Genomic DNA, 143,361 nt, shown 5'->3' with positions numbered 1-143,361 from the left:
TGCCTTCACCTTGAACCTGTCCACCCTCCCTCACCTGGCTCCAGACACACACCTTCCAGTTTTGCTGCAGATATGGCAGGTTTGTTTCCATCTCTAGGATGTGGATTTTCCCCGGCTTTTCCTACGACCATCTCCTTCTCAATATTCAGGTCTCAGTCCCAGTGTCACCTCCTCAGATAGATCTTACCCAGTCTGGTAGCCAAAATCCTGTTCTTCCCCTGACACCTTTGTCCCTATATTAGTTTGCAGTGGCTGCTGTAACAAAGTGCCACTAACCGAGTTACTTAAAAGCAACAGAACTGAACTGTCTCACAATTCTGGAGATTACAAGTCTAAGGTCAGGGTTGGTTCCCTCTGGGAGCTGCGGGGAGAATCTGCCCCAGCCCTCTCTCCTGGCCCCTGATGGTTTGCTGGCAATCTCTGGTGTTCCCTGGCTTGTAGACACATCGCTTCAGTCTCCACCTTTATCTTCATATGCATTCTTCTTGTGCCCGTGTCTGTCTCCAAATTTCCGTTTTATAAGGACACCAGTCATATTGGATTAGGGCCCACCCTACTGACTTCATTTTAATTTGATTACCTCTGTAAAGACCCTATCTTTTCACGCCACTGCACTCCATCCTGGGCGACAGAGCGAGACTTTGTCTCAACAACAACAACAACAACACCTATCTCCAAATAAGTGTACTAGGGGTTCATGCAGAACCCCTAGTTTTTTTGTGGGCACATAGTTCAACCCATAACAGTCTCATTTCTCTGTTACATTTAATTTACAGCCTTTATAACCATTTTAAAGTATATTGTTTACTTGTTTGTGTTCATTTCCCGTGTCCCCACACTCTATCCAACATAAGCTACATGAGGACAGAAGTCTCCTCCAACCTCCGTGCTTGGTGCTTTTGCTCTGCACAGGGGGAACTAGCCTCTATTTCTACTGCATGGGTCAGGATAACTCGCTCAGGCTGCCCCAAAGGAGAGGAACCAGCCCTGCCCTCACTCAGTTTCCACAAACAGCCAGTGGGATTGTTCCACATGCATTACTTAGCTCAGTGTCCAGCCAAAGGTTTGCAGCATCCAACCCTGGATCCAGCCATGAACTTCAGAGCTTCAGAAATGCCCTACATATAGTAGATGCTCAGTAAATATTTGCTGAAGGAATGAAGACTGCATATAGTTTGGACTTTGACTCAGGTTGCGTGCCCCGCAGTCAGCATAAGCTGATAGTTCCAGGAAGCCGCTGTGGAGCTAGACTGCTTGGGTCTGCCCTTGTGCTGTGAGATGTGGGCATGTTACTCATCTGCTCTTTGCCTTGCTTTCTCCAACTGTAAAATGGGGACAATAATAAAAGTAATAAAAGTATCTCCCTAGTCGAGTTGTATGAAACGAGTTCACATATGCGGACAGAGTGCCTGGCTGAAGGTAGTGCTCCATGCTCGCTCAGGCTTGGTCTGAAATCTGAGAAATGTCCTGGTAATCAAAAGAACCAAAGCGCAGAGAGGCTTGTTGGGTCAATCAGGGGAGCAGAAGCTCCAGGTTTCTGCTCAGGCCCCTGCTTCAGAATCCCCATCTGCCCCCAAGGAGAGAACAATTGAGCACTAGGGAGATTTTGACCATAAAAGCTTTTTTCATTTACTAGCTGGGTAGACTTTGGGGTTTCATTGGTGCTTCTGGCTGATTGAGAAGGAAAAAGAGGATCTAACTCCTCCCACTCTTTCTGAACTCCCGAAGCGAGGTGTTGAGCTTCCAGATGACTCAAGCAGCGCCAGTTCCTTGGAATTAGCCACTCTGGCTCAAAACCATCGGTGTTGCAACAGGCTCACTCAGCCACCCCCAGAAAAGCTGACCCCCCACTCACTCAGCTGGCTTTCTGATAAGTATGCCTATATATAGCCATCCTTACAGAGCTTTGTATAGACGCATGCACTTGGAAACCAGTGAAGCTAAAAATACCCCCTCCTCATACCTAATTTACTTGTTTTCTGTAGGTTCCTCATTCTAAATTTATAGTTCAGGAGACTGAAAATTGTTGTCAGAAAGCAGTGACCTTTCTGTGGTCGTGGGCGGGAGGGGGACCAGAGGACAGGCCCTGTCTGGGAAACCTGGGGATTAGGTCTCAGTCCCAGCTCTAAAGGCAACATGCTGTGATGCTTTACGATACCCTCCCTCTTGCTGGGCCTCAGCATCCCTCAACTGAAGGAACAACTGAACATGATGGTGTAAGGTGTTTCTTTTGTCCTTCTATTCATTGGCACCCAGCTTGATGTGCTAAGTGCAATTGTACTCACGGGAAAAGTCAATACAGATACACCAGAGCCATTGATTTCTGTTCATTCATTCACTTGACAAATATTTACTGAGCACTTGCTATGTGTGAGACAATAATCTCTACTCTCAGATAACTTATAACTTACATTCAAGTCAGAAGAGACAAACAATAAACAAAATACAGTAAGCATGTAGTATGTTTGATTGTGATAAATATCACGGAGAAAAATCAAAAGGAGGGTATAGAAGAAGGGTGCAGTTTTAATTAAGGAGGTTAGAGAAGACCCCACCAAAAGGTGTTTTTTGTTGTCGTTGTTTTTTGTTTTTGTTTTTGTTTTTTGAGACGGAGTGTTGCCCTGTCGCAGTGGTGCTCTGGAGTGCAGTGGTGCGATCTCAGCTCACTGCAACCTGTGCCTCCCGGGCCCAAGTGATTTCCCTGCCTCAGCCTCCCAAGTAGCTGGGACTACAGGCACACGCCACCACACCTGGCTAAATTTTGTATTTTTAGTACAGACGGGGTTTTTGCTGTGTTGGCCAGGTTGGTCTCGAACTTCTGATCTCAAATGATTTGCCCACCTTAGCATCCCAAAGTGCTGGGATTACAGGCATGAGCCACTGCGCCTGGCCAAAACGTGGTATTTGACTAAAGACGTGAAATGCCCAGTAGTGCAGGGAGGTAACCACACAGACACCGGGAGGAAGGGTCCCAAGCAGAGGAGACACCAATGCCAAGGGCCCCAAGGGAGGAGTGTTGCCTAGTGGATTTGAGGTCACTGTGGCTGGAGCAGAGTGAGCAGGGAGACAGTGCTAGATGCTGAAAGCGAGAGGGAACATGGGCTGTTGTGATGACATTGGCTCTTACTCCAAATGGAAGGGGACACCATTGGAGGGCTTTGAGCTGAGGAGGGACCTCTGCTGACTTTTGCCTTCCCAGGGTGGTCTAGCTGCTGAGTTAGTTCACAGCCGACTGCAGAAGCACAAACGTGGAGGCCGAGAGACCTGTAAGGAGTGTATTACAGACTAGGCAGAGGTGGTGGGGGAGATGGGGAGACGAGGTCAGAATCTGTATGCAGGCTGAAGGTTTTGCTGATAGATTGGGTGTGGGGATGAGAGTAACAGAGGCCAGGCGTGACTCCAAGTCTTTTGGCATGAGCAGTGATGGAAATGCCATGAATTCAAGTAGAGAAGACTGTGGGAGGAGGAAAGACCAGGAACTCTGTTTTGGACCTGTGAGGTGAGAGATACCTCTTAGACCTCCCCGTGGAGGCCATGAGTGGGCAGTTGGATGAATGAGTCTGGAGTTCTGGAGAGGGTCTGGGCTGGACATACACATTTGAAAGTCATCTGCATGTACCTATACATGTTATATAAAGCCACAGTCCTGGGTGAGATCGCTGAGATGGGCCGCGTGGGTGTGTCCAAGCACTAGCTCTGGGGCACATCAACATTCAGAAAGGAGGTGAGGAGGTGAGAAGAAACCAGCAAAGCGGGAGAGGAGAATCAGCCGAGGAAGCATGGGCTTCAGTTTGTCTACAACAAAGGGCCTCCAGGGTCCCCTCCCAGTTTTTCTCTGGGATGCTCCTGGGACCCAGGCTCCTAACTTAAGGTGTCCCTTGGTATGCTGGCATCCGCAGCTGGTCACAATGAGGAGTGTGGGGAGTAGGAGGCTGGCAGCCCTGCTCCCCCTGTGGAGGGGAGAGGGCCCCAGGCTGGCAGGACGAGGGGTGTGCTTCACTAGGGCTGGAGAGGCAGAAGCCGGCTTTGTCCTGACACTCCTTTCCCCCTTGGACAAAGAGAAGCTTAAGTTTTCTCTTGCGACGGAAACCAAAAGGGGAATAACTGCTTGGGTTATTAACCATGAACATAGTTCTGAGCTTTTTTAACAAAAAGGAGCAGAGTGGTCTCTAACTGATATCTCTATTCACTTCCCCCCAACACCTTGAGAATTTGAAAAACCTTTCTTCTTTGCCTGCCCAGAGGTAATGCCCAAGTCAGGGTTTTCCTTAGGACCTCTAGGATCGAATCATGGACAGAGCAGCTGGAAACAGCTGGAGTGCCAGGCCTGCAGGCTTCCGGGACTGAGAGTGCCAGCTTGGCCCTGCCAGGGTCTGAGCCTGACCTGATTCCAAATGGAACCTTGAATTGTTTCTCAGTGTGCCCATACTTCAGCTCAGCTGGGAAGCTCTTGGCTTTCTACCACTAATTAGTCACTTTCATTGCATACTTACTGTATGCTACTATTTGATTGTCCCTGCCAAAACTCATGTTGAAACTTAATTACCATTGCAATAGTATTTAGAGGCGGGGCCTTTAAGAAGTGATTAGGTCATGGGGGCTCCATCATCATACATGAGTTAATGCCCTTATTATGGGAATGGTTTAGTTATCTCAGGAGTGGCTTTGTTATAAAAGCACGCTCTCTCTCCCTTTCTTTCTCTCTCTTTCTCTCTCTTCTACACACATGTCCTCTTGCTCTTCTGTCTATTTGCCATGGGATGACACAAGAGGAAGACCCTTACCAAATGGCAGTGCCATTCTCTTGGACTTCCCAGTCTCCAGAACCAGAAGTCATAAATTTCTTTTCTTTACAAAATACCTAGTCTGTGGTATTTTGTTATAGCAGCAGAAAACAGACTAAGACACTGCGTCAAGGATTTGACATATAACACATTTTATCCACAAGAATCCAACTATAAAACTCATAATAATTGAACTTAGATATAACAGAACTGGCTCCATGCTCTGCATCTCTTCTTTATCCTCACCATAAGGAGACTCCAAGTTTGGTGCAATTGAATTCTTTGGCTCCTACTTAAGGCGTTCTGACTGGGTTTTGGAGCATTAGCATCTTTTACAAACAAGAAAACTGAGGCTTAGAGATATTAATTTACTTGCACAAAGTCACTCAGAAAGCTGGAGATTTGTACCCAGATATCTTGATTCTGTAGTGTGGGCTTCACCCTCCTGGCATAGGGCTTTCTTATGCCTTAGAAGTCAACTCACTTGACAGTTGGGAAAACCAAGGCCCAGAGAGGAGAAGGCCTCTGACAGAGTTGAACCAGGCCCAGGAGTCCTTTTGTGGGCTGCCTACACCTATTTAATAGAAACTCTTGAAGTATGCACCATGGGCATGACCCAGGGAGATGGTGGGGAGGTGGGGATACCACAGGGCAGAGCACTGGCATGGTACCCCTGATGCTTAGTGGCCCTGTGACACTCAGCATGGTGCAGGACAGAGAGGAACTCATCTGGGAAGGCAGAGATGAGCCAGTGGAAATCCTGCCCTTCAGCAATATACCAGTTGACCCCCCGGAACCACAATGCGGCATCACATCTCCTGCCTTCCCCAACTGCCTCCCACCACCACACCTGCCGAGATTCCAAGCACTTTTCAAGGCCTGGCTCTCTTGACCTCCTCTAGGAAGTGTCTCCTCCCTGCCTGCCCCAACCCACCTCCCTGCAGCACTCAGAGTTGCTTCCTCTCCTTATTAGCACATTCTAAAGGCCTTTCTCTATTGCTAGGCTCACAGTGAAAATAACAAGCAGCAGGGCTGAGACTTGACTCCAAAGCCTGGGAGGAAGGTGGATCGGAGTTGGTAATGGTGTGTGGTCTGGAATAGTGGCAGTGGAAATGGAGGAGATGGCTGAGGCAGGAGTATTGAGGAGATGAAATCACCCAGATCTCAAGGGTGAAGAGAAGAAGGAGGGGCAATGATAGCGCTGGCATCCTGAGCCTGAGCAGGGGACAGCAGGAGTGCTACCAAGAGAAATGGCTCCTCCCAGCCCCCTTTCCCAGCCATACCACACTCCATGGAATCAACCCAGGCCTCAGCCCAGAGCACACAAGAAACTGATGAGGTGAGCATGCCAGAAACCAGGTCACAGAAGTTAAAGAAATCCTGCAGGGTCTGGATACATACATACATACATACATACATACATATGCGTGTGTGTGTGTGTGTGTGTGTGAATCAGGTAGAATGACACACAAAGAAGCTCTATCTTGGCTTTTAGATTCAGTCTCTACTCTGTCCACACACTGAGGCCACAGCCGGGCACATGTAGGAACATGCCCTCCTTCTAGAGATCTTGTGGGGACACATGAAGGAAATGTGTTTTCATGGCAGAAACTTCTCTGAGGAACCCTGAGTTCCTTTTTCTCACTTCCAGCCTCCTGCCCCATGTCCGCTGAGGTCTGGCCTATGGAATGTGGGGAGAGGGAGGTGGCCACTCCCGGGCCTGTCCCACTCACAGTAGCTTCCTGTGTGGTTCTCGGCCTTTTCCTCTTGTCTGGCCATAGGATGTCATTGCTCGGAGTATGGAAAAGGGGAATGTCTTCTCAGGCTGGGCTCCTGAATCACAGTGTTTTCTCCCCGCGGCCAGGGTCAGCTACGCCATGCAGTGAACTACATCAGATTTTACTGTGGGCCAGGCGTGGTGGCTCACGCCAGTAATCCCAGCACTTTGGGAGGCCGAAGTGGGTGGATCATTTGGGGTCAGGAGTTCAAGACCAGCCTGGCCAACATGGTGAAACCCTGTCTCTACTAAAAATACAAAAATTAGCTGGGCATGGTGGCAGGAGCCTGTAGTCCCAGCTACTTGGGAGGCTGAGGCTAGACAATTGTTTGAACCTAGGACGTGGAGGTTGCAGTGAGCTGAGACTGTACCACTGCACTCCAACCTGGGCAACAGAGCAAGACTCCATCTCAAAAAAAAAATTTTTTTTTATTGTAGTAAGCCACTGTAGCTTGGGGGTTTAAACATTGTGTTACCTCAGAGAATATGGATGTTACCTCAGAGAGTATGGGGAAGCTTTTTGAGAACTACAAGATAGTATAGGACTATAAGGTATTTTAGACTGCTCCCATTTTTAAATCCCAGGTTTTGCAGTCTGAGAAGGCCATTTGGAAGGGCCAGTGGGGCAGGTGACACCAGCTTGGGTTGTGCTGGGACCAGCACTCCCCTGGGGTGACACCCACTGGCTGTGTGAGATCAGCTATGTCTCAGAGCCCAGGGACCACTCAGAATAAGCCCCTCCTTTATTATGCAGATAAGCTCACAGAGAGATAGGGAGCCTGAGGTTACGTGGCGCCTTCCCTGGTACCATGTGAGGACTGGCAACACGGATCCTTGTCATGGTGGAAAAATGACTGTGGAAGATGGTTATAGCAATGGCTCCCAATCAAGACGCCTCCTTGTTTCCACATCACTGTGTAGTCCCTGCCCACACTGGCTCTGGGCTTGACCATGGGATTTGTTTTGGCCAATGGAACGTCAGCACATGTGATACAAGCAGAGGTTTGACAGGCACTGGTGCATCAGGGCTTGCTCCCTCTTGCTGCTGGGACCCCTTCTGCTATCACAGGAAGAAGTCCGGGCTGGCCTACTGGAAGGTGAGACCAGGGGGAGCAAAGACAAGTCAGGCCTGTTGAGTTCCACTAGTTCCCAGTTATTCTCAACCAAAGGACAACTTGGTCCTCCAGGGAAGATCTGGTAATGACTGGAGATATTTTTGGCTGTCCTACTGGCATCTAGTGGGCAGAGGTCAGATATGCTGCTTCACATCTTATAATGGGCGGGACAGTCCCCCCGTAACAAAGAGTTACCCGGTCCCAAATGTCAGCAGTGCTGAGGTTGAGAAACCTGCCCATGACCAACCAGCCCACAGCTGACCTCCCAGCTGACTGCAGCCTTGTGAGTGAACCCAGGTGAGACAAACAGAAACTGCCCAGCCGATGCCACCCTAAGAATTATGAGCAATAAAAGAATGAGTGTTCTAAGCGGTTAAATTTTGGGGTGGATTTTTATGCAGTAAAGGCTGATACAGAACATTTGGCTAATGGGTCCATCACCGGGAATTTCCATACATGTTCTCACTCTTCATAACTTGGAATGTTGAGGTGGCTGGTGTGTGGGCATGCACACTCCATCCTGTGGATATTTACCTGTTTGCTGCTGTTTGTTACTCCTCCCAACCTCCTACTATTGTGGACCAGTTACTGTACCAAGTACTCTATAAGTATTAATTCACTTAATCCTCATGACAACCCCATGAGGGATTTTTCCCATTTTACAAATGAGAAACTAAAGCTCAGAATAACTCACTTGTATGAATCGCCATACGAGGGTTTAGCTGTCTCTTACTTTTAATCAGTGAAATTGACCTATCCGTGAAGAGGCAGATGCTCAGGGTCACATGTTTCCTAAGTAGGGCCAGAATTTGGATGTCTAGCCCAGAGTCCATGCCACCTCCTGTCAGTGATGCTTCTTGGCCTCACTCTGCACTCAGCCCTTTCATGGACTGGCTGCCCCTTCCCTACCCCAGCTGCTGCCCACTGGGAAGGTTTGGCCATTACTGCAGCTCCCAGGTGGCCACAGGTGTACCCCTCTTCTGATACATGTGCCTTGAAACAGCACTATCTAGAAGGGTGAGTGTGAGCCATGGTTCGTAGGGTCAGACTCCAGCCTGGAAGCCCAGCTCCAGTGCTATTCAGTATGGGATCTTGAGCAAGATCCTTAACGTCTCTGAGCCTGAGTTTCCTTGCTGGCAAAATGGGGCCAGTGTTTACAATCAGGGTAGCACAGGACGAAGTCCCAGACACCTGTGATACAAGGCAAACAAGGGGCACCGGGTCCCTGCTCTCAGGGAACTTACAGTCTGATGGGGAAGAGAAACATTGAACAAGCACAAGAAGGGTGATAAGGGGCCAATCAAGTGTCAAGGTGTAAGGATTAAATAGACAGGGATTGTGAATGCATTTAAAAATTGTCCGGTGGGGTGTGCTTGGAAGGTATCAATGGAACGTAAATTCCAGGTTGCAGTGATTGATCTTTCTCTCTCTCTCTCCTTTTAAGTGTTCATATGTAAAATTAAAAAAAAAATTATTTCCATAGGTTACTGGGGAACAGGTGGTGTTTGGTTACGTGAGTCAGTTCTTTGGTAGTGATTTGTGAGATTTTGGTGCACCCATCACCCTAGTAGTATACACGCACCCAGTTTTGTAGTTTTTTTCTTTTTTTTGTAGGTGGAGTCCCACTCTGTCTCCCAGGCTGGAGTGCAGTGGACGATCTCGGCTCACTGCAACCTCCGCTTCCCAAGTTCAAGTGATTCTCCTGCCTCAGCCTCCCAAGTAGCTGAGATTACAGGCACGTGCCACCACGCCCAGCTAATTTTTGTATTTTTAGTAGAAACGGGGATTCACCATGTTGGCCAGGCTGTCTCAAACTCCTCAGGTCATCCACCTGCCTCAGCCTCCCTAAGTGCTGGGATTATAGGTGTGAGCCACCATGGCCAGCCCCCAGTTTGTATTCTTTTATTCCTCATCCCCCTCCCATCCTTTCCCCTGAGTCCCCAAAATCCATTGTGTCATTCTTATGCCTTTGCATCCTCATAGCTTAACTCCCACTTATGATTAAGAACATACGATGTTTGGTTTTTCCATTTCTGAGTTACTTCCCTGAGAATAATAGTCTGCAATCTCATCTAGGTTGCTGCAAATACCATTAATTCATTCCTTATATTGTGGTAGTTGATTTCTAAGTCCATGGCTGCGAACTTGCTCTCCTCTCTGGGGGCCTAGGCAGTAAAACAGAAAGAGGGGTACTAGTAAAGACCTCCAGAAAATAAAATGTAGCTTTTCTTTCAGAAAAGAGTGATAACCCCTGTGATTTAAGCATTTCTCTCACTCTCTCTGATTATAATCTTGCTGCTGCCATTAAATCATAGCAGTTACCAGCCCAGAGCCTACAGTGGGATGCTCGGGTTCTCGTTCCAGAAGGGACCTTGGTCAAGTGCTTATCTTCTCTGGACCCCAGTTTCTCATCTGTCAAGTAGGGAGAATAACTGACCCTATCTCATGAGGTCATTGGGAGGATTAAAGGAGTTAAAGAATAGAACAGCACACTGCATGCATTGTTACTGAAGCATTAGCTGTTTTCTATTATTCTGCCTTGCTTTATTATTCTGCCTTGCCGCACACCCCAACCCTCAGCCTCTCTGAATTCTAAGAATTCTGTCTGGAAGAGGAGTGACATGTTCCCTGCTGTTAAGGAATCTCTGAGGCTGTCATTTGTTCCTTTTAGGGGCCCTGGAACTTTCCCTCCTACCTTCCCCACTCTCAGGGATTCAGCACCTCCTACTTTATTATTGCTATTATTAATCAAAACTTCAAAGGGAATGTATAATCCTGGTACAAAAATTGAAACATAGAGATAAATAAAAAGAAATTAAAATCAGCCCCAATACCACCATCCGGAAAGAACTATGGTTAACATTTTAAAGTATATCTCTTTCTAGACATTTCCCCATTCAATATATTTGTTTAAATATACATGTACATATATTAAGGTTAAGGGGTCAGCACTCTCAGCCTTAGGCCTTCCATAGATGCCCGTCCCTTGGGTGGGGCATAAGACCACTGTTGGCTGCTTGGAGCCCAGGACCTTGGAAGGTCAGGGGCAGGACCTTTCTGCCTGACTCCACTGTGCTCCCCAGCCCCCAGCTAAGCCTGGGGCTGCCTTCCTCCAGCTTTGCACGAAATGCCCAGCTTGGAGCTGCTTTTGATCCATCCCCTGGAGGTGGCTTATTGTATGGGATGATTGTATCAGAAGGAAAACCCTCCAGCATGTCCCTGGGCATGAATTGGGCCTTTATGTGAAAAGCCACTCTCTGCCGAATCCCAGCTCCTCATAACCCACTCTGAAAGCTGACTATGACATCACTATTGACTGGTATGGAGGGGCTGGGTGGGAGGCTGTAGAACATCTGCTGCTTAACAGTCAGAGAACCTACTGACGAATGCAAGGGTGACATTCTACCAGCCTTTCTCGGCTCCTCCCAAACGCTGGACAGTGAAATTTTGCTTTCATTTTATACCCTGGAATTTCTCAAAAATGTTAAAAATCACAATGACTATAATTTACCAAACATATATCCTGTGCCAGGCCCTTAACAGTCATTGTGTTCATTACATTTCATCTACGCCTTGTGTTTCACTTATATTTCATCTTCACCTCCATTTTACAAGGCAGATAAGGAAACTGAGGCTCAGTTGACCCAGGCTCTGCCACCAATAAGGGTTGCAGAGCGGGACTTGAATCCAGGCAATGACTCTCAGGCCCGTGCCCTTTATTTTTGCATAAAAATTAATGTTGTATTTTATTAAGATGACCCATACCCATAGTTAAAAATCAAATAGGGCTAAAAGGCAGAGCAGAAAAACCAGCAGCTGACAGCCCCGACTCTTTCCCTCCTCTTCCCTGCTCCTCTGAAGCAGCCACTTCCCACTAGGCAGATGTCTTTTTCTGTCTTTGCTTTAGATTTCTTTCCTTTTTCTTTTTCTTTCTTTCTGTCTTTTTTTTTTTTTTTTTTTTTTTGATGGAGTCTCGCTCTGTCGCCCAGATTGGAGTGCAGTGGCATGATCTCGGCTCACTGCAACCTCTGCCTCCACAGTTCAAGCGATTCTCCTGCCTCAGCCTCCCAAGTAGCTGGGATTACAGGCACCTGCCACCACGCCCAGCTAATTTTCGTATTTTTAGTAGAGACGGGGTTTCACCATGTTGGCCAGGCTGGTCTTCAACTCCTGACCTCTGGTGATCCATCTGCCTCAGCCTCCCAAAGTGCTGGGATTACAGGCGTGGGCCACCACGCCTGGCCCTACTTTAGATTTCAAAATGTTCAGCTAAGTGCCGTTTCTCAGACAATTTTTTTTCTGGAATAAGTAAGACACCATCACTCCCTTTCCCATTTCTTACTGATTGCAATTTCCCCCAATTCCTTTATTGGGTCTATCAAAGGTATAGCAATAAAATGTCCCACTACTTATACATGCCATATAATTTACCAGTGCTTCCCATCGTCACTCGGCAAGACTTCCCTCCCCAGTTCTCTGTCCTACTGTTTCAGGCTGAGCTGGCTACTATCTCCCTGCCCTGAGATTTACTTATCTTTTGCCACCCATGTTCCTGGATGCCTTGGCTTCCTCTTTCATGATTTTGAGTTTTTGAGTCCTGTATTCCAGAAATGGTTTTATTTTCCCTTCATATTTGATTGATCATTTGGCTGGATATAAAATTCTGGGTTGGATTTTATATCTGGGTTGAATCTGAGTTGAAAATCGTTTTCCTTCAGAATTTCGAAGGCATTTCTCCACTGTGTTCTGTTTAGTGCTTCTGATGAGAAGTTTGATCCCTTCCTGCTTTCATTCCTTTGTCTATTAGGTGTGTTTCTCTTTCTAGGACTTTCTGGATGTTCTCTTGATCATTTAGTTCTAAAATTTGATACTGATGTGCTCTGGTGTGAACCTTTTTTTTTTTTTTTAAACTCCCTGTACTGGGCAGCTTCTATTCAATTTTTTTTGCTTTAGTTATATTTTAAGCTTCAAAGAGCTTTCTTCTCTGACTGTTCCTTTTATGTCGTATTTTTCCAAGATTACTAATTTATAGCTTCCTTTTTGTTTTTTAAGGTTTTTCTACTTACTGTATATTCTTGGTGTCTGATTCTTCTGAGTCTTTTTTTTTTTTTTTTTTTTTTTTTTTTGAGACGAAGGCTCACTCTTGCCCCACCGGCTGGAGTGCAATGGCGCAGTCTCGGCTCACTGCAACCTCTGCCTCCCAGCAAGAGATTCTCCTGCCTCAGCCTCCCGAGTAGCTGGGATTACAGGCACCCACCAGCACGCCCGGCTAATTTTTGTATTTTAAGTAGAGATGGGATTTTACCACGTTGGCCAGGCTGGTCTCGAACTCCTGACCTCAGGTGATCTGCCTGTCTCGGCCTCCCAAAGTGCTAGGATTTCAGGTGTGAGCCACCACGCTTGGCCTTTCTGTTTGTTTTGACCCGTCTCTTTCATTTCAAATATCCGGTGATCCTTCATATTTAAGAGTGAGGAAGTCTTGTAAGTTAGTGAGCATCATAGTAGGGTGACCAGATGGCTAGAAGGCTGTTTTACTGAGAATCTTCAAGTAACATTTTGTGGAGATCTTTTCTAAGAGTGGAGGATGTGGGTGAAGAAGAAGCTCAATCTATCTAGAGGAGAATCTTCCAATTACCTGCCTGGAAAGGCAGTGACACCCAGCTGCTAGTGTTCTGGGAACAGCCAAAGAATCTGAGAGTCCATAGTTTACATATATTTTTAAATTACTGTCCCATTTTTCAAACTCCTGCGTCACTGTCACGCTGTGCTGTGACTAGTGTCTTGAGTTCCAGACTTGACTCAGAGCATCTCCAGGTCAACTTCTCCAGATAATAAATTTCTGGCCTCTTCCACGCAAAAAGAGAGGAGAGGGTGGCCTCCTATTGCTTAGCCCTGGGGCTCACCCCTGCTTTCTGTGGTACCTGGTGCCTTTAAGCATCAACTTTTTGGAGATTCTGTGGAGCACCTTGGTTCACTTCTCATCATACAGTTCTCTTGTATGCATGTGGGGTGTGACTTCCTCAGCTTTATGTGGAGACTGCTCCTCTACCTACCTTCCCATCTATAAAAATGTTTGGAAGTCTTTCCTCCCCAGTGGTTATCTTCTTATCTATTCATCCTTTTGACCCAATGGCTTTGTAATTCCATTATTAGTGGGGTGTTGTTTTTTTTTTTTGCAGGGGAGTGAGTGAGGTGGGATTTGGAAGGATGTATCAGTTATCCATTGTTACATAATATATCATGCCAAACTTCATAGCTTAAAGCAACTATAATTTATGATTTCTCATGATTCTAGGAACTGACTGGGTGACCTCTTTGCTGGTTTCAACCTGAGTTGACTCATACTGCTGCATTCGGTTATCATTGGCTGGCCTGGAAAATATAAGTTGGTGCTGGCTGTTGGTTGGGGTTCCTCAGCTCTCCCCGCTTGGTCCTTCATCTTCTAATATGCTAGACTAGCTTATTTAAAGGGTGGTCTCAGGGCAGTGTTCCAAAAAGTTAAAGGCAACATCACTTCCACTGAATTCTGTTTGTCAAAGCAAGTCAGATCAGGTTTAAGACTTTTTATCTTGATGGGAGGACTGACAAAATCACATTGTAAAGAGGCTTGTTTCAGGAATAGGAGAAATTATTGCAGCTATCTTTATGAAAAATCTATATGGTTGAGGCTGCAGTGAGCTGTCATCAAGCCACTATCTCTAGCCTGGGTGACAGACGGAAGCCCTGTCTCAAAAAAAAAAAAAAAAGTGGTTTTGCATATAATAAATGAATTAACATATGTAAAACGCATACTTAGCACACTGTCTGGCACTGGGAAAGGGATCAAATAATAGTAGTACCATTAAGTGTTTTTTGGGGAACAAATTCACGTCTCTAATAATATAACCACTGGAGATGGAATTTGAGAAAGAGTCTAATTTAAATCCAGGCTCCGCCACGTAATACCTTACAGGACTGCTGTGAGGATCAAAAGAATTCAAGCAGAAAATGCACCTAGAAGCATGCCTGGCACATCACAAATGCTCAGAACACGCTTTGTGTGCATCCCTGATTTCTTAGGTCCGGCACCAAGCATGAGCTCGGCTCCAACAGGGCCATCGTGATGAATAGCACCCGTCAGGTGTGGGGTGAGTTTTCTCCCACAGGGACCAGCCGCAGTGTGAAAAGCCATTTTGTCTCTTCTTTAGGGTTCTTCTACTCTTTCTCACACTCTCAGGTGATCAGCTCCCAGGTGTGCCTGTCTCTACATCTACAGCTCTGGTTATTAACTTGTGTCCCGTGGGTGAGCCTCATGGGGCTAAGATTAAAGGAGGAGTCAACAGGATCTGAGAAAGAGCCAGAGGGGCTCTCCTGGCTCTTTCTGGTTTTTTGTTTCTTTGTTTGTTTGTTTTGTTTTTTGTTTTTTTTCTGGTGGTCACACCAGTTTTCTTACACTGGTTCTTCTCATACAGTCAGGGCGGGGAGTGTGCTTCACAGTGAGTGACATTACAGACCCCATTTCACTGCCTAGCCACCTGCTTTTGCAACCTGCCTGGCCATTAGCCATTGGGAAAATGTGGATAACTAGAAAGGCAACCACCAGTGAAGGGAGCTGGTTCTTACCTTGTCCATGTGTGTCCTGAGCCTTGTGTGAATACTCCATCCTAACCTCTGGGTTTGGGTATATCAAAGAAATCCCTCATACTGCCCCGGGGAGCAGATGGGGAAGGATCAGATTTGTTTGGCAAGTTGCAGTGACATCTGTCTAAGGAGATCACCCGCGATTCTGGAAGGTGTTTTCTTACACTGGTTTTTCTCATACAGTCACATTTATGACCAACTTGTAAGGCTGGAGATTTTTCTCATGAACATAGTGTTTTGTAGTTTTTAAGGAAAAAAAAAAATCCCAGCAGAACTGCAACATCTAAGCTAAAACTTCTTGCCCCTGAAGTTTAGTTATTTGTCATTGTCCTCATTTGTGACTCAAAGGCAGAGAGAAGAGGGTTCACCCAAACACTCTGAAATATCTGTTGGCTGACCCAGTCCTGGGGAGGGCTGAGCAAATGTGGTGGAGAAGAGCAGAAGAGTGGCCTGGAGCCTCATTTGGGCATCCTGGGACACTCGGTGGCAAGCAGAAAGGGAATTCTGGAGCCCATGGCACGTAGTGTGAGGTCTAAGCAGATCCACTGCAGGCACCACCTCCTCCCCTAATGGAGGCTGCCTGCCCTCTCCAACTGTCCTCACCTACCTGCGTCACTGGCCACCACTGACCCTCTGGTGGGGAGGTAGCCAGACCCAAGGCAGCTGGGGACAGGGTTCCTCAGTTAGCTGGTGCCCCTCACCGCAGGGATTCAGTGACTCACTCTGAATGAAGCATCATAAATTTCTTCCTAATAGCACACTTGTCTCTGAACCATTCCAACAATTTGGCAGGGCAAGCCATTTGGCTCAAGGCAGCAAAGGTAATCCTCTGTTTATAAAGTGTCTCCTGCTGAGCACTGCAGAGGGGTGAGGACCACCACGTCAATGTCACAACATCCATTTTGAGCTGGCATGATCATGCCCACTTTACAGATGAGGGAGTGGAGTCCCAGGGAGATCATATGGGAAGAATTAGTGACTCTGCCCCTCCAGCCCAGCTGGGACAGACCCTGGCACCTCACCCCCAGCGGGCAGCACCATGGAGTGGCTGGCAGCGGGGGCCTTGGCAGCCGATAGCTAGGGTTTGAATCCTGGTGCTGGGTGACCTCAGACAGTTTCCTTAGTCTCTCTAGGGTCTCCTTCCCTCATGTGCGCAACGGGGATAATGCTTAACTCATGGGGCTTGCTTAGAGATTCAGCACAGTGCCAGCGCCCAGCAAGCGCCCCTGAGTGGCTGTTCGCTGGTGTACAGTCTCCAGGCAAGCGCCACGTGCCTCCCGGTAGCTCGCTCAGCATCGCTACTGGGCGCCCTGTGTCCTTCCTGTGGCACTCTATCCTCTCATTGTTCTTCCGAGTAAAGAAAGGTGGCCATCGACATTATATTATTTAATACTCCCAGGGGGCATTTGGGGAGGTATTATTAGCCCTAGTTGACAGGGGTGGGAACTGAGGCTGAGAGTTTGGGTGACTTCTCCAAGACCCCCCAGGGGCGTGCCAGAGCCAGAGTCAGACTCGGAATTCATTCAACACAACAGTTGCCAGGGGAAGCCCATGGTCGGGGACCAGCTGCCACCAGGGAAGTTCCGGATGCGGCTAAGTATTTTTGTCGTTGCATTCTTCCCAGGCAGCTCACTCCCTGGCTCTGGACAGTTGCCGAGGAGGTGTGACGGGGAAGGCAGAAGGAAGACTTCCCGTGGCGGGCGCAGGTCAGGCAGTGAGGCAGCCGAGCTGTCGCTTCCGGAGCTGACATTGCACATCTCGCTCATGCATGCGACGCTGCTGCAGACGAGGCCTCATGCCGTCCCTGTTTTCCACAGAGAGCGCCCGTCCCTTGCCCCCGCCTGCCCTGGCGCCCACCTGTGCTGCTGCCCTACTGCCTTCCAGCAGGGAGGAGAAAGCCGCCCGGGGCAGTTTGGAATCCACGTCCGGACCAAAGGACCCTTCCCCGCCACCGCGGGCGCCGCAGCCCTCTCTACCTGCAGCAGCCTCTGGGCCTCTCACCAAGCAGGCCGGAGCCTCCTGGAGCTTCTGCGTTGGGGGCGGTTGGGGGTCAGGGAGGGGCCTCTCCTGCTATCGCCACGCATCCTGGGGACACAGAGGTGGCATCAGCCTGGGCAGCGTCTTCAAGACTCCACACCTCAACGCCACCTCTGTGTGCCGGCCATGAAGGCTGGACTTCGTTAGAGGACCCGGCGGGTCCTGGAGCCGGCAAGGTCCCCGCAGTGCCCTGCCCGACCCCGCAGCCTCCCAGCCCCCGCCACGTGGGCCCCGAGCGCGCCGCCCTGCCCCGCGCCCCTCCATCTCCACGCTCCGAGCCGCGCGACCCCGCCAGGTCCCCGCGGACTGGAGGCGCCGGCCCCAGCCAGAAACAGCGGGAGCCAGCGCCGCCGGACTGCGCTGGGCTCGGGCTGCAGAAGCGGAGGGGCCCCGCGGCTCACCAGGCGGCCTCCTGCGAGGGGCTCAGGACAGCGCCTGCCCCAGCGGTGACCGGCCCTAGATGCTACAGACCGCCCAGGGGGCCACGGTCGGGCGGTCCAAGGCTGCCCTGCGGCGACCCGGCCTATGTCATAGGATTTCAGAGCTGCTAAGGGACTGGCCTCCTCTGCCGTCACCCACGCCCCGAGAGGGAGCTGCGGGGTGGGGGAATGGTTTAGACCTGGGGTTCCAGAAGCCCCGCCCCGCACGCAGGCCATGTCTTCCCTCCGAGGGTGACCCTGGGGAGGTCCTTTCACCTGTGGGCTGTCTCCGCACAGCTGGAGGGCTGCTGTGGAGGAAGGAGGCCTAGAACTTGCTAGATCTTCACACACACCCGCCAGGGAGCCTGGCCTCCCTGCGGAGCAGTCCCTGACACAGAAAAGGAAGGAATTAGCATAATCACCAATTACACTCTCTCCACTAGCTTCCCTGTGAAAATAATTTGCCGGTGCCCAGAGGCAGGGCTGCTCTAAACAGCCACCAGGTCGGGCGACGTGAGGCTCAGGGAATTGGGGAATCAAGCTGATTAAGTGGAGGCCGACCTCCTGGGGCTGTGTGTTCCCGCGGCTCTGAACGCATCGTCTTACACACAAAAGCAGCTCTAGAAAATGTGGAGAAGGCACGGAGTGATGCCAATGACGAAGATGATTAGACGGTTGGAAAATGAGATGGATGTCAGATTAAAGGTTAAGGCAACTAGGACTGTTTAGCCGGAAGGAGGAAAGAATGAGGAGCAGGAGCAGGCAACTTAATCATCTCTTCCCATGTTGCATGAAGAAGATACCCCTCGGCTCCTTCCCTCCCTTAGCCTGCGCTCTCCCGCCCCTCACTCCCTGTATCTTTATCTCACTCATCTTTGTGTTCTATTTACTTTTCTATCGTTTGTTTTTTTCCTTCTTTTCTTTTTCTGTTTGTTTGTTTGTTTTGTTTTGTTTTTTGTTTTTTGTTTTCTTTTTCGAGACCCAATCTCACTCTTCCAGGCTAGAGTGCTGTGGCACGACCATCACTGCAGCCTCCAACTCCTGGGCTCAAGTGATCCTCCCACCTTAGCCTCCCGAGTAGCTAGGACCACAGGCATGCGCCACCACACCTGGCTAATTTTTATTTTTTTTGTGGAGATGGGGTCTTGCTGTGTTGCCCAGGTTGGTCTTGAACTCCTGGCCTCAAGTGATCCTGCTGCCTTGGCCTTCCAAAGCTGTATTTACTTTTCAATTCATTTTGACCTTTATGGAGCATCTACTCTGTGCCAGACAATTTATCAGATTCTGGAGCTAACAATGATGAAAAGACAGGGTTTCTGCCTTGTGGGTCAGGTAGAGAAATGGGTCCATAACCTCAAACTATGCATACTGTAGGACCGTAGTGCTTCAGGTGCTATGGGAGCTCAGGAGAAGTGTGGGCTGCTCAGCCCTGTCTGGGCTTCAGGGTGGTTTGATGAGATGATGCCCCAAGTGGAGACTTGAAGAACGAATCAGTGAGCCAGGTGAGGACGGGTGGGAAGAGCATTCCAGACAGCAGAAGCAGCCTGAGTCTAGAAGGCTACATGCAGTGTTTGAAGGCAACTACGGCTGGCCTTTACTGAAGCCAAAAGTAGGGAAGCAGGGTGTGGCCAGAGGGCCAGGCAGGGCCCAGATCCCAAGGTCCTGCACTCTGGGATAGGGAACATGAGCTTTATCTGGAAATCAGCACTTCCCAGAGTGTTGAGAATAATATAGGTTACATGCAGCATTAATAAAAGTTCCAAAATAAATAAAAGGTGCTTCTTGGTAAAATAAGTTGAACTGACCTTGAGTTAAACCAGTGATTCTCCACTTAGGGCTGATTTTGCCCCCCCGCCCCCAACCCATCCAGGGGACATTTGGCAATGTCTGGAGATATTTTTGGTTGTCCCAGTTTGGGGGTGGGGTGCTACTGGCATCCAGTGGGAAGAGACGAGGGATGCTGCTTATCATCCTACAACGCACAGGGCAGAACCCTACAAAAACTGCTTCCCCCTCCTCAGGCTTCCACAGCCCCTGCACAGGCCCTGCAGATTGTTCGTCTCTGTACTGTCATGGTCCTTTCACTGGTTCGTCTCCCTGCTGGACTGTACAGGTCCTAATGGCTGGGTTCAGGTAGCCAGGATTTGGAGGAGGACAGAGGAAGACGTGGAAGAGAGGACATCCTGGCAGGGTTGGATGGAGGTGGCTACACTGGGTGGAATCTGGCTCTTTGGGGATACTTATGCCATCAGTGTTGGTGGTTGATTCTAGGGGCTGTTTCCATTCTAGTAGCCCCTCACCAGCTCTGCCTGGGGTGTGGGGAAATTAGACCTGACCCTGAGGAGCTGGCCAGGTCAGTTAGAGTCAGGGACCTGCTCTCTGCTGGGCACTGTGTGGGTGCTGGGAACACCATCCTCTATGGTCAGGTTCTCCCCTGTTTTATTTTTCTTTCCAGAATCTTGTAACATATCTATTTTTTAGTTGGTTTGCCTCTCTGTTCTCTCTCTCTCTCTCTTTTTTTTGAGATGGAGTTTCGCTCTTGTTACCCAAGCTGGAGTGCAATGGCACAATCTCAGCTCACTGCAACCTCTGCCTCCTGGGTTCAAGCGACTCTTCTGCCTCAGCCTCCTGAGTAGCTGGGATTATAGGCTTGTGCCACCATGCCCGGCTAATTTTTTGTATCTTTAGTAGAAATGGGGTTTCACCATGTTAGCCAGGCTGGTCTCAAGCTCCTGACCTCAGGTGATCTGCCTGCCTTGGCCTCCCAAAGTGCTGGAATTACAGGCGTGAGCCACCGCATCTGGCCACCTGTTTCTTCTCTTCATTCCCCTCCCTACCCCCGAATGTCAGCCCCATGAGGGCAAGTCTTTTAATCTGTTTCATTCACGGCAGTATTCCCAGTGTCTAGAGCAGTGACTGGCATGTAGATTGTGCTCAACTAAAATTTGTTGAATGGGCCAAGCACAGTGGCTTATACCTGTAATCTCAGTGCTTTGGGAGGCCAAGGAGGGAGAATCTCTTGAGGCTAGGAGTTTGAGACCAACCTGGGCAACATAGTGAGACTCTGTCTCTATGAAAAATTTAAAAATTAGTTGGGCGTGGTGGTGCACTCCTGTGGTCCTAACTGGGAGGCTAAGGTGGAACGAGCTCTTGAGCCCAGGAGGCAGAGGTTAGAGTGAACTATGATGGTACCACTGCACTCCAGCCTGGGTGACAGAGCAAGATTCTGTCTCAAAAACTAAAACTAAAACTAAAACTAAAACTAAAACTAAAACTAAAAATAAAAATTGTTGAATGAATGAGCGTCCGAATCCCTATCCTGCTCTACAGCTAGCTCAGAGTGCCTGGTGCTGGGGTTAAAGTCTACCACGGCAGGAACAGGAAATTCCCAGGAAGTCTCCCTCCTAAAATATGTAGCAGTTTTTCATTAACCAGAGTGATCATTCTGAAATTGCTTTAGGGGGAAAGACATGGGAACTTCACACTTCCACCCAGGGTGCCCCCTCAACAATCTGGAATGATGGACTAACCATTAGCTGAGGGGGGAGGGGGCAGGACAGGATGATGCAAAAGGCCAAGCTAGCCGACCACCAAATGAAATTGTAGTCACTTGACAGGACAACGGCATGAGCAAAGGTCTCCTGTCTCCCGGAACTGTTGCCAAGCATTGTGACACACGGGCCTAATCGCATCTGAGTGTGATGCTGCAGAGGAGCGGCTCACGCGGCTGGCAGGCCTTCAGTCACTGCCTGCTTGCCTGAGGAAGCCCATGCATCACGATGGGGGCCAACAGGGCTCCCCAGTTACACATGGGGAGTGAGGACCAAAGCGGGAGAGCAAGTGCCTACTGGTCCCCTTGGAAACAACACAAGAAAATAAACACTTGTGGGTAGAAGCAGGTGTCCAGGCCTAGTCAAGGTTGCCAGGGAATTTTGTGCTAATGGGGGTCCTGTTTACCCCTAAGGCAGCAGCTTGGGCTATGAGCAGAGCAAGACTCTTAGGAATCTGGGTTCAAATCTCAGCTGATCCTCCAAGCTGTGGGTTCCGGGCTGCAGAGGCTAAAGATCTCCAACTGTCCTTTTGAACTTTGTGGGCTCAGGAAAGTCATTTATAAAAAGTGTGTGTAGGTGAAGGCAGGGCTTGTTGCCTGCTCTGCTAAACTACAGGTTTATTGGGAGGATCAAAAAGATAAGGAAGGGTGGGTGTGATGGCTCACACCTATAATTCCAGCACTTTGGAAGGCCAAGGTGGGAGGATTGCTTGAGGCCAGGAGTTCAAGACTAGCCTGGGCAACATAGCAAGACCCCATCTGTACAATAAATAAAAATATTAACCAGGCACGGTGGTATATGCCTGTGGTCCCAGCTACATGGGAGATTGAGGTGGGAAGATCACTGGAGCCTAGGAGTTTGAGGTTATAGTGAGCCATGATCATGCCACTGCACTCCAGCCTGGGAAGAGGGAGACCTTGTCCCCAGAATTAAAAAACAATAATACAACATAAATAAAAATGAGTCGAAAAAAAGGTAGAGCAAGAGGAAGGGCCTTGAACCCTAAAGTGTGAGGTGTAGGTAGGAATGAGGGGGATGCAGCAGTGCCCCCCAGGAGGGGATGCACATCGGAAACAATGGCAAGCTCTCCCGGGGGCTGGCCTTTGAGTTACCAGTGGAAACCAATTGGCTTTCATGCACACTCCTCACCTGCAGGAGATGCCTTCTCAGTTCACGGGGTTGTTGGAATTCCACTTAAGGCCTCTTAACGGACAACTCCCTGGAGGCCCAGAGACACACAGGTCATATGGGCTGTCCGAATGATTACTTTATTATAGTAAAGTAATTTATTATATAGTATATAATTTATAGTCAGCTTACAGTCATATAGCATTTTCAATTTGTCAAACTCTTTCCCACAAATGTAATCCTTAAATAACACCAAAAGCTAGGAATTTTTATGCTCATGTTACACAGAGTTTTATAGAGGCTCAGAAAGGATGGGTGAATTTCCCAAAGTCACACAGCCAGTTAGTATCAGAGACAGGCTTCGAGTTCAAGCCTCTGACAGCAGGTTAGCTTGGTGTTTGCTGTGTACATAAGACTGTTCTCTCCTTCCATAGTTCTGTCCTCGCCTCCTTTTTTTAGGGTCTTTGGTTTGGGGCCCACTTTTTTTGTTTGTGTTGTTTAACCACCCTCCCCTGACAAATTTAAGCAGAACCCTCTTTCTGATGAGGACAGCCTGGAATACAGAATTCTCTCTAGGACAGGCTACTGTTCTAAGAGCTTAGCCTGGGCAGCTTCCTCAGCTGGTGCCATGCCCTTGGGGTGGTGCACCTGGCAGGGCTCCTTACCTAGTCTGTGCTCCATCTGCCAAGAGAACCTGCCATCCTCAGGAAGGCAGACATCATTATTCCAACATGTATAGATTGCCTGAGAAGATGATTTCCTAGATCTCCCAGATATGAGATGATGAACACTCGCCCTCCTTAAAATAAGTACAGTTCACTCACTTCCCTGTGGAAAGGGAATTTTGCACTGGGATTCTGAATGCTAAAGATTAAAGTACTCTCTGATGTTTAAAATAACACTTCATATGCCACCAATTAATTTCACATCCATTACTACATTTATTCCTTACAATAGCCCTGTGAGGTATTATCAGCCCAATTTGAAAGATTGGGGAAACTTTGGTTTAAAAGTGCATAGATGACTTGCCCAAGGTCACAAGCCTGTCACACAATAGAGATGGAACAAAGACGTGCTTCTTCTAGGAGTCCAGGTCTTCACAGATGGCAACAGCTGTTACTTTCCGTAGGTGAAAAGTTAATCAACAATAAATTCAGGCTGGGCGTGGTGGCTCAAGCCTGTAATCCCAGCACTTTGCGAGGCTGAGGAGGGTGGAACACTTGAGCCCAGGAGTTCAAGACCAGCAACATAGTGGGACTCCATCTCTACAAAAAATTAAAAAATTGGCTGGGTGTAGTGATGCATACCTGTGGTCCCAGCTACTCAGGAGGCTGAGGTGGGAGGATCACTTGAACCCAGGAGGTTGAGGCTGCAATAAGCCATGTTCACACCACTGCACCCCAGCCTGGGCAACAGAGTGAGACCCTGTCTCAAGAAAACAAAAGACAAAATTCAAAGTTTGATTAAATGTAGGGACTTCTAATGAGAATCCCTTTAAATTCCATAACATTATTACTTATCTCTTCCCCAAGAATGAGAAAATTAGGCTAAGGCATCTAATTGATGCTTACCACAAACCTATGATCCAATATTACAGCAGGTACATGAAGACGGATGAGAGGTATAGATTAAGAGACTCACCAGCCATTGCTTGATGTTGGGTCCATGGGCATTGTCCAGGACTTTGACTTTAAGAGCGTCCAGGCTGGTGTTGTCTCTATGAGTAGTTACAGAGCAATACTCGGTTTCTTACCCAGATGCCCAGAGGAATGTAAGAATAAGTGTAAATCAGTCGGGTGCGGTGGCTCACGCCTGTAATCTCAGCACTTTGGGAAGCCGAGGTGGGTGGATCATGAGGTCAAGAGATCGAGACCATCCTGGCCAACATGGTGAAACCCTGTCTCTACTAAAAATACAAAAATTAGCTGGGCTTGATGGTGCGGCTGTAATCCCACCTACTCGGGAGGCTGAGGCAGGAGAATTGCTTGAACCTGGGAATCAGAGGTTTCAGTGAGCCAAGATTGCTCCACTGTACTCCAGCCTGGTGACAGAACAAGATTCCGTCTCAAAAAAAAAAAAAAAAAAATTAGAAAAAAAAAAGTGTAAATCACAGTCTCCACCTTCAAGGAGTTTACAGTTTGTCACGAAGGTAAGGTTTATTATCAAATCTTTGAATTGTCATGTACAAAACAGAATGGAATTGAATGCTCATCTGCTTGGTACCTAGTCTGAGAAGGCTTCGTGAAGGAAGTAGGTCTTGAGAACAGGTAGGACTTAGAGGGAGAGGAAGGAGAAAGGGTTTCCAGTCTGGTGGAGGAGTTACCAAGCAGCAGAAGGGTATTGGGGGTGCGTGGCTCCAAGGGCCACCCTGCCCACACTCCTGGCACTCTGGTCATTCTGCATACGTTACCTGGGTCCTTGTACAAGCTAGGTTTTAACTCTCAGCCTTTGTACCTGCTATTTCCTCTCTTGGAAAGAGCTTCCCTTCCTTGTGTTTTTGTCCCCCATCTCTCATGCCTCACTTACCTGTTAAACTCTTCTCTCCTGCCACTTCCACTTCGAATCTACCCTGAGACTGTCTCTGACCCACTGTGGTGCTTTGTCTTCCTCTTTATGGCACTAACCACGTGGAGTGATGTTTTGTTAGTGAGCCTGTGTCCTCCACCAGATCATGCCCCTTGAGAACAGGGACTCCTTTCTGTTAATTTTTGTATGGTATTTGTTGAATAAATATAAATAAAAGATGGAAATATTGAAGGAATGAATGAATAAGTCTGCAAAAAGATACTCTCACTGTAGGTTCACCTAGAATCAGTGGTGCCCTGGGCCACTAGATGAAATATGCCTAATAAATTGTACAGAATTAATGATTCTGCAATGAGTGATCGATGAATTGACTGAGTTATATATACATGAGAGTGAAAACACATCATCGCTATTCAGCTGACTTGGTTGACATTTTTGTTTTAACCTATTTCCTTGAAGTCGGTGAGGCTGAGACCTGGAGGATCAGGAGGAGTTCATTGAGGGTAGGGTGCAGAGTATGCTGAATGGCCTGTGCAGGGGCTGGAGGAGAGACAGCACGGGCTCAACGCAAGTGGTTCAGCAGCAGCTCAAAGGCCATGAGCAGAATCTGGAAAGGCAAGAGAGGAGGTCAGAGAAGCGAGCAGGGGCCAGAACTCCAAACGAATTCAACTGCTTTCTGAGGACAGTAGGATATAATTAGAACCTTTAATTTAAGCAGGGTGTGTTGCAAGATATTTTTTTTTAAAAAGAAAGAGAAACTTGACTGAAATGTAAAGAATGGTTGGAGCAGAATAAGACTGGAGGCTGCTGGGAGGCTGGTTTTAAGGCTGTTGCAGAAACTTGGGTATGGGATGGTGGGGGCTGGAGTAGGGTGGCAGCTGTGGGGTTGGAGAGAGGTCAAGGAGGTAGAATGGACATGCCTTAGTGACAGTAGGATTGGCGGGTGGTGACGGTGCTGGTGGTGGGAGTCTAAGGAAAGGAGTCAACGGTGATAACGCTAAGGGGTCTGGCTTGGGAAGCTGGGTGGATTTCAACTGAGACAAGAGAATCTGTGGGAAGAGGTACAGTTGGGGTGAGAGGGAGGAAAGAATAAGTTATTTCCAGGAATTTTTCTAAACATAGGTTTTGTTGAGGGTCTTAATGATATGATATAGAGACATAGATATACATACACCTAGATGTTTTCCGATTAGTATAATTGCAGTAATTCAATTAATTAATTTGGTTACTCAATGTAGTTGAAATAGTATGCTTTTTCAATTAATGTAATAACTATCTTTCCACGCGATTATAAACTATATGCTATTATAGAATCTTCGCGAACATTAAAGGGCAAAATGTAAATAAATATGTACCCTGTAAGAGAAAATGAGGGTCAGGTACGCTGATTGAAGGGGTTCCCCTGCTGCACTCCTACAGGAGCAGGACAGCCTCAGTGGCCCACCCCCAGCATCTTCTGGGAGAGGCCTGTTCTTAGGACAGAGAGGGAGAAAAGCCTACAGCTGTACCCAGGAGGCCCCAGGATCATCACTACAAAAGGGGCAGGGGACCCAGGGGGAAGTCAACCTCAGGAGCGAGGGCGGAAGGGGCTCAGGGGTAGATCTGTGACTATGAAGGGGATCTGAAGAAAACTTTCCCAACCGACTGGAAAGAGAAAATGACAGTGTCTTTGAAAGTATTCTGTAATATCAAAAACGGAATACAAATTTACGGAACTGTCACTGTTATCCACAATCAAAACTATCCATTTAAAACCGACGGAAGTAAAACGACAGGCATCGTGAAGGAGACATTTTACCACCTTCTCCTTTGTACATTTTGAGCCATTCAACTATGTGTGTGTGTGTGTGTGTGTGTGTGTACGTGTGTGTATATATATATATCTCCACCTCCTGGGTTCAAGCCATCCTCCCACCTCAGCCTCCAGAGTAGCTGGGACTACAGGTGTGTGCCACCACGCCCGGCTAATTCTTGTGTTTTTAGTAGAGTTGGGGTTTCACCATGTTGGCTAGGCGGTGATCTGCCCTCAAGTGATCTGCCCCCTTCCGCCTCCCAAAGTGCTGGGATTATAGGTGTGAGCCACTGCTCCTGGCCACAACAATAACTTTTTTAAAAATTCTCTAAATTTATGTAAATCATTCTCACATGCACCTATTCATTATTATTCAACCACATAAAGACAAGTGAGATCACTAGGATTTCCTGGTGTCAAGAAATCATAAAAAGGAAGGCAGTGATTGTGTCTCACAGTAATTTTATTCAACGGAAAAGCATGAGGCCCATGCCTGGGATAACATTAGATGATCACATATTGAACTAAAAGTAAATGAGTCACAGTGGCTTTGCAGAGGGAAAGGGCATGGCATGAAATGTACAGGATTTAGATTCCAATTGGGCCAAACTTCTTGGTGCCTCAGTTATTTTCATCTGTAAAATGAGTATAATTAAACTTTTACAAAGAAACTTTATTGGACTCAACCAGGATAACCTCTGGGAAGCCAGCTGGCACCTGTGACCTACAATTCTCTATGTGCCTGTTTGTTGAGTTTTAGAAATAACAACTTTTCATGTGCAGGAATGCTTTCGACTACAAATAATGGAGAAACCTGACTGGATGGCTGGGATAAATAGGGGCTTATTTTTCTCACTGTATAACATGTTTCTGGAGTCAGTAAGTCCAGGGCTGGGGTAAGGTGACCAATGTCCAAATTTGCCCAGGATCATTCCTGTTTTAACATCTTGGGAAACCTCCACACAGTTGGTCAGCCTGGGAGTAATGGTCACCAGTTCACCATCAGGAACCAAAGTTCTTTCTTCTTTTTCCCTTGGCCAGTCTGACTGTGGCTTGCTGCCTCACGGTTGCAAGATGACTGTTGCACCTTCGGGCATTACATCTGCATTCCAGGTGGGAGGAAGGGGGATGGCAAAAGGACCCAAGGCATTCTCTTAGAGAAGTTTACCTCTTATTCTGGAAAGAAGGTGTTCCTCGAAGACTTCCATTTACAGCTTATTGGCCAGAGCTGTCTCACTAGCTGCAAGAGTAGTTGGGAAATTGAGGTTTTGTTTCCACGCTGGTAGAAGAAGGCTAGGGGAGAAGGCCAGGAGAGGCTTTTGGGTGGCCCCTCCGCAGTGCCTGGCCCAGCTCCTCCTCTTTCTTGCACCCAGCCACGGTATAGTGAGCACCTGCTATGGGACAGGCACTGAGCTAGAATCTGCGATGGATAGAAAGAAGAATAAACGCAACACCCAGCCTGATTAAGCACACAGCCTGCTGCAGAGGTGACTATGTCAGAGGGCAGCTGTGAGAGGGTAGGAGGTGCTGTGCTGCCAAATCTCCCTGAGATGCAAGTGTGAATGACAGGCTTGGAGGATAAGCTGGATAATATTGAACATGATGTACTTTCCAATAAAGGTGAATACCAGGATATGAGGACAGGACTTGGCAACGAGAAAGCTCCGAAGAGAACAGCCAGCTGGGTGTGAGAAGAAGGAATGTGTGTGTAGGGATAAGCACCTCTCACCCCTGAAAATGACCGGGCTGGGGGCCTGCTATGGCATTAGGGAGCCATTGTGAATACAACAGTGTGAGAACGGAGATCTGAGTGACCGTGGGGCACACCAGCATACAGCCACAAGAACTCCTTGTGGAGATGAGTCACCACCCACAAATGAAGAGTCCAAACCTGCCCTTGAGAAAAAGAAGACCAAACGTTTATCTCCTGCCTGAGGATCCTGCTGGGTGCTCAAGCCTCACCCGGCCTGGTTTCCTATCCTTTTGGCCTCTGATGCTAGCCCCCTCCTCACTTTTCCATCTCTCTCTACTTCCCCAGCTCAGTTGCTAAATCCACCGCTAGGCCCAGGTCTGGCTAGCCTCTAAGCCAGGCAGGCCAGAGGCAGCAGCCTCAGTTGCCAGCTAGGGTTGGTGCCTGATGCCAGCGACCTGCTTAGGTTCCTCAGCGAGCGGCAGCATGCTCTGCCTCCCCTGCACTGGTACTGGCCAGGTCACAGCACAGCTGTGGCTCTAACGCCCTCCCAGCAGCCTCAGAGCCACGGGAGCAGACCTGGAATTATCCTGCAGGTGCTTCACGTGAACTCACGGAAACAGAAAAAAAAAGAATCCCGCAAGGTAGGAGAGTTACTCTCATGTTGCCCATGAGGAAATGAGGCCCAGGGAGGCCAGGTGAGCAACTGGAGGTTACCTGGACACTCAGGGGTCAAGGTGGGTGGTAAGGTAAAGCCCTAGGACTCCAGACTTGACCAAGTAGTTGAAACAAACCCAAGAGTTGTCCCCTTTTTATTTTTTTGAGAATGAGGAAAGCTTCGCAGAGCAAACCTGTCCCCTTCTACATCTCCATTGGTTCCTAAATTCTAGATCTGGACAGTATGAAAGATTCAAGTTATTGAAAAATAAAAATCAATAATGCATTTTTCTTTTGGACATACACAGATGTAGAAGCATTTTTTTTAAAGGACTGTGAGACTATGTACAAAGCTGATTGTACGTGGCACTTTTGGAGAGAGCCTTCTTCCCAGGGCCTTCTTCCGGGAAAAGAATCCATTCTCTGGCAGTTCTCTCATAGCCAAACTTTCCTCTTTGGTTTGATACCTAGCTACTGAGCAGTGGTTAAGGAGGTTCTTCCCATTTCAGGCTACTAATTCAGAAGGGCTCCTCCATTACAGGGTATCCATCAAGCAGGGATTGCAAGGACGTCTGGGTGACCAGAGCCCTCTGTAGGGTATAGCCAGCAGGGAAGAAGGGCCCAGTCCCAGATATTGGGTTACTGAGAAGCTCACCAGATAGAGACCCCAAGAGGCAGCCAACAGGGAAGACCTTATTGTCCACTGCAAAGCCACACTCTGATGACAATACAAGGACACCCATGCAAGGGCCTGTAAGAGAAGAACCAACATGGATTCTGCTCCTACTTGTGCCAGGCACCAACAGTACCAGGATGCCTTGGCTGAGGAGAGGTAGTTTGAGGAGGAACAACCTTCTTTTTTTTTTTTTTTTTTTTTTTTTGAGACAGAGTCTTGCTGTCGCCCAGGCTGGAGTGCAGTGGCGCGATCTCGGCTCACTGCAGGCTCCACCCCTGCCGGGGTTCACGCCATTCTCCTGCCTCAGCCTCCCGAGTAGCTGGGACTACAGGCACCCACCACCATGCCTGGCTAATTTTTTTGTATTTTTAGTAGAGACGGGGTTTCACTGTGTTAGCCAGGATGGTCTCGATCTCCTGACCTCGTGATCCACCTCCCAAAGTGCTGGGATTACAGGCGTGAGCCACCACGCCCGGCCATGGAACAACCTTCTGTTACTGAGCAAAGGGTGGAAGCGGTGAGAACTCTTCATTCACCCACAAACTCTTCTCTGGTAGCCACCTCTCACTGTGTGTGCACTTGCTGGTCTTCATGTCTTCACATTGCATGCTGTGAAGACACCTCCATTAAAGCATTTTCATCGAAAAAAAAAAGAGGTCTTACATTGAGCATTTGATTTAATCCTCCCTAAAAACCTGCAGAGATGGGTACTATTATCCCCATAATACAGATGAAGAAACTGAGACACAGAGAGACTAGGTTATTTGCTCAAGCTCACTTAAGCTCTTAACCACTACTCTATAGCTGCTCTGGAGAGAAACCAGAAAACCAAAAAAGGGTGGAGGGGAGAAAATGAACACATACATTCCTCTCAATCATTATATTAACACTTGAAGGTAAGGAGTATTATCCTCACTTTATAGGTGAGGAAACTGAAGCTTAGTTAAAAGGAATCCCAAGGTCACACAGCTGGTAAGCATTGCTCCAGGTATGGAGCCCAAGCCTGTCAGCCTCCAAGGTCCAAAATCCCTGATTCCCCAATGATGATTTCCAACCAGGGAAATGGAGCAGGCTTCAGCATGGTTGGCATTAGAATGAAACATCAAGCAGGGTTCACTGGACACAGGTGGGAGGGCAGGCAGGCCATGCCATAGGCCTGCATCAACAAAGTCCAGGGCTTGAAAATGCATGGTCTCTCTGTCAATAGAGGAATGGCGCCTAATGACACATTCCTTTAGTACATTTCTTTTTTTTTTTTTTTTTTTTTTTTGAGACGGAGTCTTGCTCTGTCACCCAGGCTGGAGTGCAGTGACCCGATCTCGGCTCACTGCAAGCTTCACCTCCCGGGTTCACGCCATTCTCCTGCCTCAGCCTCTCCGAGTAGCTGGGACTACAGGCGCCCGCCACCATGCCCGGCTAATTTTTTTGTATTTTTAGTAGAGACGGGGTTTCACCGTGATCTCGATCTCCTGACCTCGTGATCCGCCCACCTCGGCCTCCCAAAGTGCTGGGATTACAAGCGTGAGCCACCGCGCCCGGCCTCCTTTAGTACATTTCTAACTGGACAATAAAATGCCACATCTGACTATTTTGAGATGTGAAAATGATTACAAAATAAATATATATTGAACTCAGAATATAAAACTGTATATACCAAGATGCCGATTTGGTAGAGGTGTGTGTGTGTGTGTGTGTGTGTGTGTGTGTGTGTGTGTGACGACAAGAAAATCCACCATCTTGTTAAGTGGATTTTTCAGGATGTGAGGCTCATGAATGATTTTAGTTTTCTGATTTTACTTTTCTGTATTTCAAACACATTGAATGGTACCTTTACAGCTATGACAAGAGATCTTATTTGCTTACAAAGATGCAAGGCACAGCTTTTTCCTGATACCATTGCCAGGGAAAGAATGAACCTCTCCTCATCCCATGGACCCTCCTCCTCTCCTGTCTTGCCAGCTCACAAGTTGATTTTCCAAGACTTTCCGTTTGTGAGCTCTTGGTGTTTAATTCAACATCAAGGATTCAACATTCAAATTTGTTAAAACAATTTTGGTGGGAGTGGAAGAGATGATGTCCAATGTGATCTGCTTTGAAGACCTCAGGGAGGCCTATAATTTACCCATGCCTGGAACACACATGTGAAAGCTTTAGGTTTCCCCGAGCTGTTCCCATCTGACCAGGGCAAAGTGTGGTTTTCCCTGAAGTCCTCGGCAGACCTGTGAGCACACGGCCCCTAAGTCTCATCCTGCTGTCTCTCTACCTCACTTTGCCCTTCTGTCACTGCCTATGTAGAAAGCAAACCCTTAAGAAAGCAACTCAAGTTGAAGTTGCTATGATTTTAAAAGCTTTTAGAGACAAAATCAACCTGGAATGTAGTGGTATGTAATGACAAAGTGGACTCCATTTACTTTCGTTCTTATGACTTCATTGTCATGTATTCCCATTTGTACTTGAAGGGGTTTATCACAGATGCTGTTATTTAAGTGTTATTAAAAAAATTCTGGAGCTAAAGAAAAAGAAATCATATACAAGGAATGGCCACCTGGATTGAAACAAAAAAAGTTGTTCCAGTTTAAAAGTAGTCCTTGGGTTGACTTAAAAAGAATTCGAACATGCCCTCCCCCTAGATTTAAATAGTATCTCTCCTTCTCCCCACTTTGTATTTTTTAGAAGGTCTTGGGTTCCATTTTCAAAATAAGTTCTATACTTTTAAGGGTGACACATACCAAGTAACCAGAAACTGGAATTGGCTCGGAAAACCTCCCAGTTCTCATCAACATGCAATCACTAGCTCCTTTCAGCAGGATGAATACTATTGATTGGCTCAGATAGGCTTGTGACCCAGCAGGGGTATTAGACATTGGCTCTAAAACATCTCCTTATGAATTTTTTATTGGCTTGAGTGTCTGGAGAGCTGGGCAGCTGCCTCCCCAAGTGCTCTCCCTCCCTCCTTGCTCTCCCTCCTCCTCTCTGCGTCTCTGGGCGGATGATGCCACTCTGCAGGGCCACGTTATTGGATCAGAGCGATTAGCTTTACAGCTTGTTTTTCCGAGTAGAATCCAATTTCTTTTTCAGGTGCAGTGGGCTTACGAGTAGTCATGTGCTTTTTGTTTTGTGATGGCATCACAGGATTACTAGAAGATGCAGTAAACTGAAGTCATTTCCCATTAGCCGTACTTCTCGGGATGCTAAGACAATGTGTCACTCTGCACTTGCAGCACCACAAGCACCTTTCTGGAGAAAGAGTGCCTTCAGCAGCTCAAGGAGAAGCTGACAAAGAGTTGAATTTCTCGTTCTGTCCAGATCTAGAATATAGGAACCAATGGAGATGTAGAAGAGGACAAGTTTGCTCTGAGTGAAGCTTTCCCCATTCTCAAAAAAATAAATAAATAGAAATAAAAATAAATAAATAAAAAGGTGGCAACTCTTGGGTTTGCTTCAGCCACTGGGTCAAGTCTGGAGTCCCGGGGCTTTACCTTACCACCCACTTCAGCGTGAGCTTGATAAATCCTCAATAGGAGTCTCTGAGAGATTACCGAGGCTCTCAGACAAAGCAGGCTCTCGAGAAGCACCGTGGCAGGCACTGCCAAACACCTTGGCTCACGATTCTCATCATAACCACAAGAGAGGAGGAACATTGCTCCCACTTTTACACTGGTGGAAACTGAGTAGCTGAGACCCTCGGTAATCTCTCAGAGACTCCCACTGTGGATGTGTCAAGCTTACACTGAAGTGGGAGGTAAGGTAAAGCCCTAGGACTCCAGACTTGACCCAGTGGTTGAAGCAAACCCAAGAGTTGCCCCCTTTTTATTTTTTTGAGAATGGGGAAAGCTTCACTCAGAGCAAACCTGTCCCCTTCTACATCTCCATTGGTTCCTAAATTCTAGATTTGGGCAGTATGAAAAATTCAAGTTCTTGAAAAATAAAAATCAATAATGCATATCTCCTTTGGACATACACAGATGTAAAAGCATTTTTTTTAAAGGACTGTGAGACTACATACAAAGCTGATTATATGTGGCAGTTTTGGAGAGAGGGAGAGAAAGAAATGGAAAGGAAGTAGGTGGAGATAAGGAGTGATTATATTATTATAGGAAAAGAGCACTTAGCTTTATCTGTGATGTTCTAATACTTTTTAAAAAGGGGAATGTGTTCATGTTTTACTTTAATCATTGTTTTAACATATATAGAATAAGCATATATAGAAAAAGCAAGTGTATCAAATAAATGATACATTTTGAGTCATTAAAGAAAAATTCAAGTTCTCATGTTTAGAAATGGGCTTTCTTCTCAATAACACTTGTATCTAGGTGAAATTGGGTTAAAATAAACTTCAAGCACCAATTTTGGGGAGAAAATAAATAGCACAAGGTCATTGGGTAGTCTGTGGAATGGAGAGGTTAGTGGTGATTGGGCAGGGTGAATGACTGAGGGATTAACATGGGTATACGACCTCCTCTCGCATGTGTGGTCTTCCCTCTGGTCCTGCTTCCTCTGCAAAACATGGAGCACCTGTGAAAAACTCATAACACAAAGTGAGGAAGAACCTTGAGTCTCCATGGTTGACTATCCCAAATAAGTCTGCCCTTCTTACCCGTGGGTTCTGCATCAGTGGATTCAAGTAACTGCAGATAAAAAATATTCAGAAAAAAGAGCACGCCTGTCCTGAATATGTACAGACCTTCTTCTTGCCATTACTTCCTAAACAATACAGTATAAAAACGATTTACTTAGAACTTACGTTGTATTAGGTATTACAAATAATCCAGACATGACTTAAAGTGTACAGAAGGATGCGCGTTTTATATCAGGGACTTTATATCTGAGGATTCTGGTATCTGCAGAGGTCCTGGAACCAATCCCCCACAGATACCAAAACATGACTGCATTTTGTTGTACAATCAAAGGAGAAAAAAAATAAAGTAAAGGAATCAGGAAATGCCATGTTGTAAATGAAAGTGAGAACGCTTCCTGGTTTCAGTCTCTGTTAAGGAAATCCACATCCAAACTCTACCTGGGAACGGTGGCTAGTTTTAACAAAGTGTATCACTCGTCTCATTCACAGCAACCTGCATACCTGAGCCACGAGGCTACAGTTGCCAAAAACAACTATGCCGAAAGAAACTGTTCTTTGCATCTATCTCCAGAGTGCTTATCACCATAGCACAACTACACCATTTGTTCTTGAGCCATTGATATAAATTGGTAAGTTTGAAGAATAAAAACAAATACACACCCACCTAGTCCCTTCTACAGAGGCCAGATGAGATAAATACACTGAGATGCCTAAGAAGACTATATTGTTTCTGCTCCTCGATATTAGGCATTTTCCTATATCTGCTCCCTGATTTTATAGACTGAAACTCCCAAGTGAACATGAACTTGTCTATTTCTAAACAGAGAGCGTCCAGAAGCTAGTTTCCAAGCCAGAGTGGATGGAAATGTCACGTTGTGGATGTTTCAAAACTCATGAGCCTGACCCCTCTGTTGGAGCGGTCATGATTTTCCAGAGAGCAGCTGTTAGCCCATCCATTTCATGGTTATTACAGACTCCTTGGATGACAGGATCCTTTGCCATTCCTCTGTGAATATCTCATACTGATTACACAGTTTCTAAGCCCTCGGGACTTTTCTGCAAATCTGCACTTATTAGTAAATTTTTAATCAGGGAATATGTGCAAAATACTGCATTAAACTCAAGGATAATCATTCTGGAATATCATAGTTGAAAGGAATTCCCACTGGTCCTCTAAATTGCCATGTGCACCTACAGTCCTCAGCCTCAGTGGATCTCCTTTTTCTGCTTCCCTTTGTTTTGCCCTCGGGAAGTAACAGCCCTTTGTAGAATTATAAAGTCACTCTTTGTAACTATGCTCTCCTTAAGTTTTGGAAGGCCTATTTCCTTTGTATGTTTAGGCTTTTCGTCATGGAGCAAACAAGCTGAGTATTAGAAATTAAGTGGCTTTTAAGAAAAGGGTCTGATGTAAAGTGGTATTAAGAAGGACAAAGTTCAACCAGTTTCTTTAAAACTACAACTGTGATGATGAGGGCTACGTGGCAGGAGAAGGTCTGAAGTCACATGTGTCTTTGAGGGACACTGTCCCTGGTCTCATGACAAAGATGACACAAGATGACAGGGCATCTGGGAAGGCTGTTTGCATCTGCCTTGCAGTCAGTGGGTGAGAGAGTGGGTTGATTCTGATGACTATGGTGAGCTTTTCCTTCCTCCTATTCTAAAAAGGTGAGTGGCCGGATGTTGCATGGTCTAGAAAATGTCCTTCACGTGAATATCAAACGTTGTGAAGATCTATGAAGACTGGATCTTATGAGATTGTATTTTTTTTTATTTTGGTGGAAAATGTTTTCTTAACTAGTAGTGTGATCATGACACAGAAGTCTATTTCCACCTCCAGCTCAGAGAAACAGTGTGGGAGCAACAGAGAAGGAGCAGAAAATAAACTGTTTCTTCAGCCTTTAAGGAGGGGTAGCTCCCTCCGCAGGTCAGTGAATGGCTTTCAAGATCACTTTTGTAACCTCCTTTGCCCTTAGGCCCCTGCAGCCAGGCAATTTCACTGCCCACAGAAGGCAGTCCTCACGCTTGCGCTGTCTTCAAGTCTGTCCCCAGGCTGAAGGTTACCTTCTCTTACTCATTCTGACTCCTTCAAGCCAACCTTCAAATTCAGTTTAGGGATGGATACCTCCCCTTTTATTCCAGCCCCTCATTATTCCAGTTAAGAACCTGTCAGTAGGAGGCAGGAGAATAGGGTTTGGAGACAGAGAGCATAAGGACTTCCTAGAACTAAATCAAATGGAAACACTTCAGCTATGACAGGAAATATCCTCTCCGTTTACTACGTAGGGCGCAGGCGGAGTAAGTAACTTTGTGACTTTACTTCATCCTCTTCATTTACATAGGGTGTACACCAAGTAACCAGTGGGAACCTCTAGAGGGTTTTTAAACCCCCCAAAATTCTCTAAGGGGACTCCTGAGCCCCTGTGCTCGGGCCCATTTCCAGCCAGTGGAGGATACTTTCATTTTCAATAAATCTCTGCTTTTGTTGCTTCATTCTTTCCTTGCTTTGTGGGTTTTGTCCAATTCTTTGTTCAAAATGCCAAGAACCTGGACACTCTCCATCTGTAACAAGTAGATTGATCCCACCTTTAAACAGAGACCTGATTCATCCCTCCCCCAATTCTTCCTTTACCCAGATACCAAACCTGGCACAGGACAATGGTCAATGATGTTGGTGAACCCAGTTGATTACTTCTGGCTCCACCCTTGGCACAGTTCTTTTCCTTCCTCCTGTTCTAGAAAGGTGAGTGTTACATATGTGGTCTTTTCCCACCTACTGTCTCTTGTCACCCCTTATGTCTGCACCTCTGCATCTCCTTCCACAGCTCCCAGTCTCCGCTGCTGCTTTAGGAGGTCATTAGCAACTGTTTGTTGACTGGTCCTCAAGAACAGAACATGTCATGGGAAGTTATGTGACAGACAGATCCTAACCTGGACTGGTGTGTAGTTTCAATACTTTGGGCAAATTATTTACCTAATAATGGGTGTCTACAAAAAACAAGTCAGACAACTCTTTTCTGTCTCCTCCCACCCCTTCCCACCAAATTTCTTGAGAGAGTAATCTGTATCTACTGCCTTTATCTCATACCTTGTCCATTTAAATCTGATTTCACTTCCCATGCTCCCTCCACACTTATGCAAACTCTGAAATTGCTCACTCCTATGTAATAGCTTTTCCTGAATTTTATCCTTGCTAATCTTCCTAATGAGTTTGATACAGCTGTTCTGTTCACGAAAATTTTCTTCCTTTATCTTTGGAGTGACTGGAAAACAGTTTGCCTCTCACCTCTCACTAACTTACTTCTCTCTCCTCGTTGGCTCATCTGTGCCTTACTTAAAACACAGGTGTGGCCAGGCGCGGTGGCTCACGCCTGTAATCCCAGCACTTTGGGAGGCCGAGGCGGGCGGATCATGAGGTCAAGAGATCGAAACCATCCTGGCACAGCGAAACCCCGTCTCTACTAAAAATACAAAAAATTAGCTGGGTGAGGTGGCGGGCGCCTGTAGTCCCAGCTACTCGGGAGGCTGAGGCAGGAGAATGGCGTGAACCCTGGGGGTCGAAGCCTGCAGCGAGCCGAGATCGCGCCACTGCACTCCAGCCTGGGCGACAGCGAGACTCTGTCTCAACAACAACAACAACAACAAAAAAACACAGGTGTGTCCCAAGATTTCTCCTCAATTCTGTTTTTCTTCATTTTCTATATTTCCTTTCTGATGATCTCAAGTACCCCTAGTATTTCAATTAACACCTCCATGCAGATGTTATCCTAGTCCAGATCTTTATCCCTAGACCAAATTATCTACAGAGTTCTAGTTTCATCTTTTCTTTTCTTTTTTTGAGACAGGGTCTCACTCTATCACTCAGGCTGGAGTGCAATGGCACAATCTCAGCTCACTACAACCTCCACCTCCTGGGTTCAAGCCATTCTCCTGCCTCAGCCTTCTGAGTAGCTGGGATTATAGGCATGCACCACCACACCCAGCTAATTTTTGTATTTTTAGTAGAGACAAAGTTTTACCATGTTGGCCAGTCTGGTCTCGAACTCCTGACCTCAGGTGATCCACCCATTTCTGCCTCCCAAAGTGCTGGGATTACAGGCATGAGCCATCGTGCCCAGCCCACATTTTCTTTTCTTTTGGAGACAGGGTCTTGCTCTGTTGCCCAGGCTGGAGTGCAGTGGCACAATATGGCTCATTGCAGCTCGACTTCCCAGGCTCAAGTGATCCTCCTACCTCGCCTCCCAAGTAGCTGGGACTATACGTATATACCACCATGCCCAGCTAATTTTTGTTTTTGTTTTTTGTTTTTTATAGAGATGGAGTCCTGCCATGTTGCTCAGGCTCATATTTTCAATTGTCTGCTAGATGGCTTCATCTAGATAATTCGCCTAGTCTTTCAAATACAGGGGTTAAAATGAGAACAAATAATCTTGTCCCTCCAACCAGCTCCTCCTCCTAACTTCCCTATTAATATTTGTAAAGAACATAAGCCACTAACATTGAAATAAGGTTTAAAATGGAACCGTCTTTCACTCCTCCATCTCTCTTAAGCCCATATTTAATGAGTTGACTAATTACAGAGTCAACATGCATTCACTGAATGCCTACTATATGCCTGACTCAGGGGATGTAGTGTGGAAAAAATAAAGCAGAGAGAGAAAAACAGCAAGAGTGAGAGTGAGAGAAAGAGAGGAGAAAGAGAGAGAGAGATAAGGTCTTACCCCTGGTGAGCTTATAGTCTAACGGGAGAAAAAGACATTCAGCAAACAATCTCACAAAGAAGTTGATGATCACATGTAGATAGTGCTTCAAAGAAAGCTAGATGCTGCTCTGAGAACTTATTTTCAAGGGAGGACAGAAAAAGCATTCATTCACTTGATGAATATTTATTGACTATCTCCTAAAGGCCAAGCACTGTCTGGATGCCAAAGTGTCAAGCCCATCTGCAGTGCCTCTCAAGGCTTCTCCAGCATAGTGCAGGTCCCTATTCCCTGTTCTTCAAGCTTCCTAACAGCCCCTCCTAACAGTCTCTCCACACTTCAACTCAGCCCAAATGCCGCTGTCAGACGAATATTCCTGTAAGGCTGCTTTCTTATATTAGTTGCAGTAAAGAATTCAAGGCTGGGCGCGGTGGCTCACGCCTGTAATCCCAGGACTTTGGGAGGCCGAGGCGGGAGGATCACCTGAGGTCAGGTGTTCGAGACCATCCTGGCCAACATGGTGAAACCCCGTCTCTACTAAAAATACAAAAATTAGCTGGGCATGGTGGTGAGCCTGTAGTCCCAGCTACAGTCCCAGCTACTTGGGAGGCTGAGGCGGGAGAATCGTTTGAATCCGGGAGGCGGAGATTGCAGTGAGTCAAGATCATACCACTGCATTCTAGCCTGGCAACACAGGGAGACTCCATCTCAAAAAAAAAACAAAAAAAACAAAAAAGAATTCAAGACCCCATCTGAGGCCTGACCTCCCATCTTTCTTTCTGGTCTTACCTCCTAATCCCCTTTCATGTTTACCTGTCTTCCAGCCAAACAGAATTACTCCGTGTTCACAAACACGTCCCATGCTTTTTTACCCAAAGTTATGCTTTCCACTTGGAATCCCATGTGGTCTGTTCATTGAAAGGCTCCTTTCCTCTTTCAAAGTTCAGCTTAATGGCTTTATAACTTAAAGATTTGTGCCTTATTTCCCCTAATATCTTGCACCAATGGCAAGGACTGGGTTCTATTTATATTTATAGTAAGTCCACTCACCACTCTGCATACAACTTGCAAAGGAACCTTCTCATTACAGATGCTTAATAGGTATTTTCTTATTTTTGTCAGTAATAAGTAAATGCTTATTGCTGAAAAATAATTGTTGTCAGAAATGTTTTTCTAGTCATTTGCATGTATACATTACAATATCTCTTTCTAACAGGATTGTAAATTTTTTTTTTTTTTTTTGAGGTTGAGTCTTGCTCTGTTGACCAGGCTGGAGTGCAGTGGTGTGATCTTGGCTGACTGCAACCTCCACTTCCTGAGCTTAAGCAATTCTCCTGCCTCAGTCTCCCAAGTAGCTGGGATTACAGGTGTCCACCACCAGGCCCGGCTAATTTTTGTATTTTTAGTAGAGATGGGATTTAGCCATGTTGCCCAAGCTGGTCTCAAACTCCTGACCTCAAGCAATCTGCCTGCCTCGGCCTCCCAAAGTGTTGGGATTACAGGCGTGAGCCACCATGCCTGGCCTGGATTATAAAATCTTTAAAAGCAGAGGAAATGTTTTCTTCTTTTCCCTTTGTTTTCTCCATAGTTCTTAGTATGGAACTACAAATAGAGGAGGAATATAAATATTAGCCAAATGAACAAGTGATAAGATATGCTTTTTCATAGGAAAATATATATTAAATTAAAATCCATGGCTATATTCCTCAGTTTAAGATAATGCCATGTTTGGATCTTAGGAAAAGAAAAACCTATAGCTGGTATATAGCTGGTATATTAACATCCATAAATTTCTTTTTTTTTTTTTTTGAAATGGAGTCTTGCTGTGCTGCCCAGGCTGGAGTGCAGTGGTACAATCTCGGCTCACTGTAACCTCTGCCTCCCAGGTTCAAGAGATTCTCCTGCCTCAGCCTCCTGAGTAGCTGGGATTACAGGCACACACCACCACACTTGGCTAATGTTTGTATTTTTAGTAGAGACAGGGTTTCACCATATTGACCAGACTGGTCTCGAACTCCTGACCTCAAGTGATCCACCTGCCTCGGCCTCCCAAAGTGTTGGGATTACAGGCATGAGCCACTGTGCCCAGCCTCCATAAAAGTCTTTAGCTGTGTTTTGGCCTTTGTAGTTTCCTAAGCAACCATTGCTGCTCTACAAGCTATCACTTTTTAACTCTACCTTGTTAAATTCCATTCTTGGTCCATTAAAAAAGTTATCTTGAGCGTTCCTGATAGATTATCATTATCTATAAAGATAATTTTTGTCTGTACATCAAAATAGTTATATCATTTCTTTCTTTTTCTTATCTTATTGCATTGGTTAGAACTTCCAGATCAATATTTTAAAAATGGGAAGAATAAGTCTTTTGCCTTAGTGGGTTTTTTTTTTTAATTTTCCTACCAGCAATTATTATGTTAGCTGTTTGTTTGAAATAAATACTTCTGAAAAACATTTGTCTATTCTAAATCATGAAATTGCATCTAATCATTTCTTTTTATATTAAAACATCATTTGCACACTTATTAGATTGCTCTGTCAAACTGAGCCACATAACTTAAGTGAAGGGGAGATTTGGCAACTATTTGGTGATAGGATTGGTTATAGAGTGCCAAGCCAGATAACTTAAATCATGAGTCATTTGGCCTATCTTTACTGATAAAATTATCAAGAGAATTGGTGAACCTACATTAGCCTTTGTGCCATTTAGACACAAAATCTCTGGGAAAAGTTGACAAAATATGGAAATGCTCATGAATTCGTCTATCCTTTCATTCATCATCTATTCATTCATTTGACAAATATTTATTTAGTATTGCTATATGCCAAACACTATTCCAGCATTGAGCTATAAGAATAAACAAGACGGCCAGGTGCAGTGGCTCACACCTGTAATCCCAGCACTTTGGGAGGCAGAGGCGGGCGGATCACGAGGTCAGGAGATTGAGACCACCCTGGCTAACACAGTGAAACCCCGTCTCTACTAAAAATACAAAAAATTAGCCAGGTGTGGTGGTGGGCACCTGTAGTCCTAGCTACTCAGGAAGCTGAGGCAGGAGAATCGCTTGAACCTGGGAGGCGGAGGTTGCAGAGACTCTGTCTCAAAAAAAAAAAAAAAAAAGAAGAATAAGATGCCAGACATGGTGGCTCATGCCTGTAATCCCAGCACTTTGGGATGCTGAGGTGGGTGGATCATGAGGTCAGGAGTTCAGGACCAGCCTGGCCAACATGATGAAACCCCGTCTCTACTAAAAATACAAAAATTAGCTGGGGATGATGGCATGTGTCTGTAATCCCAGCTACTCTGGAGGCTGAGGCAGGAAAATTACTTGAACTGTGACCTGGGAGGCAGAGGTTATAGTGAGCCGAGATTGTGCCACTGCACTCCAGCCTGGGCTACAGAGCAAGACTTCATCTCAAAAAAAAAAAAAAAAAAAAATACACAAGACAAAGTCCCTATTCTTGTGGAGCTTTCTGTCTACAGAGGGCAAACAAACAACAAGTTGATAAATAAGTGAACAAGGTTTTTAAAAATAGATATTCATGGCCGGGCGTGGTGGCTCACGCCTGTAATCCCAGCACTCTGGGAAGCCGAAGCGGGAGGATCACCTGAGGTCAGGTGTTCGAGACCAGCCTGGCCAACATGGTGAAACCCCGTCTCAAAAATTAGTCTGGCGTGGTGGCAGGCCCCTGTAATCCCAGCTACTCAGGAGGCTGAGGCAGGAGAATGGCTTGAACCCAGGAGGAGGAGGTTGCAGGGAGCCAAGATCGTGCTACTGCACTCCAGCCTGGGCAACAAGAGTGCAATTCCATCTCAAAAGAAAAAAGATATTCATAAATGCTATAAAGATAACAAAATGAAATGATATATTAGAGAGTGACTTATGGAGATGGGATATTTCAGCGAAAGTGGTCAGAGAAGGCCTCTCCAAGGAATGATATTTGAACAGAGACCTAAGTGACAAGAAGAAACCAGCTATATGAAGATCACAGAGGCATTGCAGGCAGAGGAAATAGCAAATGCAAAGACACTAAGGTGAAAATGATCTTGGCATTTTACAAGAACAAAGAGGATAATGAGGAGCAGTGAATGGAAGGAGAACAATAAAATATAAGGTTGGAGTGGTAGGAGGACCAGATGATGGTGAATAATTTGGATTACATGTATGCATGAAAATCATTTTTAAGGATGATAGTAATACATTTGATAAGATGAAATACATTTAGAAGATTTACAGTGCAAATTATAAACACATAAAATTAACTGAATATGTTAAATAGAAAGGAAAAATGCCCAAATAAGGCAAATAAGCTCTTTATTCCATTCTATTCCACACCTGCCTCTCATATACTTGTGTTTTGTCACTTTGAATGGCAACAAAGATCTTGAAATGATAACATGCATGCATTCCTGGGAGCAAAATTGCTTATGCAACAGATTGTGAGCCAAGATCTTTTTGGCAATTTAGGACGTTAAAGAGACATACCATCCCAAACAATTAGCATGGGCTTTCCAAAGCTGAGGAATCACATCATCCATACTAGTTGCAGCCTTAATGGTAAGTCAAACAGAACCACATGACTTAGTTCCTTTCTTTGTACTTTCATTGGAGAGAACCAGCAAATGAAACACTTTTGGTGCCCACTAAAGCTATCCAAAAATAAAATGTGTAACAATTGAACTTGGGTGACTCAGGGTGGTCATTCTCCGCCTGTCTTGATTTAGAAGACGGGGCTATTTTTGGTTTGTCCTAACTGGTTGGTTGTTGCGGTCTCAGACCAGGCCCCGCACAATGGTCAAAGCAGTGCTTTGTCACACGGCACAGAAGCTTATGCCCAAAAACCTGGCAACTTTTTGTCCCTTTGTGAAAGAAGAACATCGAATCCCAGTGTGGTTAGATTCTGCTGCAGCAGCCTCCAAAAGGCTGCTCATGGCTTTGTTATATCGGAATTTTAAAATTTCACATAGTGATCATGTTTTTGGAAAGAGCAACTCACCAGTGAGCTTTCCTGGGTTGTGGTGGTTGTCGTGGTGATCAGCATCAGACAAAGGCAGGAGCAGGCTCCTCTACTCACACACGACGGGGAGCTCACCCCTTCTCAGGCAAGCAAAGCACTGGGCACAGGGCCTGGAATTAGAGTCACCCCTCAGTGAAGGTCATCTGCTTGATTTTGGATTTCACATTTACCTAGCCCCCAAATGGATTAGTTAGCAGTCTGTAGAGCAGCTCCCAAACAGCAGTCCACAGAACTAGGCCAGTCCATTTTTACTGGTCTCCAGCAAAATGAGGAGAAACTATTTTTTGAAATAATTGAGTAAACACCCATGCATACATGTGAGATGGTTTAAAGTGATCATTGGTCACTTCCTGTGAACTGCCTTGACTCTGATATTTTTGTCCTGCCTACCAGGTTTTTCTTAAAGTTGACACACTCTGTCTTTTACTAAAGAATGTTGTCAGTATATGGTAGCAATTGTTGGTTTAAATATCCTTACATGGCAAAAGTAAGAGTAAAACATGGAAGGAAGTTTTTCTAATTATCTCTATGCCAATCCACCCCCAATTTTTTGAAATTTTACTGAGCCCAGCACTCTGAATCTGGAAACCTCTAATCTGGATGGCTTCAGTCTCTAGTTTTCTGGCCTTTCTGGTCCCTACCGAAGTATATGGGATGGGTAAATGCTTACTCTGTAATCTCTTTACCAATTTACACCCTTTTTCGATGTAGTATCTTACAACTGAAAGCTGGAGACCTGAAAGAGAGAGAAGGGGCATGCTAAGGAAGCAGGAATAAATAATGGCTATTATTTATTTTATTTATGTATTTTATTTTATTAATTTTTTTTTGAGACGGAGTCTCGCTCTGTCGCCAGGCTGGAGTGCAGTGGTGCAAGCTCTGCTCACTGCAACCTCCCCTTCCTGGGTTCAAGAGATTCTTCTGCCTAAGCCTGCCAAGTAGCTGGGATTACAGGCATGTGCCACCACGCCTGGCTAATTTTTGTATTTTTAGTAGAAACGGGGTTTCGCCATGTTGGCCAGGCTGGTCTCAAACTCCTGACCTCAGATGATCTGCCCACCTTGGCCTCCCAAAGTGCTGGGATTACAGGTGTGGGCCTCCCAAAGTGCTGGGATTACAGGTGTGAGCCACCTGTGCCCTGCCGGCCATTAATATCACTGGTATTTATATTGGTATTGCAGAGGGGCAGAAAATAAGGCTAAATAAGACACACAGTTTTTTAGAATGATAAATATAGAAGGAAGTTTTTCTAATGAGTATATCACTTGTGAGTGATTTGTTCTGTGATAATATGAACACATTTTTAAAATTGCATGCTTCCGTCCCTTCAACTTTTGCTGCCCTTAGTTTGCAAACATTAGTGGTGCTTTAGGCATTCCTTTCAAAAAATATTTAATGCCATAGGGCAAATGTAGATTTTCTATAATGAAATCAGTCTAAATTACTGCTTACATGATACAGATGGTAAATAAGAATGTAAAATAACAAAATGGCTATTTTTGTCTTAGCAGGACTTCCTGGCCACAGTACAGGACTCTGAGATGCAGGTCTTGTATTCAGCTAAGCCACTGCTTTGCTATATCTCATTGAGAAATGGCTTAAGCCACCTCTGTTCCCTGTTTATGAATTTGAGATAGTAAAATTTGTCACTAATGGTCCATCATCAGGGCGTTGATTAAAACAGATTATTAGAAACGATGGCCTTATATACTGGGAAGGCAGTTACCTGTGTCTTTATACCATACCATGTCTATAATAAATAATAGCATAAGGAAGGCTGGGCCCAGTGGCTTACACCTGTGAGGCTGAGGCGGGAGGACTGCTTGAGCTCGTAAGTTCGAGACCAGCATAAGAAACATAGTGAAACCCTGTCTCTACAAAAAAATATAAAAATTACCCTGGTATGGTGGCACGCATCTGTAGTCCCAGCTACCTGGAAGGCTGGATCACTTGAGCCGGGGAGTTGGAGGTTGCAGTGAGCCATGATCGTGCTACTGCACTCCAGCCTGTGCCACACAGAGAGGCTCTGTCTCAAAAAAAAAAAAAAAAAGTAAAAATAAAAATAAATAAATAATCGCATAAGGAAAAACTAAAAATGTGGATTAACAAGTTTGTAATGCTATTAATAACAGTTTTTATTTACCCTGCATTTATTATGTGCCAGGCATTGTGCTAAGTGCTTTAGAAACAACGTATGATTGGCCCTTTAGAATAACCTTGTAGGAAGGCACCATTACTACCTTCAACTTAAAGTTCAGGAAACTGGGGCTTTTTGAAATAATTCCCCAAGAGTAACAAATGGCAGGCTGGAAGCCCTCTTGGGAGACAGGCAGCCCACCTGTTCCCATAGAGCAGTGTGACTCCCTCTGAATCTGTGTTGACCAGGCTGGTGAGTATGTACGTCCTCCTCCAACACCTAATAAGGCAATATTTTCCTTCCTCTTCCTCTAGTTCCTTATGTAAAGAATGTTTAATTTCCCTTTGTCTTTTGTCATTTGACTTTCATTTCCCATTTTGGGTTTAATGCTTCTCTGACACGGAGCCTTCTGTTCTGCCCTGCTTCATTTCTCTTCTTGGTGGATTTGACCTAAGTTCCAGATTTTGTGCCTTTTCTTTTGTGTTTCAGTTCCTTATACAGTCTGCACGAAGCCAAGTGAAGTTACCTTCTATGGTTGACATCCCTTTTTTGTTCACTGGAAGTTTTCTAGTTTTCCTGTGTTCTTTTGATACATATATACTTATCTGAAAGGGGTTTCCACTGGAGTCCTCTAGGTTAGACTTCACAAAGAATTTTCTGATTTAAGTGCTGTAGTGTATTAGAATATTTTACTGAGAAGGATTATAAAGTGCTTACAGGTTTTTTGTTTTTATAAAGAAAGAATAAACAATGACAGAAGGAAGAGGGATGGAGGGGTTAGAATATTATCTTGCTGAGATGCAGAGGAAGGGAGAGAGACAAAGAGAGAGAAAAATTGGTGGCTTCCACTGATGGTGTTCTAGTGAAATTCTGGACTATTTGTACTATTTCAGTACATAGAATAATAGAACTCATAAATAGAAATTATCATCATCACAACATTGGATATTTTGTTAGGTTTTGTTTTGTTTGGAAGTAAGGATGTTCCTCTACCCAGTGTGGTTTTGGTCCTGATCAGGAATTCAGGTTCTAAATGGTTCAACAAAGTGGCCATGGCGGCAGAGCACATGGAAACCAATACTGGATTCAGGGTCAGAGACCTAGACCAAGTCCTGGTTTTCCTAGTAACTAGCTGTGTGATCTCTAGCAAGTTATCGATCTTCTCTGAGTCTGTTTTCTTACTAGTATAATGAGTGGAAAGGATTAGATAACCTACTGCTAAAGTTTTCATACATTATAGTTCTCAGTGTAAACACATTTTCCCTCTTTCTTGTAAAAACTTGGAAAATTCTCATTACTAAAAGAAAATTATCTGTGGTGAGGAAGATCATCAGTAACTCCAGCCTTGCCCTAGTTAGATCTTGGCAACTAATACTTCCAAGTTCCCTACATATGTGCATATCAGCTATTTTCTAGAGAATGGTAAAATTCTATCGTAATGTCCCCTCACAATTGTGATTATATCTGAATCAAATACCTTGTTTAGAGGTTATCTAAACTCCTTTTCAGAAGAAATACAGTAACATGCCATGCAGATTTGTAGACTAGAAGCAATAAGCTATACCATATAGCCTAGGTGTGTAGTAAGCTATACCATCTAGGTTTATGTAAATACACTCTAGGATACTTCATGACAAAGTTGCCTAATGATGCATTTCTCAGAACACAACCCTGTCATTAAGTGAAGTCTGATTGTAATTGCATCACATTGCACACACAAGTCTTTATTTCATCCACTTTCATTTGTCTCTGATCTACATTAACCAAAAAAATTGAAAGTTACATTCCAAAGGCAGAGCAAAGACAACTTAGTATCTCCCCATTTATTCCTGTAAAAGAAAACGTTATGAGTTTATCTATAGTTAGGCAAATGTCTTTTCTTATACTTTAATATCATTCTCATCACAGATGAAGAAAACAATAAAATAAGTTACACTACAAATACTGATTTTCTTAGATCTTCAAAGCCTCCTCTTGTTTCCTTTCTCCTAAAGCAGATATAAGAACAAGGTTAGTGCCTGCCCTGGGTTTTTCTAAAAAGTGCAAAAGAATATAAAATGAAAAAGTAAAAATATTCTCTTTATTCCTAACCCCCAATAATATTTATCAGAGTTAACTACTATTAATATTTTCTTGCGTAGCTTTCCAGAATTTTCCAGGCATATGCAAGACCTACTTTTTTTTTCTTTAATGAGATTATGCCATGGATGCTCATATGTATCTTACCATTTTTAAAAACAATTCAGCTTGAAGATATTTCTATGTCATCACACAGGGAACAGGCTTATCTGCTAAAGTTCTTAAAAAACTAATGAGGCCAGGTGCAGTGGCTCACACCTATAATCCCAGCACTTTGGGAGACCGAGGAGGGCAGATCACTTGAGGTCAGGAGTTCAAGACCAGCCTGATCAACATGGCGAAAACCCATCTCTACTAAAAATACAAAAATTAGCCGGGCGTGGTGGCATGTACCTGTAACTCCAGCTACATGGGAGGCTGAGCTCAGTAGGAGAATCGCTTGAACCCAGGAGGCAGGGGTTGCAGTGAGCCAAGATCGTTCCACTGCACTGCAGCCTGCAGGACATCTCAAAAAACAAGACAAAACAAACACCTAAATGAGATAATTCTGTATTATGATCAACACCAGATATGGGGTATATTCTGCTCTCAAAAATATTAGTTTCCTTCCTCCCTTTCTTTAACAGAAGAGTCACCTGGATTTGTATTGTGATTCTGGAGGATTCTATCATCCATGTGTAGATACAGATGTAGTAAGTCACAGAATCACAGACTTTCTGAGGGGATGGCTCTTACAAATTGCTTGGTTCAAGTGGCAGAGCCTGTACCACAACCAAATCTTTGCTTTCTATTTGGTACTCTTTTAATCCTTTTTGTTTCTAATATTATTCTGACTTGTATTTATTGTTTATCTTAAAAATTAAAGTATGATATGTAATGGTGTTAGATGATAGTTATAAATCAGGTAGTATATACTGCTCAAAGAAGACAAGTTCTTAATTTTCCTTTAGAGAAGAAAGTTTTTGAAGTATCTATGTCATTTTGCAATGTTTGATATCCTGGTGTTTTATCTAGGGGATCTGTAAGCCTTTAAGATGGTGATGGAAGGAGTGGAGATCCAGGGTTCAGGGTAGAAAAAAGGTGGGTAAACATCAAGAATCCAGGAGAATGCTCTACTATTGGAAAGGGAACAAAAGTTGGGAGCTACTTGGGGAGGGTAAAAGGAATTATGGAAGGAGTTTGGAATACCAGGAAGCGTGAACAGTGATTTTTACATTGCATTTGTTCCAAAAAAACATTGGTTTGTTTGCATATAAGACAGGCAGGAGGAAAATCTGAACAGTGAAATTACTCAATTTGATCTAAAAAAATTAGTGAATAACAGATTGAGCCAGCATCGCAGTGATGTAGAATAAGCTCTTTTGTCCTGAGGAGTCTAGCTTGTTTTCCTCCTCCAAGGGAGCTAGCTGCCTAAGATGAGGTTAGGCAATCTATCACATGACTCAAAGTCAGGCGGCTCAGACTCCCATCTGAAAAATGGAAATTCTGAAAAACTCACGTTTGCATCATAATGATTTACTGAAGGCACAATAGAGCAAAGAAAAAAAAAGGCTGAAGGCCTAAATTTTGGCAATTCAAGTATTCTGTTATTTTGAAGTTATTCAAAGCACAGAACTACAGAATTGGAAAGAATCTTAAAGGTCATGAAGCATCTTCATCTTACAGATGAAGAAACAAAGAGGTACCCAGAGGCTAGTCTAGCTCTCACAGCAAGTCAGAGGAGCATGGGACTAGAATCCATATCTCCCCAGTCAGTGCCTGGGTTGTACTACTGAACCTCCCGCCATAGAGCATTTATTTCCAGTCATCTGATGTTTACTCCATCCCATGGCAACACCCTCTTTAAAAAAATGACTGTATGTTCATGTTTTCTCTCTTCTAATTGTATGAAATTGCACATCTAACGCAAAGGAATCGGAATCATGTATCTTTACCGCGGAAAGTGTTTAATGGACATCTAAATTATGTGAAAACACTTCTTTTAGAAGTGGGAAAATCATGGCTGTCCCTTAAATCTTTCTGATCCAAGACTGTAAGGGTGGCATTGAAACATTCACATCACACACACACACACACACACACACACACACACCATATAGATAAAAACAGACCATGCCTATTGGGTATAAAATAGAGATTGTAGGAGAAAGGATAAGAGTAGAGAGCCTTATTTGATTCATTTCAAAATACTGCTCATTATAATTCACCTTGTAGTGGTTTGCTAGTCAAATTCACTCAACAAGAATTTACTGAGTGCTTTCTGCTTCTTAAGCACTAAGTATTTAAATATGAAAAGCCATAATTTCCCACTCAGGGAGCTCACAGTCTAGAGGAAGATGTAAGTAAGTTGGGCAACAAGAAGATTTGGTGTCATATGCTAAAAGTACAGCTAACTGGACAGTTGAATTTTAGAAAGCAAAACCTTTTTAAACATTTAGTTAGCGATTCTTCAAATTTCCAGTTTCTAAAAAGTTTAAGAATATTTTGTTTCTATTCCATCCATAAAATGAATTTAACACTGAGAAACTAAGTCAGTCAAACAAGGAGTAATATAGGTTCTCCCCATAATTGGATGACATAAATATATACAAGAGTCTTTAGCCAGTTAAATTGAAGCATTAGTATATACTTTTGAATATTGATGGAATAACAGAAGGCAATAGTCCGTTTTTCTCTATTAATATCCTATGGCTATAGATTTACATACAAGTTAACTAGTTTCTCTATTAAGTGGCATTTTTTACATAGCACAGAATTTGAGAGCTTCTGGATGCAGAAAATACAAGGTTCAAACAAATGAAAATTATATTCTTATTGCATAGATTTTTCCAAAGTCAAAATAGTCTGTTAAATTTGGAAAAAAAACTTTATGAAGAAAAAACTTCAACATTTGTGATATATTCTCACTTATAAAAATTATTTCTAAATTTATGATGGTTCTATTTATAGGAACACTTCAGTTAGTACTTTATGGATCATTGTTCATAAATCTCATCAAGTTTGAGAAAAACATTTTTCTGTTTTTAAAGAGAGCTAAAAATTAATAGTAGTTATGATAAATAAAAGAACTGGTTACATTTATTTTTATGGCAATGCTAAATGTAGATTTAACTGTGAAGAAATATTTTTCCTCAGTCTCCGTTTCATTTAATACATGGCAATTTATTTCAGGTCAGAATAAAAATGTTACCATGAATGCTATTGGACTACCATAGCATTTTCTAGTCTTTGATATCAAGCATTTATTAAAGACAATAGAAATTCTAGCACAGTAATATAAGTGGACCGTCATTGGCAAGCAGGTAGTTTGTTACTCTGAAAGATAATTAATAAGCTTCCTGGCAAAGAGAAGTTAATACTATACAAACAGAAATCTTTTAAGGTTTTTAATTTTAGGATGTCAGAGAGACTTAGCTATCTTTCTGTGACTAAACATAACCTACTAAGCATAGAAGCGTTAATGGTACACAATTTTATCTTCCTAGAGATTAGTTCTGAAGCTATTTTAAAAGTATTAAGTTGATGCAAAGGTAATTGCAGTTTTTGCCATTACTTTCAATGGCAAAGAAATAATATAATCACATTTTCTTTTTCTTTTTTTTTTTGAGATGGAGTTTTGCTCTTGTTGCCCAGGCTGGAGTGCAATGGCTCAATCTCGGCTCAAAGCAACCTCTGCCTCCCGGGTTCAGGCGATTCTCCTGCCTCAGCCTCTTCAGTAGCTGGTATTACAGGCCTGCACCACCACACCTGGCTAATTTTGTATTTTTAGTAGAGACGGGGTTTCTCCATGTTGGTCAGGCTGGTCTCAAACTCCTGATCTCAGGTGATCCGCTCACCTCGGCCTCCCAAAGTGCAGGGATTACAGGAGTGAGCCGCCACACCTGGCCAATAATATTTTCAATGGCAAAGAAATAATGTATTTCTTTCCAATGCTTATTTAACAACTAGTGAACTATAGGTTAAACAATGTCCAACACTGAATTGATAAGAAAAATTATACTTGGTTTTTCAAAAACTATTAATGGAAAGTATACCAAATGAAAGGATAAGGGGTTGACTTTTTCAAAGCTGTACAGTGAATTCTCATCATTTTTTAGGGAGATGATATGTGATCAGTAACTGAAAATTCTGATTACTTGTCCAAACTTTATTGCGTTTAACTAAATGCAATGTCACTTATTAATAGAAGCCTGGTTGCAGGAAATAAATGCTATGGCAGATTGCTTGAGGGCATGATAGGCTGAGTGTTACCTGTGGAAGAAGGATAATCAGAAAGCATTCCATTTAGATTGTGTTCAGAATTGGATTAATGGGAGGGCCAGGTAATCTAGTCTAAAAGAAGTAAAACATTATTGGAACTATAACACATTAGTAAATTTTATTTACCAAAATTTGTCTTAGAAATTAAAGTAGGAAGGTGGCTGGGAGTGGTGGCTCACACCTGTAATCACAGCACTTTGGGAGGCCGAGGTGGGAGGATCACTTGAGGTCAGGAGCTTGAGACCAGCCTGGCCTACATGGTGAAACCCCATCTCTACTAAAAATACAAAAATTAGCCAGGTGTGATGGTGCATGCCTGTAATCCCAGCTGCTTGGGAGGCTGAGGCAGGAGAATCTCTTGAACCCGGGAGGCGGAGGTGGGAGTGAGCCACGATCACGCCACTGCACTCCAGCCTGGGTGACAGAGTGATACTCCATCAGAAAGAAAGAGAGAAAGAGAGAGAGAGAGAGAGGGAGAGAGAGAGGGAGGGAGGGAGGGATGAAGGGAGGAAGGAAGGAAGGAAGGAAGGAAGGAAGGAAGGAAGGAAGGGAGGTATGAAGGGAGGAAGGAAGGAAGGAAGGAAGGAGAGAAGGAGGGAGAGAAGGAAGGAAGGAAGGAAGGAAGGAAGGAAGGAAGGAAGGAAGGAAGGAAGGAAGGAAGAAAGGAAGGAAGGAAGGAAAGAAAGAAGAAAGAAAGGAGAAAAAAAGTAGGAAGGTACACTCCAGTGAGCTATTTGGGGTGGGATAGGGTGGGGCGGGGTGAGGCATGAGAACCCAAATGAACATGCTCCAGTAACCAGACAGCTGCTAAACTGTGCCCTAAGGAGGATAAGTGCAGTGAAGAACGCTTTGTTTTGCTTACAGGGTGCTAGTTTGGGGCAAGAGTGAAATTGTTCAGGATACTAGAGAGCCTAACCTGCCACAGCCATCCTCCTCCTAGCCTCCTGTGAAGTCTGTGGGATGCCAATTCAAAATACCTGACCAACCATTCACATGCCCTTGGTCCACCTCTGAGATCCCTATTGAGTCCTTATATTGCCTTTACTTAACAATGCTTTGGGGGCCATAAGGTATGCTACAAGAAACAGTAAAATGAAACACAATAGTTGACTGTAGGGATAAGGCTTAGAGCAAAGGATCTTTTTCATAAGATCCAGAGGAGGTCTTTTGGGAATCAACTGTAAAGGATATTATGCAACTTGTAACTGGGCATATTTTCCCCTTGGCTTTGGATGTTAGGAAACCTGAGAGGCAGATTTGCCATCCAGTTTTTGAAACTGTATAGGCTCAGAGTATGCATTTCTTTTCCTCTTATCTCTGGCTTCCATTCTCTTATCTATTTTTTTTCTTTCCCCTATCTCCAAATTTTTATTTCAATCTTCCATGTGACGAGTATTTTTGATTATTCTCTGTTCTTTGGTAGCACTAGTTGAAGCCCCTGGTTCCAGCATCCCTTGCCTTCCTCCTTCTTAATTTATTCCTTCATTTTGATAGAATACCCCCTCCATAGCTCCCTGAGAAAGGGCAAAAAAGAAGCAATTTTTTTGACACCTGGCTTATTTAATATTTTATTTATTCTACCCTCACTCTTGACAGTTTCGCTGGGCATACATAGAAAATTCTCTTTTCTGTGTGCATTGGGCAAGAAAAAGTAGCACTCTTTGTTTCATTATGTTCATAATTTAGCTGCTCTAATACCATAGTACTGGTCAAATTAGCAACTTTAGAAAATCAGAGCAGGCATATAACTTTGAGCCACTGTTTACTGAACTTTATTACTATGTAACATATCCAATTAACACTCTCTAAAAGTAAACGTTTGCATTCTCACTTATTTTTTTCAAACATTTAGATACGGATTTTCTCTGTGTTGTTTGTATAACTTCCTTAATCGTTTCCTTTTTTTATTTTTACTTTTTATTTTTGCAGAGAGGGTCTCACTCTGTCGCCCAGGCTGGAGTGCAGTGTTGTTGCCACCATAGCTCACTGTAGCTTGAATTGGGCTCAAATGATCCCCCTGCCTCAGCCTTCTAAGTGGCTAGGACTATAGCTGCATGCCCACCATACAAGCTAATTTTTTTTTGAGATGAAATCTCTCTCCGTTGCCCAGGCTGGATTGTAGTGGCACCATCTCAGCTCACTGCAACCTCTGCCTCCCAGGTTCAAGGGATCCTCCCACCTTGGCCTCCCAAGTAGCTGGGATTACAAGCATGCATCACCACGCCCAGCTAATTTTTGTAATTTTAGTAGAGACAGAGCTTCGCCATGTTGGCCAGGCTGGTCTTGAACTCTTGACCTCAAGTGATCTGCCTGCCTGGGCCTCCCAAAGTGCTGGGATTACAGGCACGAGCCATCTCGCCCGGCCTTTTTTTTTTTTTTTGTAGAGACAAGGTCTCGCTATTTTGCCCAGGTTGGCCTTGAACTCCTAGCCTTAAGAGACTGTCCCACCTCAGCCTCCCAAAATGCTGGGATTACAGGCGTGAGCCACCACACCCGTTCCTTTTCTCTTTTTATTATGAGTGACATATGACAAAATGGCATATATTGTAGGTTGTAGAATGATGTTACTATTTTTTGGTGTTTTGCCCTCACAATTTACTCATTCATTCATCATTGGTTCAATAAACAATTATCGTCCTCAATTTCTCCATCTTGTTTCATTTTTCTTCATTGTCACTCTTTCTTTTCTCATTCTGAGAAAATCCAATATATGAAAACCTGTATTTACCCAAAAGAAAAATCAGAGAGTAATTATTCCCCTTGAGCCCACAGGCCAGTTCCAGCCACCTGCATCTGCATTCTAAAAGACAATTCTTCTCTCCCCTACCAGGGACAGGTGTGCTATCCTATTTAAAGGTAATTTCTGAAGATTTCGAGGGTAAAAAGCAGATAAAGAACTGGCATTTCAAAGACTGATGAGAGCAGGGTACAGTTAAATCATTTAATTAACACTCCAAAGCCTTGGTGCTTCTGTCTCGGGGTTGTGGTTGTCCCCTTTCCTCTCTCTTTACCTTTATGGAAGTGTCACTTTCCCCTTCAAATTTGCTTTGCCTCCTCTCTTCCCCACTTACATGGCTACAGTAAAGACTTGAAGTATTCTCTATTTTCTCATTTGCTACATTTTCTACTTTTTTAGTTCTCTCGAATTTGTGTGTCATCCTTCTCTGTATTGTTCCAATTTTACTATATGTGGTGCCAAAGCAAGCACTACTTTTAGCTTCCCAACTAGTGAATTGAGACGTTTATTATTAGGTCGGTGCAAAAGTAATTGCGGTTTTTGCCATTACTCTCAATGGCAAAATTACTTTGGCAATTACTTTTGCACCAACCTAATTGTTTCAAAATCAAACCAAACCAAACATGAAAGTGTTTTTCATTGCTCCACAGTCCCTAATGCAACTTTTTCTGTGGAATGATAGACATGAATGGGAAAGGATGCTTAGGCCCTGCTTACAAGAGTAAACTCCTCAAGTGTGATATAAATGATTCAATTAAGTGACTGTTTACAAAAGTGAGGCTAGGGTTAAGGAAAACCGACTATAAATGGTGGAACAGCCAGGGAGTCCTTAGAGCAAGAAGCCTTTCCACCTCCAGGTCTGAAAAGGCCAGGGGAAAGAGCTCTTCTCAGAAGCCAGAGAGAGCTATAGTTGTGTGGGCAGGGTGGCCTTAGATAGAGGAAAACAGCCACTGCCAAACCAAGGTTGGCAGAGAGGGATCCCCAAACTCAGTCTGCTCTGTTTGCCACAGTGTGGAGAAATTTTATTATAAAAGCCAAAAGACGGAGATTACAATGAGCAACCTAGCTAATAATCGTGTACGGCAATAATCAGGCAGGCCAATCAAGAAAAGGGCCAATCAAGGGCCAGGCCCCGGTGGCTCATGCCTATAATCCCAGCACTTTGGGAGGTGGAGATGGGTGGATCACTTGAGTTCAGGAGTTCGAGACTAGCCTGGCCAACATGGTGAACCCCTGCCTATACTAAAAATACAAAAATTAGCCGGGCATAGTGGCAGATGCCTGTAATCCCAGCTGTTTGGGAGGCTGAGGCAGGAGAATCCCTTGAACCTGGGAGGCGGAGGTTGCAGTGAGCCAAGATCACGCCATTGCACTCCAGCCTGGGTGACAAGCAAAATTGTTTCAAAAGAAAGAAAGAAAGAAAGAAAAGGGCAAGGGTCCCTTGACTCAACTCCGCTACTGGAATGGGTAAAATGACCAGCAGGTAAAGAAAAGAAAGATCTTCAGAGTCAATGGTTTTAGGGAAAGATGAATGAGTCCTTAGATGAATAGATGATGGTTTGTGACAGGGTCTGGGTGTGGTGGACTTCTGGCCTCCTCTCCTGTGATAAGAGTTAATCGTCGAGGTTTGGTAACAATTGACTTCATTTTGTAGGATGTGTCTTTAGACAAATGGAGGGAAACTCAGAGAACCTCTCCGTTTTGCAATTTTTCAAGTGCCTTTAGCTCAAAGTAATCAATATACAAATATATATATATATACCAATATACACATTTTGGGGTGGCATTTCCTGAACTTCAGTGGTGCTGGGGTTCAGAAACTAACACCCTAAAGTATGGCACTTTAACATGCTGAACTTCAGATGAAGCCTCTCAAGGTCTCTCTGAAATGCCCCACCCCTCTCCGCACTCTCTCTCCCAGAGCACAAGACGAATCTGTTCTCTGAAGTTCCCTGATCTGCCTAAAGTTTGGACCCACCAAAGAAGAAAACAATTACCTGTGGTCCCTTTCCAGTAACTGAACTCATATCACAGGAAGAAAAACGGAAGTTTGTCAACAAATTTGGACAGACTTTTGTCACAAACCATTGTCTACTCTGCGGGCCCAACAGACTTTGTCTCAGGCCATTGTATGTTCCTCATGCCTATTGAATTCCCCAAAATTCATTTACTACCACCCTAAAATCATCTACACTTCCCCCATCTCCCTTTCTCCTAAGAAGGGTATATACAAGCATCTGTGCCCCATTGCATGGTGGCGTAATCACTCTGTGATAGTCCTCCCTTCGCATGCTAATAAGTTTGTATGCTTTTTCTCCCATTAATCTGCCTTTGTAAGTTGATTTTCTCCTTATGAAAAGAGAAATATTAAGCTAATTGGGCTTACTTGGTATATTAAATTATACGGGAAGCATTGCCAAATAAGTAATGCTAAACCTTCTTTGGATTATATTTGTATGAATGTGTTATTAATATGTTTCAAAAATTGTATGAAATTCATAGAAATTTGAGAGTTCTGGAATAACATTATCAGTCATAATTCTGGTTACTATCTTAAAATGTTACATGCAACAGAAACAACCAAATTTCCTTCTCAATTGTGTTACCATCATAATGAATTCTCATCAGATCTTTAACTATGAACATTTGAAGTCTTGTTATTCTCAGGTGGCAACTGTTTACTGTGGTCTTTTTTCTTTCTCCTCTGTTTCCTTATGTCCCAACTACTTCCTTTTCCTTACAGGAAAATCCATGGAACCATAATCTATGGATGGCTTTAGGTAAGGCTTATGCTGTAGCAAAAAACCAGAGCAACTGTTAGGCTTATGAAGTTAAGCTAGTTTCCACGGAGGAATGATTCCAATGAGGTTCTTGAGGGCTCACTCTTGGCAGTAGTAGCGTATCGGTCATATGGAATTTGAAACTAATCCATAAATTGGGGAAAAATCCTGGACTTTGTGGCTAAACAGAACTCCCAGAGGTTCAAATGGGCAGAAGTCATCCTTTGAAAGGTGGATGATAGCATATATACTTTTTTCTGTTGTTGTTTGTTTCTGAGATGGAGTCACCCAGGCTGGAGTACAGTGGGGCGATCTTGGCTCACTGCAACCTCTGCCTCCTGGGTTTAAGCAATTCTCTGCCTCAGCCTCCCGACTAGCTGGGATCACAGGTGCATGCCATCACGCCTGGCTAATTTTTGTATTTTTAGTAGAGACGGGGTTTCATCATCTTGGCCAGGCTGGTCTTGAAGTCCTGACCTCGTGATCCACCCGCCTTGGCCTCCCAAAGTGCTGGGATTACAGGTGTGAGCCACTGCACCCGGCCAGCATATATGTTTTAAGAAAAAACATTTACTGGAACATCATGTGGCCTTAGAGCTCCTTTTTGCTCAAATTGGAGGCCTATAGATAGTACTGACAGAACTCAATATTGTGCCTATCTCTCCCCTAATTTTGTTACTAGAGGAAGCTTAACTAAAAACAAAGCTGAAACTGCTGTTTCTTTAGACACTGCCATCAAATACATGAAGGAAATGTCTTAAGGGAAAGGAACACATGCTGTGTCCACGGCAGCAGCTAACAGTTGGTTTGCAGGAATCCTGAGTGGTGGATGGCAAGCTTGGCTTTTCCAGGGTTTTCTAATCTTTATGTTCTACTAGTGGGTCTCCAGGTTACTAAGGCTTGTGTTATCAAGTTAATGACAAAACTGGATACTTATTTAAATCAGATCATTCTATAGCAAGCTGTGGTCCTTAATTTCCATCACACTTTGAATAAGGATTATGGCCAACTGGACTCAAATACTGTTGAGCTGCCTATATGACTTACCTAAGCTTTGACTTGTGTGATTTGAATCAATTTGGTCTCTCAGGGCTCCTGTTAAGGAATACGCTTCAGTTTTTTGGTATTATCCTAAATACCAAATCCTATCTAACAGTCATCATGATAGTCCCCTGCTGTGCTGTATCCTTTCAAGGCTTAAATGTTTGTATGCAGCCATCCATTGAGCATTGAATGATTCACACTTTGACTAAATCAGCAAGAATATAAAGAATTATTCGACTGATGTGATAACTTGTGAATTCTACATTGAGACCAAATAAGTCCATTTATGATGGTGACAGACAGTGGCATGAATCAGACATGTTTTTAGAAAGTTTTATTAATTTGGTTTAAAATTTTATTTTCAGGAATGATATTGACTGCAAAGGAGCATAAGGGAACTTCCTGGGGTGATGGAAATGTTTTGTCTTGATTGTGGTAATGATTACATGACTACGTTTGTCAAAATTCCAGAACTGTATACCTAAAAGGGTGAATTTTACTGCATGTAAATTATACCTGACTAAACATGACTTTTTAAAAAGGCCTGAAATCTTACTCAGCTAAAAATAAAATAAAATAAAATAAACAATTTAGGTGCAAAAACAAGTTTTGTTTTTGGGACTGACAGAGGTCCAGTGATTGTATTTATTTATAAAGCTAATAATCCAAACCAATATATCAATATCAATACTTTTAAATAGGATATAAAAAGTTATGAGATTTTTTAAAATAAGGATTTAGACTGCAAAATATTTGACTACAATGTTGCTAAAGCAATGCTATCTTAAAAGATATGTTAAACAGAAAATAACACTCTAATGCCATTAATCATTGCAATAATTTAAACTTCCAGAATATTACCATAATGCTGCTTATATTATATACCCAAAGCCCTATATTTAAGTTAAAAACAAAGAATTATTTAATACCAGCTAGCTTCATTACTTGATTAACTTGCTTGATAAATCAACATGACTTGATAGATTACTTGATAGATCAACTAGCTTCCTAAAACATAACTGTAGCTCAGCTTCTAAAAAAGGTGAAAGAAATTATTATATTCAACTGAACTAGATTTTAAAAATAAAGACTATCAAGAACATAGGAAGAGGTAATTAAATGATGGATCCTCTCTACTAAGGTTTCAGTAGAAGCAAATACATCCAAGAAACCATTTACAAAGAACTCACACTCATAATTGCCTTAGAGACCAAAGTCACAGTTTTAAGGCCAAGATCTTTAGAAATCAGATCGGTCAGTGTGATGGTTAATTCTGTGTCAAACTTGACTGGATTATGGGGTGCCCAGATATTTTGGTCAAACATTATTCTGGGGTTATCTTTGTAAGGGTGTTTTGGGATGAGATTAACATTTAAATTGATAGACTAAAGCAGAGTGCCTTCTATAATGTAGGTGGGCTTTATCCAATCATTTAAAAGCCTGAATAGAATGAAAAGGTTGGCCCTCCCCAAAGTGAGAGAATTCTTCCTACTTTTGAACTGTGACACGGGCTTTGTCCTGCCTTTGGACTTGGACTAGAACTACACCATCAGCTCTCCTAGGTCTCAAGCTCGCTTACTCACCTTGCAGATCTTGGAACTTGCCAGCCTCCATCACTGTGTAAGTCAATTCCTTATAATGAATCATTTATGTACACACACAGGCATGCCTCAGAGATATTGCAGGTTTGGTTCAAGACCACTGCAGTAAAGCAAATATCACAATAAAGGGATCCACACAAATTTGTTGGTTTCTCAGTGCATATATGTTTACACTACACTGTAGTCTTAAGTGTGCAACAGCATTATGACTTTAAAAAAAGTACATACCTTCATTTAAACATTTTCTTGCTAAAAAAATGTTGACAGACATAAAGTGAGCACATGCTGTTGGAAAAAACAGTACCAACGGTACCAATTTGTAAATAACACATTATCTGCAAAGTGCAATAAAGTGAGACACAATAAAATGAGGTATGCCTGTATATCCTATTGGTACTATTTCTCTGGAGAACCCTAATACAACCTGCTTTCAGATCAATTTAAGACCCTCCCCCCATAAGCATTACATTGAGGAAAATGTGGTTGCAACTTTGTCCTACAAATTAGGACAAAGAGACCTTTGTTGCTATGTAACAATATTAAAAAACCAGTATGCCTACCTCTGGATGTATTTGTTACAAATACCAGTATTAGATTGTAACTGCCAATCCTTTAAAACCAGTTTTAAGATGGATATAAAGCCCTAAAAATCTTGCAGGTTCCACATTCACATCTGAAAAACTTCCAATTTACAAAGGACATGGTGGTATTTTTGGAAAACAAAGGAAAATGACACATACCAATTTCTGTCATTTATTCATGTCATAATCCCCAAAGCTACCTTTATTCCACGACTTTTTCCACCATTTTCCTACGGTCAGCTTTTTTTAAGGCTATATAGCCTTTAAAAACTTGAAATAGAAAATTTTAAGGATGCAACCATTAGAAAACATTCCCTATTTATCATTATGTTTACTATCGTGTAATTTCCAACATAATCTTACGAGGTCAAAGGCTCTGCGAACGCCGTTTTACAGTCTACCTAGGGAGGCCATGGCTGTGAAACACACCACACCAATGACAGGAATGCAGGTCACTGTGACACCGCGGATCCCTCTGCAAAGTCAAAACCAGAGTTCGCTTTACGCTGACGGAGCTTCTTTCCAGGACCCCCACCCCCACCGAGGACAGAAGAGTGTCGATTTCCCAAGGTGTCTGGCACTGCTTCTTGAAAACGCAGCTCTCATCTGGTTCCTGGAAGGTCATACTGGTTCGCGCAGGGCTCGGGACGGGGCGCTCTGCTTCCGAGGCATCCGCGCTAGCTCCTCACCCGGTGACCTTCAGGCCTCTGCGCTTGGCCTGACCCTAGAAGGGCCACCGCCCTTCACAGCGGGCGGGCACTGTCCCTCCCACGGCCCCGCCAACTGCTTACGCGGTGGCCCCAAGGGTCCAGCCCCGCACTTGCCCCACTCCCGCGGCGCCGTTCCCCACAGTCGGTCCCCGAGGGCCGCGCCCAGCTCCTGCTCGGATTTCAGCCCGCACCGCACCCCAGCCGCCAGGGAACCTTCCAGAACCCTGCCCCTCTGGCTTTCTCCCGAAAGCCCAGGGTCGCCGTCCAGGAAGAAACTTCGATTCATTTATTGAGCGCCGACTGTGTCCAGGGCCGAGGGAGAGGCGGGGTTTCCACACGGAGAGACCCCTAGGTCCTCGCCTCGGTAAGCGCCTACGTTCCAGCACCTCGAGTCGCCCGCGGGCCCCCACCCCTCGGGCCGGGCCCGGTCCTCGAGGAAGACCCACGGCGGGGCAGGAAGGGACGAGGAGAGCCGCGCTCCTTGCCCGCCTCATCCCCTCCACCCGCCTTCACCTCACGGGACCCCAGGGAAGCAGCCGCAGCTAAAATTAGCAACCCGCGCAGCGCGCGCTCACGTGCGCGCGGCCATGCGGGGGCGGGGAGCAAGAGGCGCGGTCCGGGTGAGTCACCGGCCCCGCCCCACTCGCCAAGAACGCGCTGACGTCAGCCGCTTCCCCGAAGGGTGACGTAAGCGCGCCACGGGGAGGCCGATGCAGCTGATAGAATGTTCTGAGTTTCGATGCCTTAAAGGGACCAGGCCTGGGATCGTGAAACATCTAGGGAGACGACTCCACTCACCTACCTGCAGACTGACAGCCCATCTTGTACTGTTTTATACTTAAAGAGAGCTGACTGTTGAGATAATGATGAAAATGGAAGAACAACTGAGCCTAGTTGGAGGCTCTTTGAAGTCCCAGAACCTCCTCCTGGAAGCCCTCCTTGGTTAACCAGATTGACATCTCCGTTGCCCTCTGATCCTGAACCAAGTGTCAGAAAGAGTTTTCTATGGCCCTTGACTCCCTAACCCTTTGCTTACAGCGTTTCTGCTATCAGAGAAACGCTGTCTGATGCCTCTGCTGTCAGAGAAAGGCTGTAGTTTAAATATTTATGAATCCATCAACTTGGGCCAACTAGGCCCATTTATCACTGTTTTGACTGTGTCTAAACTGTCATTAGTGGTGTGACTAGAAACCAGTTAATGTCGCTGGGTGGTAAATTCGTGGACTGAGCTCCAAACCCTCCTACTGTGCTAATGTTGCCAATGGAAGTTTCCAGAGGCCAGGATTCCTGGCCAACACGTGATCGTAAATAACATCACGACCTCACAGGGAACTCACAATTTACTGAGGTTTGCTCTGTGCCAGGTGTTTTCATGATCCTCCGTCCCCCTTTCGTTTAGTCCTCTTCTCTCAGGTAGGTACTGTCCTCCCCATTTTACTGATGAGGACGGAAGTCGAGGCACACGATTAAGCATGTTTCCCTGGGTCACACAGCTAATGAATGGCGAACTGGAAGTCAGTCCCAGGTCATCAGACTCCAAAGTCCATGGTTTTGGTGATGAAGGTGGGCTGTGAAATGTGTGTCTTACTCTGTGCATGTGAGTCCCCTAGAAACAACTTTTCCTCTTGGAACACAATCTCAGTGCCTTTCAGCAGGTAACCCGCGCCAGACCAGATCTCCAGAGATGGAGGTGGCCGGCCTCAGGGCCCAGACATGGGAAAGTGTATGAGGAGGCATCGCATCAGGCACCCACCCTGTGCTTGCAGGGCCTGACCATGAGCACCGCCTTCAGTTTTGCACCTTAGGCACCCCACTTGGCTCCCCTTTGTCCCAGCCCTGCCAGACCCACCCTTGACTCTGTGTTTCCTTTCTGGAAACTCGAGAAGACATTCTGCTTAAAGAGTCATCACCTGGCCTACCAGCGACCAGATCTGCCCAAGTGCAGAAGAAACACTTGGTTATCTCCTCTTTCATCGTCCCCGCTCGAGCATAAAACAACAGAAAGTTTCCTATCGGAACAGCATGCTTGTGCCAAAAACAAATTGGAAACAACAACAACTTCTCAAAATTTTGAGCAAAATGATGGTGACTGTGTCCTGGAAATGGAGCAAAGTGAGTGAGCCACTGTCACTGTTATATCTGACAATCGCTACTGGTACTTGGCTAAGTATTGCAGCCCCCTCTTCAGGCTACACATGCCAGGTGTACCAGAAGAACCTTCCGCCGCCAACTCATTCCTGAGGGATGTTTAGAGCTGACTCCTCTCCCCTCCCCAGTCTCCAGCCACCAACAAGCTCTCTCCTTGGTGTCCCCAGCTCGTGCCCCTCATGCTGATAGAAGCATTGCCCGTTGCTCTTCCTGTTCTTACAGGTTTCCTAGTGCCTGTGACCAAACACCTTGTGTGTGCTCCCCAGGAGAGAAAACTGCTAGCAGCCTCAGGTATTGTTGGGGGTGGGGAGGATGGGGGTTCTGTGGGGACAGGAACTTCTTCCTCTGTATTGGGGGTGGACACACACAAGGAAACTTAGAGCGGTATACTACCTCCAGGCCAACCAGGCAAGCCCCTGTTTTATAACTAAGGTCTAGGTGAGGTGGCCTGCCCGGGGTCCCATGGCCTGTTAGGGGTAGAGATTTCTAGTCACTTGACTTCCAGCCTGCTTCTTTTCCATGGATCACACACACACTACTGTTACAAGACGCAGGTAGGACAAAGGGCATGAACATGCATGGCAAACGGGAACATGTCATATATACGATGGAAGGGAAGACAAATGACATGAAGTAAATATAGACATGAAATCCTAGGGAAGAATTGGAGAACACGATTTCTGATGACCACTGGCTATTCCCACTTCCTCTTTCCTTCTCCCTCCCACCTTGTTTGAAGACAGGTGAGGAGTTGTTCCTCCTCAGACCCAGGAATCATTTCCCAGTGGAATGACACGGTGAAGTGGATCGCCATTTTTAAACCTTCAATAATAAAGATCTTGTGTGTCATTTCAGTTTTAATTTTTTATCTTCCAGTCTTTACTCTCCATCATTTCTTTATCCCAGAAGCCCCATTAAATGTCATTAAGAACCATAAATGTAACTGGCCACTAATGTGGAAAGATTGTGATCTCCGGCAAACAGCCCCGGCAAGCAAAAGAACAGGAATCCTGGGTCAGTTTCCAACTGTGCCTGTGACTCACTGTGTGACACAAAGCAAAACTCCACTTTTGCGGAGGGAGAGCTGTGGGGCAGCAAGACACACATGGCCTGGGCCCTGACAGAGGTGGAGGGGTTTCCCTGCGTGCCGGAAGCTCAGGGGTCCCTGTTGGAATCAGTTCCATAGTAACTCCTTAGTAATGGCCATGAGCTCTGCCTCCAATGGAGACGCTACCCTGGCTTGGGCTGGATTATGGCACTTGCCCTTCGTGACATCATTCTCATAGGTTAGGAATGCACCCTGATTATTTCTAACTCCACTTTAATAACTTGTTCTGGATCTGCCCTCCAGGAATTTATTTGAAACTTGGTTTATTCTATTTATATTTCAGCCTGTACAGCCTTTTCAGGCAACAAGTAGATTTACCATTTATGTAAAAACGCTTAAGTTCTAAAACACAGGAAGTGCTGCATAATGGTTTGTTGTAATCATAATTACAATAATTTGATATCTATATTGTTATACGTAACAAATGTTATAGTACAGTTTGATGATAATTATGCAGATGGCCTCACAGCCTTCATATTTTCAGTCACTCACTATCTTTGCGTTTATCCCCCCACCCACCTCTCCCCAACCCCAATCAAAAAGAATCTCCGGGTACAGTGGCTCATGCCTTTAATCTCAGCACTTTGGGAGGCCGAGGCAGGAGGATTGCTTGAGCTCAGGAATTTGAGACCAGCCTGGGCAACATAGTGAGACCTCGTCTCAATCTTTAAAGAATTTTTTTTTTTTTTTTTTTGAGATGGAGTTTTGCTCTTATTGCCCAGGCTGGAGTGCAATGGCATGATCTCGGCTCACCGCAGCCTCCGCCACCCGAGTTTAAGCTATTCTCATGCCTCAGCCTCCCGAGTGGGATTACAGGAATGTGCCACCACGCGTGGCTAATGTTGTATTTTTAGTGGAGACAGGATTTCTCCATGTTGGATAGGCTGGTCTCGAACTCTGGACCTCAGGTGATCCGCCCGCCTTGGCCTCCCAAAGTGCTGGGATTACAGGTATGAGCCACCGTGCCTGGCCAGGAATTTTTTTTAAGTGTCATAGTGAAGATAAGGGGCGGGGGAAGCATTTATTAATGGAATTAGGTGCTGTAATGGGTGCAACTCTGCGCAGAAACTTACCTTAACAGATTCAGTGTTCTCTAAGGACTTGTTATCTAAGATCAACATATGGTAAGTGCTTGTTTTAGTCAATTTGGGCTGCTATAACAAAATACCAAAGACTAGGTGGTGTAAACAATAGATATTTATTTATTACAGTTCTGGAGCCTGGGGAATTCAAGATCAAGGTGCTAGCAGATTAATGTCTGGTGAGGACTGGTTCGCTGGGTTGCAGACCTGCCTTCTTGCTGTGTCCTCACGTGGCCTTTCCTTGGTGTTGTGTCTGTGAAGAGAGAGCGAGCTCTCCTGTCTTTTCCTCTTCTTCTAAGGGCACTAATTCCATCATGAGGGCACCATCCCCATGACTTAATCTAAACCTAATGATCTCTCAAAGGCTGCGCCTCCAAATACCATTACACTTCGGGTTAGGGCTTCAACATACAATTTTGGAGGAGACACAAACATTCATCCCATTTATTTGGTGCTCAATAAATATTGGATGTATGAATGGATGTTGGATAGAAAACACATGGACGTACAGTCATGTGCCACATGACGTTTCAGTCAATAATGAACCACAGATACAACGGGAGTCCCAAAAGATATAATTGGCCAGGAGCAGTAGCTCACACCTATAATCCCAGCACTTTGGGAGGCCAAGGCGGGCAGATTACTTGTGGTCAGGAGTTCAAGACTAGCCTGGCCAACATGGTGAAACCCTGTCTGTACTAAAAATACAAAAATTAGCTGGTCACAGTGGCACGTGCCTATAATCTCTGCTACTTGGGAGGCTGAGGCAGGAGAATAGCTTGAACCTGGGAGGCGGAGGTTGCAGTGAGCTGAGTTCACACCATTGCACTCCAGCCTAGGTGACAGAGTGAGACTCTGTATCAAAACAACAAAAATAAAAAAAACAAACAGATATAATGGAGCTCAAACAATCCTGTCATCTAGTGATACAGTTGTCATAACATAGTAGTGAAACATATTAACTTTTTTTTTTTTTTTTTGAGACAGAGTCTCGGCTTGTCACCCAGGCTGGAGTGCAATGGCATAATCTCAGCTCACTGCAACCTCCACCTCCCAGGTTCAAATGATTCTCCTGCCTCAGCCTCCTGAGTAGCTGGGATTACAGATGCCTGCCACCACACCAAGCTATTTTTTGTATTTTTAGGAGAGATGGGGTTTCGCCATGTTGGCCAGGCCAGTCTCGAACTCCTGACCTCGTGATCCGCCCACCTCAGCCTCCCAAAGTGCTGGTTATTACAGGCGTGAGTCACCGCACCCAGCCAAACTATTAACTTTTTTATGTTTAGATACATAAATACTAACCATTGTGTTACAATCGCCTACAGTATTGAATACAGTAACATGCCATACAGGTTTGTAGCCTAGGAGCAATAGGCTAGGTGTGTAGTAGGCTATACTACCTAGGTTTGTGTAGGTACACTCTGTGATGTTGGCACAACAATGAAATCACCTAACGATACGTTTCTGAGAACATATTCTTGCTGTTAAGTGACAAATGACTGTATATGACATTCTGGAAAAGGCAAAACTATGGAGACTAAAAAGCTCAGTGGTTACCGGGGGTTGAGGAGTGGGGGTGATGAACAGGTGGAGCACAGAGGGTTTCTGGGGCAGTGAAACTATTCTGTATGATACGATAATGGTAGATACTTTTGTATTTAAAAATCTGCCCGAACCCATAGAATGTACAACACCAAGAGTGAACCCCATTGTAAACTATGGATTTCAGGTATTAATAATTTGTTAATTAGGTTAATTGATTGTAACAAACGTACCAGTGTGATGGGGGCTATTGATAAAGGAGGTGGCTATACAAGTGTGGGAAGAGGAAGTATATGGGAAATTGAGTACTTTCCACTCAATTTTGCTGTCAGTCTCAAACTGTTCTACACAATAAATTTGATGTTTGAAAAAGCCAAGTGATGTGGTTACACCTTTCTGTAGAGTTCATTCTGCTGTAGAGTCACACAGATTTGGGCTGGAATCTGAGCCAAGCCCTGTAACCTGGGGAAAGTTACTTACCCCTCTAATCTTAGTTTCTCTAACTTTATAGAGATTGTAACGCCTTCCTCAGAGTGTTTCGAGAACTAAGTGCAAAACTGTAGGTAAAGAATCTAATCCAGCACCTGGATATACAGCATGGTAAATATATACAGGCCTCCCCGTTCCTCCCTGTGACTCTGATTCTTATCTATTCTGATGGCTACTATTTTCAAAGTCAGGCCAGGGGAAGAAAGCTGTCTTGGGTGAAAGTGTCTTCTACTAGGAAAGGAATCTGTGCATGAGGGGCATGTGTGTCCTCAGTTGCTCATGTGTGTCCACAGAGGTGCTGGCTACAGAAGGCCAGACATGCACTGGAGCCCCAGATCAGTGTCAAGCCCCTCACTCAGCTTTCTCCCGTGAAAAGGTCAGGATGATGGAAGGCTGTCATATTTAGATGATGGCTCGTAGGGAGGCCTCGGTGAGTTAGTCACCTATGATATGACATCATATTGCCACTCAATATAGTAACAGCTGTTGGTTGCTTTGTGGGGCGGAGGTGGGGTTAGCTTTAGTTGACCAACCATGCCTTGAGGATAAATTGGATGGGATCAGATGGGAAGATGTGACAAGAAGAGAAATCCTCCTCTATATAGGATGCTCTGCTGTTTCCTAAGGATTTTCAGCACCTCGCCCCAAAATGTGAGTCTTGACTTTTTCTCTGGCTTTGGGGCTAAGTGGGAAAAATGTTACAGGAGAAAGGTGTTTGGTCAGGAAGCTTCCAGCTGGGGGAGTACCCACTGTGGCCCTGCTGGCTGGGTGCCACCCGGAAGAGGGGTGGGAAAGTGAGCAGTTAGGTGCATATGGTAGCCAATGAAGTGATCTGAGGGAGAGGGATTGAAAAGTCCTGGAGTTAGGGTGCTGCAGAATCTCTAGGTTGGATTTTTTACTGACCCCTCTGCACCGTTACATAACACCTGTGGGACCACCTGTGGCATCCCAGTGGGGCAGCGATGCCGTCTCGGTCTCATCCAGGATGAAACCATGGTTTGGGGATACCACTAGTCAGTGCTGTAGTCAGTGTAGGGCATTGATTACTCATAATGGGAAGCCATTGGAGTTGGTTAACCCCTTCCTTCTAGTGTGTTCTCCTCCTTGACATTCCTGCTTTTTCTGGAGCCCTTGTGTTTTGGGAATAGAATGCTTTGTATCAGCAGTGTAACCTGGATAGGTTAACTGGATACGGGCTGGATATGGGGAGAGCTGGTTCCTCCTGTGTTTAAACTGGAATAAGTCCAGAGTGAGGAAGTAAAGAGGTTAGAGAGGAAAAGCCCTGGAGCGAGGGTCAGGAGATCTTGTTTGGCAGCTGGTTCTGCCAAGTAAAAGCTGTGTGACCTTGGGCAAGTCATTGTTTCTCTTTAGGCTTTGGTTACTCCTCTCATCTGTAAAAACATGTGCACTTGGGGTTCTTCCAGCCCCACTGGTCCTCTTCTGTCCTTTAAGTGTGGATCTGTGGTTCTGTTGTTGGCAGACCAGAAAGGGCACAAGTTTGAGTGTCTGGCTCTGCCATTTGCTGTGCGACCTTGGACAAGGACACCCCTTCTCTGAAACTCAATTTTCCCATTTATAAAATATGGGTTATTGTGAGACATCAGGGAGGATGAAGCTGAGAGCCTTTTCAGAGGCACGATGTGGATGTAAAGCAACACCCTGAGTTTGGACAGGGGGGCTGGGGTAAGGCAGGCTGAGGGGTGATGTTTGGAGTTGCTGGCAGGTTGAACTGTGACCAGGGCATAGAGGGGGTGGAGGTCACGGTCAGCCGTGCCATAGAAACCTCCAGCCCTGTCCTGCTCAGTTCCTGTTCCTTTCCCAGCAGCCGAGGGAGGGGAAACAGTTGAGAGGTTATAAATGATGCTGAAAACAGCTCACAAAACTGTCTAAGGGGGTCATGCTGCTGGAGCAAAGCACACGCTGGGAAGCCCATCCAGGGTCTGGGGACCCCTGAAAATTGAGCAGCCTCCTGGTTCCTATTGGTGCCCAAGAGGATGCACCTCCTGCACTGCTTGGCATCACTTCCCGGGAAAGTAAAAACTCGTACGGCGACTAATGGATCACGACTGAACAGTGACCAGAGTGACCTGTCTTGAGCCATCTCTGAGGGAAAGTCACAGATTCCCTAGAGAAAGTCTCCAAATTCCTGTTTATTCTTCACATAAACAGATTAACCTAGGGGTAGCGATTTCACTTAACTCTTCCTTTCATGTTGCAGCGAAAGTGAAATTGGCCACTTCTTTGAAGCTGTTCTTTGAGCCATAAATATAATTTCTCTTCCCGCCCACAGAAAGGGGTTTTCTTTTTCTTTCTTTCTCTCTTTTTTCTTTTTTTTTTTTTGAAGCCCCAGGCACTGAGACGTTCAGAGGTTGGCAGGAGGTGCAGCTGCCGTAGGAGCAGCATGCTGTCCCCCTGCTGACTCATCTGACGTTCACATAATTATGTTTCAGGAGTCAAAGTGATTTTCAAACTATGAGTAATGCAGGGTGTTAGAGAGAGTGTTTACACGGCAGTGGGCATTTCAGCACACTCAAGTAACCAGCTGCTGCTAACAGCTGCAATGAGTGAAGGAATAAGAAAATGCTCTCAGGAAAAACAGCCCTTCTCTCTCGTCTCTGTTTCTGTGCAAAGGATTCAGATGTCATAAAAGGCAGGTGAACTTAAGAGTTCCCCGAGGACCAATCCAGATCTAGCATTGTTATCTGAATGCCTTGATGTCTGATCTTTTTATAGGGAAAAAAATGTCTTTATAGCTTATTTTCCGTTTACTCAACTCTAGGGAAAGGTGGATTTAAAGACTTTAGCAAGTTATTTTTTATAATGTTACCAGTATTAATAATTGTAATAATAGTCTAAGGTTGTGCTGCTGCTTCTGAAACAGGAACAAGGACAAAAATCATTTCCCCCAGTTTTTAAGATGGGGGCAGAAGCCCATGGGGAGGGGGACTGGGGAATGTCTTCTTAAAGCTCCTTTGTCTCATTATTATGGGAAAAGTTCTGAGAGCCATGGAGTACAGTGTGCCAAGTATTTAGACCTCAGGAGAGAAAAGCTGGGCTCCAGTCCTGTTCCAGAACTGAGTATTGGAATGGGAATGCCTCAATTTCCTCATCTCATAATGAGAATATTAATAACACTTTATCTGCCTATGTCAAGAAGAAGAGCCTTGAACTTTTGTAGGGTAGGGACAGGGTCTGCCCACTACTATAGCCCCAGTTTCTAACTTAGGGCCTGCGCATAGAAGGTGCTCAGTAAGTATTTGCAGATTTAACGAAGGAGATAAAAGCTATAAACGCCAGAGCTCTGCTCTTGTGGTTTGTTATTGCATCTAGCAAGGTGTCATTCACATGGAGAGTGGTCAATAATTTTTTTAATGTGTTAAGAAAAAAATCATGAACTAATTATACATTCATTTATACATAAGTTATTCATAAACAAATTGGTTATTATTTTGGAGCTACCAAGCTGAATTACACACAGATATATTTCTGTTTACTTAAGAATGTCTTTAATGACCAACACAATTTTATTAAGCCTCATCCCTTGAGTATACATCCTTTGCATGCTCCACATTTGCATCATGGAAAAAGAAGGAGCCCCAGAGAAAGAGCACACCAAAAACATCGACCTACCCTGAACTAAGGGGCTCAGGTGTGTTTTTGTGGACTACTTGCATTGAGTAATCTCTTCCTCCTGGACCCATTAATAATTATTGTTAGGCTTACTTCAAGTAGTAAATCTAAGCCAGTCCATTCATGGCAAATCCAAAATGGCCGTTAAGGAGAGTCAGGATCTGTGGTCCCATCCCAAATATTTGAAGATGATGCCAGAAAGCAAATTTAGTGTGTCCTCCTGGTGACTGTCATTTGGTATTTCTGTCCTAGGACGATTTTCCAATGGGGGTAAATACAGGCTTGGGCATTTCTAATGTCTCAACCTCCACTGCTCCCTTTCTCTCAAAATTGAAAGTCCTAATTTCACCTCCCCAACTCCATCGTTACTGTAGGTTCATTAACGTTTGTTGAACCGGCATCCTAATTTGGGTGTGGACGACTATTCCTTAAGGCATCTCAAGTAAAAAGCCTCCTTACTTCTGATCCTGGTTATTTATTTTAAAAATACTTGTAAACAATTTAATATTAATTTAATAGGGTTTTTAAGTTAGTAGCAGGTTGCTGAAGGATCTAAATGTTTAACATATATTCTAAAATAAACATTGGCTGTTTAGAGCCCTTACAGAATAAACTTATTTGAATTTTTCCCCTGGCACCCTTTTCTTTATTTCTTCTACTCTTTCTTCCTTCCCCCTTTTCCCATTTCTCCCTCCATCTTTTTCCTCCCTGCCTTCTTTTCTTTTTATTATCTTGTGTTTCATTTGTTTGTTTGTTGCTTTTGGTAAACGTCTTTCTAAAAAGTATGTCTGGAAGGAGATAAGAGAAACTGATTAAAGAGCCTAGGACGAGGTGAGAGACTTTTCATCATTTACACTTTCTGACTTCGAATTTTTAATCATGGCAATACTTTTTCCCCAATAAAAAAGTTAACCAGAACAGAGTTGTACACCCTTCTTGTTTTCATTTTTCCACTTTTCTAATGCGAGCCTATTTCCTCCTTACTACGATGAAAGACAGAAATGGCTTCCAAAGGGAAATGGGGAGAAGAGAAGGGAGACAGTAGACAGAAGCTCAATGCCGGTGTGTCCACAGTGGAGACGCAGGGGAAAGAGCTAGTGTAATAGAACCAACACATTTTTTTGGGGGGCTTTTTTTTTTTTCACTTGAAATGTAAACATCTTCCCACTTCATTCTTTCCACCTCATAATTCTTCTTCTTCTTCTACAACATAATTTTTGATTTTTAATGATTGTACAGGAGTCCCAATTAATGTAATTTTTTTACTGTAGTTTCCCTTACTAATACTCTATGTTAAACATTTGCGTAATATCTGATTCATGAATATTGTAAATAGTACTGTAATAAACATCATTGTAGCCAAATCTATGTTCATGGCAATTCTTATTTACTTTAAATATATTCCTCAAAAAGAATCAACATATTTCTCAAAAATAAAACCAAATAATATACGAATCATAGTCTTTGATATATATTGCTCTTGATGTAATTTTAATTTCTATAAACACAAAGAAATTTTCCCCATGTTTGTTAACAAGTTTGTTTTCTGTTTATGAATCTTCTATTCAGAGCCTTTGCCTGTACATCTGTTGGAATCTTAATATCTGCAGTGATTTAAAATGTTTTATACATATATAAAATATATCAACAAAGACCTCCCTATTTTTTTAAAAATAATAATAATTCCCTGGCTTGACATTTACATTTGAATGTAACTTATATTGATATATTTTTGGCACAGAGAGATTTTAAGATTTAAAGGAATTGAATCTGTCAATTTTTTTTTCTGAAGAGTGACTTTTTCCATATAGAACTTTTAAAATTATTTCATATTTTCTTCTAATAGAAAACAGCTTTTAAAGGTAAAATTTCCATATTTTATGTAATTACAGGGAAATGCACAAATCTTAAATGGATCATTCAGTGAGTTTTGACAAATGACAGATGCATATGCCTAGCAAGATATAAAACTCAAACGGTATGACTTTTTCAGGTGATGGTTGCACATATCTATGAGGATACAAAAAAACAATGAATTGTACACTTTAAATAAATGTGTTATATAAATCATATCTATAGACTTTTTTAAAAAATAGAAATTACCATCATCCCAGAAAGCTCCCTCGTGTTCTCTCCCAGGTGGTTCTCACTCCTACTGTACCCATATAGGCAACCACAGATTTTAGCTTTTTCTTCACTAGTTTGGTCTGTTTTTGACCTTTATATGGAATGGAGTCACACAGCATGAACTCTTTTGCATAAGGTTTCTTTGACAGCATAATGTTTTTGAAATTCATCTGTGTTGGTGAGCTTCAGGAATTTGTGTCTTTGTTACTAAAAGTAAGCTTTCATTATAGTATGTCTATATGACAGTTTATTTATTCCTCTATTGATAGACACGTAGGCTATCCCCAGTTTGGTGCCATTATGAATAATGAAACTATGAACATTCTTGTAAATGTCCTTTTATAGACATATGCTTTCATTTTTCTTGGATAAATACCTATGGGTGGAATTGCTGGACATAGGATAATTGTATATTTCATTTTATAAGAATCTACCAGCCTTTTCTCCAAAGGAGTTATACCATTTTACGCTCCCACCAACAATGCATGAGAATTCAGTTGCTCCAAATTTTTGTCAACATTTGGTGTTGTCAGACTTTTTTATTTTAGCCATTCTGTTGGGTGTGCAGTGGTAGCTTATTGTAGTTTAAATTTGCATTCCCTTGATAAAGTTATTGAACATTTTTTCATGTGCTTCTGGTTCTTCTTTATTTTATTTTGATGTGTATGTATTTTACATCTAACTATATCTCTTTATCCATCAAAAGTTATTTTGATTATGATTTGAGGTAAATCTCTAAATTAATTTTTTCTAAATAGTTAAACCAGAACAATGTACTAAATAATACTTTTATTATTATTATTATTGTTATTATTATTTTTTTGAGATGGGAGTCTCACTCTGTCGCCCAGACTGGAGTGCAGTGGTGTGATCTCGGCTTACTGCAACCTCCGCCTCCCAGGTTCAAGCAATTCTCCTGCTTCGGCCTCCTGAGTAGCTGGGATTACAGGCTCCCACCACCATGCCTGGCTAGTTTTTGTATTTTTTAGTAGAGATGAGGTTTCATCATTTTGGCCATTTTCATCTGGTCTTGAACTCCCGACCTCAGCTGGTCCGCCTGCCTTGGCCTCCCAAAGTGCTGGGATTACAGGCGTGAGCCACCGCGCCCAGCCAATACTTTTATTCTCTGCTAATTTGCGATGCTTTATTTACCATAAAGTTCTCGTATGTACTGTGGTCTCAGAATATCTATTCTATGTCTTGATATTCACATTTTTACGCTTGTTCTTTTGTCAGTTCCATACTCTTATTGATACTTGCTTTTAAAAATGATTTAAGAGCTGGCAAGGCCCCTATCTCATCATTCCTTTTCATGTTCAACATTTTCTTTGTTGCTGGCCATGGTGGTTCATGTCTGTAATCTCAGCACTTTGGGAAGCCGAGGTCGGTGGATCACCTGAGGTCGGGAGTTCGAGACCAGCCTGATCAAGATGGAGAAACCCTCATCTCTACTAAAAATATAAAATTAGCTGGGCATAGTGGCACATGCCTGTAACCCCAGCTACTCAGGAGGCTGAGGTAGAAGAATGGCTTGAACCTGGGAGGCGGAGGTTGCAGTGAGCTGAGATTGCACCGTTGCACTACAGCCCAAGCAACGAGATTGAAATTCAGTCTCAAAAAAAAAAAAAAATTTGTTTGCTGTTCATACTTAATTATTTTTTTGGTTGAACTTTAGAATGATTTTGTGAAATTCTGAAAAGAATACTATTGAGATTTTTATTGAAATTATATTGACCATTTAAATTAATTTGCAAAGCACTAACTTTGTTGCCATAAAGCTTAGTATTCAAATCTTCTACATTTCCCAATAGCATTTTATAATTTTTTTATATGGGTCCTTCACATTCTCATTATAGCTTTTCCAAGGCATTCCATAGAAGTTTCCAATGTCATCATTGTTGATTTTGGCTACTGTCATTTGATCTTTTCTAAAAGTTATATTTTCTAATTGGATAATAGTTCTACATAGAAAAGCAATGTAGCAAATTTCTATATACAAATTTTTATACAGAAAATTTGTATATACGAAAGGTACTGGCTTTGTGTCTTTTTTATATTTAGCAGTTTTCTTGGGCCGTCACATCGATTCTAATAATTCTTAGTTGAGTTGTTCTTTTGAATTTCCAGGAATGTAATTATATCATGTACAAGTAATTGCAAATCTATTTTCTCCTTTCCAGTGTTTGCGTATCTTATTTTTATAAGTGTCCTATTTCATTGGTTAGAACTTTCAGGTCAAAATTTAGTAAAAATGGCAACAGACTATATGTTTGTTTTGGTCCTGATTTTAATAATATTGCCTTAGTATTTCATCCTTAAAGATGACTTTGACTGTTTGAAATAAGCACTTTTTGTTATGTTAATAAAAGTTCTTAAATTTGTAATTATTTTTTAATAGGGACCAGCTGTTGAAGTCTAATGTATTTCCTGCATTAATTGAGAATCTTATTTGGATTTTCTTTTTTAGCCTGTGGATGTAATATATTATACTATTGGATTTTAAAAATATTAAAACATAAAATCTTTTTATTTTAGATTAAACCCTCCTTGGGTTATTTTGATACTGTTACCTGAATTTGGATTTTCTTTTCTATGTTCATAATTTAGATAGGTTTATTATCTTCTTTTTTTGAGCTGTCTTTTTCAGGGTTTTACATCAGGGTTATTTCTATTAAGTAAATTAGATAAATTTTCCATATTTGTCAATGTTTGAAATTACTGAAACATAGTGATTACGTATTCCTTAAGAATTGAAAGATTTTTCTCCTATAAAGGTTTCTAGGCCTAGACACACTTTTTTCCTGGAGGGAAATCTTTCCTTTTTTTCTTTTTTAAGTTCTCCAGCAGTGATTGGCATATGTAGGTTTTATACTTCTAATTTTGATAATGTATATATTTTCAAACTATTCATTTCATCTAGGTTTTCAGATTTATAATTTATAATTTTGCAAAGTATTGTCATATTTAAAATATCTCCTCCTTATCTGGTGCTGAACCTCCCCTTTTTATTTCTAATTTTATTATTCACAGGGTTTTTTTTTTCTTCTCTAGTTTCTCTAATATTTGTCTACTTTATTACTTTCTTGAAAAAGTGCTCTTGAATTAATTCTATAAGTTTTCCTATATCCTAATTCAGTTAGTTTTGGTTTTGCCTTTTGTCTTTTCTGTCTACTGATTTCTTAGGGATTTTGTTGTCATTGTTGTTTTTATAAACCCTTGGGTTGAATGCTTTTATTTTTCCTTTCCTTGAAAATAAAAACAAATAAGATTGTAACTTCAACTTTTAGTACAACTTTGACAATATTTCACACCTTTTGATATATTGTGCTCTTATTTTAATTATCTTCTAACTACTATGTTCTTATACTTTAATTTCTGTTTTAATTTTCTGTTCTTATATTTAATTATTTTTTGTTTTAATTTCTATTATTAATAGCTAGTTATGCTGCACTGTGATCAAATAATCAAGCTTATATAATTTTTGTTTCTTAAAATACCTCTCATTTTGGTATATTCATCGCAAATACTTTCTCCTGTTCTATAATATCTTTTCATTTTGTTTGTATTGTCTTTTTTAACACATAGTTTTTTTCTCTTAATGTAATCAAATGTATCCCTCTTATTTTATTGTTTGTATGTTTGTATCTTATATAAAAATATTTCCGTACTTGATGGTAATGAGTGTATCTTCCTATATATTGTTTTTTCTCAAGGTTGCAAAGTTTTGCCTTTCACATCTGTGTCTTTAATCTTTATGGCTGATGTGAGTGAGAATCTAATTTAACTTACTCCCGTAAGGATAACCAGTTGTCCCAGTCTCACGATTTCCTCCCATTGCTTTGTGAGGCTATTTCAGTCATGTACAGAGCTTCCTCGTGTATATAGGTTATTTATGGGCTTTTGTTCAGTTCCATTAATCTATTTCTATTCCCATGCCAGTATTACCACAATCTTTTCAGTAAGTCTAAATATCTAATAAGACAAGTCTTGCTACCCTCTTTTCTTCTTCTTCCAAATTTTCTTGGCTCTTCCTGGCCCATTCACATGAATTTTAGAATTAGCTTCTTAAGAATTGTGCACACACACACACATTTTGAGGATTTTTAATATGAAAATTTCATCAAATCTATAAATAAATATGGAGATGGCTAATATTTTTATGGGAATCTTGCATGCTACCACTACACCAGAGGTGCCACCAAGATGACTAACATTTTTATATTACTGAGTACTGTAATCAATAAACATAGTAATTCTCTCCATTTATTTAGGTCTTCTTGTATTTTATTCAATAATACTTTCATAGTTTTCTTCTTTGAGGTCTTTCATACCTTTTAACAAATTTATCTCTAGGTGCCATGTAATTTCTGTTACTATTATAAATGGGGCTTTTTCAATTATATTTTCTAGTTAGTTATTACTATTAAGAATGCTATTGATTTTTGCATGTTTTTTGTATCTAGCAATCTTTGCTGGACAGTTTTTAGTTCTAAGAGTATGTGAATGTTCTTGAGTTCTTTATATAGACAATCACATTTTCAGCAAACAAAAACAGTTTTTAATCTTTCTCTTTTTCCATTGTTTTATATTACATCGGTTAAGAACTTCAGTATAATGCTGAATAGAGGCTTATAACTTATATCCTTCTGTAATTTCTGACTTTAATGAAAATGTCTCTAAAATAGAACCAGTTAATATAATATTTGCTTGTAGAGTTTTGATATATAGCCTTTGTCAGGTAAGGAAAGTTGCCTTCTATACCTAGTTTGCTAAGATTTTTAAGACCATGAATGAATGCTATATTCTGTCAATACCTTTTCTGCATTTATTGAGATACTACAAAGATAAAAGATAAAGGAAAAAGGCCTTTATTTTAATTTCTTAATTTAATAAGTTTTCGAATCTTGAATTATTCTTTCATTCTTGAGATGAAATTCCACTTGGTCAAGATATTTTCTTTAAGATTTTGTATCTACATGAAAAATGAGATTAAGTTATAATTTTCCTTATTTGGATTGTCCCTGTCTGGCTTTAATATCTCAAAAAATAAGTTAGGAAATTCTCTTCCTTTTTCCTCCCACCCTCTGAAAGAATTTTTGTCTTTTAAAGCAGGGCTTATCTATTTCTTAAAAATCTGGTAAATGTTTGGGCCTGATGTCTTTGGAGATGGAAGAACTTTTGATTAATAATTTAATTTCTTTAGTAGCTAAGGCTTAGTTCTGGTTTTATCTGAATAAATTACCAAATTTTAATTTTTTTCTTGAAAATTGTTTATTTCTCCTGTTTCCATATTTATTTAGATGCAGTTAATAGTATTCTTTTATGTATTTTTAAATCTCCACTGTATCTATTTCTATCCTTTTTTATTGCTACTTTCTGTTTGTGTTTTTCTCTTTTTTATTGATTGGTTGTGCTCAGGGTTGATCTTTTTCTGTAAGTTGTTTCAAAAACTAACTTTGTGTTTTATTCATTTTCCCTAAATATAATTTCTTTCATTCTTCTCTTATATTATTTTCTTATTTCTAGTTTAGATTTCTCTATTGTGCTTGCCTAGTTTCTTAAGTTGAACACTTTACTTATTTATTGTGCTGTTTTTATTTGTTTATTCATTTTGCTTTTACTGATTTTTTTTCTTAAGTAGAACTTTACTTGTCCTTTTGACCACAGCAAGGACCTCAGCACTTTTTCATTACATGTGGACCCTGTTCCTCATCTTATTTTTATTCCAGAGTTAAAGTTTTTAAAGATAAAAAAGTTATTAAAAAAATATATATATATTTTTTTTGAGACGGAGTCTCACTCTGTCGCCCAGGCTGGAGTGCAGTGGCGTGATCTCGGCTCACTGCAACCTCCACCTCCCGGGTTCAAGTGATTCTGTTGCCTCAGTCTCCTGAGTAGATGAGATTACAGGCACGTGCCATCATACCCGGCTGATTTTTTGTATTTTTAGTAGAGACGGGGTTTCACCACGTTGGCCAGGATGGTCTCCATCTCTTCACCTCGTAATCCGCCCGCCTTGGCCTCCCAAAGTACTGGGATTACAGGCATGAGCCACCGAGCCCGGCCCAAAATAAAATATTCTTTAGTAGTTCTTTAAGTGACAGTCTGTGGTTGGTAAACTCTCTTCATCTTTGGATGCCTGAAATTCTTTATTTTTCAGGGTATAGAATTCGAGACTGATATTTATTTTCCCTCTGCACTTTGGACGTATTACCCTTATTATCTCCTAGAATCTATTGATGTCTATGAGAAGGCTGCTGTCAGACTAATGTTTATTCCCGTGTAGGTAAATTCATTTATCTCTTTAACCTTTTTTTAACTGACAGATAAAATGATATATATTTATGGTGTACAATGTGATTTTTAAAGTAAAATTATAACATGGAATGACTAAATCTAGCTAATTAGCATGTACATATGTACATTACCTCACATAGTTATCATTTTTGTGCTGGAAACACTTAGCATTCACTCTGTTAAGCATTTTTCAAGAATACAATATATCGCTATTAACTATAGTCACTATGTGGTACAGTAGATCTCAAACTAATTCCTTCCAACTGAAATTTTATATCCTTTGACCAACATCGCTTCAACTCACCAGCCCCACTCCCATCCTACCCCCACCACGGCCCCAGCTCTCGGTAACCACCATTCTGCTCTCTGCTTCTGTTAAGATTAACTTTTTTCAGTTCCCACATGAGTGAGATCACGTGGTATTTGTTTTTCTGTGCCTGGCATATGTCACGTAACATAATGTCCTCCAGATTCATCCATGTTGTGGCAAATGACAGGATTTGTTTATTTTTTCACAGCTGAATAATATTTCATTGTGTACATATGCCACATTTTCTCTATTCATTCATCTGTTAATGGCCACTAAGGTTGATTCTGTATCTTGGCTATTCTGAATAATGCTGCAATGAACCGGAAGTGCAGATATCTCTTTGACATACTGTTTTCTTTTCCTTTGAATATATTACTCAGTAGTTGGATTGCTGGATCATATGTTAATTCTCTTTTTAATTTTTTGAGGAACCTCCATACTGTTTTTCATAATGGCTGTTCCAATTTATATTCACACCAACATTGTGAAAGGGTTTCTTTTCTCCACATCCTCACCAACATTTGTTATCTTTTGTGGATAACAGTCATTCTGACGTGTGAGGTGATACCTGTTAACTTACTATTATCTCTTTATCCATAGTGTTCTGCAATTCAGCTGCAATGTATCTTCACTTCTAGAAAATTCTCAGCCATTATCTTTTTAAATATTGCATCACTGTCATTTCCTCCTTTCTCTTCTTTCAGAATTTTTATTACATGAGAGTTGGTATCTATGAGAAGGCTGCTTGCTGTCAGACTAATTTTTATTCATTTGTAGATAAATTCATGTAACTCTTTAATCTTTTTTTAACTGACAGATGAAATGATATGTATCTATAGTGTACAATATGATCAATCAATCTTCCATGTCTCTTAATACTTTCTCTGCTTTGCCTGTATTCTGGGTGTGTTCCTCCTCACCCTTTTCCACTTCACTAATGCCTTCTTCAATTTTATCCAGGCCAGAAATTTTCTATCTGGTGCATTTTAAATTTCAATGTTTATACTAATCATTTCTGAGGTTTTTTTTAGTTGGCTCTTTTTTCTACCTTTAACTGGGAGTAGAATCCTGTCCTGACTGTTCACTTTGTTGGCCGTCTTCCTTAGCATTAGATTTCTTCATGTATTTTGAAAGCTGAGTTTGCAGGCTCATTTCAGCAGGAAGTGATGTTTGTTTTGTTTGGTTTTCTGTCTTTTTCTCCCTCACTCGGTGTTCATCCCTCCCTCTTCTTCACTATTGCAGTGGTCCATTCAGCCCTCCAGCTCCCCAACCCAGAACCAGAGTCTCTGGGGGCATTTCAGTGTTACTGCTGCTCAGTGACGACAGGGACAGAGCAGACCCAGGCACGGACTCATTCCCAACCACCAGGCTGTGTCTGTGTCCTCCCACACCCCTAGGCAAGCAACTTCTAGGAGCTAGAGCCCCAGGCAACTCTCTGGAGGCTTTGTTTTTTGTTTTTTGTTTTTTTCGAGACGGAGTCTCGCTCTGTCGCCCAGGCTGGAGTGCAGCGACACAATCTCAGCTCACTGCAACCTTCACCTCCCACGTTCAAGCGATTCTCCTGCCTCAGCCCCCCGAGTAGCTGGGATTATAGGCATGCACCACCATGCCTGGTTAATTTTTGTATTTTTAGTAGAGACGGGGTTTCACCATGTTGGCCAGGCTGGTCTCGAACTCCTGACCTCAGGCAATCCACCTGCCTCAGCCTCCCAAAGTGCTGGGATTACGGGCATGGCTCCTGGCCTTCTGGAGCCATTTTATTTAGCCTTCCTTTCCAAGCTTGGGAAACTCAGTTCCGTGTACCTTGCCCATCATGAAACTCTAAGCAGCACTAGGAGCAGGGCAATATTTTTTTTTTCATCACCAGCGTATCCCCAGTGCATAAAATAGTGCCAACACATGGTAAACTGAGTGAATGAATGATGGCTAACATGTCAAATACTGAAGGACTGAACCTTTGGAGTTTAATCTGGAGCTTTGTTTACTCCCAGTCCCTCTTGGGGAACAGTCAGCCTAGTACACAACACAACTTTTATCTGTAGAAGAGAAGAAGCATTGGTGTAAGAGTTAAAAGATCTTGGTTTCAGGGCTGGCTCTGCCCTTGCCTAGTTAAGTCACCTAATCACCCTAAATCCAGGATTCATCTTCTGTAAAATGAGCATCTCATGGTAGAATAATAATGCTGTATCCAGATGTGATGGCTGCTTCATTAGCCTGGGCTCCGAGAAAAATAGCAGATCCCAGCCTATATGGAGTAGGGTGAATGAGAAATAAACTACCTTGATTAAGAAACAGATTTGTAGACTGGGCACAATGGCTCACGCCTGTAATCCCAGCACTTTGGGAGGCTGAGGCAGGTGGATCATGAGGTCAGGAGGTTGAGACCATCCTGGCTAACATAGTGAAACCCTGTCTCTACTAAAAAAAAAAAAAAAAAATTAGCTGGGTGTGGTGCTGTGTGCTTGTAATCCCAGCTACTCTGGAGGCTGAGGCAGGAGAATCACTTCAAGCGGAGCTTGCAGTGAGCCAAGATAGAGCCATTGCACTCCAGCCTGGCAACAAAGCTAGACTCCGTTTCAAAAAAAAAAAAAAAAAAAAGAAATAGTTGTAGAGTTGTTTGTTACTACAGCATAATTTAAGCTATCCTGATGGATAAATTACTTACTTGTATCCTTCTTCTCTACAGAGTGTGAGCTCTATTGGGAGGAAGAATGCTTTCATTTTCACTACTGTTTTCTTTCAAATTTCCACTTTTTTTTTTTTTTGAGATGGGGTCTTGCTCTGTTGCCCGTGCAGTGGCACGATCTCTGCTCACTGCAACCTCCGCCTCCCAGGCCCAAGTGACCCTCACACCTCAGCCTCCCGAGTAGGTGGCACTACAGGTGCATACCACCACACCAGGCTAATTTTTGTATTTTTAGTAGAGGCTGTTGGCCAGGCTGGTCTTGAACTCCTGAGTTCAAGTGATCCACCTGCTTTCACCTCCCAAAGCACCGAGATTACAGGTGTGAGCCACCATACCCAGCCTTCACTTTCTTATGTAATATATGATAATCATTCTTCACTCTGTGTTCACTACTAAGGACAAACATTAAAATCCAGTGATTATCCCACATTTGCAGCACTCTAATTTTCTGAGAAAATTGTGACATTGTCTAGGATTCCCAAAACTGTAGTAATATATTTTGTTTGTTTATTTATTTATTTTGAGACAGGGTCTCGCTCTGTCACCCAGGCTGGAGTGCAGTGGCACAATCTCAGCTCACTGCAACCTTCACCTCCCGGGTTCAAGTGATTCTCCCACCTCAGTTTCCCGAATAGCTGGGATTACAGGTGCCCCCTACCATGCCCGGCTAATTTTTGTATTTTTAGTAGAGACAGGGTTTCACCATGTTGGGCAGGCTGGTCTTGGACTCCTGGCCTCAAGTGATCTGCCCAGCTTGGCCTCCCAAAGTGCTGGGATGACAGGCATGTGCCACCGCGCCTGGCCATATAATAGTATATTTTAAAGTGCTATGGTACTTTTTCCAGAGAGGGATGGGAAGACAAAAGTTTTGACTTGGATATAATTTAAAGTTTTCATAAGGACATGCAACATGATTATGTGTCTCAGTAACACAGTGCTGCCTAAGGGCTGGCGTGTGCGCAGGTCTGCCGGCCTCTGCAGGGCTCCTGGAGTTCTTGGTCTTGTGTCTCAGTGGGGTTTCTGCTCGTATGCGCTCAGTGTACCTGACTTTAGTGGAAGTCCTAGCCATATTCCTAGTTTGTTCCCCTCTACCTGCTTGAGACGGAAAGTCAAAAAACCAAGAACTTTTTGAGTAGATATGTAAGAAAAGCTCAGCAGTGCCCTGAGTGAACTGCATGGACCCCATGGCATTTCTTACGGGTGTCGTAGGAGTTTTATTTTGTTGTTGTTGACGTTGTTTGTGTCAACGGAAGAATGTTTTATGGAATTTAAAATACAAAAACTGTTTGTGATTCCTTAGACACTTGCACTGCAATAAAAAGTTTTACTTTATCGTATAATTATTAACGGTTTGAAGAGAAATAGACAGCATTAACAAACTATGGTCCATACTATGAAAATGCAAACCATACAATGGTGATTTTGATTTTCATAAAATGAAAGTCATAAAATAATTACTCAGTACCCAGAGACATACTTAATATATACATGTGAAATATCTTACACACAGATACAACAAAAGCTTGTCAGCATTTTGATATTTGAAGTTTTCAGATACATGGCTTCTAGATAAAGGATATAATTGATATTCTTAAGGAAATATAGTTTTACTATTTTCGAGGAATAGACATCAGAACTCAGTTAAGAGGATGCTATTTGGAGTCCTCTTTTAATGAATATAAAAAAGCAATTTATAACAAGCACATTGGTTTCTGAGTAAAATGAAGCTTCGGAAATGTGTGAAGAATGCTTGAAAAACAATGTTTTTAAGCCAGTAAAACATCTCCCTTCCCCTCACTTACAGGATTGCAAAATTTAGCATATGAAAATGCACCAGGCCCAGGTAAGCATGAATTTCAAATAGAAGCAAAGAATGTTTAGTGTACTGTATCCCAAACATTGAATGGGACAGGCTTATATTTGTGATTTATCTGGAATTCACACTTCCCTGGGTGCCCTGTACTTTATCTGGCAACTCTTCCCACCTCAGAAGTTAACCTTCCTTGTGCACCACCTTCTAGAAAGGAACCAGGCCAGCCTCTGTAAATTCTGTATTGGTGAGCTCGTATTAATGCATTTTCTTTTGCACATTTTGAGGCTTATAAAGAGACTGAAGTCGCCAACCAATGGCTCTCAAACCCAATGCACCCTGGCAAAGCAAAGCAGGGCAGCCTTCAGAACTTCTCCAAGGGGAGGGCTGTGTGGGTTCTCCCCCACGAAGCTCTATTTTAGTCACAGTCATTAGTGCTGGAGAAAACACACACTGGTCATGGGATTCACCTTTTGCCATGTCGCAAGAAAGTCAGTAAAATAATGCTTGAAAGAAGGCTTGGGCTTCCGTCCCCTGCACTGAGCGCTCTGGAAGCCACCTTCTGAAACATGCCTGTGCGTTTTTTTCCACAGTCAAAGCTCCTGACATCTCTCCCTGCAGAGGGATTGAGCAGCACTTTTAAACCAGAGACTGAATGATTTCAGGCAAGTATTCCGGCCTTTCCACGAGACCTGCACTTAGGAGAAAGGAGGGGAAAGGCCAGCTTGACTGAGCTCTTGATAGGAATACATTTGCTTACTTAATCCTCATTAGCTCCCGCAGAAGTATAATTCTCAGTTTACACACTGAGAAACAGAGGCTCAGAGAAGTCAAGCCCTTGACGAGTCACAGAGCCAGTAGCAGAGCTTGGATTCCAATCCAGGTCTCTTGGGTTGCAAAAGGCCGAGCCCTATTTCCATGGTACCACCCTTCATCTCTCTAGGGAAAGGGAAAGTGCTGAAGAATGCCAGGGTTGTGGAATGTTCTAGGGGAGAGCATAGACTGTCACGGGGCAGGCTCATTCCTAACTGGTTTCTGAGAGAAGAATATGAGGTATAACAAAATGAAAATGGGCTTCATAGCTAGACACTTCAGTGTCTGAAGCCTGCCTCCACTGCTTTTTAGCTGTGTGACTTTGTTACCTAATTTCTCTCTGTTTTTTTTTTTTTTTTTAAGTGATGGGATCTCACTATGCTGCCCAGGCTGGTGCAGTGGCTGTTCACAGGCATGCTCATAGTGCACTACACTCTGGAACCCCTGGGCTCAAGTGATCCTCCTGTTTCAGCCTCCCGAGTTTCATTTCTCTTTATCAGTCAAGACGCCAGCAGGAAACTGATGGCACACACAGCAGGTTTAACTGAGAAGAGTTTAGCAAAGGGACTATTAACTGAGGCTTGGGCAGGATTACAGGAACCCACAGGGGATGGTGAAGCACTGAGGAACTAGTAATTGCAGAAAGCCGTCACCACCCAGGCCTACAGGGCAAGAGGAGGGAATATTTTACTGGATCTTGTTGAAAGCTGGCATCATGGAAAAGGGCCAACTGACAGGGGCTGTGGCCCTGGAGAAACACGACCACTGTCAGAACAATACCCTGGAACAGAGGTCCTAACCTTGACCTCTCTCCTTCCCTAGCCAGGAGTGCAGGTTATAAGTCTGTAGAGTTTAGCCCCTCAGGGCACAGAGGAGGGCAGGAAGTGGATGGAAGGGGTGGGGCATAGTAATCGGAGAATAACAACACTGCCGCTGGGCATCAGTTTCCTTTTTTTAAAATGGGAATCATAGTATCTACCATGTGGCATTGTTGTAAAGATTAGAAATACATAGACTGACGCATTCAACAGGTATTTACCAAGTACCTACCATATCCTGGGCTCTCTCCCACAGATACAGTGATGATCAAAACAGACCGTATCTCTGCCCTCATGGTAGGTGAAACGCAAGAAAGCCAGACGTTACATAAGTATTTACAAGGGGAAGGAGATAAAATATCACCTGTCACACACAGGGTACTCATAGTACTTGTAAATAGTAGCTATAATTATTTCTTAAAGTCCCCCAAAGAGGCCTATGCTGCATACCACTTCTTGATTTCTTATACCAATATGTATTTATGAACAACTTTTACCATCCGGACAGATTTTCTCCCACTGGAATACAAAGTTCTGAGCATCCCGAAAGCAGAAAACAGCTGTTACTCCGTGTTAGTCAGGGTTCTCCAGGGAAACAGAACCAATAAGATGCACGTGTATAAGAGATTTATTGTAAGGGACTTGGCTCATGCAATTATGGAGGTTGATGGGCCACTAGATCTGTAGTCAGCAAGCTTGGGGAGCCAATGGTGCAGTTCCAGTCTGAGGCTGGGAGGCTCAGGACCCAGGAGGAGCTGATGTTTCAGTTCAAGTCCAAAGGCAGGAAAAAACTGATGTCCTAGCTCAAAGGCAGTCAGGCAGGAGGAGTTACCTTTTACTCAGGCTTTTCACTGTCTTCAGGACTTCAGACAACTGGATGAGGCCACCTACCAGGGGGAGGACAATCTGCTTCACTTGGTCCATCAGTTTAAGTGCTAAGGTCATCCAAAACGCCCTCACAGAAACACCCAGAATCATGCTTGACCAAATATCTGGGCACCCCATGGCCCAGTCAAGCTGACACATAAAATTCATCATCATGCTATGCTGGAGTTAAAATTCTTTATAAAGTTGCCCCTCACTTTCCCCCTCCTGCCTAACATGGCCTCTCTCTTTCACCTGAAGTCTCTCCAAGTGCGGCTCCCGGGCCACCTGGATGGAACTTTTGTGGGAACTTTCTGGTCACTCAGATTGCAGGGCCCCAGGCAGGCTTTGTGTGTGAGGATACCTGGGACAGAGACTCAGGAATCTGCATGGTAAACACAGCCCTGTGGCTGCCCATTCTCCAGCCCTGTGATCACCTTATGGTGTCCCCTCTCCAAACTGTCAGATACCAAAAGGAGGAGAAGAGAAACCCTACAAGATAAGACGTGTTCTGAGTGCCGAGGGGGTCGGGGGGCCTCTAAGGGGACTGGGAGAAGTGCCTGAATAGTGAGGCTGATCCACAGGATGGTGAGAGGAAGGATTATTAGCAGAGCTGGGTGGTGAAAGGTGAGCAGGGCTCCTGTGTGTGGCAGCTCTGGGGCTGCTGAGCCCTGGGGATGCAAAGGTGCTGCTGGAGCCTTCTGCCTGTTGACCTCTCCAGACTCAGCCTGGCTCCCTCTGCCGTGCCCCCATGCCCAGTGCTGGCGAACTTCCTTCAGTTCCTCAAACAGCTGAATCCCTTCGTGCCTCAGGACCTTGGCTGGTGCTGTTGCCACTGCCCAGAGCCCTCTTCTTAGGATTCTCTGCATAGCTGGCACCTTCTCCTTCAGGCTTCACCATCAGGGGAGCCCTCCGTGGAGGGGCCACCTCACACCACCCCATCCGATGTAGGGACTTCCCTCTGTTTCACCACGTGTTTGCTTTCCCAGGGAATTTATGAAGACGTGGTTTTAAAAATTTATTTGTGCGTGAAGCAGGAGCAAGTTTCATAGGCCACATATTCATGTGTGCAAAACTGTAATAGATTATATTTTGTAATTCTTAGTTTCTGAACCCTCCCTCTGTCACAGAAAACAGAGTCTTCTTCAGATAAACTCAGCCAAATGAAGGGCTACAGGGTCATTTCTGGTTATCAACCTAGGCAGATTTTCTCCCATTCTTCCTGGAGGGGCTCTCAGTTCTAGGGGTGTGTGTGTGTGTGTGTGTGTGTGTAATGAGGGTTACTTTTGCCCTGGTGCCTAGAGAGAGAGGCACCTGCTCCATGGTTATTGCTCTTTATCCACAGTGGCTTTGTTGAGGTGTGGGGTCCCCTGGGCCTTTGGTCATTGGCACCCATCCTCCTGACTTCCTCCCAAATGACCTAGGATCTGTTGTGGTCTCCAGTGGCCTTGGCATTCTCCTTTTCCCAAAATTGTTGGGTCCTCCAGCCTCTCTCGACCCTCCGGGGTCCTGCCCGTGGGCAGGGGAGGTCCTGGCTCCTTTTTTTGCACCAGACTGTGAGTCTGTCCTCAGCCCATCCGCCTGGATGCCTCACTCAGCCATGCCTCTTCTACCTTCACACAGGCTTCTGGGGGAAGTTACCTGTGGAAGGGGGCTCAGGGCACTTCCATCCTGGGGTTCCCTAATTGGTCGTGAAGTTTCTATTATCTCTTGACCCAGAGCTTGACTAGGGAAGGAGGACCCACACAGGCAGCTCCCCTATGTCTCCCTCTCCCCTTTCTCCCTTTCTCCTAAGCTGGTGAATTTTTATTTGGGGCAAGCCAGTGGGAGGGAATACTCTTCTTAGGACATGGCACTTTCTTCCTCTTTGCTGCTCAAAGTGCAGAGTTAATGACGTCGCAGTGACTCCACGGGGCATCTTCAGCACCAAGGGCAATGCCTGGCATGCAGTAAGCAGTAAAGGAGTATTTGGTGAATGAATGAATGACTACATCAGTATGAGTTTGCCATCTTGAATAACATTCCTGCCCTGAATAACTTTGGAGAAAGTGCCAAAGAACTTCATTTGGTGAGAGTTTCCAATCTCCACTACAAAGTAGCTGTCACCTGTGCCTCCTGAGTGACAGCATTAGCCCTCTGGAAGCCAGACATGAATTGATGTGGGAGAAAATAAACATGTGAAGCGCTGAGCTGGCAACATGCCCTAGTTACCTTTGAATTTTATGGGAAGTCAAAAAATAACCAACAGTTATCATGCTAAGCCTTAAAAAGTGACTTTTTGTCTAGGTCAGTGCTGCAACCTTAGGAATCCCAAAGATAATTGACGGGGAGCCAATTCTCAATTTCACCAAATCCCTGCAGGGCCCTGGGGGAAGTACAATGAGCAGCTTCTTACTGTGAAAGTGACCCTGGGCTGGGCCCTCCGCAGGGCAGAGGAGCCCTCCAGGTGCAGAGAAGCTCTGGGGACTTTCTGTCTCTGACGAATGAATATTTTCACCGACTCTGACACAAGTTTTGCCTTTTTCTCTTAAAGTGGAATGGGTGAGTTAGAGGGAAGGCAGGAGAAGATTACGTTTTGGAGAAGAGCTTCCGAGTTAAAAACAATGGAAGCTAAAAAAATAGAGGAAAGTGATGTATTTAAAAAATTGTGTTTGATAGAATCCTACAATAATAATATCATGTTTAAATTACACATAATTGGTGTTCAATAAATGCTTGGGATGACTTAATAAATGAAGAATATTTGTACCTATGAGTTTTTATCTGCATTAGACAGACTTTTTGAAAAGCTGACCTGAGAACTAGAATATTCCTTTATGATATTGTTTCTATAGGAAAATATGTTTTGCATTCCAAACAACTGACTTGTGAGTGGGCTTTTGCAGAAGTCAGGATTGCTGCCATGGGGGTGGGTTATGTGACACAAACCACAATCTCTAGTCTGTACCTCTTGTGACAAACCCACATGCTTAGAAGCCCACAGGCTGGACTCAGGGAAGCTGCCATTGGTCAAGGGACAAAGTTTTGCTAACATGGAAATACCCCAGAATATGAACTTAAAACAGAGGGCAGAAAACAGTAAATAAAATCCAGCCTTTCCATTTGAAAGTCAGTTGTAACTTCAGTTAAAATGAAGTGTTAACCATTCATTCACTCACTCATACATACGTGTGTATCTCCTCTCTTTCTTCCCAAGTCCCCTAAAAATAACACTGCAGGGATTTAAAAAATGAATTATCTTAAAGGACAGACAGGACAGGAAGACAGATAACAGCAGACAAGAGATGTCAACAGAATTGTGGAGAATGGGGAGTGTGGGATACGGTGCCTGTACTTAGTTTAGCAATGCAGCAGTCCAAGCAAGGCACCTGCTGGGGCGGCCGGGGGGGAGCTGCAGTCCCTCTGTAGACCCCTGTGAGACTCACCATGTGGGGTGACAGTGACGGTGGGAGGTGAGTGAGTGGGGGGATGTTGAGACCAGGGAAAATCAGCCATTAAGTCTGACTCAATTTTGCTTTCCTCAGTAGCTTCTTCTACCCCTACAGCCAGGTGTCTATCCCTCTCGCCTTGAGAAGCTTGTTTTAAGGATACATTGAAACCCAACAGAAGAGGCTTAGGACTAGGAAACTCCAGGCAGGGTGTGGATTGGATGAAAACAAGGGGATTAATTGAAACTGCACGTTCTCCACTCCCCACCCTGCTCAGAAACAGCCCTAACCTGGCATGTTTCCACCAGCTCCCACCAGGGAAAAGGTAGAACCAGTTGGCTCAAGAGTAAAGACAGGTTTGCTGACATTGTGTCTACCAATAAAGAATCACATCTCATCACCCTAGGGTGTCACCACCGGGACACAAAATTCATTTCACACAAAGAGCTTTGGAGTCTCTTTTTAGCGCCTAATGCCTATCAGATTGGGGCAGCAGTAATTACCTTGTGGGTAGGATGAGAAGGACAATTACTCTATTTTTAAATTTAAATTTACTTTTTATCAAAGTAATACATGTACAAAGTTTAAAAACTCTAACAATACTATAAGGCTTATAATGGAAAAAGAAAACAAAACAGTCTCCCAGCTCATGCAACCCCACACCTGTTCCCACTCCCTGAAGGCAATTGCTTTCAATTCTTTTCACTCTTTCTTCTCCATGTTTATAGATCATGTGTGTGTACTGCTCATTTCCTGATTTTTCCATTTGGACATTATCTATTTATTTCTCATTTTGGACATTTTGAAATTTTGCCTTCTTCCTCCACCATCCACATAATCACTCCTTCAAATGCTCAAAATGATGCCATATTTTAGTCGCCTTCATACTTGGCAATAACTTCCTTTTCAAAAATATAAGTAATATATGTATATACTTTTTTCTGTGAATATGAAGACATATTTATATTTTTAAAACAAAATCATTCTTCCAACCCGAAGCCATCTAAAATATAGCATCACTTTGAACATTTGAACCCAGGTCATAAGAGAGAGTCTGTTTTTCTGCTTTCACTAGGCACATTCTCCTTGAAGTGGCCATGAGTGGTGACTGTGGCAGGGTGGAGAAATGTGATCCTAGCATACTCCTCGGCATCACAGCAATCCCGGGTTGACACAGTCATAATAATGCAAACCTTGTCTATTAGCTCTCCACTCTTAAAATCAACCTACCCACAAAGCAAGGAAGACATGAGAATGGAAACAGAGCTCATTGTAAATGTTTTCACTCTTGATGCAAAATTAAAGGTACAAATAGCAGATAATGGGAGCAAGGGAGAGACAGAAAGGAGGGAACTGTGCTGACATCCTCGGCTAATGTACTAGGGAGTCAAAAGTTACTTTCTAGATGGAGGAAGAAATAGAAGATTAAGTATATCATATAAGTGTACAGAGGAAACCCATAGAAGAACTAAATTATAAATAAAAAAGTTGGGGGAAGGGAATAGGAAATTATGTTCAATTTTATAGAGGTGAGTCCAAAGAGCACCTGTAATCCCAGCCATTTGGGGGCTGAGGCAGGAGAATCGCTTAAACCCAAGATCGCACCACTGCACTCCAGCCTGCACAACAAGAGTGAGACTCCGTCTCAAAAAAAAAAAAAAAAGAAGTAAAAAAGAATGTCTTAAACTGACCAACGAACTGTTTTTAAAAACTCACATAAGCATATTTTTTGGAGTTAGGAAGTTCACCATCCAAATAATTTTTAAAAGAGGCAGTTAAATGTAGTAGTCTCTGGCAGGTGGCATGTGTGTGGGGTGAGCCCTGCTAGTTTTCAATATAAACATTTCCTTATTATCTGATTTCTTTTATCTTGTGCATATATTACTTCAATTTTTAAAACGTAACAGGTGGAAATACTCAAAAATTGAATTCAATGTGAACACAGGAGCCATAAATGCGGGTACTCATTTTGCAATGGCCATCTCTATTATTGCGCCATCAGAAATTGCACATTTCCCAGGCACCACTTTGAATGGTAATATAAGCTTAATGGGTCTCCTGTTGAAAGACTTACCAAGTTAGCAATGGATAAGGGCAGCATTAGGGGAGCAGGATAATGTACTTTCATGGCTCTTACTATAAGGTAAGTGCGCCAACCACTTAGATGAGGAGGAAAGACTGCACAGAAGTGAAAAATATTCCTCTATCATGGGCCTGGTTTCTTGTACATCTTTGCAAAGAACATGGCTCTTGGTAGCCTCTCAGTTTGTTGAAAGAATACAATTCATAGCAATACACATAAGACCGTCCACCATCTGATCCCAACTTTTCCAGCTGCCTCTTCCCCTGTATCCTGCACCAGGGACATGTGGCTGCGCTCCCTTTCTGGAGAGATACATACTCCTTTATGCTTCCATATCTTTGCATATTCTGATCCTCTGCTTGGAATGCTTTTCCCCACCTTCTTAACGGCATGTGTTAAGACCCATCTTCCCAACGGAGCCTCCTGCACCGCAGTCTCCCCAGGCTCTTTAGACAGAGAGGACCTCTCCTGAGTGTTCTCGCCAGCCTGTGACATTCTGTTCCTCAACTATATTCAACAACTGCCACCAGGCTCCTCTTGCAAAGGAGAACATCTAAAGTGATATCTTGGCTTATGTCTGTGGAAAAAATATAATCTAGAAGCTCAGGAAACCAGTTGAGAAGGTTATTGAGATGTTCTGGCAAGAGCAGAGGTCAGGATGTAGTTTTGAAAACGTAGGTGCTCTTTAGACACCCGATGGCCGAGGATTGGCTGTGGCGAATGCTCTCCAACCCCCCCGCCCCAGTCCACTGTGTGCACTCCTCCAATCAGCTGGGCTCGGCTACGTTTGTGGGCAGATTTGCACTGTATTCATTTATCCTTGATAGTAAGGCATTCTGCAGTCATTTTTAAACTTTTTAATCATAGGAATTTGCAAACGTACACATATAAATCCTCATATACCTGAAATCCAGCTTTAATGATTATCAATACTTTGCCAATCTTATTTAATCTCCCCTTCCGCACAGTTTTCTTTTATGGGGTGATAGGGTAGGATAGGCATTTTTTAAATTTTTATTTGTTTATTTATTGAGAAAGGGTTTCATTCTGCTGCCCAGGGTGGAGTGCAGTGGAGCGATCTCGGCTCACTGCAACCTCTGCCGGGTGGGAGTATTTTAAAGCAAATCATAGGCATCTCAGAGTAGGTTTCTAACAGATAAGGACTTCTTTTAAAATTGCGGTACAATGTACATAACATAAAATGTTCTATTTTAACCATTTGTAAGTGTACAATTCAGCTGCATTAAGTAACTTCACATTGTGTGCAACCATCACCACCATGTCTCCAGAACATTTGCATCATAAACTGAAACTCTGTACCCATTAAACAATAACTCCTCATTTCTCCCTCAACCTAGCCCCTAGTAACCACTATTCTACTTTCTGTCTCTGAATTTGACCATTCCGGACACTTCAACTAAGTGAAATCATACAACATTTTTAAAAATCTGGTTTATTTCACTTATGTTTTCAACATTCATCTAAGTATTTTATTCATTTTAAAGACTGATAAGGGCTTTTAAGATAATAATCACAACATAGCTAAAAAATTTATTAATAATTTTCTAATATCATCGAATTAGCTAATCTATGTTCACGTTTCCAAAAGTGTGTCTTTAAATGTCATTTTACAGTTAGTTCGACAGAATCAGGATCCTAACAAGGTCCATACATTATATTTGGTGATAGGTCTCTTAAGTCTATTTTAACCTACCATATTCTTTCTCCTTATTTTTCATGCTATTTATTTGTTGAAGAAATTAGGTAATTTGTCCTGTAGAATTTCCCTCATTCTGGATTTGGCTGATTACATCCTCAGCATTGTTTAACCATTTCCTCTATCCTCTGAATTTCACAAAAACAAACGGTCAAATCTAGGGGCCTGATTGCATTCAGGTTCAACCACTTTGGTGGGCTGTGCGCTTTCCATTACATCACAGCAAGAGGCCCTTGTATCTGATGGTCTCGCTTCTTGAGATATTAAAACAGATCTATGGGTTTGGGTGCTGCCATCCTGATACATCCATTGATTACACGGCATTTAAAAATAAGTGTTCTTGGGTGTGGTGGCTCACACCTGTAACCATAGTGCTTTGAGAGGCTGAAGTGGGAGGATGGCTTGAGCCTAGGTGTTCAAGACCAGCCTGGGCAACAAAGTGAGATCATCTGTACCAAAAAGAAGAAAATTAAAAAATTAAAAAATTAGCCAGGCGCGGTGGCATGTGCCTGTAGTCCCAGCTATTTGGGAGGCTGAGGCTAGAGGGTCACTTGAGCCCAGGAGATCAAGGCTGCAGTGAGCTGTGATTGCCCTAATGCACTCCAGCCTGGATGATAGAGAGGGACCCTGTCTCTTTAAAAAAAAAAAAAAAGTGTTCTTAAGACTTTGTAAATGATTGTAAGCATACCTATGTGTCTGTGTCTCTATTCATAGCAGTCACCATTCTCAGCCCTAGGGCTGTCTTTATTTTTCTGTAGATCTTTAAAACACCCCAAAGTCCCTGTTCAATCCGTGATGTTGAGTAGCCACTCCTGGAATTCTTGAGCGCTCAGATTTCATGTAAGATAGCTCCCTATTTCCAATTTGTCCTTGAGTTGCCTGCACATGGGTGCTCACTCAGAGGCACACACATCCACCTGGAAGGAATCATCACCCACCTGCCTTGGTAGCCTGTTCCAATGTCTAAGCACTCCCAGAGCATAAGTCTTCCCTCTGTCTGGTCTAGCCCTCCCTGTGAAGTTAAATTCCATTTCCTCCAGTTCGGGGCTCGGTGGAGCTGACGAGCAGCTGGCCAGCAGGCCCTTCAGATGAGGCCTGGGGAAATAATGCATGAGGCTAAGACACATTCCAGGTAGTCTACATGCTTCATGAATTTAATGGAAGACTGGCAAGGACTAGAAAATGTTTTATTGTAACTTTCTAGCTGGGGTTCATTATTTTTCTTTTAAAATTAAATACAAATAACTTATTTCTAAAAAGTAAATATTAAGAGACTATGAACTAAACAAACAAAAAAGAAAACAAAAAACCTAACAATTTTTCAGAGTTGGCATTTTGCTTATTTTGTGCCTTTATAAATGAACAGAGTCCTACTGGTGTCAGATTTAAAAAGTCACTCTACCTCTTAAACATTTTGCCTTATTAGGGTGGAAGGGTCAAAGAGCAAGGAGGGAGAAGACAGAGCAGAGACAGAGGGCAGAAGAGTCTCAGATGAGGGTGGCAGCGGGTACAGGAGAGCCTGGGTCTATAGACAAAAACAGAGCATGTTGCTGAAACTGCCCAGACTCTTTATTTCAATCTCCAGTCTGTAAAATGGAGATGAAGCACCCCTCCTGATCCCTTTTTAGGGTTGTGGGAGATGCAGAGGAGCTAATGGGTGTGCATGTGCTTTGTGGGCTGAAGCTACTGGGCCCCTTACAGGCCTAAAGGTCAGGGGAAAGAAGAGAGTGTTGCCAGCACCTATGAGCAGAATTAACCCATTGGTTGATTGCCTGGCCATCTGAACTTAGCATGTATTGAACTGAATACTTGTGCAGGGGCTCACAGCCAATCCGACTTTACAGACTGGTTAAGTTTCACAACAAAAGTTGAGGATAATTTCAGGGTTGTCAATTATTGTTTTGCCATCTACTATTACAATTCTATTTATTTAAAAAGTAAAAGGGTATTTTAATAATATCTCAACCACTGAGGATGGTAAGATGAGCAAAATAGGATACCCACTCCCAAGGAGTTCATAAAACTGTAGGGAAACACATGTATAAAAATATGTATATAAAGACCAAATAGATGTGTAGCCCCTAGGACTCTTTGGCTCCTTAGAAAAAACAGTAAATAATGGCTTAACAAAACGTTGGGATTTGCCGGTTCATATAACTGAAAACTCTGCAGAAAGTGTGGCTGCCACCCAGCTTGATGTAGAGCCTCTTGGCTCTATCCTTTTTCTGCAGTTGCCCATGGCAACCTCAGCAGCCCCAGGCTACAGCCCCCTGCCTTCAAGTCCAGCTAGTGAGCTGCCTCCAGCAGCCCCAGGCCAGTGCTCCCGCAGCACAGTGGCTCTACATGGATCCTGAGCCCCTTCCTGGACCAACCACAGTGGTCCCTGGCCTGGTTTGCTCTGACTGGTCACCCAATGCACGGGGACCAGAAATGTGAGGGAAGTGGCTTTCTCAGAGGAAAACTGGGAAACCATTACTCGAATTGGGATGGATAGATGCTGAATGGCCAAGAAACAAAAATATCCTCTAAGAAGTATGGGAACACAGAAAAGGTGTGTCCTTGGCTAGCCTCATAAGCCGGATGACCTGTTCGGTCCCACCCTTGACAAGTTTCACATTGGCTTAATGCTCTGCTGTCACTGACTTGACATTCTTAATAATTTCTGAACAAGGGGCTCCACATTTGCATTTTGTAATAGGCCCCGCTAATTACATGGCTAGTCCTGGATGCGAGTAACATTGTATTACCTACACAAGGAAGTGACTCCGAAACTGGATTTTGAAAGATAAAATGAAACAGCAGTTTTGCAAATGGAAAGGTTTGGGTGGCAGGAGGAGAACTTCCGTCACAGGCAAGAATGTAGGATGTGAGAGGCTTGATGAGCAAATGAAACCGCTAGCGCCTCAAGTGGTTGGGGCTTAAAGTGCCTGTGGGGTGTGGCCCCAGTGGAGTGGGAACAAAATATTCCTTCAATGAATTAATATTCCTTCAATGAATTAATAAACACAAGTGAAGTGAAATTTAACATGAGAAAAAAGTTTATATTTTTTTAAACCTCCATGATTCCAAATGGCCATTACAAGATAACTCCTATTTCCCACCTCACTTTTGTACTGCACACTAAGGCTAACTTTCCCCTGTGTAACATAAGTGCCTACTGATCTTTATCACTAGTGTGTTAGCAAGGTTAGCATTCCACTTCTGTGATTTCACCACCCAAATATTTATGAATCAGAGAGATGTTTCTAAGAACGTGTTTTCCAATTGTTTACTTTATAACAATAATAGTGTGCTTTAATTACAAAGATGACGTTTTACAACCTAAATAGAACAAGCCTCAGTTGTGTGGGAGTTCATTGCTTTGGTGATAAAAGAGAAACACAGACAGTGACTCAGGTGGAACATGCGTTTCATTTTCACTTTGTGTTTCCTTTGGTTCTACATGTCAGGACATGTAACAGAGCCAAGGCAGATGAGTGCTGTGGGGAATGTGAAAGTTAAAGCTAAGGCTCTATATGCCAGAAAGAAAGGACAATGTCCCCTCTCACCCACTGGGTCCCCTTTCAAGGCCAATGTGAAGGGGGAAAAAGAAGGTGGCTTCCCTCTAGCACACGAATGGGGAGCTAGTTAACAGTCAGTGTTTTGTTCCCAAATTCTTTAAAGGAATGCTGAAGAGATAACACTGGTTCTTCTGAATTGAGAATCTCTTTGAATTCCCACTGCTGTCTTATTTCCATTTAAATTAAGCTTAAGAGGAGAAATTAATGTTGGGGTATCTGCTAAGTGCCCAGTGTGGAGCCTCTTTCTGTTTTGTTCATTCTTAGATTTCCAGCTCTTTGAACAATGCCAGGCATGCAGTAGGCACTCAATACATACGTGAGGAATAAGTGTATGGATTTATTCCTCACAGCACTTTTATGTGAGGAAGTTGTGGGGGCAACTTTTCAGATAAGAAAACAGAGACTAAGTGTTGGAAATTGAGAGAAAGACGTGGTTTGTCCAGCAAGGCATGTCCAACATAGACAGAGACAATATGGGGCCTCCTTGGCGACTCACTTTTATGTGACCAGGTATGTGTCTCTTCTGTAGAAACTTGGTCAATAGGGAAAGACAGCAAGAAGAAAAGGGCTCTTAGAAAATAATATCACCATCATGATCATCATCTTCATCATCATCATCATCGACTGTAGACACAGCACTTATAATCACCAAATTGAAGAACTGTAAGGAATTTCAGAATTTATAACAATAGAAGCTCCCATTTACTAATGTGTTGTTATATTCTGGGTACTGAGTTATATCTATCTAGCTAGCTAGCTAGTTATCCATCCATTCATCTATCTAGCAATCATCTATCTTTTCACCCCCTGCCCCATATCAACCCTGCAAGGTGGGTCATACTAGCTTTATGTTCAACGTCCCAGGCCAGCAAGTGGCAGAGGTTGAGACTCTTGCTGCCTTCTGGAGCCCTTCCCTTAGCACAGCCTCCTTGACTAACACAGGAGGAATTTGACCCTCAGAGAGGGACCTCAGGTTTCTCAGCTAGTGCAGAACCAGAACTTGAACCTTGGCCCAGTGTTGTTTCCACTTACCACAGCGTTCTCAGTGTAGATGAGTACACTTTGGATTTCTTTCTGTTTCGCTTATATAAGTCACTATGAGGTTTAGCAGGACAAAAACTGAGCTTATTGAAGATTAATTCATCATTCCATCTCCTACCTTAGAAACGATTTTATTCTTTCCTGGATTCCATCTCAGCCCCTGGTACATGGTAGGCATTCAAGGAGTGCTTGATACTTTTAATTAAGCCAGGATTTGATTTGGATGGAATCTCAGTCTTAAGTACCCCTTAATGGCAGGATTGGAAAAAAGTAGGCAAATATACCCTTTGAAAGACACACAGTAATATTAGTTTTTGCCTTCATGAAAGCTTATACTTTCATCTTTTAAGAATTAACACATCACACTATAGAACAATTGGAAAATTCAGAAATATATAAGTAGAAGAGAGAAAAAGTTACTCACCCATACTTCCATCAACTAAATACTTTTAATATTTTATGGAAATTTCTTTATTTCCCTTATTCTATGTATTTTGTTGTTTATAGCTTTTATTGAGTTATGATTGTTCTGTGTTTATATATATCTTGCTTTTTAAAATTTATTTATTTTTAATTTTTATGGGTACATAGTAAGTGTGTATGTTTATGGGGTACATGAGATATTTTGATACAGGCATGCAAGATGGAATAATCACATCTTGGGAAATGGGATATCCATCCCCTTAAGCATTTATCCTTTGTATCACAATCCAATTATACTCTTCTAATTATTTCTATACGTACAAGCAAATTATTTTGATTACAGTCACCTTGTGGTGCTATCAATAGTAGGTCTTATTCATTCTAACTATTTTTTTGTAACCCATTAACCATCCTTACCTTCCCCCACCCCCATTACCCTTCCCAGACTCTGGTAACCATCATTCTACTCTCTGTGTCCATGGGTTCAATTGTTTTATTTGTAGATCCTGCAAATAAGTGAGAACATGTGATGTTTGTCTTTCTGTGCCTGGCTTATTTCACCTAACATGAAGACCTTCAGTTTCATCCATGTTGTTGCAAATGACAGGATCTCATTCTTTTTTATAACTGAATAGTACTCCACCGTGTATAAGTACCACATTTTCTCTATCCATTCATCTGTTGATGGACACTTAGGTTGCCTCCAAATCCTGGCTATTGTGAACAGAGCTGCAACAAACATGAGAGTGCAGATATCTCTTTGATATACTCATTTCCTTTCTTTTGGGTATATACTCAGCAGTAGGATTGCTGGATCATGTGGTAGCTCTACTTTCGGTTTTTTGAGGAGCCTCCAAACTGTTTTCCATAATGGCTGTACTAATTTACATTTTCACCAACAGTGTACAAGGGTTAACTTTTCTTCACATCCTCACCAGCATTTGTTATTGTCTGTCTTTTGGATAAAACCATTTTAACTGGGGTGAGACGATATGTATCTTGCATTTAAAACTCACATTATCTCTACAGCATTCCCTAAGTTGTGACCTCTTTGTGAATATCTTCTAAGATAGTGGCATAGCACTGAAAAAAGACTTATTTAAATAAGTGTCTAGTTTGTCAGTTCTCAATTATGTCAGGCTGAGGATCATTGGCTTTTCCTGGTTCTTGAGGGACCATTCCTGGTTCTCATTAATCACTTTATCAGAAAGGTAGCTCGGGTAAATATTGTTATCCAAAGCCTGAGGGAAAGCACAGATTACAGCTGTGAACCAGTGAGGTAAATTTTCATGGTACTTGGTAATTATCTGTAAATTTCTAATAATCCACACTGACTCCTACCTTACACCTTGGGCCCCAACCTGGCTCTCCTTCCTCCCTCTCTCTCCTCTCTCCTCTGAGTCTTTCCATTACTTCGATATCCCCAACATGCTGCTGGCTAGGGGCCATTTCCTTCTTTGACATTTCACTGCTAAGCATTTTGTCCCAAAATGCACTTATTAGTCTTTTCCCACTTCTACTCCCTACAACACCCAATCAGTTCCTTCCCACCCCAATGCTATGCTCTATAACATCTGAGATAGGGGCATTCCTCCCCTCTCCATCTATCCTAATACCAAGCTGCTGCCAAAATCCAAAGATGTCTGCCTGGAAGTTTCCCAAAATCATCCCCTCCTGTTCTCCTTACCAGCCCTGCCTCAGGTGAGGCAACACTGCAGTATTCCCAAGACTGATCAGATGCCTGCTTAGGGTACCTGTAATGGGGAGGGCCCCCAAAAGTGAGGGAAGCTCAGTTTTAGTGAAGCAATCCTGAATTTTGCAATGAAACGATCCAGGAGAAAAAGGCTATTTTAATTTCAGTACACATAAGAGCATTGTGTTTTGTGAATAATTTTTATTTTGAGTGAACAACATATGAGAGTGGGGATACCACCATCTTCTCAGTTCATCTGGCCTCCAATGGCCTCACCTGACCAGTGTTGCAGCCTCCTGATGGCCCTCCATGGGCATCTTCCTCTCCCATCCAGCCCACCCTCAGCCCTCTACCAGCAGTCTTCCTGAAAAACATCTGCTTGTGTCCATCTGCCACTGACAGACCCCCTCCCTTTGTCCCTGGGGACAGAGTCCAAACTGATTATTACATCTTCAAAGGCTATCACAGTCTGTTCTTCCCCGACTTGCTTCCCTAATGTCCCCTCCCTTCCACAAATACTCCTGCTTGGCAATTGCCTCACTGTTCTCCAAACACGCCGCATGTTCTCTCCATTCCTTATTTTCATCCACTGAATGCATATTCACTGTGGGTCTGGCATGTGCCTGGAACTGTGCAAAGAGCTGGAAATAAGGACAGAGATAAGCAGGGCACAGCCCCTTCCTGGCACTCACAGCCTCTTCATTTGACTTTCTCTATGCCTGGAATGCCTGTCCACTTCCCTTGCCTAGAAAATGGTCGGCTCAACATCCAGCTTGACAGTCACCTCAGCCATCAGCTCTTGCCAGCTCTCCTGGGCAGAGCCGTCCTGCCCCACTTTAGCCCTTGCTGCATCAAGCTGTAACTATTTGTTGTCAAGTCTGTCTCCCTGTGGGCTGTGGGCACCTGGAAGGCAAATATGCATCACTGTGTACCTGTAGCTTCTGACATGATATCCAGTGTATAGTTGGCGCTCGTTAAAATGTTGGAGGACTAAACATACATACATATATATATATATATATATATATATATATATATATATATATATATATAAAATACCTACTATATTGCTGGACATCTGCTTCATGTATACTAATTTGCCACCTAAACAAGATTTTTAACTCATCAGGTCAAGAAATGCTCTTATATTGCCCTTGTAACCCCAAGGTGTCTAAGTAGACTGCTGAGAGCAGTGTCTGGTAATAGGACACAATTTGATGCGTTGATTGATAGGCATAAACTCACTGGAGTGACTCACTTTGCCCTCGGCCACTCTAGTTTCAAGTACAAGTTCATCATCTGATGATTCAAGTTCATCGTATTTTGGGAAAAGAATAAAAGTCCAAAAAGCCCTACTCAGTTTACTCCGTCAATAACAGGGCTTATGTTTGTGGTTAAAGCAAATTATGAAATAATTGCAAATTTGGCAGGGGGGAAAGTATCCCTGAGGGCACAGAGATCTGGAATTTATTAAGCATGAATCCTCTGGGACATCAGGAGTAAGAATTTTCTGGTAAGGTCAATCCAGAAGCATCTGTGCATTCAGCAAGACTTTGGTAAAGCGAGGGTGCTCGTTTTCAACAAGGAAGGGAAGGCTAAAGAAAAGTAAACACACATCATTCTCTCTAAGATTTTGAGGACAATATCGCTTAATATAAGTTTTGAAATAAGTTAGATCTGTGTTTAAATCAAGTGCCTATGAGCAATTTTCTTAACCTTTCTGTGCTTTGGTTTCCTCATCTGTAAAACCGAGATAAAAAACCTACCTCACAGGTTATTATAAGGATGAAATAAGATACTGAGTATTTTTTAAAGTGCTTACTATTGTGCCTGGCATGTAGTATGTGCTCAGTAAATAGTAATTACTAAATAGGACCTGGCCACACATCAAGTTTTTTTAAATTTGTTTTCAAATCAGTCAGTAAGTCAGCCTGAGGGGTGGAACTTTCCATGAGGGTCTAGACACTTTGGTGTCTCAGGTTTCCATATGACTTGGTAGCTTCAAGTGTGAGGCGTGAAGAGGGAAAAAAGTAATATTTATTGAATTTCACTTTTGAGGATGAATTGTTTTTTAATTTTGGGGAGTATATAGTAGGTGTATATATTTATTGGGTATCTGAGATATTTTGATACAGGTACACAATGCATAATAAAGGTGAATTGTTCCTTAATCTCATGATTAAGGAAACAGAGATAAATAAGGAAATTGATATTATCCTCACTTTACAAGAGAAACTGAGGTTATAGGACCTTCTCAAAACCAAATAAACGGTGGCAGAAGGAGGATTTGAACTCAGTTCTATCTGACCACAGGTTCTTTCTGCCATCCCTGGCTTCTACCCTGCACCATCCCCTTTTCAGCCCCAAGGATAGTATGCCGTCCCAGCTACTAGCTAAGGATGCCCCTGAAATGTTTTAGGGTGCTCTTCTTACAATCAGCTTTTTTCACTTTGGCCCTATTCTTAGCAAAAGCAGCATCCCCCAGGCGGAGGGCAAAAAAGGGGCTCATGAGTCTCAATGGCTGCTAAGGTTCCTTTTGGTATGAGAATTCATGATTCTGACATGATGTAGAGCCATATTTCCTCTGTAAGTTCAGTTTCCTCACCCATCAAAGGAGGGCCTGAACTGCATCAGAGCATCCCAAGCTTCCCGTGAGCACTCGCCAGGAGGTAGTAGGTATCGTGGTTGTGCACTCAGACTGGGGAGTCAGACTGCCTGGGTTGAATCCTGCTCTACTGCTCACTAGCTAGGTAACTTCTGGCAAGTTATTTACCCTGTCTGTGCCTCAGTTTCCTCATCTATAAGATGGAGATGTTTACGGTCCATCAAAGGGTGGTTACAATAATTAAAAGCATTTACTGTATGTAAAGGGCTTAGTACATAGCCTGGAACACCCAGAAGCTACATAGTAACATTTTACACTTAGAAAGAAGGGAGGGAACTAATCCTCTCAAGGTCCCAGGAATAAAACTTTTGGCAGCCGATGCTAGACCCAGAGTGTATTTGATATCTTCTCTCTTTCCTTAGAAATCCTTGTATGACTTACATTCAAATTCCACGTATCTATATATGTTTAATATAACACAATACTTTAAGGATTTTTTATTTAAGGCAGACACTCAAGTAAGATCTCCTTTGTTTATCTCATGGCCCTGGTACACCTGTGTGTGCTCATGTCCAGTTTGAGAAAGATGGAAGTGAATAACTTCTAGGGTCCTTTTGGCTATGGTGTCTTTTAGTTCCGAGAATCACCGCCAAACATCTGCACTCGCTCAGGTGCATACTGAAGTGACCAGCTACCTGGTAGCCACTCATGTCACCAAACTGGCATAGAGATGCTAGAGCCGCCCAAGCTACAGTGAGAATTTTGCCTGAAGGCACAGGGAGAAGCACAGCCTGGCTGCTGTAATTCTGTATCACTAGCCCATGCTGCAGACTACATTTTCTGTTTCAAGGTAGATGAAGAGAAAATAAAAGAGGATGGGAAGTAGAGAGGGGCAGGGATTTAAAAAAAGGAAAAAGCGCCTGCAGGATTTTTTGTTTGGATGTTAGGAAACAAGGAAAATGCACAAGTAGTCACAATATTTGGGGGTCCTTCCATCTTCCACCATATATATGCCCTGTGAGGCATTTGAAGGTAGACAGCAAGACTCATTCTTTAACCCCATTTAAGCATCCTGAGCAATGATGGTATTTCATGCCCCTTCTCTTATAAAAAGGTTTAAATTTGTATAGCATTCAAGCAAAATATTAGCAACACTCTAAATTCTAAAAGTAGGGAAATGATTAGGTAAATCATACAACATCCATTGGCAATTATGGTAATAAGAATTAGGATAGTGGTTACCTCTGGGAGGCAAAGAGGTCTACATCTTGAGTGGTGGGTTCCTAATGTGTTTGATTATTAAAATGTGTATATGTGTATACATATATATATATGTGTGTGTTCTATATAATCTTTTGTATATATGCTATACTTTATAATAAGACCTATTTTTAAGAAGAAAGACCATATACCATTCGAGGTAATAAGCAAAAGAGCAAATTTCAAAGGTGCATGCAATCTAAAATCATAACTATATTTTAAAATCATGTACATGAGAAAAAAGATTAAAGGGAAACACACTACAGTGCTAATAGTGTTGACATTGTGGGTAATATTTTTCTCTTGTCTGTTTCCCAAATTTTCATAATGACAAAAAAATTACAGTAAAACTTTCCCCAAAGAAATCTTTAAAACCATGAATCTTTTATTTTCAAATCACTTTCACATCTACTATCTCATTTGATTCTTACAACAACCTAGGGGGAGTCAATGCTAAGTAGTTCCATTTTATAGACTGGGAAACTGAGACATCGTGTTTATGACTTGTATACTCACTCAGTTGACTGGAGGTAAACCTGTGGATGAATCCCAGGTCTCCTGAGTCTTGCTAATCCACTGACTTCCAGGACTTCATCTTGGATTCTGGGGTCTCCAGGATTCAATCTCTCAAATGGGAATATCTGCTATGTGGGTTTTGGCCCTGTAGACCAAGGTAGATGTCTATGGTTGTTGATGATGGGCTACACACAAGAAGTCCCCAGAGATGTAATCCATGCCTGGGGTGTTCTGCCATGCCCCTCTCTCACAAGGCACCTAGTCCATGGGGTTGAAAACTCTTGGAAGTATTGGAGGTGGGAGAAGGACAGGCTGTGTTTAAGTTGGACAACATTTCTTAACTCTAGTTTTTGGAGGGGAAGAAAGGTTGCAGAAATGGGTCTGTCCTTGTGCTATTTAGTGCCTTACCTATGATGTCTTCTCTCTCCCCATCTCTGTTAGGGAAAGTTGCCAGAGGCTCATAGGGTGGCTTTGGCAGAGGGTCCCCATTCAGGACCGTCAGAGCTCAGCCCAAGGCTCCTCACTTCAGAAAAGTTGGGAGCCTTAGAAAGAGGGAGTGCCTTGCTCAAGAATACCAAAGACAGAACCAGACCCCGAACCCAAATCCCCTGCTCCTAGCCCAGTATACTTGGCAGGGCCACCCAACATTGAGGAGAGCCCCAGGTGTGTGGTGGAGTTGCTGTGATGGGGAACGAAGACTGCTCTCATCAGTGTCTGCCGGGGCTCTCATTCCTGCCCCCTCATGATTGTCATTCCTGGAGAGCGCTTGACTTCATCCACTATTTGCCACTGACAAGGGGTACTGAATGAGTTCCTGGAGAGATTCAAGGGTACCTCAGAAAGCTTTTCCTGATTCATAATTAATTAATGATACCACTACTGAGGGCTGACTGGGTGCCACATCCTCAGAGAAATGTCACAACAATCTTACGCATTAGGTGCTATTGTTAGTGCCATTTTTCATTTGAGGAAATAACTTACTTAAGGTGACACAGCATCTAAGTGCTGAATCCAGAATCCAAGTGCCTTCCACACGTTGGTGCCTACTGTGTGATGCTGCCCCTGTTTCCTGACAATGCCGATTTTGGACACTATTAAACTAGCAATCCCCACATTCAAACTGACTTTGTAGAAAGAGTGGGCTTCGGAAACAGAATAAAGTATAAGAAAATCGACTCCACTCCCCGTTCCAAAGCGAAGAAGTAGGTTGAGCCAGGCAGACGGAGCTGCTAGTACTCTGCCGCTTCTCTGGCGGATCTTATCTTGTGTTTCAAGCATTCTGGGCACGAATACAGTCTTAGGGTTTAGAGAATAGAGTAATGGGGCAGAGGAATGTGGGAAGGGACTGTGCACTGAACTAAGAAACTGCTAGAACCTTTAAATGTCTCGAACTTTTTTGTTTTTTATTTTGCGTTTGGCTCCCTGCAATGTTTTTCTGTTTAGATTTGGTTGCCACGAGTGGGCTGTTTTTAGTCTCCTAGTTCCTTCCCCTCCCCTTTTAATTTTTTCCCTTCCTTTTGCACATGTCCCAGCATGAAGTCTCCAACTCTTATCTCAGTCAGCAAAACATACCAAAGCTGATCTGAATGTGGATTCCCCAGGCAGTTCACCATCATAAAACCTCAGCAATCTTCAAGTCTCTGCTTAACCCTCTTTCATTGAGGATTAACCCCTGAAATCACCCTAGCCAGGGCTTCCTTCTAAGGCGAGACAGCCATTCTTTGGTTTGCGTCGAGAAGAGTTTTGGTGTGGAAAGCTTTTCTGTCCCCTCCCCTGCATGGCACTGCCTGTGTGTGCGCTGAGAGTGTGCACACTGGACATTGGTGGCATTCACTTAAGTCAGGGTAAAATGAGGATGCAAAGGACTCAGATGTTGATCACTCTCCTGTGGCAAAGACCTCAGGGGCTCTGCCTTGCTCTGTTCTTTTCCAGTCTCTCAATTCAGCAGGCATTTCACGGTTCTCCTGGGGGCTGAGGCGAGGGAGGCAGGCAGGAATAGTTTTTGTTTTCCCTGGATAAGAGTTTCATTCAAGTGGGGAGTGGACTTAGTTCTCTGTCAAGATTCTTATCACTTTTCGGGTTTAGAATGTCAGGATCAGACTTCTGTGAACAGCTGACAGCGTTTCTATCCAGGTGTAACTTGGAGATTCCAAACTAAGAGTAATTAGAATGAAGGAAGATTGATAAAAGGAACTGGAGGCACAATGGTAATAAGAATAACCCGACCAGGGTGTTGGGGGCTTCTCCCCCCACCCCAATTATCCTTCCCTTGCATTGTTTTGTGGAGGACGGTCTGGCTGTTTGTTTACTTGACGCCCTAATTTGAATTTCCCCTTAAGGACAGGACCAGATCTCCACAGATCTGGCTTGGGTGTATTAATGGAATCATAGTTCAACCTGTAAACTGGTCAAAATTTCTGTTTCACAGCAGAAAAAGGGTAAAAAGCTTCACCTGTTCTCTCTCCTCTCCTTGCTTCACTTTATAATGGTGCTATTGATTCCAGGACAATCTATAAGTAGATAAAATAGCTAAGTGGAGATACCAAATAACTTCATTCAAATGCACAAACACTCCTCCACCTAATCCCGCCCGGTGTTCTCGGGGTTGCTCCGACATGCCCGGGGTTTACCTGCGCGCACTCCAGCGGGAAGGCGGGTTGTGGAGGTGTGCTGAGCGGCGCGCGGGGGTCAGGGCGTGGAAGCGGAGGGTGGGGCCGGGAGAGCCGTTACTAGGGCGAAAAGTAAAGCGAAAACACCCGCCCTGCCCTTCCCGCGCGACGCCGCTGGAAATCGGGTCAGGTCCACAGCAGGATCTCCGAGGATCCCGCGTGGAACCCCAGGGCTCCCGGGCCCGCCGGGGCGCAAAGACTTCTGAGGCCGCCCTCCGCCTGTTCCCAGGCCGGTGGGGAGGTGGGTAGTCTGAGTGAGGTCGGGCTTGGCGGCGAGGAACCCCAGTGGGGGGAACTGGGGACTTCAAGTGAGACCCGGGCTCCAGACATCTCTAGTTTCTACCCCAAATTACCAAACTATGACCTTCGGTCGCCTCTCTCCCAGAGGCAGGTGGAAAGGAGCAGGTGTTTCTGTCCTTCGCCGTGTCCCCACACCCTGCGGCCGCGCAGGTCTCCCTCCCAGGCAGGTGCGAAAGTCCCGGGCCACACTTGTGCCCACAAATAGTCATCCACGGGCAGTCAAGAAGGTTCCTGGTTCTGCCGCTCTCTGATCAGAAATTGTTGGGGTCGGGGAATAAGAACCAGGAAATCGTTTTTAAGGTTCAAACCCAGTTCTGCTGAGGTCTCAGCTCGAATCTCGGACCACGGGGCCCCGCCTTTCCCGCCACCCTGGCTTGAGGGCAGAGGGGATTTCTGCTGCTGGTTCCTCCTGTGGTCAGTGCGTCCCCATTCCGGGCCGTCCGGTCCCAGCCCAATCGGCTCTGGGAGCAGAAGAACACGTGAAAGCTGAAGATGGGTTTTCCCTAAATATTGCCTGAGAGCGGGGCGACCCCCAGGCCTGGGCAGGTTCGCGGACCCCAAAGCACCTTCTCTTTCCCCCTCCTCCTGGCCGCTGGCTTCTGCCCCCTCCTACCCTCCCACGGGGTTGCCTCTGATTCCTCCCGGACTCCGATCTTTTCACGCTCTTGTTGGTTTCACTGACACGTTCTTGTCAATTTCAAACGCTTTGTGATTGTAAAAAAAAAAAAAAAAAAAAAAAAAAAAAAAAAAAATCGAACCGATACGATCCTACCACTTGCCCTAGTCTCGGAGCCCGGAGCTGTCCTGCGTGTGCGTCCATGTGGAGTGTCCGGGGCTGCGGGCTCGGGCGCACGGTGCCAGCCGAGGGCTGCCCTCCGCTTTTGTGTTAACCGGCGGGCTTCTCGCGGTCCCCGCCGCGGAGGTCACACCCGGCGGGTAACGGCGTGGATACACCGAAGGGTGACTTTGGACACCTTCCCTAAACCACAGACTAACGCTTCTGCCCCTACTCCGCCCCTGCTAGAGAAGTAGGAGGCCAGTGGGGGAGGGGGTGTTTTCCTGAAGCTCCAGAAAATGACCACGCATTTTAGAGAAAGGTCGTGCCCGCTTCCCAGCCTCACCTAGTCTGGGCTGGGGCCGGGACCCGCCTCCCCACCTTCCCCGCCCCCCCGCTCCTCAACCTAGCGGAGGGAGAGATGCCAGCGCGGTGGAGTCATGCCGCTGGCTTGGGCACCATTGGTCATGCCTGGAACACGCAGCAGCGAGTACGCACATCTGGCGGCTATCCCGGGCGGCTCCGGTCCTGATATGGAGAGAGAGGGCGGGCTGGTGTGTGTCTCAGTGAGCCAGGCTGAGGGAACGCGCCTGGGCTGGCTCCTCCCCGAACTTGCATCACCAATGCCCCCACTCTTCACCCGCCTTCCGCCCCGCCTCGGCCTCTCCCCCGCCCCCCTTCCTCCGCTCCGTTCGGCCGGTTCTCCCGGGAAGCTATTAATAGCATTACGTCAGCCTGGGACTGGCAACACGGAGTAAACGACCGCGCCGCCAGCCTGAGGGCTATAAAAGGGGTGATGCAACGCTCTCCAGGCCACAGTCGCACGCAGCCAGGCGCGCACTGCACAGCTCTCTTCGCTCGCCGCCGCCCGAGCGCACCCTTCAGCCCGCGCGCCGGCCGTGAGTCCTCGGTGCCCGCCCGCCCCCGTCCAGACCCTGCCTGTCCTCCGGACCCTGGCCGCCCCGAGCGGAGCCTGGAGGTGAGCGCTGGAAGCCGAGGGACTGAGCGCGACGAGGGCTGCTCGCCTTCCTTCCCTTCGCGCCCCTCTAAGTAACCAGTCCGCCGACCCCTGGCCCACCCCGGATCCGCGCCTCCAGCCTCCGGCTTGGAAATAACTCTGGCTTAAACTTCTTCTAAGCCACCGCTGCTCCTCGGAGCCTCGAAAAGTTTCCCGCAAAGCGAAAGAACTAACTTTCTCTTTTGACTCGGGGCGCGAAAGCTTCCCGGTGACGGAGGTCGGGCGTCCCCTCTGCCGCCAGCCTCGAGCGCCGCTTCTCTGCGCCGACGACGCCGCCTTGCCTGGCTGGGAGAGGGCGTAAGGTGGGCGGGCGGGTGCGCTGGGGTGTCCGAGGCTGCCCCGCTCGCCGTCCCGCTCCATCCCTCGCTTCGAGACACGGCACTGCGGGAGCCTGTCCTTCCCGGGATGGGCAGAGAGGCGCGAAGGCCGGAGGCTCGCGGGAGGGCTGCCCCACGCGCCGAGAGGAATGAATGGGGAAGGGGCGGGAGGCCGGGCGGCGTCGCGGGCGCGGCCGCTGGGGGTCGCCCTGGGCACCCCGTAGCGCTGGCGGCAGGACCGTGAAGGCAACCGCGAGAAAAAGTTAGCTGGGATAAGTTTGGAAGTGGCGAGCGCTGGTGTCGCGCTGTCCCGGGGCGGAAGACGGGGAGGGCTCCCGGCACCGGCTGGTGTCCGAACCCCGAGCCCGGGCCTCCCACACACCTGGGACTCTCACTCTGGCTTTTCCTTCGGCGGGTCCGCGGGAGACCCACCGTGGCGGGGAAGCGAGGGCGTGGAGCCAGTTGTGCAGATATTTGAGAGATGGCTTTGTGGTCTAGTGCCAGGACTCTGACCGCTTACACTGCAATCGATGTCGCTGAGCTGAGGCTCAGTATACCGAGCCGGGAAATAAGGGCACATGGGCAGTACCGGCCCCCTCTACGTGTTGGAGGGCACAATGCAGTGGTTGGACCAGATAACTGCTAAGGTCCTTTCTGTCTGGAGATTTTCAGATTCTGGAGTGGTGTAGTGGGAAGAAAAGGAGCCAGTGAGGGGACTTGAATGGGGCAGGTCTCTATCTAATGTCATTCACCAGTGTCCAGACAGTGGGGGAAAGGGGACTTTTCTGCAGAGCATCTTGTCCCTCACCAGCTTTCTTTCCACTGGATTCGTTCTCCTTCTCTGCTCCCCCCACCCCCATTTTCATCTCTCATCTACTTCCTTTCCTCCTAAACATTTTCTTTTCCCTAATTGCATTGCATAGGTCACATATGCTTTCTTACAAATAAAATAGTTACTAAATCCTTGATGACTCCAGAATAAAAAGGAGAGCCAGAAAATCTGGATGTTCTCTCAGTGCACCCCTTTCGTTGTAGGTGACAGTCATATCTTCTATTCGAAGTTTCTGTCTCCGCAACTTAAAGTGAAGGCAAAGCATTGGTATTACTATCCCCATTGTTTTGCAGCTAGCATTGGTTGTAGAATAATGCTACAACATACAGGCTCCTGCTTTGAGGATATCCTGGACAAAGATGGGATGGGGTGAGGATTGCAGTTACTGTCGGAATGGTTTCAGAGACAGCAAAGAAGGAGCACCCCACGCCCGCAGTGGGGATAAGATACAGCACCCAGCATCTGTGGCAGTGCCGGGAGCCTTCTTTTTCTCTCTCTCTTCCTCCTTGCCCTTTAGCCCTTATAGAATTCCTTTTTCTCCATGGCCCTTTTCTTTGATAGCCCCTCCCTATCTCAGTCCTGTCAAAGTCTCCTCTGTGGTTGGTACCAGGTGCCAGGACTCTTGACCCCTTATCTACCTGGCTAATGGCTCTGTTCTCTGGTTGCCTTGTTGGTTGATCTCTTGAGGCGGTCGATACCTATTGGTGATGGAGCGAAATGAGCAGTCGGTGGGTGGTCAGCAGCTTGGCATGGGCTGGGCCACTCACCAGCTTTATGACCTCAGGCAAGTCACTTTGACCTCCCTGGACCAATGTACTCATTATAAAATGAGAATCTGACCTAGATGATTCTAATATTGAGAGGGCATGATTTCCATTAGATAGAGTGCATGATTCCTTCCTTTTTAAAATTGGCTAGGCATGGGACAGGGCCAGTGGCTTCAAGGGTTACCTAGCCAGGGGAGGAGGAAGGACATAGCCAAGATGCCTCAGAAGCTTTCCAAGGGAGAAATGGTTTATATCTGAGATTTGGTTCTCTTTCAAATATGTAATGGAGAAATGCTGGTGTCAGCAAATAGTGGGGCGAAATCTACCTGGTCTGTCAAGAACCTGGGGTCAATGAGAGTACAAAAGAGGCTCTGACTGACCTGAATGTCCTGAAGGTTCCAGTTAATTCCTCACTAACAGGGCTTTATTGAATTGATAACAACAGAATGAGTTTTTCCTGCAACTGAGAAGATGGAGTCACAGTAATAATGACTACCCAGTGTGTATGTAAATCTCATGTGTCCTTCTCAACAGCCCTTTGGGGCAGGCAGTTTTGATCTCAAATTACAGAGGAAGAGAATGAGAGGCCCAGAAAGCCTAAGTGATTTGTTGGTGGGTGCTCAGTTTATGAGTGGCACTGAGAGGCTTAGAAACATTGTCTCTGGCCCTTGATGCCCAGCTTTGCACCTCTTCAAGAGGTCTGGGAGGAAGACCAAGATATGAAGATTAGTGAAAGGCCAGTATTGGCTTCCTAGTAACATAAGATGGTTAGCGAGCAATGCTTAGTGGAAAGAGGATGAAAATTAAAAGTGAAAATTCATTGTAGCTGTAGCTACTAGGAAATAAAAATCTGGGAGCTGAATTTCCAGTTAAAAGAATACATGAGTAAACTTTCACTTTCTTGAAAATGATGAAACCGCCAATGATGCAACATGATTTCTGATTGGAAATAATCAAGCAGAAACAAAATGCAAGTTCTTGGTAGCAAGTCTGAACAGTTTTATGATCAGCATAGAAAGTCAACTCTGATCTGAGGTCGCCAAACAATTTTTTTCAATGACCAGGATGTTTGAGGATCTCAACTTTCTGAAAAATTGTCTGAAGATTTAACTTCATTTCCTTGTGGGGACACAGCCTTAGTCTAGGCTGAATCATACCTCAAGAGACTGAGTAAAGGAATAACTAGAAAGTATCCCAAGAAGTTAAGCTTTAGCCTAGTGCCGAGAAAACCCAAATCTCGACAGATACATCTGTTTTATTTTCTGAAAGGCTTTTAACATTTTTACAACCATTTATGTCCCCAAGGAAGCCCACCCAATGCTTTTCATAAAAGCATTCCATACCACTGACATTCTTCAGCTTCTTTCATTGGGACTGCTGACTCTACATAAGAAGAAGGGTGGGGGGTGGGAGCCACAAACAGCAGACCCCAAGCCCTGAGAGCTCATTAATAAACCTAGTTGGGTGGCAAAATGGAACTACACTCTACTGCAGTGGAATTCAAAGTACCCTTGTAGAAGGGAGCCATCCAGGCCTCCGAACAAAGACCAGCCCAGTGGTAGCTCTGAATGTCATCCCTGAATCACTGAGTTTTTAATAAGTTGGAAAGGGAAGGGAAACGTGAATGCATGGGAGAATCTTAAGCCTCTGGCTTTAGAAGGCTAGTTTCTCAGAGTTTATTGCCTGACAGCGACAAGTATCCTCCCAGCATCCTAAGATTATAGGATTAAATTGAGAGAAGAACTTCAGTTCTGACTCATGACACAGGGCTTTGGGAAAAGAATTACATACATAGCCTGGGTTTCTTTGACTAGTCAAGGGCAGATTTCATTGGCCTGGAAGTCTTGCCTCCATTGGTGTATGTTAGATCTCCAGAGGGAGTTTGAAGTCAGGGTATTCTATTCAGAAGCCTTTGAGATCAGAGGGTGACCAGCCGCCCTCCCTCCTGGACCCCACAGAGCCTCTGTCAGAGAGTTAGCCCTGGGCTGGAGAGATCTCTGGGAGGCCTAGTAATCATGGAGCTCCTGGCCAAAGAATGTTTTCCAGGGCATACTCATGTATTAGTTCCTCAATTCCTCATAGGATATTATGGGAAAATAGGGCGATTATTACAAGCCCCCTTTAACAGAGGAGAAAAAGCCACTGGGAGGTACAATGATAACACATAATGGAGTAAGTGGGCTTCAAATCTTCATCTTCTGACCCCAGTCTGGGAATTTTGTGGATAAGAGACCCACTTGCTCACACTCCCAGAAGGCAGGTAGCAAGTAGCCTGGGTATGCATCCTGACATAAAGATTAGCAGTTCATTAAACAGAGTTCAAGTTATCCTGAGGAATCTTTACTTAGCCTCCCCTCCATCACTTCATTTCCAGGCCTCCTACCTACCTTAAGGCCTGCCCCCAAAAAATTTGCTCTGGTTTTTTGTTTGTTTGTGCAATATAACATAATACTTGTTTGTTTTTGTAATATACAATAATATTTGTTCGTTTTTTGCAATGTACGAATTAAGGGCATGAATCCTGGAGCCAAACTAACTTAATTCCAAATCCTGATGCTGCCCCATATTAATTCTGTGAATTTGGGCAAATGACTTAGTTTGTCTAAACCTCAGTTGTCATCTATAAAAGGCAGCTAGATCCTAACTCACTGGATTCTCATGAGGATTAAATGAGATAGTGCCCCTAAGGTTTCTGGTATGAAGGAGGCACTCCTTAAATGTTCGAGACTTGCCAGAGGGCTTCTTCTCTGTCTGGACTGTGCTAATGACCACAGATCCCCGGTTGAGAGGAATGCCCAGACCACACTCATCCTACACTCATCCCTATACTCATTGTCCCTTGGGAACCAACTGCAGGGAGGAGGGGGAATGGCCACTGCTGGAGGGAGTACACAGCAGGCCAAGACTTATGGGGGACTCTTCCAAATTGGGGCCATGGAACTGTCACTATTTCTACTCTTTATTTTCCTTTTGTCATCCTTTTGGGTTCACCAAGCTATAGAATAATAGAGGGAGATGAATTTAGCAAATACATCACTGAAGCTTCTCCCCCGGAAGTTGGGCCCAAGCAATGGGAATGAGAAAGGTAACCTTGGACCATGAGGGCCATTTGATTTGATGACCCCATCCCCACTTCATTTATTCAGTTGGCCAGTGAGGCTTGGTGAGTCAGGCACTGGGCCAGGCTCTGGGTAAAGCAATGGTGGAGACTCAATGCTTGCATTGGAGAAGCTGTCAGTCATTTACCAGACACAGACTGGGTCCTAGAGAGCTGAAATGACTAGCTGAAGTCACTGCTCTTTAGTGCCAGAGCCAGCCCCAGGGTTCCCTGCCCCCACACCCAGCCTAAGTCTATCCCTATACCATAGGCCTGAACAACTCCCCCACAATACGGTGCCTCACTTTTCTTTAAGACCTTTTGCTTTGCCAACCTTAACCTTAAGAATCCACCTCCCCATCCCCTGCCAAAGTCTGGGGTGAAGAAACGCACCTGGTTACAGTCACCTTTCTCATTCCTATTGCTTGGGCCCAACTTCCGGGGGAGAAGCTTCAGAGATGTATTTGCTAAATTCAAGGGTTCCCCACCTTTTGCTTTTACTTCCACTCACTGATAGTTTCAGCTTGATGTCAAGCCTCTTTGAAAAAGAGGCTGAAAATGAGATAACTCATGATTTTTAAAATGGCCTCACTGATTTTTAAAAAATGTTCTTCCTCTTTCAGGGCTGTTTGAGGCCACATTTGCACATAGGCATACCAGCCAAAACTCATAGATCTTGTGAATTCAGAGTAGCCTGAAACATCATCCCTTATAAATTTCAAATAGGCATTTTGTTCATGTCACTGAGCTGTGGGTATTTTAATAACCTGTTTTACTTAAGATGAGGATGGCATAAAATAAAAACAAAACAGAAACCCAAGGGCTTATGGGACTTTTCTCTGAGGGTCGGGCTCTGGTGTTGGAGGTCTGGTGGGGGAGGGGGACTTGATCCCATGCCCCAGAGCCCCTGAAACAGTTTGGGTTTCAATGTGTCTTTCAGCAAAATGATGCTTCAACACCCAGGCCAGGTCTCTGCCTCGGAAGTGAGTGCTTCTGCCATCGTCCCCTGCCTGTCCCCTCCTGGGTCACTGATGTTTGAGGATTTTGCTAACCTGACGCCCTTTGTCAAGGAAGAGCTGAGGTTTGCCATCCAGAACAAGCACCTCTGCCACCGGATGTCCTCTGCACTGGAGACAGTCACTGTCAGCGACAGACCCCTCGGGGTGTCCATCACAAAAGCCGAGGTGGGTTCTACCACAGGTGTTCATTCTTTCGGCACATGTTTCGCTCGCAGCCACTGTGTGTTGGGCATGTTCTAGGCAGGGGGCTGTTGTTGAGAGTGAAACAAACAAAACCACTGCCCTCAGGGAGCTTACCTTCTCCTGGGAGAAGACAGACAATACATAACATACGTAAATACATTAAGAGATGAGTGCAAGGGAGAAAAAAGCAGGGAGCGGGGCAGAGAGAACAGGTAGGGGTGGGGATGCTGGGTTTAAAAACTTTTCAGGCCAGGCATGGTGGCCCACGCTTATAATCCCAGCACTTTGGGAGGCCAAGGTGGGATTATTGCTGGAGTCCAGGAGTTTGAGACCAGCCTGGGCAACACAGTGAGACCCAATCTCTACAAAAATATTAGCTAGGCAAGGTGGTACATGCCTATAGTCTCATCTACTTGAGAGGCTGAGGTGGGAGGAGCGCTTGAGCCCAGGAGATTGAGGCTGCAATGAGCCATGATCACCTCACTGCACTCCAGCCTGGGTGATGGGGCAAGACTCATTTTGCTTTTAGAGACGGTGTTGCTCCATCACCCAAGCTGGGGTGCAGTGGGGTGATCATGGCTCATTGTAGCCTCAATCTCCTGGGCTCAAGTGATCCTCCTGCTTCAGCCTCCCAAAACACTGGGATCACAGGCATGAGCCATCGCACCCAGCCGGGTTTGCTGTTTTAAGTTAGGAAGTTAGGGAAGGATTCACTGTTAGTGACTTTCGAGCAGAGGTCAAAAGGAAAGGAAGAAGGAAAGAGGAGAGGGAAGAAGCCACGTGGGTATCTGGTAAAAGAAATTAAGGGCACTGAGGTGGGAGTATTGGTGCCTGGTGGGCTGTGCAGTGGGGCAGAGTATAGAGGCGGGAGATAAGTAGGGGCTGGTCATATTGGGTCTTACAGACTATTATTGTGTAGATGCAGCCCTGTGCTCAGAGTGAGGTGGGAAACCACAGAAGGGTTTTGAGCAGAGAAGCAACAAGATTCGACACACACACACACATGACACACAGACACACGCACACACGTTTTTTTTTTGAGACAGAGTCTTGCTCTGTCACCCAGGCTGGAGTGCAGTGGCATGATCTTGGCTCACTGCAACCTCTGCCTCCCAGGTTCAAGCGATTCTCATGCCTCAGTCTCCAAAATAGCTGGGATTACAGGTGCCCATCACACGTCTGGCTAATTTTTGTATTTTTTTTAGTAGAGACGAGGTTTCTCCATGTTGGCCAGGCTGGTCTCAAACTCCTGACCTCAGGTGATCCACCGGCCTCGGCCTCCCAAAGTGCTGGGATTACAGGCGTGAGCTACCATGCCCAGCCTTGATTTATATTTTTAAATGATCACCCTGGCTGTCATGTTGAGAATGGGCAGTAGGGGTAAGACAGAAGCTGAGTGCACAGAAAGGAGGCAGTGTCAGGAATCCATGTGAGTCGGGGCCTGCAGCAGAAGGGAGCAGTGCAGGTGCTGAGAAGTGGTTGGCTTTGGATCTGACTTGAAGATAAAGCTGATCTGCTGATAGATTGGATGTGGGGTATGAGAGAAAGAGAAGACTCAAGGGTGACTCTGAGTTTTCTGGCCAGCATAGCTGTAAGAATGGAGCGTCCATTTGCTGCTGAGATTTGGGATTATAGGGGTTAGGGTGGTGGCAAGAGCAGGAGGTCTGTCCTATTCTGCAGACCCCTGTGGAGATGTCAAACAGGCAGTTGAATATGTGAGTCTGGAGTTCAGAGGAGAGTCTGGGCTAGAGGTAATAGAGTTGGAAATTATCAGCATATAGATGGCACTTAAAGCCATGAGTCAGGATGAGGCCACCTTCTGTGTCCAGTTGTTCTGAAGAAGCTTGGAGTGTGATGGTCCCTGTTTTTATCATTACTAGGACCCAAGCACCCAGACAGTAGAGCAAGGACCAGGCAGCCTGCCCCACCCTTCCCTGTAGCAATGTTCACAGCCTTGGGACCAGGTGTTGCTCCAGGTTCACTTCCGTCTCACACACTTGCACTGTTCCACACTTGGCAACCTTGCATAAGACCCCTGGAATAATAAACATGGTGAGAAGTCTGGCGATGCCATAGTGGCTTAAGGATGTCAGAGCTGAGGTTCCACCATTTTGTTGGCCTTTTCCTCGTGGTGGCAAGTGGAAGTGTTTCACGCTTACTAAACTGGCATGATTGCAGCCTTTGGGCAAGGAGTAGTGGGATTGATCTAAAAGATTGTCCTAGTTCACCACTTGCAGGTGGCACCCCAGCATGGGCCGATTAATGCCACTTTGGTTGGGAATGAGCTTAGGTGCCTTTTCTGCAGGAGCTTCATGGGCTTCTCCCAAATTTGGGAAGCTGGTGCTCTGATGCTCCAGGTGAAGTCAGAGGTGAATGGGGTTGCCCTTGGGTCTTGAATCGAAGAAAAGGCTGGGAGAGGGTGGCTAGGTGATGATCCTGAGATCATTCCTGGTTCTCAGAGAAAGGAGATGTTTACCAAACAGAATCTGTTTCAGCTTTAAATGATTACAGTTAGTACCAAGAGTTATCAATTTGCATATTATCCTCATCTCAAAATCCAAATGCATTTTTAAAATTGGCTAACTTTTAATTTACTAATATATTGCCGGTATAATTTTAACTTTGATTTTTGTTGTTCACTCACGTGTGTGTGTGCATATGTGTGTGTGTGTGTGTGTGTGTGTAGGAGTTTTCACACAAAAGCCTAGAGCTTTAGTTTTTCGGGGTCTTTTAGCGCTAGCATTGCCCTTGTCTGCCAGCTTTTGCTGGCAGTAAAAGGCAGTGTATTTGAGATAGGTGGCATTTCTTACTACCCTTTAAATGTGTTCCTTTTGGATTTTATAGGTAGCCCCTGAAGAAGATGAAAGGAAAAAGAGGCGACGAGAAAGAAATAAGATTGCAGCAGCAAAGTGCCGAAACAAGAAGAAGGAGAAGACGGAGTGCCTGCAGAAAGTGAGTGCCTTCTAGCCTTACCCTTCCTCTCGCTCATGCCTGTCCTCACCAGCTTCATGTGGCTATCAGAAGAAGAGTTAGAAAATCCCCTACTTGGTTATAGTTTCCCAAGAAGGGCCTTGTAGCTGGTAGCAGAAATGCCAGTTGCAGAATGAGGAGGTGGCAAAGCAGTTAACACAATGGATGTGACTGTGGATGTATAAAAGCAGGTGTGTGAATTCATCTGATGCCCGACTCCCAGCAGCCTTGGCCGGTTCATACATGTCCATCAGCTTCCAGGCTGCAGGACATGCCAGCCCAGTTAAAGAGGCTTCACTTGACTGTTTTCCTGAGAAAAGAAAGCTGCCAGCTCTCATTTGGCTCACTATGAAAAGCCTTTAATTAATCTCTTCAAACAAGTTATTTCCTTAATCCACAAGCAGTGGTTACACTTGCTTTACATTCTTGTCTGGTTCCTAACTCTACAGCCCTTCTGCCTGGCTTAGCCAGCAAGCCAAGCCCCTGGCTGCGTTCAGCCCGCCCGCCTTGAGAGACACTAGGGGAAATAACTTTTGTGGGCAAGCAGGGTGGCCGGTGGTGCTCAGCAGTCTTTCCAGTGGCTGTGTCCCTCCTCCAAATGTGGACAGGCCAGGGCAGAGTCTTAACCCATGTCCCACAGATCCCCAGAAGTTCTGTTGATTGCTTCAGGGGATCAGTGAAAATTAGGGAATTTTGTGTGTTGCCATATACATTTTTTCTGGGGAGATGAGCTTCTCATTGAGATCTGTGACTCAGAATCAACTAAGCCACCGTAAGTCTGGATTTCTCCCCAGCTCCCAAGGCCTTTTTGGGTCCAGAAGACCTGCATATGGGCTGTTGACTCATGCAAATGAGGTATCTGAACTGCAGCTTCAGTATTAGCAGAGTCACAGGCCGCCTCTGTGGCATCACCAGGGCTTCTCTGAAGAAGAGGGTCTGCATTTTCCTAAACCCAGTGCTGCTCTCCCATCTCCCATCTTCCTCTCCCAGCTTGATGAGCCCCAGGGTGTCCCAGGTAGACCCCTGTATCCAGGCAGCAGCCCAGGCCACCCCGTCCTCACTGGCCGTTGGTTCCTTTCTTGATACCTCGGTTGCTTGTCCTCCAGGAGTCGGAGAAGCTGGAAAGTGTGAATGCTGAACTGAAGGCTCAGATTGAGGAGCTCAAGAATGAGAAGCAGCATTTGATATACATGCTCAACCTCCATCGGCCCACATGTATTGTCCGGGCTCAGAATGGGCGGACTCCAGAAGATGAGAGAAACCTCTTTATCCAACAGATAAAAGAAGGAACATTGCAGAGCTAAGCAGTCGTGGTATGGGGGCAATTGGGGAGGCCTCACTGAATCCTCGTTTTATACCCAAAACCCTGAAGCCATTGGAGAGCTGTCTTCCTGTGTACCTCTAGAATCCCAGCAGCAGAGAACCATCAAGGCAGGAGGGCCTGCAGTGATTCAGCGGGCCTTTCCCATTCTGCCCCAGAGTGGGTCTTGGACCAAGGCAAGTGCATCTTTGCCTCAACTCCAGGATTTAGGCCTTAACACACTGGCCATTCTTATGTTCCAGATGGCCCCCAGCTAGTGTCCTGCCCGCCTATCATCTGGATTCTACAAAAAACCAGGATGCCCACCATTAGGATTCATGCAGAAGTGTCTGTACCTTGGGTGGGAGAGATGGGGCCATCTCATTCACTGTGGCTACCATTGTCACTCGTAGGGGATGTGGAGTGAGAACAGCATTTAGTGAAGCTGTGCAACGGCCAGGATTGTGCTTTCTAGCAAATATGCTGTTACGTCCAGAAATTCCGTGTGCAAGAAAACTAGACAGTGTACTCTTCTGATGTTTGTGTCACACAACACTGATGTGACTTTTACATGCTTTTTCTCAGATCTGGTTTCTAAGAGTTTGGGGGGGCGGGGCTGTCACCACGTGCAGTATCTCAAGATATTCAGGTGGCCAGAAGAGCTTGTCAGCCCCTGGAGAACAGAATTCTCCCAGTGTTAGCACAAAATCCATGGGCAGCATGATGGCAGGTCCTCTGTTGCAAACTCAGTTCCAAAGTCACAGGAAGAAAGCAGAAAGTTCAACTTCCAAAGGGTTAGGACTCTCCACTCAATGACTTAGGTCAGGAGTTGTGTCTAGGCTGGAAGAGCCAAAGAATATTCCATTTTCCTTGTGGTTGAAAACCACAGTCAGTGGAGACATGTTTGGAAACCACAGTCAGTGAAGCCTAGGTGGTGCCCAGGCTTTAGCATTATTGGATGTCAATAGCATTGTTTTTGTCATGTAGCTGTTTTAAGAAATCTGGCCCAGGGTGTTTGCAGCTGTGAGAAGTCACTCACACTGGCCACAAGGACGCTGGCTACTGTCTGTCAAAATTCTGATGTTTCTGTGAAATTCTCAGAGTGTTTAATTGTGCTCAATAGTATCATTACAATTTTCTGTAAGAGAAAATATTACTTATTTATCCTAGTATTCCTAACCTGTCAGAATAATAAATATTGGAACCAAGACATGGTAAACATGTGTTCTGCTGGTTTCTGTTCATTTAAATCTGTCAGTTGCTGAGATCTAGCGATTCCCTGCCTTTCCCTCCCCATTATGGGGGGTGCCTAGCTTTAAACTTTTCCAGATGTCATCCTTTGCTCTTTGGGGCATCACTAGATGGGATAGTTGGCTTTCAGTCCTGTTCCTCAGTCTCGGGCACCTTATGCTCAATTTTTCATTGACAGGCCGAGGCGGGCGGATCATGAGGTCAGGAGATCGAGACCACGGTGAAACCCCGTCTCTACTAAAAATACAAAAAATTAGCCAGGCATAGTGGCGGGCGCCTGTAGTCCCAGCTACTCGTAGAGGCTGAGGCAGGAGAATGGCGTGAACCCGGGAGGCGGAGCTTGCAGTGAGCTGAGATCCCGCCACTGCACTCCAGCCTGGGCGACAGAGCGAGACTCCGTCTCAAAAACAAACAAACAAACAAAAAAACAATTTTTCATTGACAAACCCTGAAACGTGGCACCAAATATATCCTTTAGATCAACAGTTTGGTGTTTAGAATTTTGATATAAAGTCTGAATTGCTAGATACCTTAATTATTTTCTCTGAATGTACAAACACCTAAAACATACACCTGTTGTTCAGCTTGAACCTTTGACCCCTAACATTCTGCCGCAGAACTCGTCTCAGAGAGTTACTCACTTGAGTTACATCTGTTATCATGTCTAAATGTGTGTCTCATTGTTGCAAATACATATCAGAAAAGAAGGGGAAGCTGTACCGGAGGAAGAAAGAGAGAACCATTTAGACAGCATGGGTGTGATAACTCAAAGAAAGGCATTCCACTGAATTCCTGGAATTTCCAGGGCATATGATTCCTTAGGCCTGCAAGAGAGCCAGGCCCCCTTGCATTTTGTGCTTCTCTATAAGATTCACAGGCTAGACATAAAAACTGGCCACTCGCCACTGGTGCCATTCTTCAGAGAGGCACTGTCTTCGTTAAATGTCAGATTCATTCACATGAATTCTGTGCCTACTTCTGGGACCTCATGTATGGTTCCTTTAAATGAGCACTTATGACACAGGTGTCTTCATTTTACTCTCTTAATTGCACATCAGGAGTCTTTCCTAATCTGTCAAGAGCCATCTGATGTTAATACCATTCAGCACTTCTTTCAGGAGATCATCTATGTTCCTTTTCTTGGTGGAGGGGAAAACATTCCTTGCATTTACCTTCTAGTTATGGGTAGAGGCACCAGCCACCAGCCATTATGAAACACAAGACAATTTGTAAGCTGCTAGAGACAACAATGGATTAGAGAGGAAGGAAGTTGGGGGCGGATGGTGGCTATGGCAAGAAAACTTGATGTGTATGGTAAGTGTAAATGAAGTTCTATCATAAATGCATTAAAAATTGTTTTATGTAGCCAAGTTTATGTTTTGATACTTTAATTTTAAAAAGGATGATGACTATGCATTTACCATCAAGTCATTTAGTTTCTTTTGTTTCACATTTAGAGGAAAGGGAAGGTGGGGGGATCTGAGAGAATAAACTTAGATGAGGCCACCACCAATATCAAGCACCCGGTTTGGCAGTGTCTTTGCACTGAGCTGTCTCCTGTTGGTAGTGGTGATGTCACACTGCCAGGGTGTGGAAACCCACCCTCCCTCCTCTCTCTTGCCTTCCACCTGCCCCCTTGGCTTTCCCTGAGAGCTGGCCTGACACCTGTTTCAGAGTCAAGAGCTTTTAAAGGGTTCTGGCCCAGGACAGGAGTTCTGGAATGGAATCTTTCCATTTTCTGTTAACTAAAAATACTATTTTCCGTCTGTATCCTAATTTCTCCCCATGGGCTTTGAATAAACCCTCAACACTCCAACCCATATCAAGCTTTCTCCTCTCTTCCCTGTCCCATAACCTCTGGTTGGGTTCATGTACTGTTTCTTTGTGGCGTGAACAGTGTTTCCAATTAGAATCTGCCTGAAAGGAGGTCACATTTGCCCACTGAGCATCCGGTGTTCTCATGGTGGCTCTAACTCCAGAAGATTTTAACACAATCTCATCAAACACTGCTTTCAGGAAGGAATTTACACTGAGGTTAAAAGGACTGTTGAGGACTAATGCTAACAGAAGCTAACATTTATTGAGTAGGACAATACCCTAAACACTTCACATGTATTATCCCATTTAATCCTCACAACAACTGCTATCCCCATTTTACAGATGAGGGAGTGAAGAGCTCCGTTAACGTGCTCAAGGTCTCACAGTGGATCCTTCCAAAGCTGAAGCCTATGCTTGTTTTTAACAGCAATGGTTTCAAACAAGAGTATATACATTTGTGTGTGTGTGTGTGTGGTAAGATATACAAAAAAATTTGCCATTGTAATATTTTGAAGTGTACAATTCAGTGACATTAAGTACATTCACAATGCAGTGTAACCACTACTATCTAGTTCCAGAACTTTTTCATTGTCCCCAAAGGAAGTCCTGTACCCATTAAGGAGTCACTCTTCATTCCCCTTCCTTCCAGCCTCTGGCAACCACTAATCTATCTTCTGTTTCTATGGACTTGCCTGCACTGGATATTTTATGTAAATAGAATCATACAATATGTGGCCTTTCGCACAACACGGCTGGCTTCTTTCACTTAGCATAATGTTTTCAAGTGTCAGCCTAGCGTATTATGTAATAGTACCTTATTTCTCTTTGTGGCTGAATAGTATTCCGTTGTATGGATACTATACTTTTTGTTTATCCATTCATCAGTTGATAGACAGTTGTGTGTATGTTAAGAAAGAGCTAGCCTTTATCTTCAAGGACTGAATCTCTAAGGGAGGATTTCAGGCCTAATGTCAAGCTGGGAGAAAAGAGAGTTGGAAGCAGGGGCTCCTTCTCAGAACTTCCAGGTAACAGCTTGGAAATTACTTATTCCTGGGCTCGCTCTGTGGGCATGGCAAGGCAGGAGGTATAGTGGCATCTGTTCCCCATGGATGTAAATGGCTTCCAAACTACTTCTGCATAGTAAAGAGGTTAGTAGAGGAGGGCCTTTGAGAGGATCCTGGAATATAAGCTCACACTTTCCATCCTACCCTCTCCTCCTGGCATTTCACAGGGTAGGGGGTAAGAAGAGGCACAGGGCAAACACTGGGGACCTTGAGAAAATATTTGGGCTCCCTGACACAGGATGTTGGTATGAACATGATGGAGGAGAGGAATAGAGGTGGCCCCCTGGATAATTTAATCCCCAACTCAGCCCTGCCCCTTTCTGAAGTGGTTGTCCTGGATTCTCCATAACATGCATGCATACACACAGACACACACACACACACACACACACACACACAGAGAATTATGCAACTTATTTGGCTTGCCCAAGCTTTTTTTGTAAGTTCTGTAGTGGTTCAGAAGGAAGACTTTAAAAGCAGAAAGACCTGTATTCAAATAATACCTCCACTGCCTACGAGTTCTACGAATGTAGGTAAGTTACGCAACTTCAGTTTTTTTACCTGTAAGATGAGAAGAGTTGCAATAGTATCAAACTGGAATAGAGTTTGATACATAGTATGGTGCCTGGAAGAAGCAATCTCTCATGTTATTATTAAAGGTTGAGGTTATTACTAAAGATTTCCATTGTCAGCATGAACTGAGATTTTATGGAAGAGTGAGCTAAGAACCAAGACTGCGAATTCTAGGTTAAAAAAAAAATTTAGACCGTGTACTCAAATGGTTCAAATTTATCCCATCATCTTGCGTTCCTATAGACACTGCCTAGTTGCTGAATCTTTTGAATTGGGGGTGAGGAAGGGGAAGCAACCATACAACATTTTCTCATTTGAAAAATTTTTATTTTGGCACCCACTTGAGTACCTGGCAGGGTGGGGCTGTCCTCTATGGGGGCAATGGAGTTATTAGTGAGGGGATTGTGGCCCCGGCCTGGGGGATGAGAACAAAGGGGTATGTGACAGCAACAGGTCACAAAGGGAAGCAGAAGATAAATATGGCTGCACAGGGGGTTTAGGCAGAGAGGGTGGTCACTTCCTGTCACTAGGCCTACAGTTTGTAGACTCTTAGGGACAGAGACTACAAACTGTAGTTAAAAAAATCAGAGGTGGAGGTCAGGGGGTTAGACCCAGAAGAAAACCTCTCTGGAGCCCACACTGCATCTCTACGTCTTGGAAGAGTCTGGAGTCCAGGCACCCTACAGCACTCCCCACAGCAATCATCTGTGCTCCCACCCCCACCCCGGCCTCTGGGAGGCTCTGAGGCAACAGCGGGGGCCTGTGGGGTGGGGTGGGATTGAGAGACCAGCTGCAGAGACATCTTTGTGACCCAGGAGCACCACTGGTCCCTCATCTGCCACCGAGGCCAAGGAAGACCCAGAGACCTGCCTCACCAGTGCTGCCGTTGTGCTGAAAGACAACCATGAATGGTGATTCTCTGCTGCCGTATTATACGGCCCAGAGTGGCTCCAGCATGGGCATGTTCAACACCACCACAGGGAAACTGCAGCAACAACTGTACAAGGGGGAGTACGATATATTCAAGTATGCACTGATATTTGAGAGCGACTTTATCCAGATCACCAAAAGGGGAGAAGTGATTGACGTGCACAACCGTGTCCGTATGGTGACCATGGGCATTGCACGCACCAGCCCCATCCTCCCACTCCCAGATGTCATGCTGCTAGCGCGACCGGCCACCAGCTGCAAAGAGTATGCTGGACATGGCCAGGCCACCAAGAGAAAAAAACGCAAGGCAGCAAAGAACTTAGAGCTCACCAGGCTCCTCCCCCTGAAGTTTGTACGGATCTCTGTTCAAGACCATGAGAAACAACAGCTGCGCCTGAAGTTTGCCACTGGCAGATCTTGCTATCTGCAATTGTGTCCCGCTCTCGACACACGGGAAGACCTCTTTGCCTATTGGGAAAAACTAATTTACCTCTTGCGGCCACCCACGGAGAGTAACAGCAGTACCTGTGGCATTCCAGCTGAAGACATGATGTGGATGCCTGTGTTTCAGGAAGACAGCAGAAGCCTGGGAGCCGTGAATCTTCAAGGAAAGGGGGATCAGGACCAGGCCAGCATCCGGAGCCTCCACATGGTCTCTGAGGTGTGTGGGGCCACCTCTGCTGCTTATGCTGGAGAGGAGGGACTCCAACATGACTTTCACAAACCCACTAACGTGCTGAATGTATCCATCCCCAAAACATCTACAGAGCTTACTGAGGAGCCAGCAACAGGGGCGATTAAAGAGGCAGCAGCAGCAGCAGCAGGGGCATCTGCAGGGGCAGCAACAGGCACCGTAGCAGGTGTCTTGAGTGTGGCAGCAGCCAATTCTGCCCCTGGACAGGTGAGCGCAGCCATAGCTGGGGTGGCCACCATCGGTGCAGGAGGAAGCAAAAGCAACATGGCCCTTGCAGGCACTGCCAGCATGGCTCCAAACAGCACGAAGGTGGCTGTGGCAGGGGCTGCAGGCAAGTCCTCAGAACATGTTTCCAGCGCATCCATGAGCCTTTCCCGAGAGGGCCGCGTGAACCCGGCCATTGCAGGAGTAGAACTGACCAGCAGGACAGCTGCAGAAACAGACATAGATGCAGCAGCGGGACCTCCCATCTCCACCCGGCAGAGCAAGAGCAGCTTGAGTGGACAGCATGGAAGGGAGCGAACCCAGGCCAGTGCTGAAGCCTGCAAGGAGGGGAGGGAAAGAAGGGAAAAGGACAGGGCTCTCGGAAGGAGTCCCCATTGCAGCAGGACGGGTGAAAGCCACCACAAAACAAGGGGGGACAAAATTGCCCGAGAGTCATCCAGCCGGTCCTCATTCAGCCACAGAGCCAGTAGAGATGACAAAAAGGAGAAAGGCTGTGGCAGCCCGGGGAGCAGCAGGCACGGGGACTCGCATAAAGCTGTCAGCCACACGCCCATCTCAAAGGAGTCCAGGACCTCTCACCGATCTGGGAGGAGCTTATCGACCACCAGTTCCGGTTCCAGCAAGAGACTTGGCAGGATCAGCTCTTTCCTGAGGAACGTCAGAGCCAACCTTACTACAAAAGCAGTGGGCACGCCACATGGCAGAGATGTGGACATCATGGCTAAGATGGTGGAGAGGAGCACCAACATGGCCATCGCCGAGACAGCAGAGGGTGGCCAGGGGCTGGAGATGGTTGGTTCTATGACACCGGACGTCATGGAGACAGTGACCTTTGAAGCCCATTAAATAAGGCCAAGAGCTCATGGAAGTGTCCCTGGAGAGCCTATTCCAGCGTTCTTTACTGCCGTTTAAATAAAGAACCATACATCTGAGAGTGGCTTGCTGGATGAATTTTTGTGTCCCACAGCCCAGCAGTGACCTCACAGTGGATTCTGTGATGTCAACTATGCTGCAGCCCGAGGCCCCAGGATCCAGTCAAGGGGAGCCCCACCTCACACCCATGCTCAGCAGAGCCCAGACGAGTGCTCCAGCTTTCCTCAACCCCTTCCTGGCTTTGGTTCGCCAGAACTATGGCTGAAAGTCAGGCTGGGAGCTTGGAAGCTTGGAAGCTTGGAAGCTGTACCTCCACCATCTCCCCATCCTTTTTTTTTTTTTTTGAGACGGAGTCTTGCTGTGTTGCCCAGCTGGAGTGCAGTGGCGCGATCTCAGCTCACTACAAGCTCCGCCTCCCGGGTTCATGCCATTCTCCTGCCTCAGCCTCCCGAGTAGCTGGGACTACAGGCACCCGCCACCACTCCTGGCTAATTTTTTGTATTTTTAGTAGAGACGGGGTTTCACCGTGTTAGCCAGGATGGTCTCGATCTCCTGACCTCGTGATCTACCCGCCTCGGCCTCCCAAAGTGCTGGGATTACAGGCATGAGCCACCGTGCCCGGCCTTTCCCCATTCTTTTTTATAAACTTGCCCCCTCCCAACCCTGGAAGATCCAAAGACAAAGCAAGAACAGAACTCTCACCGCCTTGCACTATTCACAGGAGGGAGTAAGGGAGCAGCAGCATGTGTTGGCAACTAGAGCAGGGAGGAGCATTGTCTAGACTTAGCAATTCCATTCCTAAGTATACTCCCAAGAAACACACATGTTGCAGGAGACAGCCATGAGAATGTTTATAGCAAAATAATACTAGAAACTGCCTAAATTTCCTTCAACAGAATTGAGAGGGGTATATGCAGTGACAAATAAATGGCAGCTACACATATTAGCGTATTAGCATAGATAAGTTTTGATCTTTCAAAAACTTTAAAAAGCAAATTGCAGAATAAGATATAATTCTACCTACAGGACAATTCACAAACAAGATCAAATACAAATAATATGTTACATATTTGATACATGTTTGGTAAAACAAAACCAAGGGAGTGGGAAAAAATTCAGGACAGTGGTTTTCTCTGGGGTGGAAAGGCAAGAGATTGGATCAAGGAGGTGAACACAGTCTTTCAGTGGTGTTGGGAATCATTTCAGTTCTTAAGCAAGGAGGTAGGTACAAGGCTGTTTATTATTTTGTTGGGTTTTGCATTTCAATATTGTGTTTTGCATTTTAATACCTCTGGAATCAGAATGGTCCTACAATCACCGTGACAGTTCTGATGAAGTTATTGCTCCAGACATATGTTCACCAATTCCTTCTCCTTAATGCTTTCATTTTTATGCATGCACAAAAGTGATCTAAGTCTGAAAGGCCCATTTTGTTAAGAATCAGATGAGAATGACATTATTACAAAAAGCCTTGGGAAAGAAAGAATGATATCCCTATTTTACAGAAGAGGACGCTGAGGCTTAAGAGGTTAACTTGCTCCAGTCACACAGAGGGACCTTTGCAGATCCACCAGCCCACTTCTTTATGCAAAGACCTGTCTGAGACATGGGAAGGAGGCAAACCCAGCAAATCCAAGGAGAATCGGGCAACGCAAGAACCTGAGACTTACCAGGTTCCTACCACCATGGTCTAAAACTTTATAGAGATGAGCACCAAAATTCCTGGATTGAAAGGAGGGAATGTGGGGGCAGGGGAGATGTCTGGTGGTGAGCTGCTGTGAGTTGGCTTTGGAACTTCAGTGAGCTCATAGTCCTTAGTTGGTCTTATCTCAAGAGTGTCCAGACCACCCTTAAGCCATGTCTGGCTCCCAGGCTTCGCTCCCCAGCCTCTGCCTCAGCTATAAACAGACCTCCCTCCTGGAATTCCAGGCCTTGCTCCCCACCAGGGATCGCTTCTGACGGGGGCTGCATCTCTTTGCAGCCCAGTCCTCGCCCAGCTGCTAATAAAACATTTAAAAGCCGGGCCCAGAATGGTTTCTCCGTACCAGATCTTCGGGAAATTTCTTCTGCTGGGATTCCAAAAGCAAACCACACTTGAGGGGGTTATGAGTTAGGTCACAGCATCTTTGCTACTTGGACCTCCACAGTTAATTCCTAAAGCTACTTTTGAGAAAAGTCACACACTTCATTATGCAGGTAAGGAGAGGTCTCTTCTGTCCATAGAGGGAATTGTAGGCATGAATCCATGAAAGAAAGTGGGTTGAGAAAGAAAGAAGGCCCAAGACCTACACACAGCCACCATTTCCTTCTGTAAAACAAGGCTCCTGACCCCAGGATGAGGAATTAATGGAGTGAGTCAAGTTATTCTTAATAAAGGGGGGAACATGCCAAAGATTAGATATGAATTGGCTCTGTGAGGAGAACAACCTCAGAATCATTAACCCAGAATTCTAGAGAAGATTGGGGGCCTGCAGGGAGATGAATTAATGGTTTACTCTTGACCAGCTTTTCCCTTGACCCAACCGGGGAAATTACAAAAAGATCACATTGCATTCCTTTAATCTTCTGATTTCCACACAGGCAAGTGTAGGTAAACACTGGTCTGGAAGACAAAAATGCAATACAAACATTTGTACAGCCCTTAGCGGTTTATAACACCCTTTCATTACGTGTTCTCTTCTGATTCTCACATCTCTCCATTTTGCAGATCAACAAACTGGAGTTCAGGTCATCTAAAGGACTTGCTCAAGGTGGGAGGTGATGGGGCAGAAGGAACAACTCCAGTGCAACAGCTTTTGGGCACCACCGATGTGTGCTGGCCATGGGTCCCACATGGAGGTACAGAGCCGGTGGAGGACACAAGACAGGCGTGTGGGTAATTACTGCAACTCTCGAGTGACAGATACAATGAGAGATGCACGTTTAGGGAACAGGATTTGTTCAGAGGAGGGATTCTGGGACATGGCTCAGGAAAGGCTCCGCAGAGGAAGTGGCAGTTTTGAAGGATAAGTAGGGCTGTGCCCGGTGAAGAAAGAATGGGGAGAAAGGGTAAAGGTGGAGGAGCTGTGGAGTAAGGGGTGGAGAGAGGGAATTAGGCCATGGAGAAGAATGTGTGCAAAGTACAAAGGCTTGAAACATCACAGTGTGTTGGGGAGATTGCTGGGTAGAGGGCCAGGGAGAGGAGGGACACAGGGCAGGAAAATCAAGCAGCCAGATCTCGGGGCCGTGGGGTGCTGTGTGGATGCCTGGCCTTTTGGAGCCACTGGAAGCTGATGTCTGATGGGAGTGAGGGCTGTCTGGCTCCAGGGGAGAGACTTGATGGGCAAGGGGCTCCCTGGAGCCTGGGACCCTTCAGAAAGCCATTGCACTAATCCTGGCCAGAGATGGGAGGCCCTGAACCTAGCTGGCTGTTAGGAGACCAGGGGGAGAGAGTCAAGAGGTGTTGAAAAGATGAAACAGGACAATTGTCTTTTCCATGCCCTGAAAGACAGGGCACACATGGGTTAGGCCTGACACTCTCCTAAAGGAGGCAGAACTGACAAAAGTGGAGACATCTTCCCTCTACCATGACTGTTGTTCTGTAAAGGGGGCGGCAAGCAGAGGGGCTCATGGCAAGCAAGGAGGAAGATGTTAAGGTGTGACACAACAGCTTCTGGACCCATGAGGGGCAAAACACAAGGATAAGGCAGCCGGGTGGGGCTGCGGGGCTTCAGCGCTGGTGACCTCTGAGAGTAGAGGCCTCCTGAACTCTTCCTTTCTCATCTGCTGAGAACTGGGTCAGATGCTCTCCCACTGGGCCTTTCTCCGCGGGGCATGAGTCGCCCAATAGAGCCTCTGGTGGCCATGTGCTGTTACTGCAGGTCAGGGCTGGAAGGAGGGGAGCCAGGACTGAGGCTAAGACACAGTCACCCTTCCCCTTTTTCACACCACAATCAGCATGCTGATTCACCTGCAATCAGCTCAAGCCCTCAGCTGGCGGCCACCCCTGAGCAGGCAGCCTGCAGAGCTGCGAGCTGGTAAAGATGAGTGTCATCCAGGCAGCGTGGCTCTGGTCTCCTGGCAGCGCGGTGACAGAGCATGGAATGGCTGCAAGACAGGTCCCCTGAGAGGGTGGGATCCCTACTCAAGGGGACAATGAGTGGCTGCCAAGAGTCGGGGTGGGGTGGAGTTCATGTCAGGGTCCCTCTGCAGGCTGGCGGTCATTTGAGAAACAATTGTTGAGCATCTACGATGGGCCAAGATGGGAAATCAGGCACTGTGAAGATACTGCCATACACAGCAGTAACACAAACCCAAGTGGGGGATGGTTCTCGGGCAGCACAGAGAAGGAGGCTTTGCAGAGGAGGAGGCTTTGCAGAGGAGGAGGCTTTGCAGAGGAGGAGGCTTTGCAGAGGAGGAGGCTTTGCAGAGGAGGAGGCTTTGCAGAGGAGGAGGCTTTGCAGAGGAGGAGGCTTTGCAGAGGAGGAGGCTTTGCAGAGGAGGAGGCTTTGCAGAGGAGGGGAGGTCTGAGTGGAAACAGCAGGCTGAGCGCTCCTGGAAGAGGCTATGGCATGACAGGGAAAGAGAAGGGCTTGGGCGACATGGCCCTGTTCATAGATGGCAGACAAGCTCAGTGTGCCCAGGCGCAATGTGTGATGTGCTGGAGGAGAGTAGGGGGTGGGGGAAGAGCAGTGGGAAGGAGCATGACAGTGTGAGGAAAATTAGGCTGGAAGGAGGATGAGATCCGGAAGGGAGGTGGAACTGACTAAAGCAGAGTGTCTTCCCCCTGCAGGGACTGTTGGTTGTAAAGGGGACAGCAGGAAGAGAGGCTCACGGGAAAGCAAGGAGGAGTGTGTGGCTTTCCAGGTCTCCATTCCCGATTGCTGCATAACTCCCCTGAGTCCTGTGATTTTTCATTACCCAAACGGGAGCTATAGTGCAGGGGTGAGGGGTGTGCACAGCTGGGCTCTTCGAGAACAAAAGGGCAAAGGAAGCCCAGACTCTTCCCCTTTGCCAGTTTAGAGAGCCTGAAATGTGTCGTGGAGGCCTGTGTCTTCCCCGCACTCTCTAATGGGAGCTTTCCCACAGATGTGCCAAGGTATTGATCTCTCTCTTCCTGGGGGTAGCTGAAGGATGTGTCCAGTTAGCATTGACTACAAGGAGCCCCAACTGGTATGCCAGTGTGCCGTTCCAATGTTGTCATTTTCTGCGTATGCCATGGTCTGCAAAAGGTTGGGAAGCATCTTCCTAGACATGCACACAACACAGTGTGAACCATGAGTGCAGAAGCCAGGAGCAGCTGAGAGGCACCTTCCTTAAAGAGCTGGCCTGTTCCTCACAGCATCGGTTGATGCCAATCTTGTCACCCCTGTTTTCTTTTCCCACTGACATTGGCATAGCCCCAGAACCTTGTCTTAAAGCAATTTACAGTGGTTCAAGGAGAGATGAGGAAAATGTGGACAAATATAGTACATTTTTCGTAAAACTTTTCATAAAGTTAAATTTAGTTTTTAAAGACTTGTTCTGGCAGGGCATGGTGGCTCACATCTGTAATCCCAGCACTTTGGGAGGCTGAGGCAGGCAGATCACCTGAGGTCAGGAGTTCAAGACCAGCCTGGCCAACATGGTGAAACCCTGTCTCTACTGAAAATACAAAAATTAGCCGGTCTGGTGGTGCACGACTGTAATCCCAGCTACTCGGGAGGCTGAGACAGGAGAATTGCTTGAATTGGGAAGGCAGAAGTTGCAGTGAGCCGAGATCCTGCCACTGCACTCCAGCCTGGGCAACAGAGCAAGACTCTGTCTCAAAACAAAATAAAACAAACAAACAAACAACAACAACAAAAAAACTGTCCTTTGCTTTGAGGCTATGTCCTTCCTCCTGTATCTTAATACTTTATTTTGAAGTATAACACACATGCAGAGCAGTGCACAGGTCAAAAGCATACCACTCAATGGTATTTCATAAAGTGAGCAACCCCATGCAACTAGCACCCAGATGAAGAACCAAAACATCATGGCACCCCCAATGCCCCTCTCATGTTCTCATTCAGTCACTACCCCTAAGGGTAACCACTATCCTAACTTCTAACACCATAAATTAATGTTGCTTCCTTTTCCCACTATATATAAATGGAATCACATAATAATGTACTTTTTTGACTGTGGTTTCTTTCAGCATCATGTTTATGAGATTTGTCCATGTCTTTTCTGGTAATAGTTCATTCATTCTCTTTGCTATACAACATTCCATGGTGTGAATATAGTACAATTTCATTCTGCTGTTGATGGGCATTTGGGTTATTTCCACTTTCTGGATACTAAAACATCACTGCTTCTCCCTTGACTGGAGCAAAAAAAAAAAAAAAAAAAAAAAAAGAAAAAAAAAGAAAAGAAAAGATTACTGCTATGGACATTTGTACACAGACCTTTTGGTTAAAATTAGCCGGGCGTGGTGGCGGGCACCTGTAGTCCCAGCTACTCGGAGAGGCTGAGGCAGGAGAATGGCGTGAACCCGGGAGGCGGAGCTTGCAGTGAGCCGAGAGTGCGCCACTGCACTCCAGCCTGGGCGACAGAGCGAGACTCCGTCTCAAAAAAAAAAAAAAAAAAAATGCTCATAAATTTTTGTAGGGTATATACTTAAGAATAGAATTGAATATATGCATATTTTCAGCTTTAGTGGATACTACCAAGCTATTTCCCAAAGTGGCTATGCCATTTTACACTGCTACCAGGCATATATGAGAGTTCTGGTTGTTTCATATCTTTGTCAAAATTTGATAGTGTTTATCTCTTTCATTTTAGCCATTCTGGTAGGATGTAGTACCTTTTCTACCTTTTTCATGATAAAATATACTTTAAAAAATACAATATGGCTGGGCACAGTGGCTTATGCCTGTAATCCTAGTACTTTGGGAGGCTGAGGTGGCAGGATCACTTGAGCCCAGGAATTTGAGACCAGCCTGGGCAATATAGTAATGATACAGGAGTTAAGAAGAAATTACTTAGGCAGATAGTGAGGGTCTGGGAGTCCTTGGCAAGGTTTTTCTTTTCATGAAAAGCAGTCCCAAAATAGTTTTTTTTTTTTTTTTTCTAAAAGAGCAGCCTCTAAAATCGAGCTGCAGACATAGATAAGCAAGCTGGAAGCTTGTACAGGTGAATGCTAGCAGTTGTGCCAATAGGAAAAGGCTACCTGGGACTAGGCATGTTCAAAATGGCAGCTCCATCTTCCCTTCCCTTTGTCAAACCACATGTACAGTAAGGAGAAGACAGTATGGCGCCAGCCAGGCAAAGACCCCATTTACATAATAAGATGAGGGTGGGGCGTGCAGCCTTCCCCAAATACTATGTAAACATCATACTGGTCAAACCAATCTGTGAACCCTACATAAATCAGACACTGCCTTCTCAAGCCTGCCTATAAAATCGGGTGTAGTCCACCGCAGGCTGGGTTTTTCCCTTTGGGAGCCCCTCTCTTTCTCAAGGGAGAGAGCTGTTCTCCTTTCTCTTTCTTTTGCCTATTAAACCTCTGCTCCTAAACTTACTCTTCATGTGTGTTCATGTCCTTAATCTTCTTGGCTCGAGATGATGAACCTGGATATTTACCACAGACAACAACACTGCTTCACTGAGACCTCATCTCTACTAAAAAAAATTAAAAATTAGTTGGGCATGGTAGTGCATACCTGTATTCCTGGCTACTTGGGAGCCTGGGAGGGGGAGGTTGCAGTGAACCAAGATTGTGCCACTGCACTGCAATCTGGGTGGCAGAGTGAGACTCTGTCTCAAACAAAAACAATATGATGACCTATAGAAGATGGTAGTTTTGTACTGAAGTCCTTAATGGGCAAATTGAAAGTTGGCTTCCAGATTTCTCTCTCTCTTTTTTTTTTTTTTTTACTCTGTCACCCAGGCTGGAGTGCAGTGGCACGATCTTGGCTCACTGCAAGCTCCGCCTCCCAGGTTCATGCCATTCTCCTGCCTCAGCCTCCTGAGTACCTGGGACTATAGGTGCCCGCCACCATGCCCAGTTAATTTTTTGTATTTTTAGTAGAGACGGGGTTTCACTGTGTTAGCCAGGATGGTCTCGATCTCCTGACCTCGTGATTCGCCTGCCTCAGCCTCCCAAAGTGCTGGGATTAAAGGCGTGAGCCACCGCGCCAAGCCTCCAGATTTCTTTTGAAATTTCACACCTCCAAAATCTTGAAGTCTTATTTATACATTTTTAAGGATTTTTCATTGCTGTTTGAAACAAGGGTTTAAAAAACAAAAACAAAAAGATCTCCTACCATCCTGTTCCAGTGTGTTTTGTTTTATAAAAAAATCTAGGCACAAACACAGCAGCAATTTGGGTAGGGCTCAGCCAGGTGATTCTTCTGCTCCTTGTGGTATAAAGTGAAATTGATCAGTAATACTTAGCTGCAGCATGGGCTGGTCTGGAGAGCCCAAGATAGCTTCACTCACTTATTTGATAAGCCTTGAGGGAAATGATTAGAAGGCAGGGTTCAGCTAGGATTGTCAACAGGAAAGCCAATGTGTGGCTTCTCCAGCACAATGGCCTCAGGTAGTCAGATTGGCTTCCCTCAGAACAAGTGTCTCAAAGTAACTAAGGGAAAGCTGCTTCTGACCAAGCCTCAGAAGCCACTTGGAATAACTTCCACCACATTTTATTGTTCATGCAAGTCTTAAGGCCAGCTCAGATTTAAAGGGAGAGAAACTAGACTGCATTTATCTTGGTAGAGAAATGGCAAGATCACATTGTATAAGAGCATGTGAGATAGCAATACTATTGTGACTCTCTTTGAAAAAAATACCATTTTCCACACCCTCACAATCTACCCTGCCCCTAAGAAAGTAAATCTGGCCAGGATGTATCTGAAGAGTACTGAGAAATTGCAGCAGATATCTCTATCTTTTGCACTTTCCTTATCTCCCTCTTTTACACTCTGCCTTCTTCCACCTTTTCACTTTATTTTCTTACTTGCCTTTCTTTCCCCCAGTCTTTTAGTTAACTAAACTCACAAGGACATGTCTTAGTCCGTTCCCCCCCATCTCTCCTACACATCCGTAAATCTTTGATCCCTGGGTGACAGAGAGATTACTGGGACACTTAGACCATAGCATGTCAGGCTTGGAAGGGTCTTGACTAATCCCAGATGCACTTTTACATATGAGGAAGTTGAGGCCTAGAGAAGGGACTTTCCCAAGGTCCTACTTCAAGTAAGTAGCAGAGTTCTGGCTAGCACAGCATAAATCATAGCCTAGAGTGGGTCTCAAAGAATGTCAACAGCTTCCTTTCAGTTTCAAATGCCTGGAACTAAAGCCGCTTGTTTCCGTTTCACATTAATTGCCTCATCATTCTAATGTCTTTAGGCCTCTTGGTGAAGGAATGAAACCAATGCTAACAGGACCCTGTGCCCAGAGAGGCCTGCCCCAGCCCTGGCTTTGGTCCCAGTCTTCAGAGATGGATGAGGGGCTTGTGAATGGAGCAAGTTGGGATCGGTGCAACAGCCCCTGCATCCAGCCCCTGACACCCCCGACACAGCAGCTGCTCCTTTCTAATGCTGAAGTCCAGGGACTCTCTGAACTCTTAACACCAACTGACAGCCTACAGACCACTTTTGAAATCTTCTGGGCATCTAGAGGTGGTGAATTTAGCTGATAATGACTGCGGTCAGGCTGAGGATAAATCTGAGGTGATATAGGCCAAGAAAACACAACTCTCTGGTCAGGTCCAAGAGACAGCAACTCCGTCATGTTCAAGTCTGTTTCCTCTGATAACAGCTCCGAACAGGCGGAAGCTAGGACTCGAGGTGGGGGTTGGGGGAGCCCAAGTGGGGCCACCAGCCATCCCATAGCATTAGTGGCTGGATCTTGAGAGGAAGAGCAAGGCTGCAGTAAATGGAGGGGCTTGGCACCGTGCTCCGGAATCTGAATAGTTAGTGATGTGGAGAATGACCTTCTAAAAAGCCTCTCAGAACTTTTTTTTTAAATCCACCAGCACATTGCTTTTAGCTGCAAGACAGCAGCTCTGCAAATCAGTGATAAGCTGAGAGTGCCACCTAGGTGTGCTGTCACCGTGGGGCCACAGTGAGAGGCTCAAGGCTTCCGTGTGCCTGGGGCAGGGGGAGAAACAGTCTCCGTGGATGACTCTGTTGATAAGAAGGGACTGAAATAATTATTTTAATTGGTACAGCCTGCAACCTCCTTTAGGGGAGTTGCAACCTCCTTTAGGGCCGTGTTTCTGGCTATCCAGGTCTACCACAGTTTGGCACATATTAGGAGCTCCACAAATACTTGTTATAAAGACCTTCTGGTCCTCCATCCAGGCATGATGGCATCCGTACATCCCCTCCTCCCGGCCTCCTTCCAGCAGATCTCCGCTAGCTCTGACAGGAGGCCTAGGACAGGGGGAAACCCCACTAAGGATTTTTGGTTTCTCCTGGCCACAGATTCAAGACTGACCAACCTTCCCCAGGGGCCCTCGAAGGGGAGTGGTAGAAACGAGTTATGGAGGGGCCTGGGCCTTTCTTCGAGCCAGGGTCCCTCCTTCCAGCTCATGGATACCTTCTCTCCAAAGAAAGGAAGGCGCAATTTCTTTCCCTTATACTCCCCTAAAAAAGGAAAGGAAAACTTAAAACAGGAAGAAACATCATTAAACCAGATGATACATCATCAGCTAACAGTGTCATTTCCCAACCTGTGGTTGGCCAGAGCCTGAACCTGGCCCTCATCCACACAGCGTGCTGCCGTGGCTGCAGCAACTGAAGTTGAAATTGTAAGAGCAGCTGCCAGATTGGGCACGGAGCCAAGCAACTGGGGGCCCATCCGGTGTTTCTCTCCAAGCTCTGCAATCTTTCTATTGCATCTTATCAGGGCTGCCCTGTGTCATCATAGCCTCTACTGAGTGCTTCCTCTCTGCCAGCCACTCTTCTGAGAACTCTACAGGGATTATCGTGCTTAGTTCTTTCCCCACAACTCTATGAAGTAGGCATTATTGTTCTCATTTTACAGATGAGGAAACTGAGGCATAGAGGAGTTACAAGAACTTACCCAAGGCCCCCAGAGGTGGAGCCAGGATTAAATCCCAAGGGGGTGACACTGGAGCCCACACTCCTGGCCCCACCATGGGCTAACTCTGCAAAATGCACGGCCTTAGAAGACTTCCAACCTACACTGTGGTGAGTGGCTGCTCTACAGTCAGCAGTCAGTAAGCTCCATGCCTTAGAGCATTGGGTACCATACTAGGTGCCACTCTCTCCCCCGGCTGCGGGACCGCTCTGCTTCTGCCGCAGGCATTGCCTTTCCCTCAGGCACAGGAGTGTCTTGGCCACAGGGAGAATGAGCTACATGTGTGGGTAGTGGAGCAGCTTGTAATTTCTAGAAAAAGAACTTGGAGTCCCATCTTGCTGTCACCTGCTGCGCCTGGAGTCACTTTCAAATCTGTCATCTGTACCCGTGGGCCCTTTGTGACACCTCAGACAGTCCCAGGACAGACCCCAGCAAGAAGCCCCAGTCTAACATAACCTGCCTGGCAAAAGAAAATAGAAACAGGCCAGGCGTGGTGGCTCATGCCTGGAATCCCAGCACTTTGGGAGGCCGAGCTGGGCGGATCACCTGAGGTCAGGAGTTGGAGACCAGCCTGACCAACATGGAGAAACCCCATCTCTACTAAAAATACAAAATTAGCTGGGAGTGATGGCGCATGCTTGTAATCCCAGCTACCCAAGAGAATGAGGCAGGAGAATTGCTTGAACCCGGGAGGCAGAGGTTGCGGTGAGTGGAGATTGCACCGTTGCACTCTAGCCTGGGAAACAAGAGCGAAACTCTGTTTCAACAACAACAACAACAAAAACGAACAAACAAGAAAATAGATACAGCCCCTGGGGAAACTGCCTGACCATACACTCTCTGCCTTTAAACAGAAACTTCCTAGATCACCACATCCCCTTTCCATTCTCAACTAGCCATGCGTGCTTACCTGCCGGCTTTCCTGTACTTAACCCCTGACTCTTGCCCCCTCTTACCTCTCCTCTCTGGCTCTCTCCTGTTCCTACGCTAGGGATCCACTTCCCACGGGCTGTCTCAATCCTGAGTCAGATTCTCTGTCCTCCTCCTCCTACATCTGCTCCCACCTCTGTACCCAGCTCACTCTCTTTCTCCCACGCTCTTGTCTTTATTCCAATTCCTTGCTTTTTCCTGGCTTCCTTGCCTTTTTGCCTTTATCCAAAACTGAGGATCCCTCCTCACCCAACTCCTATCCCATCAAACACAACTCCCACACCTACCGCATAACTCTAATCCTCTCTCCTAGGTTCTAACACATTGAGGATGAAGCCTCAGGGTCCAGACAACAGAGGACCCCCTGGCAGGTTTCTCAGTGGGCTCAGGGTGAAAATCTGCTGGCCAAGGGGATGGTGAGACCTGTTTCTTACAACTCTGTGCTGTGTGCTCTGAAGCTGAAGCTGTCTTCCTCTGCCATTTTCCAGGGGCACAGAAGCTTGAGCCTTTTTGCATTAATTCCCTGGCTTGCTTTGACTCAGAGTCCGGGACTTGGTAGCATGCTAATTTATGCAAACCAAATGCAAATGAATATAGAAAACTATGTGACCCTGGATTTACTGGAAATCAGAGGCTCCCCTTACGGGAAGACTTAGGGAAATTTTAAAGTCTACTTCCCAAGAGAAATATTAAAATAGAATGGCTTTCAGTTTGGGGTCAGGGAGGGATGTGGCTGGAAGTCATTCAGAGGAAAGAGCGCAGTCTGGGTTCCGTGTGCATCCTCTAAGCCACCCAGCAGAAGGCAGAGGAAGAAACAGTATCTGGCTGCCAAGCCTGTGCCTCCTTTCTCCTGTCTTGACTCTGAGCTCTGGTTTAGCTCCACGGCCTGTCAAAACCACCCAACAATGTGCACGCCTGAGAACAGATCTTCTGGGCTGTACTGCCTCTTTGGAAACAGGGTCATTTTATTTATATCTTACTTCCCATGACAGTACTTCACTATTCTCCTCTCCCCTTACATCTCCCTACACTGACCCTCTTGAACTTGGCTCTCATTGGGTATGGCCAGTCAAGTGCACAGAATGTTCTGGGACATTGTTCTGGAACCCGATCAGGGGTTAGGCATTCTGGAGGTTCCTATAAAGCAGACCTCAGAGGATTGCTAAGGGGTAGGTCAACTCAGCCACAAAGGCTTAGGTGCCTCATTTCTTGAAGAAGGGAGAAAAGGACCACTCCGAGAAAGGACAGGAGGGATGAAGGTGGCCCCTGAAGCCTCAGCCCATTCTTCTGATCCTAAACAGAAATGTGCTGAACGACCCGAAAATATAGAAACTGACCTCTTCTGGCCAGGAGCAGTGGCTCATGCCTGTAATCCTAGCACTTGGCAGATCGCTTGAGCACAGGAGTTCGAGACCAGCCGGGGCAACATGGCAAAACCCAGTCTGTACAAAAACACAAACAAATTAGCTGGGCATGGTGGCACCTGTAGTCCCAGCTACTCAGGAGGCTAAGGCAAGAGGATCACTTCAGCCTGGGAGGCCGAGTTTGCAGTGAGCTGAGATTACACCACTGCACTCCAGCCCGGGCAACAGAGCCAAACCCTGTCAAAAAAAAGAAAGAAAGAAAGAGAGAGAGAGAGGGAAAAGGAAAAGAAAAGAAGGAAGGAAGGAAAGAAAGAAAGAAGGAAGGAAGGAAGGAAAGAGAGAAAGAAGAAAACAAAGAAAGAGAAAAGAAGGAAGGAAGGAAGAGAGGGAGGGAGGAGAAAAGAAAAGAAGAAAAAAGAAACTGACCTTTTCTTAAAGATCTCAAGAGAAGGAAAGAGTCTTCTTTCCAAAGTCTTTGTAATAGTCCAGTAGTTTCATCAGATTTTTTTCCTTCTATTAACATAAATTCTTGGTGCTGCCACAGAAGTCATTTTCTTCTGGTACTTTCCTCAAGGTAACTAAAGAACAACTGTTCCTGATTATTCAGATAATAGCTCAGCAAAATCTTCACATATGTTGTGAAAAGACCTTAAGAAAAACTCCCTTAAGCTTCAGGGACCACCTTGCTGCCTCCTTGAAAGATCACTCAAACTCAACCCTCTACTCCCAGGGCATAGGAGCTGTGTGTGCTGATCCATATTCCCCTAATGAGATAAAAGTTTGCTGAAGGCCAACTTTCAACTAGTCAATATTTGAGATTGCCCAGAGGAAGGAAAAAGTGCTCATCTGTATATTTAAAATGGGAAGGGTGCACTGGGTATCAAGCACGTCATGTATACTATTTCCTCTAAGTCTCACAACAGTCCCACGAGATCTGTATTACTCCCATTATACAGATGAGGGAACTAAGGCTAAGAAAGTTGAAGTCATTTGCTCAAGGTCACAAAGCTGATGAATAGCTGTGGCAGAACCTTCTAATGCTCATTAGTATCCATTCTCTTCATTTTTAGACACATGCTCAACTACATTTCCTAGCTCTCTTGCAGTTAGGCAGGCCACATGACTGAGTTCTGGCCACTGAAATGGGGACAGAAGTGATTTGTTTCCACTTTCAGGCCTGGCCCCTAAAGACTTTGCAGATGAACCTCCGCTTCCCTTTTTCACATCACTCTCTGGATGACCCAGGGTACCATGGAGCCCTGTGATGAAGATGGGAGGAGCTTGGATCCCTGAATGACTA

The 143,361-nt window shown here is 44.7% G+C and overlaps 2 protein-coding genes and 3 long non-coding RNA genes across 10 annotated transcripts; 3 read left to right on the top strand and 2 right to left on the bottom strand.

Moving 5' to 3' along the window:
- Positions 1-16,669: 16,669 nt before the first annotated feature.
- Positions 16,670-17,529, bottom strand: LOC129458020 (uncharacterized). Its single transcript, XR_008649505.1, has 2 exons — positions 17,298-17,529; positions 16,670-17,100 (listed from the first exon to the last, which is right to left on the bottom strand). It is a non-coding gene; the product is annotated as an uncharacterized lncRNA (long non-coding RNA).
- A 31,765-nt stretch (positions 17,530-49,294) lies between these two features.
- Positions 49,295-64,990, top strand: LOC129458022 (uncharacterized). Its single transcript, XR_008649507.2, has 3 exons — positions 49,295-49,360; positions 58,021-58,057; positions 59,467-64,990. It is a non-coding gene; the product is annotated as an uncharacterized lncRNA (long non-coding RNA).
- A 3,872-nt stretch (positions 64,991-68,862) lies between these two features.
- On the top strand, positions 68,863-122,509 carry ATF3 (activating transcription factor 3). Of its 4 annotated transcripts, XM_063613214.1 has the most exons (5): positions 110,463-110,766; positions 116,759-116,801; positions 116,889-117,002; positions 119,865-119,972; positions 121,097-122,509. In XM_063613214.1, exons 2-5 carry the CDS (start codon positions 116,763-116,765, stop codon positions 121,292-121,294), a joined length of 459 nt encoding a protein of 152 aa, XP_063469284.1. In that variant the 5' UTR covers positions 110,463-110,766; positions 116,759-116,762; the 3' UTR covers positions 121,295-122,509. The 4 variants fall into 4 exon arrangements, with proteins under 4 accessions (XP_063469283.1, XP_055089459.1, XP_063469284.1 ...); XM_063613213.1 differs by lacking the exon at positions 110,463-110,766 and adding an exon at positions 68,863-69,013 and having other exon boundaries at positions 116,759-117,002; XM_055233484.2 differs by having other exon boundaries at positions 110,402-110,766; positions 116,759-117,002.
- Positions 105,800-110,425, bottom strand: LOC134731876 (uncharacterized). Of its 3 annotated transcripts, XR_010114557.1 has the most exons (4): positions 110,286-110,423; positions 108,674-109,473; positions 108,496-108,553; positions 105,800-108,197 (listed from the first exon to the last, which is right to left on the bottom strand). It is a non-coding gene; the product is annotated as an uncharacterized lncRNA (long non-coding RNA). The 3 variants fall into 3 exon arrangements; XR_010114558.1 differs by having other exon boundaries at positions 108,441-108,553; positions 108,674-110,425; XR_010114556.1 differs by having other exon boundaries at positions 108,674-110,424.
- Positions 122,510-126,357: 3,848 nt separating the features above from the next.
- On the top strand, positions 126,358-128,777 carry GARIN4 (golgi associated RAB2 interactor family member 4). The gene has a single exon (XM_055233477.2). The coding sequence runs from the start codon at positions 126,901-126,903 to the stop codon at positions 128,689-128,691; it is 1,791 nt and encodes a 596-aa protein (XP_055089452.1). The 5' UTR covers positions 126,358-126,900; the 3' UTR covers positions 128,692-128,777.
- The last annotated feature ends 14,584 nt before the right edge of the window (positions 128,778-143,361 follow it).

Source organism: Symphalangus syndactylus, chromosome 19, assembly GCF_028878055.3.
Source record: "Symphalangus syndactylus isolate Jambi chromosome 19, NHGRI_mSymSyn1-v2.1_pri, whole genome shotgun sequence".
Taxonomy (NCBI): domain Eukaryota; kingdom Metazoa; phylum Chordata; class Mammalia; order Primates; family Hylobatidae; genus Symphalangus; species Symphalangus syndactylus.
Note: the sequence above shows the minus strand (reverse complement) of the source record. Positions and strands in the feature narration are given on the sequence as shown.

Excerpts from the sequence above, each read along its gene's own strand:
- ATF3 (XM_063613213.1), top strand. The coding sequence starts at position 116,763 with ATGATGCTTCAACACCCAGGCCAGGTCTCTGCCTCGGAAGTGAGTGCT. Across the intron at positions 117,003-119,864 it reads TGTCCATCACAAAAGCCGAG|GTAGCCCCTGAAGAAGATGA; the intron begins GTGGGTTCTACC and ends TGGATTTTATAG. Across the intron at positions 119,973-121,096 it reads AGACGGAGTGCCTGCAGAAA|GAGTCGGAGAAGCTGGAAAG; the intron begins GTGAGTGCCTTC and ends CTTGTCCTCCAG.
- GARIN4 (XM_055233477.2), top strand. The coding sequence starts at position 126,901 with ATGAATGGTGATTCTCTGCTGCCGTATTATACGGCCCAGAGTGGCTCC.